Genomic DNA, 141,092 nt, shown 5'->3' with positions numbered 1-141,092 from the left:
ATGAGTTTTTAAAAAAAATATTTAAATCACAAATCCAAATAGAGCTTGTTGTGCTATGTGGTATGAAGCATGGGCACATTTGGGTTTTGGGTTTGGATTTGTGTGGGTGTGTGTGTTTGTGTGTGTGTGTGTTTTTTTTTTTTTGTTTGTTTGTTTTTCAGTTTTTATAGTAATGTTTGTTGAATAGTGATTTCATTTCCAGTGCATTTAAATGTGAACTTATCAAACACTAATTTTTTGCATAGGGTTTATTATCTGTTCCTTTGACTTGTTTCTCTGCCCTTTTTCAAGAGCCAGGCAGTTTTTATGTACCGGGACATTTTGAGATCTGATAATGATACTTTTCCTGCATCATTTTTTCTTGAGGTTCTTCTCCATTTATTTTAAAATTTTGTTGTAACTTCATGTAAAATAACATCTAAAGATGTTGTATTAAAACTGTAAGTCATTTTGGAAATTATTGATGTTTTTACTGAATTGGTTTGGTAGAGCCATGACCAGGAACATTCAGATTATCTGCTTTTATCAACAGTTACTCTCATCAGCTGATACTCTGCTTAGACTTATTCTTCAGTGGTTAACCAAATCCCACCCCTCTTGCTTTTTCACTCTTAGCAGTACAGGATTCCTGACTGCCTAAGAGCAAAACACCCCTATTCCCAACCCCCTACTTATCATTTTCTTATCCACATCCACCTCAACTCTACTCTGTCAAGATCCCATTATAGATATGCCTACCCTTTCCACTATATAGAAAGTCCATGGAATCCTAATTTTAAAAGGTCCTTTGTTGGCATCCCTCTTCCTCTCATGTGGCACTAATAGAAACCTAGCTGACACTGCCTCCTTGACCATCCTTTCCAGTGCTGGCTCTACTTTCTCTATATCCCCAGAGTGCTGATCACGTCATTCGTTCCCCAGCTCCTCTTCCAGACTTCCCTCTACTCCTTTGAGATTCAATCTACCCAACTTTTTCATCCACTCCAGATCCCAGTGTTCTCTAATAACATCCTCTGCCTTTCTCATTGAAGCTAAGCCCTAGTCACAGTATCCTTCACCTCAGTTCTTGCTCTCATTCCAAAGTCTTCAGTCTGCTTACCACTCCTCCCCTCCACCTCGGGCTCACTCAGGCACATGAGGCAATAGCTCTGATCCTGCCTCCACTTGACAAGTGTCATTCACTCTGTGATTAAGGGCCCCAAGCTCCTTTATCCCTTCATGACTGGAGCTCACTCTCTGGCCTGCTGCCTTACTCTTTCTAAAGTCAGTCAGTCAGTAAAGAGGAGTCGCGCCAGGCCCTGGCCTTAAGCCCTGAGTGACAAAAAAGGCACGGTCTGCTGGGGGCAGGCAAACGAGTGGTCTGGAGAGTAACTGGAAACACTGGGGAACTTAGGAGGGAGAGCATTCCAGGCTTGGGGAGAAGGCAGGAAGGAGGCCCAGAATCGGGAGGAAGGACAGCAAGAGGTGTGACTGGGCTGGTGAAGAAGGCCAGAAAGGAGAAGGAGGGCACTGGGGGCTGCAGGGTCAGACTTGGGCTTTAGGCAGATCACTTTGACACCAGAGTGGGGGGTGGACTGGAGTAGGCAGTTGTGGCAAAGGAGCCGGGCAGTCCAGGTGTGGAAGCAGGAGGGTCTGCTCAGGCTTCTGGCAGTATCAGAATAGGCCTGTTTTAAATGTGTTAGAAAGTGTCAACTTTATGACAATATTTGGCAACAGATTGGATCCCGGAGTGACAAAGATGACACGTAGATTTAGAGCCTCGGTGAGGATAGTGGTTCCCTCAGCATAGTAGGAGACCCAGGTCTAGGAGAAATGGACAAGCTCCATTTTGGATATGCTGAGTTTAAGATGTCTACTGGACATCTGGTTCAAGATGTTCAGTAGGTAACTGGGAAATTCTGGAATGAAGGTCAGCAGAGAGGTTAAGGAGTAGCCGAGTAGATTTGAGAATCATTAGCAGATAGATGATTGAAGCTGTGGGAGCTGATGAGATCACCAAGTGATTTAATATAGAGGGAAAGAGGAAGGGTGGACAGGAAACTGAAAAGGAAGACACATGGATAGGAGGAGAGCCAGGGGACAGCAGGGGTACACAAATCTAGAGAATCATCAGGAAAGTGATGGTGACTTCCAGTTTCCAGGACTGCAGAGAGGTCCTGAAGGATGAAAATGGAGAATAGGTCATCAGAGCTGGCAATTAAGGAGTCGTCAGGAACTTTGGAATTTCAGCTAAATGATGAAATTGGAAGCCAGACTCTAAAGGATTAAGAAGAGAGTGAGAGGAAAGGGAGTGGAGGCACCTCTTGTAAATCGCCTTCTCCAGTGTAGCCATAGAAAGGAAAAGATACAGGAGGATTACTAGCATAGGTAGGTGGCTCAGAGGAGGAGGAGGAGGAAAGCGTGTTTATAGACAGTAGGGAAGCTACCAGATGAGAGGGTGAGACTGAAGATAAGTGAGTGGGGTGATACAGACGCCAGTTTGTTGGAAGAAATGGGATGGGATCCCTTGCCTCACACTTGGAAAGTAGTTTTCCCGTTCCTTTAGGCAAACATTTATTAAACAAACATTTATTAAACACCTCTGGGGTACAAGGAAAAGTTGCTATCGTGTCTTTTCCTGTAGACAGGCCATTCTAAGAATGGTGCAAAAATAGCATTAATTAATAAATAAATAAATAAATAAATAAAAGACCTTTGCAATGGCATTTATTATGTTTATGACCAGTTTGTTTCCAGATCCTGATCAAAAGTCAATATTAGCTTTATTTTACTTACATATATACAAGAAGTTCCACTAAATAAAGTACTGCTACTTGTTCAAATTATAGTCAGGAGTGAAAAGTTAGGGACATGTTTGAGTAGCATGATATTCCTTTATGATTGTGGGAACCTGATCCTAGGTAAGTATTAGTTCTCTTTGCCTTCTTGATGCACTTGCTTTGAATACCAAGATGTGTTTTGACTATGTCAGCTTCAAATTACCATTCATTCCCTGTCCTCTCTTAGCTTTTGTGTAATAAGAGATGAGCTGGGTTATACAGAGCATTCAGCATGCACAGCCACCCAACAGCCTGAATTGACTGATGAAAACTGAAGAGGTTAATTGAGAAATCTGTTGCTTATTCCTTTCCCAGAATACCTATTCTCTGTCCTTAGTCATAGCAATTCAACTAGGAAAGTTATTTCCTCAGTAAGTCACCCAGTACAGTACAAAAATATCTGACAGGAAAATACAACTCTGTTCCCCTTTGGTTTAGTTTTAGTTTTTAGGTTTTTTAGCCTTTGATCTTATTACTTTTTCCTAGCCTTGCTACTAATAGATAGGCAAAGTCTACATTTTAGCAATATGTTGAATGAAGTTGTGGAAATTTATTCATTCATAATAGCTGAATTTGGATGTACAAAGTATAATATTATTAATAAACTTTTAGTATTTTAATAGTTGGTCCAGGAGTTGGTGGAAGAAAGTGTCCTGTAGAAACCATTGTATCTGGGGCAAGATGAATGAGATACATTCTCAATTGGGGGAGAGGGGAGGTGAGGAAGAAGGGGGGAGGAAACCAAACCTTAAGACATCGATATGAAAGTGAGAAGATGATTCACCTCTTATGGATCATCTGGCATCTTTCAATCTAAACCAAAAGAGTTTGTAATCAATAAAAATTCATTTACTGAGCACTGATACACAGACATTGTATTATGCACTAAGCATAGATAGAAAGGTTTAAACAGCTCTTGCTCTCCAGTAGGGAAACAAAGTGCAAACAATTATTATATATATTACAGTATAAATTGGAGGGCAAGGTACTAAAAGTGGGAGATACTGGGGAAGACTTTACAGAATGTGAGATTAAGCCCAGTCTTGAAGAAAGCCAGAGAAATGAAGTGATAAAGCAGAGAGTGAAAGCATATCAAGTGGGGAACGGCTGAGACAAAGGCACAGAGAAAGGAGATAGAGTGTCATGGAGAAGAAAAACAGGGTGGCTATGCTGTCACATCTGTGTCCTGTGGGAAGAAGCTTTACATGCCTCTGGGTGTTTGGTCCTGGAAGTCACCTGGAGATGCGTGGTCACAGCCAGCCTTCAGAACAGGCCGGGGCTCTGAGAGGAGAATGGAACAAGGAGAGATGAGGCGGGAAGCCGTCAGAAGGGCACAACATAGGCGAGAGAGAGGAGATGCTGAGTAAGACAGGATGGCACAGGCATTCCTGACGTGGAGTCCGTTCATTTGGTTTTTAAAAATACTTTGTCCCATCTCAGCATTCAGCTTTCTTTCTATCATGCATTTAAGCACATTGCTCCGAGAAGGCGTCCGTGGTTTTTACCAGAATGCCAGAGGGACCCAGGACACACAGACAAAATGAAGAACCTTGTTCTAAAGGGAGAAGAGGGAGGGGCCAGGATAACCACCCACACCTAATCAGCAGCCATGAAATTCGTAAAGAACCAGCAAAGATGACTGAGGAGTAGGGAGTGAGCGCACTGGATGGGAGGATTGACGGCAGCCCTGCTTCAGAGTGATCAGGAAGCGCTGGATCTGGGGAAAGGCCGTCAGGCCACTGACCACCTCACAGCGCCTTCCTGCAGTCTGGGCTCCTGCAAAGGCCAACGTGCTTGGGCTCAGGAGGGAGGCCGCCAGCTGCCCCCACCAAGGCTGACGTCGGGCTCCTGAGGAGGGACAAGGGCTCTAAAGGGGCAGGAGCAGGCTTTGTGGAGCCTCTTTCCTGATCAGCAAGAGGACAGAGAGACAGTGGCAGAAACTGACTGGCACTTTTTTAACCATCTCATTTCTGCTCATTTCCAGTGGTGACTTAAGTCTCTAGGATCTAGTAGCACAATTTTTTTTTTTTTTATGATCTCCAATAGAATTATGGAAAAGAGGTCACTTTATTATTTCCAAAATTACAAACATTTCGATTTTAGATAGTCCACCTATTAAGTTAGGCCATTACTATCTTGGATAGTAGAGGGACAGAGAACTGGGTCTAGAACTGAATAGACTGGGCTGCTTTGGGGAAACTGCAGTGTTTCAGTGTTCACAAACTGCTCCTTGCAGCAGAAGTCCATTTTTTTTTCCCTAACACCAGTATCCTCTCACTGTTGTTACATGACTCTGAATTATGAAATGTCATGACCTCAGAAGAAACAAAATTGTGGTGACCTAAGGGGCAGTGGTTGCTTTTGTGTTAAGAATATAAATTATAGCATGTCCTCAGTGATGACTTAGACATGAACAAGGAGGTATAAGAGAGGTATTTCTGGGAAAAGGCGAGCCATTGATATAGATTGAGGACTAATAGATGGAGAGCCTGAGTCCTGAACTGCTATCTCTGTAGTAGTAAAAGAAAACATTGGGCAGCTCCCTTATGGGGAGTTTACAAAAAGACTAGAAAAAGAAGGTGTGGGTAGATTTTCATTCACATGGGCAGAGGGATTGCCCACCTAAGAAGACCATAGAGCTAGTTAAAAGTTGTCTCAACTACCCTCACATTCAGTTAAACAGAAAAAACAAATTGAGAAAACCAGCATTTTATTTTCCAAGTTTTACTGCTTTGAACCACAGAAAATTCCCTTTTTTTTGAGAAGGGATAACGCGAATTTAGCTTATTATTGGCAAGTCCATCCCCAGATATTATATATAATTAATCCCTGAAAACAGTTTGTTTTCCCTTTAAATATAATAGCAATAGACCCATTTTCATGAAATTTAAATTGATTGTTTTTCTCTTCTATCAAGTAATGTTGATTTCCTAACAAGACTCCGTGAGATTTCCCATGAGATATATACCAGGGTGAGGATGGGAATGGGAGAGTGCAGAACCTTGATCTTATTCCTCTTTGCATCTTCCCTAGGACATATTGCAGTGCTTAGTCCCCAGGAGACACTTAATAAATGCTTATTAAGGGGCACTGTGGGGCAGCTAGGTGTCTACGTAGGTAAGAGTGCCGTCAGCAACACTCGGCTTCCTGAGTTCCAATGTGGCCTCAGATGTTTGTTAGCTGTGGGATCCTGGGTGAGTCACTTTACCCTGTTTGCCTCAGTTTCCTCCTTTTTAAATGTGCTGGAGAAAGAAAGTGGCAAACCACTCCAGTGACTCTGCCAAGAGAACTCCAAATGGAGTCACAGACAGTTACAACTGAAAAGACTGAACATCAGAGGGAACACTATGTATGAACTGCTATTGAATAAGTAAATGGTATTTTATGGGAGATGGCATGGTGCTTGGGAAGAGCTTTGGCTCTAGAGGCAGAGCCCCGAACTTCACTTTCCATGTGTGACTGAGGACAGATTGCTTCACTCTCTAGGCTTGATTAAAAAGATCACCAATGTAAAACCAGAAGAGATTAGAGGTTAAATTGTCCAGTACCCCCAAATGAGAAGGGCAGCTTGCTGACAGATAAAGTCGTTTTCAGATCTAAATCTGTGATCTTCTGACGTACTTAGCATGAGACTTCTTTCTGAGTCTTTAGCCTCTTATTAAAGAAAAACGTATTAGAACTAAATCTACCTAATTTTTCTGCTTCTTTACAGGAGTTGGCACCAGGAATTACTACAGGAAGATTGGCTATGTGTTAGAAGGACCTTACATGGTAAAGAAGTTGATCTAACATCCATCTTTATCTAGGATGCTTATGGCAAGAAGTATTAACTAAATTTACAGTTATAAGAAAGAAGATACGGGAGAAACAAGACTACTGAAATCAAAAGGAAGTTTTCTCTCATTCCCAAAAAACAAAACAAAACCAATTTGGCAATAAAGGTCCATTTTGTAAGCACCGATTCTCAGAAATTTTTGATAATCTGCTTAGACACTTGGCCCAGTGACACCGAACACCTTTGCCTTAACCTCTGGGCCCGTTTTTCTCTGTGGCAAGATTTATTAAATTGAGCTATTTTTGTTTAACAATAAAGCTTCAGTTTTCATCAGAGAATGAGAATTGTTTTTCTTCTAAATCTGCTGAGACATTTGATTCTCCCTGTGTATTTGCTAGCTTGGTTTTGGCCTTGTTAGACCAGTGGTCTCCGATTTTTTTTTTATCTCACATCCTTAGCACAAAATTCTTAAAGCTTTCCTGCTACTTTGTTGTTGTTTGGTCGTTTTCAGTCGAGTCTCACTTCATGACCTCAGTTGGGGTGTTCCTGGCAGAGACACCAGAGGGGTTTGCCAGTTCCTTGTCCAATTCATTTTACAAATGAGGAAACTGAGGCAAACAGTTAAATGCCTTGCCCAGGGCATGGTTAGCAAGTGACTGAGGCTGGATTTGAACTTGGGTCTTAGTGATTCCAAGTTCAGTACTACCTAACTGCCCCAACACTACTATTACATTATATTTATTTACTTATAAATTATATGCCTATGATATACACAAAAAATAAGTGTTAAAAGGATGAGATCCATGGTCCAGTCAAATTGGCCTCTCTTCCTCACACAAAGCCTCACAAATTTGGCATGTTCTATTCTCACCTCATGGAGGACGTTCTAGTCAAAATTCAAACATCTTCTGCACAACGCTTTTTCTGACCTCCCTACCTGCTAGTATCCTCCTCTCCTTAAGTATTTTATTTCCTCTGCTTATTGTGTATATATTTATATGTGTACATTTGGTTCCCCTTGTATTCCTTCCCTTTTCCGAGAATGTAAGCTCCTTGGGAGTAAGAATTATTTCTTTTGATTTTTTTAGGTCTTCATATTCTCAGTACCTAATACACTGTAGGTGCTTAATAAATGTTTGTTGATTGAAATAATTTGGCTAATGAATTTCCATCTTCTCTTGTGTCACTTATTCCTGCCATTTAATTAGAATATACTACATTTTTATTTAACAAATAACCTATTTGTTAAATTAAATTGCTACTGAAACTCTTTGCTTAGATTTTCTAAACAAGTTAGAAAATTGTTTAAAATTAATCTTTTTGGAAGTGTTTTTGAAGAGTTTTTATAAGTAAATCATTTTGAGCAACAACAGCTTAGTTTTAAAGTGTCATGCTAATTATAATGACATCATATCATCAGCTAATATCTGATGATATCACATACCTTGAGGGCAGCTTATCATTGACTATAGTGAAAATAAATCCTTATTTCAAATTATATGTTTATTTATATTTACATTTGAGGCCTGACTTCTTAGATCTGAATAGAACATCATTGTTTTAGGTCTGCTATCTTGTTTTTCCACTTATTTAATCTGAGATTTTAAGGAGTCTTTATTTCTAAGCTACTCATACATTTTGTGAGAATTTGAACTGAAGAAGCTTGAATATTAGTAAAGACTGCTCTCCTTGCTTTTTTTTTTTTAGTGAAATATAGTTAAGTCTTAAATATTTTCCTCAATGAACTTCAGCAATTGTCTTGTGTACCCCTTCTTAGAGACCTGTGGTCTAGACAAATGAGATTTTCCCTTTAAAAATAAAAACCAGCAATTGTGTTGGTACAGGGAACTTCCTTCCAGTGAGAATGTTTTATCAATGCAAATTGACACCTTGTTGTTCTTTAGTCGTTTTTAATTATGGCCAACTCTTGATCCTTTTTTGGAGAGTTTCTTGGTCATTATGTGACCAAGTAGTTGGCCATTTCCTTCTCCAGATCATTTTGCAAATGAGGAACCTGAAATAAACAGAATTAAGAAACTTACCCATCAGCTAGAAAGTGTCTGAAGCCAAATTTGAACTTGGTTCTTCCTGACTTCAGATCAGTAGTCTGTCACTGTCCACAGCTTGACACTGTCCTGCAGCTCTGGGCAGAAGGGACAGGAAATGCTGTCAGTAACCCCTGAAAGTTGGTGGAATCTGGGTGAAATCACGCTAATAGAGAAGGGAAAATGTGGGGATTTCCAAGAAAGGAAAGATCAGAAGCTGCAGGCTTAGTTAAGCCAGTAAGCTTGATTTTAATGCCTCGGGAAATTCTAGAATGGATCATTAAAGAGACGGTGAAAATCCAAAAGGAAAATTGCTGTTTATAGAGAGCAGGCCCAGCAAGGTTCACCACAAATGGGTCATGCCAGACTAACCTAATTTCCCTTTTTGATTGTCATGAAATTGGCAAATGAAGGGAATTCTGTAGATTCAGTTTGCTTGGATTTTCATTTTGCTAAAAATGGAGATAATGAACTACACAATAATACACCTATATGGATAGAGGAAGAGTCAAGATAGCAAAGTGATAAACATTAAATGTGCTATACCTTTAAAAATGTTTTTAAATAATAGCTTTTGATTTTTTCCAAATACAGCTTAGCTTTTCAACATTCACCTTTGCAAAACCTTGTGTTACAGATTTTTTCTCCCTCCTTTCTTCTCCCCTCTCATAGACAGCAAGCAATCCAATGTAGGTTAAATATGTACAATTCTTCTAAACATATTTCCATATTCATCATGCTGTGCAGAAAAAAATCAGATGAAAAGGGGGGAATTTTTTTTTTTAATCAAATGAACAAAAAAAGATAAAACTATTATGCTTTGATCCACATTCAATCTCCACAGTTCTTTCTTTGGGTGTGGATGGCACTTTCCATCACAAGTCTGTTGGAATTCCTTTGACTCACTTTGTTGAAAAGAGACACATCCATCAGAATTGATCATTGTATAATCTTGTTACCATGCACAATGACCTCCTGGTGCTGCTCATTTCACTCAGCATCAGTTCATGTTTCCAGGTTTCTCTGAAATCATCCTGTTGGTCATTTCTTACAGAACAATAACATTCCATAACATACATATACCACAATTTATTCAGCCATTCTCCAACTGATGGGCATCCACTCAGTTTCCAGTTTCTTGCCAAAAAGACTTTTCTGAAATCATCTGCCCTATCAGAGCGTGACTGAGAGAGAGAGAGAGAGGGAGAGGGAGAGGTCTACAGACACTGGAGACAAGGTCTGTCCAGGATTATGCAGGCAGTGACCCAGTGCAGTGCTCAGAGAGCTTCAGAGGACTGACTGAGGGAGGACTGCCAGAACTTTCTTTAAAATTATAAATGATATTTAACACTAAGAACGAGTATTTGTAATGGCATAAGACTTTCCAGTAAGATAAAGGTTAAAGCATTATCATTATTCTTATTGATATTGTACTAGAAATGACACATAGCATAAGACAAGCAAAAAGGAATAGAAGGAATAAATATATTCAAATAAGAAAATAAACTATCACTTCTATATCATATCTTTGGAATCAACTCTAGACAGTCAACTGAAAAATAAAACAATTAACAACTTCTCCATAGAAATAAAATCTAAATAGAAATGTTCGTTGTTCATAAATCCACAAGCTGAGACAATATAATAAAACTGACCATACTACCTAAATTAACTTAATTCAGTGTCATGTCAATCAAACTATCAAAGATTAACTTTAAAGAACTTGAAAAAATAGCAGCAAAGTTCATCTGAAGGAATAAAAGGTCAAGAATATCAAGGGAAATAACAAAGAAAAGTAGAAAGGAAAAAGGCCCAGCAGTATCAGAAATCTATACTACAAAGCTGTAATTATCAAAACAATTTGGTATTGAGTAAGGAGAAAGGTTGATCAGTGAAACACAATAGGTATACAAAAAATGGAAGCAAATTAGCACATTAATACAGTGTTTGATTAATCTAAAGATTCCAGTTATTGGGGCAAGAACTCACTATTCAACAAAAACTATTGGAAAAACTGGAAAATAGTACTGCATAGACCAACATCTCACACTGAATACCCAGATAAGCTTAAAATAAGCATATGATTCATATATAAAGGGTGATATAATAAGCAAATAGTGGAGAGTGGAAGAAATTATCTGTTAGATCTATGTATATGAAAAGAGCTCATGATGAAAAAAGGAACAGAGAGATTCACAGGAGGTAATTTTGATTGCATAAAAATTTAAAGATTTTGCTCAAAGCCAATGCAACTAAAATTAGAAGAGAAACAGGAAACTGGCCAAAAAAAAAAAAATCTTTGTAGCAAGTTTCTCTAATAAATCTCTTAAGATATGAATGTTTGTGTACATGTGCATATACATACACACATTCTCACACACACACACACCTATATATGAAATTGAGTCAAATTTATAACAACAATCATTTATTAATAAATGGTCAAAGGACATGAACAGGGAGTTTTCATAGAAAGAAATTCAAGCTATCAATAGCCATAAATAAAAATACAAATTGCTAATAATTAGAGAAATGCAAATTAAACCCGCTCTGAGGTACCACCTCACAACTATCAGATGAGCAAAATTAACAAAAAATAATTCCTCATTATGTATTTTGTTTTCAAAAAATAGTAATTAATGATTCAATGTCAACGTAGTGAGAGGTCTCCAATGGAGCTCTGAGGGAGCCGTGTTTAACTGTCCTGTTTTAAAATTTTATCAATTTTGAATAAAAGTATAGATGGCATATATGCTCATGGGATTTACAGACAATGTCAGTCCAGGGGAGCGAATGTACTGGAGGGCAGGCAGCATCCAGTCAGGGTAGAGCTCTCTGGCTAAGGCTAATAAGATGAAATTCAATTGAGACAAATTTCAATTCTTGCTCTTGAATACAAACCCCCTCCCAACAATCAGCCAAGTAGAAGGTTGGGAGAGATGCTCAGAGAGCAATTGTTCTGGGTCTTGAGTGGAATCCAAGCTCAATATGAGTCAGCGGTGGGGTCTGGCAGTCCCAAAGCTGACAGGGTCCTGGAGTGCATTAGCAGGAGCCCAGCTTCTGGGGGCGATGGACCCTGACTGCAGTGCTGGGAACCACACTCGATGAAGGATGTTGGTCGCACACTGAGAATCAGCTGGTGAATTTGGCTGGGGATGAGAAGACTGGGTGGGAGAGGCGGTCCAGATCCCCACATCCAAGTGTCATCTGTAGGGAATTGGGGCTGCTTTGCTGGTCCCAGAAGGCAGAACCATGGGAATGGGGTTGCAAATAGGTGCTTTTGGGCTTGATGTCAGGACAGATTTCTAAACAATTGGAGCTGTCCAAAAGTAAAATGGGCTGGGGGAGGTGGTGGGTTCCCCCTCTCTAACCAGGACCTGAATTTACCCAGTGTGTACTAGTGATTTAGTTATACGTGTGTGGGGGTTTCACATATGGGTTAAATTCTCAAATTGACTGTAGTTTCAAAGAGTCGCCTGGAGCACTGGGAAATTAAACGTCTTGTCCAGAGTTACAGGCTAAGAAAGAATAAAATCTCCTACTTAATTATGCTTGTTCCCTAAAAAATGAAATTTATTGAAAAAGCTTAACAGAAGCATTTGAGGAAGGGTGTAGGTCTGTGATTTCACAGCAGGGGAGGGTGGGGTTTGGAGAGGGGGGACACTCAACATGGCTTCTCCCTCCTCCAGACGGGCAGCCAGGGTCACTTATCACTTTAAGCAGTTGCCCGAGCAATGAGGGTTAAGTGGTCACGACTGACATGAATCAAACTGGAATAAGTCTACTTTACTCCATACTACACCACTCAAATATACCACCACATAAATATATTTCACACCATCACCACCGAGTGCCTTAGTTTTCCCTTTGTGTTTAAAGAAAACATCTTTCTCTCACTCACTAGGAACTCTCCTTAGTACTAGACCTGTCAGCTTTGTCTGGTTCTCAGTAACATCACCAGGTGTGGAAGTCTCATTGCGGCCTTTTACTAAAAATACACGGGCTTCCTCAGTGCCCTGGCAAGTGTCTCCGTATTCCCTAACTAATCGCTCGCTCTTCCGTCTCTTAGCGCAAGTCAGAAACATGCCCTTTCTACGCCAGCTGCTGCCAGAAGAGAAAGATCAGTCATGACACACAGAGCAATCGTGCTGGTCTCAGCGTGAAACCTTTAAAACTGTGGATGCTGTTGTTTCTAATCTGCAATGAATGGTCCCTTAGCAACCATCAGCATCAAATACCTCTGCTGCTGCTTCAGCTGTGGGCTTTGTGGGCTGTGAGTTACAAAATCCAAGCCAGTACCAGGACAGAACTCTTAAAATGCACTTTAATAGAACATAGGGGTTTTTTAAATTTTAATTTAATTTATTTCTTGGTACATTTTAAGTTCTGAACTGTCTCTCTTCTTTCCTCCCCACCCCACACTAGAGAAAGTCACTATTTGACACAGATATAAATATACATATAGATATATGTGTTTTCACTTACACATAATATAAATATGTGCAAAATCACACTATGCATATTTCTATTTATCAGTTCTTTCTCTGGAGGTACATAGAATCTTCCTTTATAGGTTGTTTGTAGATGATTTAATTATGTATAATAATCAAAACAGCTTACTTAAAACAAATATTATCAAGCATTTTATCCGTAGACATAAGATTAATAGGAAAAACTGAGGGAATAATTCTGATAAAGAATTGAAACAATTCAGTCCTCACCTATTTGTTAACGTATTCTTTTACCTTCTCTTTGTTGTGAGCTGCTTCTTCTGTCAGGAAAACATCTCTGGTGATTTTCTAGCTTTTTGTAGGTGTCTCTTCTATTTTGTTTATCTGGGATCAAGGAGGAAGAGAATAGGAGAGATTATTATTGTGTTAAGGAGCAACGTATTGGCTGAGCCTCTCCAGAAATGTAAAAGCATTTAAAATATTACATGCATATGTATATATATATATATATATATATATATATATATATGACAACAGAGTTGATTCATTTGAATAAAGCCCAATTCTGTCTCCTTTGAGTGATAAGTTACTTCATCCCATTTAGGGACTTTCCATATCAAGGACATTACAGCCTTTCACACACGTGGCATGTCAGGTTGGTCTCTGTTCATTCATATTAAATGTTTGGTATGCTAGGGACACATTTTAACATTTAGTTTTATAGAGGTTAATTTCAGAATAAATTTACAAAATGTCCTCAAGAGACCAATTTTATTTGCAGAATAAGTGATTATTACTAGCATTTAATCAGTAATTTAGTGCTGCTTTTCTAGAAAAATCTCTTAAGCTCAAGTCTTTGTGAGTAAAAATAGCATCAAAGGTTTGCTGAATGTCTGTCATTTGTTGCATTTATTGGTATATATGTATGTGTGTGTATGTATCTGCATATCTATGCATACATATGTGTGCTGTTGAGTCATATCAGTTGTGTCCCATTCCCCATGATCCCGTCTGCCAATTTTACAGGTGAGAAACTGAAGCAAATAGGGTTAAGGGACTTGCTCGGGGTCACCCAGCTAAATGTCTGAAGCTGAATTTGAACTCAGATCCTCCTGACTCCAGGTCAGTCCTCCAGGCTCTGTGTGCTGTGCCACCTAGTTGATAGACAGACACACATATTACATACACAAATGTAATATACCCACCCATTATGTACATGTGCATACGTGCATGTTTGAGGTGTGTATGTATGTGTATACATGATGTGAATACACACACACACACAGACTGTATAACGTATAATCTATGGCAAAAATCTGCCCCATAAATGCCAACGAATTGGCTATGAGTGCAACAGAAATTTTTTTTTAAGTTTAAAAATCCTTTCATCACCTGCAGTTGGTCTGAGGATGACAAGTGTTTTAGCTTCTCTGAGTCACATTTACAAGAGGTCTGCTTTGCAGCATCGCCACACAGAGCTAAGAAGAAGCTTTACTCCAGTGGCAAGGAACTGGAAACTGAGTGGATGTCCATCAATTGGAGAATGGCTGAATAAATTGTGGTATATGAATGTTATGGAACATTATTGTTCTGTAAGAAACGACCATCAGGAGGATTTCAGAAAGGCCTGGAGAGACTTAGAAGAACTGATGCTGAGTGAAATGAGCAGGACCAGGAGATGATTATATATGGCAACAGCAATGCTATATGATGATCAGTTATGATGGACGTAGCCCTCTTCAACAATGAGACCAGTTCCAATGATCTTGTGACAGAGAACTAGGATCACAACCTAACATTTTCACTTTTTGCTGTTGCTTGCTTTTTGTTTTCTTTCTCATTTTTTTTTCCTTTTTTATCTGATTTTTCTTGTGCAGCATGATATTTGTGGAAATATGTGTAGAAGAATTGCGCATGTTTAACATGCATTGGATTACTTGCTGTCTAAGGCAGAGGGTGGGAAGAAAGGAGGGAGAAAAAAATTGGAATTCCAGGTTTTGCAAGGTGAATGTTGAAAGCTATCTGTGGAAGTGTTTTAAACATTAAAAACTCTAATTAAAAAATAAAAGAAAATGTTATATTCCACACAATACCTCATTAATCCTTTAAGTGTGCTTTTTGAACAATCCCTTACATAACCACAGATCACAGATTTACAGAAGAACATCTAGTCCATAGTGTTATAGTGACTTCCCAGTGTCATACAGGAAAAAGCAATCAAAGCAAATCTAAATCCAGTGTTCCCTCCACAGCACACCCATGTAAGCATGTTGAGGGCAAATGCTCGTTTCATCTTTGTCTTTATGTTCTCAGTGCCTAGCACAGTGTCAGGCAGGTATTGAGGATTAATAAATGCTTATGGAATTAATTGAAATGCATATAAATGATTTTTTTTTTAAAAGCATGGTTTCAGGGGCAGCTAGGTGGTGCAGTGGATAGAGCACCAGCCCTGAATTCAGGAGGACCCGAGTTCAAATCTGGTCTCAGACACTTAACACTTCCTAGCTGTGTGACCCTGGGCGAGTCACTTAACCCCAGCCTCGGGGGGGAAAAAAAAAAGAAAAAGAAAAAGAAAAAGAAAAAGCATGGCTTCCCATGTACCTTCTCAGAGGAGGGGTTGGGATGGAGAAAGGGAAAGAATGTGGACCCCAAAATCTAAAAGAAAATGTTAAAAATTGTTTTACATGTAACTGGGTAAAAATAAAATATAAAATAAATAGAAATGGATTCTGAAAGAATATTTGCTCTGGACTTGGAGAACCAGGATTCAAGTCATACTTATGATATTATCTGGCTCACAGTTTCCCCATATGTAAAATAAGGGGGTTGAACGGTGACAGCTCCAGATGAATTCATGGTATTTTTTTTAATGTTAAAGAAATGTTGAGATTAAAGTAAAATTGCTATTTTACTATTTTAAGACTGTTGCCCATTAGAAAGAGTAGAGATCAGGTGGATGTGGAAATCAGCACCTCTCCCCTTATGAGGGAAGGGTTCCTGATTATGCTCCATTTCTGCATCCAGACCACTAACACTGCATTAGAGAAAATAAATATCTCTTCAGAGCCTCCTCCCACCTTTGTGTTTTTCACATCCCGTCAGCTGTTTTAAAGCACATCAAGAGAACCTCAAGAGGAAGCTCCATACCAAGGTGGCAAGTTGTGGGTCGTTTTCAGTCATGTCCAGCTTTTTGTGGCCCCGTTTGGAGTTTCCTGGGCAAAGATACCAGATTGGTCTGCCATTTCCTTCTCTAGCTCATTTTACAGATGAGGAAACTGAGGCAGACAGTTAAGTGACTTGCCCAGGTCAGAGAGCTAGGAAGTGTCTGAGGCTGGACTTGAACTCAAGAATATGAATCTTGCTGACTGCAGGCCCAGCTCTCCACCCTTTGAGGTTTTATATTCCCACAAAGTAAATTCCTTTTAAAAATACAAGTTCTTATCTGGAATCTGTGAAATTGTTTTTTATATTTTGGTATCTGATTTTTAAAAAATAATGCTATCTGTTTTATTTTGTGCATTTTAAGAACATGATTCTGAGGAGTCCCTCGCCTTTACAGATTGCCTGACAGAGGGGTCTGTGTCCCCCCAAAAGGCCAAACAACCCTTCTTTTAAAGGCAGGGATTAAATACACACACACACACACACACACACACAGTGCCCAGAAGCATGCTTCTCACACGAGTGACGCAATATTAGATTATTTGATTTGCTGCTCGATTCTCTGAATATTCCTCATTAACCGCCTGAAGTCACTTTCTTCCTTCCAGCTTGAATTTTGATTTGCTCCCATCAGTTTCTATCAGTCCTTCACACATAAGAAGGCACAGTCAACGTGTCTGGAATCTTGAGCCAGCTCTGTCAATAAAGCTGCAGATTGGAGGGAGCCAGCAAGTACAAAATGTCAAGGTGGTTTTTTCATTGAAAAACACTGGAGCGTGAAAACTCTCTTATTGAGGTCAAAGGCAACTCTACTTGATCTTCTCTCCCCCATTACTCCCCTTGTAAGTTGCTTTAAATCAAGGCAAATTTGTACATTTAGTTCACTCCCTTCTGGGGGCTACTTCCCTCCCTTCCAGTCTATTTTGTCGTAAAGGTTAGAAAGTGTTAGAGGCATAAAAATAATTAAAAAACAAAAAACCACTACACCAGAACCCAACGCTTACCTGCTCTCATCATCCAGCAGGCGGGAAGGGCTAGCCTTTCAGATACTCTAAAAACATTTTCTGAAACATTATCTGTTCGAGCTTTTGGGTTGTGTTTTTTCTGTCTTTTCTGATCTTTACAACCTCTCAAACTTCTCCAAAATAGAAATGGTCTAGGACCCCATACTATGAGCCAAGGTTCTATAAATAAATACTGGAAAACAAAGGAAAATGATCCAGCACTTGATGAGATGGAGCATCTTATGGAACGTGAGAGAACATGGAACCACAACATGCTGTTCCTGAATGGTTCAAAAGAGAAATAAGAATGATGAGACCAAAATTTATGACCTACATAGCAAAAATAGGAATAGGAAAATAAATCTGTGATATTAAGTCCTAACAAAGAAACACAAAAAGGAAATAACAGATTGGGAACACAAGCAATGCAAATAAATACATAGAAGTGAAAGATAAAGGAAGAAAAGTGAAAAACAATATATTTTTTTAAAATGTGCTCACTGTGAAAGCAAAACGTACTGATCTCGAAGACAGAATGTATAGAGAACTAAGGATCATGGGTCTTCCAAAAGGATAAGACAAAAAAAACCTTTTTTTTTCTTTCTTTTTAATTAATTTTATAATTATACATTTTTTTGGTACCGTATATATGCATGAGTAATTTTTTTATAACATTATCCCTTGTATTCATTTTTCCAGATTTCCCCCTCCCTCCCTCCACTCCCTCCCCTAGATGACAGGCTATCTCATACATTTTACATATGTTACAGTATAACCTAGATACAATATATGTGTGTAAATCCAATTTTCTTGTTGCACGTTAAGTATTGGATTCCGAAGGTATAAGTAACCTGGGTAGATAGACAGTAGTGCTAACAATTTACATTCACTTCCCAGTGTTCCTTCTCTGGGTGTAGCTGATTCTGTCCATCATTGATCAATTGGAATTGGATTAGCTCTTCTCTTTGTTGAAGATTTCCACTTCCATCAGAATACATCTTCATACAGTATTGTTGTTGAAGTGTACAGTGATCTTCTGGTTCTGCTCATTTCACTCAGCATCAGTTGATTTAAGTCTCTCCAAGCCTCTCTCTATTCCTCCTGCTGGTCATTTCTTACAGAGCAATAATATTCCATAACCTTCATATACCACAATTTACCCAACCATTCTCCAACTGATGAACATCCATTCATCTTCCAGTTTCTAGACACTATGAAAAGAGCTGCCACAAACATTTTGGCACATACAGGTCCCTTTCCACTCTTTAGTATTTCTTTGGGATATAATCCCAATAACAGCAATGCTGGGTCAAAGGGTATGCACAGTTTGATAACTTTTTGGGCATAATTCCAGATTGCTCTCCAGAATGGCTGGATTCTTTCACAACTCCACCAACAATGTATCAGTGTCCCAGTTTTCCCACAGCCCCTCCAACATTCATCATTATTTGTTCCTGTCATCTTAGCCAATCTGACAGGTGTGTAGTGGTATCTCAGAGTTGTCTTAATTTGCATTTCTCTGATCAGTAGTGATTTGGAACACTCTTTCATATGAGTAGATATAGTTCCAATTTCATTATCTGAGAATTGTCTGTTCATATCATTTAACCATTTATCAATTGGAGAATGGTTTGATTTCTTATAAATTAGGGTCAGCTCTCTATATATTTTGGAAATGAGACCTTTATCAGAACCTTTAACTGTAAAAATATTTTCCCAATTTATTACTTCCCTTCTAATCTTGTTTGCATTAGTTTTGTTTGTACAGAAACTTTTTAATTTGATGTAATCAAAATCTTCTATTTTGTGATCAATAATGACCTCTAATTCTTCTCTAGTCATAAATTCCTTCTACCTCCACAGGTCTGAGAGGTAGACTATCCTCTGTTCCTCTAATCTATTTATGATCTCATTCTTTATGCCTAAATCATGGACCCATTTTGATCTTATCTTGGTATGTGGTGTTAAGTGTGGATCCATATCTAATTTCTGCCATACTAATTTCCAGTTTTCCCAACAGTTTTTTTTCAAATAATGAATTTTTATCCCTAATGTTGGTATCTTTGGGTTTATCAAACACTAGATTGCTATAGTTATACCCTTAGGACAAAAAAACCTTAATGCTATAATGCAGAAAACAATAGAAAAGAAAGTAATAGAAAAGAATTTTTGAACATTGAAAATAAAACACCAATTGAAAGAATTCACAGATTGTGTTCAGGGAAAAAAAAAAAAAAAACAAGAACAAACTCCAAGACATAGCAATTAAATTTAACAAGTCAATTCATAAATAAGTTCTGCAAATAATCAAGAGAAAGACTTTGAAATACAAGAGAAAGGAAATTTGAATAACACAAAAGAATTAGCATCCATCAAAAAACATAGGAGAAAATAGAATATGTTTTTAGAGTAATGGAGGTTGGGATGCATCTCAGGGTGAGCTATCCTGTAAATTCGAACATGAAAAAAAGATGAACATTTAATAATAAAAAGCTACTGGAACATTTTAGAAAGAAAACCAGAAGAGATTATATGCTTCTTGAATACTCCCAAACAACAGAAATGTAAATAAGTGAATAAATGCAACAGTCAAGGGGAGTAACAGAGTGACATCAGAGAAGTCAACAAGAAACTTCTAAGTGTACACAAGGAAGAAGTCTGATGGAGATAACAATGAGGAGACTGGTACGGACAGAACTTGTTACACCTGTGTACAGGGGAATTAATGTTAATTAATTAATTAGTTGGGGGGGAAGAGTAGGGAAACGACATCACAGCATGGGAGGTACACTGGAGAGAAGAAGGGATTCTGATGGGCCAGGTTACAGCCGGGGCTAGAAGGGTGATCCTTGTGGTCTCAGAGTCTTCAGAGGGTGGAGGAGGAGGAGGCGGGAAAGCCTAAAAAGCGGGAAAGAAAGGAACCTGGCTCTGGTGGAAGAGGAGGTTCCACTATTGGATGCTCCATTGTACAGACAAGAGCTGAAGGGTCACACTCAGGGGGATTGGGGGGCTGGAGGGCCTGGGGGATCCAGTGCCTGAAAAGTCTATTTGTCTCACCTTGGGGACATGCAGAACTCCTGGGGCGGGAGGGAGCAGGGGGCCCAAAGGGGAACCACGCCGGGCTGCAGAATCTGGGCGTGGTGGAGGCCAAGCCCTGCCAGGAGGAATTGTCCTCATTGCCATTATTGATTGGAAAAGAGAAAGCCACAGGGTGGATGCTTCCTGGAGGGGAAAGTAGGGACCAGAGAAACTTTGGCTGCAGTGGAATACAGAGAAGGAGTAAGAGTAGATAATTATGGAGGTCATGAATCAAAGAATGGGTTTATAGAGTAAATAGAGAAGTGCTGAATGAAAAGGGTGAAAGAAATCTTTTCTGGAAAGGGAACCAAAATGACATTTTAAAAGCTAATGAACAAGACTAGTTGAAGGGGAGGAAATCTAATTGGCTGAGAGGAAAAAAGGAAAGAGAAGAATTATATAATTGGGATAAAGGCAGTTAAAAAAAAAACAAACAAAAAAAACAACTAATAGGAAAGATTCCAAAGAGAAAGTGGTTACAAATAAGAGGAAGGAATGAGAAGTGAGGGGTAGACAGTCATCTTAAAAACGATTACAGTAAAGTAATTGAAGCAACATGGTACTTAGTTTTCAGGAGAAGAAGGGAGGAATCATAACTTGAAAAATAGCCCCATATTAGGGATTTATGGATAAAAATATAAACCTAATTCATAATTTTAAATGTGAATGAATTAGAAATCCAATAAAAGGAATGTGACAGACTAAATTTCTTGTCTATAAGAATCACATTTTAAAAACAGTCATACAAAAATTAAAACTTTGTGAGGGGATAGGAAAAAAATTACTACATATCAAGTGAATCCAAAAAAGAGCTGCAATCATGCTAACAAAGCAAAAACAAACATTTAGAAATATAAAAGGATAATATTATAGTATACTGAAAGAAACCATAAACAGCAAACCATTATCAGCAATAAATGAATACACTCTAAGTGACAACATCCAAATTAATAAAGGAAACATCTGAACTTCAAAAAGACATAGGCAGCAACACAATCATGACACAAATTTCAATATCACTCTCCTAGTTTTGGATAAGTCTATCAGAAAGATAAACAAAAGAGAAAACATGTAATTGAATAAATTGCTAAAGAAATTACAGTTAAAAGACTTCTGGCATTTTCGAAAAAGGACAGCAAAAGAATATATATATTTCTCAGTACCACATGGAACTTTTAAACCATGTGCTACAGCCCAAAAATATTACAAACAAATGTAAAAAGGCAGAATGAATCAATATGTCTTTATAAATCCTAACCCAATAAAAATAATAACTGGCTCAGGAACCAGAAACAAAATATACAGACCAAAGTAGAAATTTAACAAAGAAATCCTAAAGTGGGTCAAAGAACAAATCATAGAAACAATTAACAACCATATAAAAGAAAAAAATAGTAATAAGGCAACATGCCAAAATTTCTGGGATGCTCTTACAGCAATCCTCAAAGGAAAACTCATATCCCTAAAAACATATTAACAAAATAGAAAAAACAAAATTAATGAACTGAATATGCATTTTGAAAAATGAGAAAGCTTAATAAAATTAAAATAAGCACAAAAGAGAATATATTAAATGCTAGAAGAATGATGGAGAAATTGAAAAAAAAAAAAGCCTATAGCAATGACATATAAAAAAACCTAAAAAAAACCCTGGTTCCTTGAAATAAAATTGAAAAACACTCAGCTAATCTGATTGAAAAGAAAAGAGCTAAAAAGCAAATCAATCATATAGTAAACAAGCAAGATAAAATCAGAAGCAAAGTCAGAAGAAATAAAAAGATCAGAACACATTATTCATAGTTATATACTAACAAAACGAGAACACACAAAAAAGGAGTACCTTCAAAAATGATAAAATGTCCATACTATCAAAAGACCAGATAGAAATCTTAAATAATCCAGTTTCATAAAAGGAAATAAATCCAGCTGCAAAGTAACTGTCAAAGATAAAACTTCTGGTCCTTTATGGATTCAGGAAAATTCTATCACATTTTTATAGCACAGTTATTCACAAATTATTCTCAAAAACTGATAAAACATCCTACCTGAATCCTTTTATGAGCCAAATATCATCCTATATCAGGGAAAGATTAAAACATAATAAGAAAATCATAGGCCAATATCATTCATGTACATTGAGTGAAAAAATTTAAACAAAATCCTATCAAATAGACTATAGAGATTTATCTAAGAAATCGTTCATTATGTCCAAGTAAGATTTATACCAAAGATGTTAGGATGGATCACTATTAGGGAAACAATTGACATAATTACTCGTATTAAAAACCAAACATCCCAAAGTGCATAATCCACCTCAGTTGATACAGAAAATGTCTTTGATGAAGTACAACACTCTTTTAGACTAAAAAGAATAAAAATAAACAATAAAATCACCAACACCAACAACAACAACAACAAAAACACATTCACACAGCTAAAAAATATAGGCATAGAGGGATTTATTTCAATATTCTAGAAAGCTTCTATCTGAAAATCAAAAACAAGCATCACACTAAAACCTTTTCCTATAAACAGAAGAATGAAGCAAGTGTTCATTCTACCTACTATAATTTGATATAATTCTAGAAATTCGAGCAATAGCAATAAGACCAAAAAAAGAAATTAAAGATTTAAATATAGACAAAGAGGAACTAAAACTATCCCTCTTTGCTGATGAAATGATGTGTTTACTCAGAAATTCCCAGGGAATCAGCAAAAATACTAAATGGGACAACTAATAACATCAGCAGCTTACAAAATAAATTCTCAACAATTAACATTTTTAAACAATAATAACAAAACACAAGAAACAATAATACAAAGTGAAATCCCATTCTGAATCTATAAAATACATAAAATATCTGGGGATCAATATATCAAAGCACATAAGAGACATGGACAGATTCCAATACAAAATATTCACTAAAGGACAATCTAAATAGTTGGAAGATGTAGTGGCTGCATTAGTATCCTGGATATTTTAGAATCAGCCAGAGTCAGGATAAGCAAAAGTCTTTATTCTGGGTCTTTTGGGGTTGCTGTCAGGGGATTAGATCTAGCAATCTCCACACTTCCTTTCTCTCTCTCCACCATCAAAGAATGAATCTGTTTGTTTTACTCCACCCTCTGATCTCTCTCACCCTTCTCTGTCCATACCCACAGATCGAGCCAGCACAGATTTGAGTAAGGTCATCCTCCAAGGATATGCTAATAGAGTATTGTCTAATTGGTAATTAGCCTCAAGTGCTTGGTTATCTTGGTTAAGTGCATCTGCTCAGTTCTAGCCCTTTACAGGAAGATTATTCAGTGCCCCCAAGTTATGCTAATATAATAAAAATGATAATACCGCCCATCAAATTACCAAGGGGATTATTTATAGAACATGATAAAATGACAAAATTCAGTTGGAAAAATAAGAGATCTAAAAATTCAAGAGAAATGATGAAAAGAAGTTGGGATGAAGGAGGAATAGGACTTCCAGACCTCAAACTATATTATAAAGTAGCAGTCATCAAAACCATCTGGTATTCATTAAAAAACCAAAACAGATCATAGGAACAAATTAGATAAAGGAGAATCAGAAACAATAGAATTCAATAATCCAGTGTTTGATAAAGTGGGAAATATAAATTACCTGGGGAAAAAACTCGATATTTAATCAAAACTTCTGGGAAAACTAAAAAAGCAGTCTGGTAGAAATTGGGCTTAAAACAGTGTCTTACACTAGTCCATAATACATCCTAAATGAATATATGATCTTAATATTAAACATCATACTATAAAAAATTACAAGAGAAACAGATCATATCCCTCTCATAGCCATGAGTAGAAGTTGTATCCTTAACCATACAAGAGAAAGAGACAATTACAAAAGATAACTAAAAACTTTTGTACAGATAAAATTAACATACCTAGGAAAAGGAGAAGTTGGTCAAATGGGGAAAGAATAACTATGAAAAAAAAAAACACTGTAGGAAAACTATAAAGATCAATTAGGTTTAGAATGAAGAGCTGTGTGAGGAAACCCCTTCAACACACCCTTTAATGGAGGTGAGAAGTCTACAGCTATGAGACACTGTGAAATGTTTTCAGATTTTTCAATATATTGATTTTTTTCCTCACTAAAAATATATATTTTTTGTTATATGGGATAGTTCTCTGGGAAGGAAAAATAGAAATATTTGAGATAACAAGGATATAAGAAACAGAGGATATCAGTAAAAACCTACTTAAAAAGAAAAAAATTAGGAGAAACAGGATTTTCAGTCATCATGGTATTGATGTGCTGGAATAAAGCACAGAATGATGTGGGGACCAAATGCTGGGGTTCAGACACATGAGGGATTCACAATGGCCATTCTCTTTGGCAAAAGGCAGTTTATTTAGGAGAGATTACCAACAAAAGGAGAAGCTACAATAGACGCCAGGAGTAGTAAATATGAAATAGTTAGACACAAAAGTGATTTTGACAACTGACAATGGAAAAGTCAAATTCCCCAGTGGAACTCACAATTAACAAGGAGAAAGGGAAGGCAGGGGGACTATGCTCTTAATTGGCATTGAGGAGTTAAGTAGCTAAAGAAGGAGAAAGACACCAGAGGCATGATGGGGGAATGAGGTGAGGAGAAAGGTACCAAGAAGAATGGTGAGGATGGGAGGAAAGACATCAGGCAGAAGCCATGGCGGGATGGGACCCCAAAAGGGACTGAGCGAAGATGGTGTGGGCCATTGACAAATCTGCAGGGGAAATTTAACTTCAGGGGTTTGACATAACTTGGATTTCTGACTAGACACAGCAAGGTGGAGATACCCATGACCCCCACAGATGGTGGGATGATAAGGTTGAACTCCATCTGTAACACCCCACCCCACCCCCGCTCTCCTCAGGGAGTAATTTTTGGGATCTCTCAGCCAACCCTACCAAGTTTTTCAGGACCTCATCAAAACAGCATTCTCCAATGAGAGCAGGACCTAAGCCCTTTACCACTTCACTGAGAAGTAATGGCTAGAGATATACAATCAGAACAGCCCTCCAACCTGTTGTTTTTTTGTTTGTTTGTTTGTTTTTAATTTTAAAATTTTTTCTTGGAAACGAGTATGACTGAAAGTAGGCATAGACCCACACTTAACACCGTATACCAAGGTAAGGTCAAAATGGGTTCATGATCTAGACATAAAGAGTGAGATTATGAAGACATTAGAAGAACATAGGATAGTTTACCTCTCATACCTGTGGAGGAGGAAGGAATTTGTGACCAAAGAAGAACTAGAGATCATTATTGATCACAAAATAGATAACTTTGATTATATTAAGTTAAAAAGTTTTTATACAAACAAAACTAATGCAGACAAGATTAGAAGGGAAACAATAAACTGGGAAAACATTTTTACAGTCAAAGGTTCTGATAAAGGCCCCATTTCTAAATATATAGAGAATTGACTCAAATTTATAATAGTTCAAGCCATTCTCTAATTGACAAATGGTTAAAGGATATGAACAGACAATTTTCAGATGAAGAAATTAATACTATATGTAATCACATGAAAGAGCATTCCAAATCATTGTTGATAAGAGAAATGCAAATTAAGACAATTCTAGATACTGCTACATACCTCTCAGATTGGCTGACAGGAAAAGATAATGCTGAATGTTGGAGGGGATGTGGGAAAAATAGGAAACGGATACATTGTTGGTGGAGTTGTGAAAGAATCCAGCCATTCTGGAGAGAAATTTGGAACTATGCCCAAAAAGTTATCAAACTGTGCATACCCTTTGATTTAGCAGCGCTACTGCTGGGCTTATATCCCAAAGAAATACTAAAGAGGGAAAGGGACCTGTATGTGCCAAAATGTTTGTGGCAGCTCTTTCTGTAGTGGCCAGAAACTGGAAAATGAACGGATGCCCATCAGATGGGGAATGGCTTAATTGTGGCATGTGAATGTTAAGGAATATTATTGTTCTGTAACAAATGACCAGCAGGATGATTTCAGAAAGACCTGGAGAGACTTACATGAACCGATGCTGAGTGAAATGAGCAGGACCAGGAGATCATTGCATATAGCAACAAGACCACTATACGACGATCAATTCCGATAGATGTGGCTCTCTTTAACAATGAGATGATCCAAACCAGTCCTACTTGTTCAGTAATGAAGAGAGCCATCCAGAAAGAGGACCATGGGAACTAAATGTGGACCACAATAAAACATTCTCACTCTCTCTGTTGTTATTTGCTTACACTGTATTTTCTTTCTCAGTTTGTCTTTTCCTTCTTTCTTGATCTGATTTTTCTTGTCCAGCAAAATAACTATATAAATATGTATACATAAACAAGTATACATATATTGGATCTAACATGTATTTCAACATATTTAACATGTATTACACTACCTGTCAGCTAGGGGAGGGGGTGGGGGGAAGGAGAGGAAAATATGTAACAAAAGATTATGCAGGGGTCAATGTTGGAAAAAATTACCTCTGCCTATGATTTCTAAATAAAAAGCTTTAATAAAATTTTTTCTATGTCTTTCTTTTACTTTTTTATTAAAACATTTTTATTTTCAAAAGGCATACATGGATAATTTTCAACATTCACTCTTACAAAATCTTGTGCTCCAATTTTTTCCTTCCCTCCTACCCTCTCCCCTAGATAGCATGCAATTTGATATATGTTAAACATGTGCAATTCTTCAATGTACATATTTCCACAATTATCTTGCTGCACAAGAAAAATCACATCAAAAGGAGAAAAATGAGAAAGAAAACAAAATGCCAGCAAACAACAACAAAAAAGTGAAAATACTATGTTGTGATCCACACTCAGTTCCTTTCTCTGGATGAAGATGGCTTTCTCCATCACAAAATCACCTCATTGTTGAGAAAAGATACATCCATCTGAAATGATCATCACATAATCTTGTTGCCATGTACAATGATCTTCTGGTTCTGCTCATTTCACTCAGTTGATGTAAGTCTCTCCAGGCCTCTCTGAAATCATCCTGCTGGTCATTTCTTACAGAACAATAATATTCTATAACATTCTTATACCACAACTTATTCAGCCATTCTCCATCTGATGGGTACCCACTCAGTTCCAATTTCTGGCCACTACAAAAAGAACAACTTAAACCAAACCACCACACAAAAAGCCATCATCTTGAAACCTGTTCCCCAGAAAGAGAAAAATTTCAGATTCTCTTTCCTCATGAAATCAAACCCCACAATTGTACGTCACAGAACTTATTAAGAAAGTTTGGCTACCCTGAGTCCAAAGTCAAATCAAATCAACTAAAATTTAATTCCTTCCTTGCTCCAGGTACTGTGCTGGGAATTCGAAGAAAGGTTAAAAAAGACAGTTCCTGATCAAGAAGTTTACAATCTAATGGGGAAGACAGTGTGCAAACAACTTTGAAAAAACAAGAGATAAACTGTATAAACTTGGAATTTTCTTAGAAAGGAAGCTCTAAGATGAAGGTCTGGATAAAGCTTCTTGCAGATGCTTGGCCTTGAGCTGAGACTTTAAGGAAGCTAGGAAGTAGGAGACAGAGATGAGAAGGGAATGCATTCCGGGCCACAGCATGCTTTGTAGCAAAGGGAATGAGTTCTTTCTTACCAATGGACTCTGAGGTGCCATAAGAAGTCCATTTTTGTGTAACCAAAACTATATCCAAATGGCCAGCGAGGCAGTACGGTGAATGGAGCACCAACCCTAGAGCCAGGAGGCCATTCTCCTAAATTAAAATCTGGCCTCAGACACTTACTAGCTGTGTGATCCTGGTCAAGTCTGTTAACCCCGTTTGCCTCAGTTCTTGGAGAAAGAAATGACAAAATATGCTCCTAAGTATCTCTCCTAAGGAAACCTTAGATGGGGTCATGAGGAGTCAGACATGACAAAGTATTAAACAACAACAACAAAAATCCTACATATAGAAAATCAGTGCGCTGAATAAAAAAATTTGTTTTACATACTTGCATATCTCCATGTTTCTTTTACTAATGACCACAAAATATGCTGCTTTCACTTGTTCCAACATTTTGAATCCTGACTGCTCTGTCCCTACGTCCATCCCTTTTAACCTTTATCAGCCTGTTTTGTTTCTAAAAATCTGGGCTAATAAAGAGAATCTGAGCAAACAAAGATCATAGACATGATTCCTGCTGTGAAAAATCACAGGGAAGGGTTGACAGAAGAGGAACACCTTTAGTACAGCAGGTTATGCTCACTTAAAGTAGTTGTCACTTTAAACTGTGGTCATGTCAAGTATAAAAATTACATTTTCTACTCTAATATTTTGACTTGTTTTCAGTTTTTTAATCAGGAAAACATTTTTATTACATTTTCGAAGGTTATCTGCAAATTTCCATGTGATATTAATACGTTTTAGGGTCATTTCCTTCACAAAAACACTTACCTTCCTGCAGATGATTAAGAAAAAAATTCAGAAATTTAGAAAATAAGCAGATTTGTATGACGTTTCAAAGAACCACAGGTTTGGTGTCAGATTTGGGAATAAACCCTGGAAAGGCCTCATCTCACCCTGAGACTTTGAGAAAGTCATTTGTCATCATTTTTGACATAGTAAATGAAGAGAACAATATGTGCACTATCTACCCCCATATAGTAAAGAAAATAAATAATATAATGTTTCTGATCTGCTCTTCTTCACCCCTGTTTAGACGCCAGCAGCAGATTTTTCTGCTCCTACTCCTAAATTCCCCAAAGAAAAATCTTTGAATCAGCAGGATTTTATCCACTGCTAGTTCGTGCCATAATGACAGTAGAACTCTTACTGCTGCTGCACCCGGCTAACTCCTTTCCTTGTTCCCCACAGCGATTATTCCACACGTGTCCCATTGTGGTCTCTCCCCACACTCCTAGTCAGTGACTTCCTATACTTTGATGGTAGAAGCCTTAGTTGGTTCCCGGAAGCCGAGGCCTTGTGCCTCCCCCTGCGTTCTTCCTCCCCCAGTTCTTCTCCTCCAGCCATCTTCCCCCCTTCCTCACTCCTCCCAAGAGCACCACAAGCAGCGGTCCCCAGGCTCATCGCCCTTGCTGCTGCTTTCCCTTGTCCCACACAGCCTGTCGGCGGTCTCCACCCTGCCCTGGTCCCAGCCCTGACCGAGACCCCCCGCCTCAAACTTCATCCCCACTGCCAGAGTGTGTTCCTAAAGCATCGCTCTGAACAAGGCGGCCCGCTGGCTCCATGTTAAACCAGGGGCTTCTCCTCTCTAGGACCTGTTATGGGCCAGAACTCTCGAGGATTCTTACAAGGTATTTAGTCAGTGGAATTGATAAGACAATGGTTGTCTAGTTTAGCATGGTGATTGACAGTTCTCTAGTTCAGTACAAGTACTTAGTACTTAATATAGTTCTACAAGATTCACACCTATGATAAGAGAGCATATAAGCTCAGACAACCTCAGCCAGGTTCATTCATTCCCTCTCACACCACCGTGGTGGCAGGCCTGTCCTCCTGCTTCTCTCACTGACACCAAGGCCCGTCTGAGCCAGAGAAAGACTCAGAGACAGGCTCAGCGAGACTCAGAAGGGCCACGCACAGACTCGGGGGGGCTTGGAGACAGACTCGGAGAAGACAGAAGATGAGGCTCAGCACTCAAGCCTTTCCTCATGGTCTTTCCAGCCGTGTTACACACAGCCCTCCGCCGTGCACTCTGTGATCCTGCCAAACTGTGTGATTTTTTGCCTTTATTTACATCTCCAGCACTTAGCACAATGCCTGACACTTTTGTTGCTCTTCAGTCAGTCTTATGACCTTATAGACTCATCTGTAGGTTTTTTCTTTTTTTTTTTTTTAAATTATACCTTTTCATTTTCAAAATATATACATGGATAAATTTTGACATTCACCCCCTACAAAACCCCATGTTCTAATTTTTCCCTCCCTTCCCCCCACTGCCTCCCTCAGTCAGCAAGTGATCTAACATATGTCAAACATGTGCAATTCCTCTATACATATTTCTACAATTATTGTACTGCACAAGAAAAATCAGATCCAAAAAGAAAAACAAATGAGAAAAAAAAAAAACAAAATTCAAACAAACAATAATAAAAAGGGTGAAAATGCTATGTTGTGGTCCACATTCTGCCCCCCCTATCTTCTCTCTGGGTGCAAATGGCATTGCTAGGTTTTTTTGGCAAGGATACTGAAGTGAGTTGCCACTTCCTTCTCCAGTATGTGCCCATTTTACAGATGACGAACTGAGGCAAATTGGGCTGAGTGACTTGTCCAGGGTCACACAGCTGGTGTCTTAGGGCAGATTTGAACATGGTACTTAGTTTCCCACAGGCTCAATTGTCTATCCCCTGTACCACCGAGCTTACCCAATGGTAAACTGCCTGGGGTGTAGTAAACTTAATGTCTGTTGTCTGTTCCACATAAATATCATTGTCTCCTGTATGTGTCCTACATCTGGAACACACTTCCTTCTTACCTCTCCCTCTTAAGATCTCTATTTCCTCCCAAGACCAGTTCAAATGCCACCTTGTACAGGGTGCCACTAGGACCTCTGGGCCAAAAATCACCTTCCATTGATAGATGTACCCGTGTCCATGCACCTCCTGTCTACTTGGTGGCAGAATTTTGAACTCCCAGCCTGTCTCACAGTTGGCATTAACAATGCTATTTGGGGGGTCTTCGCCAGTGCTCCTCTCTCTCTATATGCTTGCTCCCATCCTCTCCCGCCTCCACCCCAGTGGACATCCTCATCTTTACCATCTCTTTCTATTTATTTTTAGGCCATCGAGATGAGGAGACTTGCCCGGGCTCACTTAGTGTCTGCAGCTGGATGTGGACTCGGGCCCTTCTGACTGCCCGGCCAAGTGCCAGGAGCTTCTTCAGGCTCCCCTTGTTCTTTCATGCCCTTTTACCAACATGGTTGGGTTTCCCAAATCCTCCTCTGTCAGGGCCTTGCCTTGACCCCTCTCCCTCCTATCCTTCACTCTCTGCTTGTCTATCTCCTTCTTCCACCTTCATTGTCCCTTCCCTCGCAATCTGCCGATGCTTTCCATCATCCTGAGACGTGGTCAGTTCTCTTCAAAAAGGAAGGACAGCCTTAACGACAGTCAGCCTGCTCCATGGCCCTTCCTCTGGCTGGCCTGGTCCTCTCAGGACAGATTTAAAGGCAAGCTCCAAGGCCTGCCTGCACGGGCTTCCCTCTGGCTCCCAGCCCCAACCAATCACTTCCCCTTACATCCAGCCACCCTCCCACCACCAGACTCACTTTTCAGCTTTCTTATCGCCTTTTCTCATTAGGACCTAAGCTCCCCAAAGACAGAAACTGTCTTTCTACTTGTATTTGTATTCCCAAAACTTAGCTCAAGTGCCTGAGAGCTTAACAAGTGCTTACTGACCCGACTTGGCCAGCAAAAATCTTGCTGCTTCTTGCAACCCCCTTGCTGCTCTTATCAGACACTGTTTCCTGTAGATTGCAACCTGGCACCCCACAGTCCTGAATGCTCTCCTGGACCACTCTGAGGCCCTAGCCTTGGTTGAGTGCTCCCCAGTTCTTCCAGGATTAAATCAAGCCTGCCCTTGTACCCAAGTGAGCTGCACCAACCTACTCCCCAATGGCCCCAGTCACCATCACTATAACTTCCCAAACCAAAATACCCTTGTCTGACCATTACTCCCCATTGGGCTTTGCTTCCCCTGTTAGAATGTAAGCTCCTTGAAAAGTCTGCATATGGGGAAAGCAGCTAGTAAATGCTTTTCATTTATTCATTAGCAAACTAGTTTGACTGGTTCTATGACACTCTGAAAAACAAGAAAGACAATGTGAAGGCCATTGTGCCTTTCAGGAGAACAGGACAGGGAACGTAGGTTCTTCCTCTACATATAACTGGAGACCCAAGTGTTTCATGATGTAAAAACCTAGAGGAAAATGGTCCCTTTCGACTGAAAGCTAGCACTGAAACAAGTAGTCAGTTGTGTTTTAAGTCGGGTCAAATAAAATTGGTTGAAAGGGCTAAAAAAAAAATCATTCTTGGTGCACTAAAATTATCTGCAATTTCCCCATAAGGTCAAACCCTTTTCTTGCTTCCATCTATGTCTTTCTATCAATTGTGCTAGTTGCAGATGGGTCTCCAAAGCTATGTGCATCTCCTCAGAACGGGTAGAGAAGTAGCGTTAATGGTTTTGGCCACAGATAATAGAGTAAGAAGTCATGAAATGATCTGTCCTTTTTCTATAGATGGAAGTAGGAACAACTTTTATTCAGGAGGTCTGACATTCAAGACCTTTCCCAGTATGACCCTGAGTCTCATCCTCTCCTCAGCCTTCTCAGAAGGTTTCCACTTCTTCCCAATCAGCCTTTTTTTAGATTGCATTTTTGACTCATGGCCTCTTGAAAGGATGAATGCTGAAAACTATTTTTACATATATTTTGAAAATAGAGTTATTATTTTAAAAAATAAAGTAAAATTATGATATTCCATAATACTAATACTTATTTGGCATTTTTTCCTGTGAGATAGCTTTCAACATGCTGCCCCAGACCTCTTAACAGCCCCAAAGTGAACAAGCACAAATTAGCATCTTCCCCCTGAAGCATTTACATTGGTAAATTTGTATAGTCCATATGCACTCTCTACATTGAGGTGGATGTGATAGCAGTGTCTCCAAAAGTAAAAATAGTAATTTTTCAATGTTAGGAAATCTTTCAATGAGCTTCTAAAAACCAGTTTTATTTCAGTCCTTAACAATTATGATTCTCTCGGTAGCAAGGAAGAAGAAGAAAAAGACGTGGAAGTTTTTAAGCAGGTGACTGCCAAAGCCCCTTCTTGTTGTTTCTAGGTTCCCAGCAACACCACTCTGGTTCCGTAGAATTGCACACATTTTGCTCAGAACTCCTACAGGGCCTTTTGAAGTTTGACATGATAATCTATGGATGGCTTTGCCTGCCACTGAACTATGATCACCCCTGGAATGAAAAAGAGAAAAGCATTAGTAGGAATTCCACCCTGCAGCCTACAACAAGAATAGTACACAGACTAAATGTCGCAGCAGCCATTATACCTAATACTGAAACATTACTTCCCTACTAGGGAAAAGGGAGGGTAATTGGCTTTTACCCAGAGCCTGCCATGTGCCAGGCATTTAATAAGTGTCATCTCACTTGATCTTCACAACCATCCTGTAATGTAAGTAGTTATTTTCTTCACTTAACAATTGAGGAAGCTGAGGCAGACAGGGTTAAGTGACTTGCCCAGGGTCAACACCGCTAATAAAGATTTGAGGCTGGATTTGAACTCAAATCCTCCAGATTCCAGGCCCACAACTCCAGGAGTACTGCACAATTTAAGTGTTTCAAACTTATCAGATTATCCATGGTCTAGTGATGGTCAGCAATCTTACGACATCAGAGGCTGAATTTTAGCTATATCTAAAATGGGAAAAAAGTTCACTGGGTGAGAGATGACCTAGTTCAATAAGCCATCTTCCATTTGACACATGATGGTTACCTTCATGGTGACTAAAAACAGACTCTGAATCCCTCTTCCCTCAACAGAGTCAGGGTCCCTTCACTGGCTCTCTCCCATCTGAGCCCCTCAGATCTTGACCTGTCAATAATGGCCAAACTCATAGAAGCAGAAGGCTCCTCTTCTGCGTCACCTATTCTCCCCATGATGTCCTGAAATCTGGATTCTATTCCTAGAATGCAATTAAAACCACTGTCAAATGGAGCTTCCTATATGGCTGTGTCCCTGCTCCCCATTTCCATCCAATAAACTCTATTGGCTCCCTTCTGTCTCCAGAATCATATAGAAAATTCTATGCTTAGCATTCAAAGCTTCATAACTCATCTCCTACTTTTTCAGACTTCTTCTGCCTCCTCTTCCTCCCCACCCCATATACTCTGAGATCCAGTGACACTGACTTTCTTGCTTTTTCTTGACTCCAAATAAATGGAGTCTCTCACCTACTCCAAGCATTTTCACTGGCTATCCTCCATGGCTGAAATACTTTCCCTCTTTGTCTCTCTTCTGATTTCCCTGCAGTCCTTCAATTCCCACTCAAAATACTACCCACTATCTACTAAAATTTTTTTCAGTCCCTCTTCATGCTACAGCTGTCCCTCTGATGATTATTTCCATTTTTATTAAAGCTTTTTATCTTTCAAAACATATGCACAGATAATTTTTCAACATTTACCCTTGTAAAACCTTGTACTCCAATTTCCCCTCTTTCCCCCACTCCCTTCTAAATGGTAAATAGTCTAATATATGTTAAATATGGTAGATATATATATTAAATCCAATATATGTATACATATTTATACAATTATCTTGCTGCACAATAAAAAGTCAAATCAAACCAGAAAAAATGAGAAAAAAATAGAATGCAAACAACAATAAAAAGAGTGAGAATGCTATGTTGTGATCCATACTCAGTCCCCACAGTCTTCTCTCTGGGTGCAGATGGCTCTCTTCATCACAAGATTATTGGAACTGGTCTGAATCCTGATGATTATTTCTAAATTATCCTGTAAATACCTTATTTGTACATAGCCGTTTGTATAGTGTATCTCCTTCACCTTCTAGATTATGAGTTCCTTGGAAATAAGAACTAATTTTTTTGTCTTTCTTTGAATTCCCAGTGCTTAGCACAATGCCTGACATATAGTAAGTGCTTAGTAAATGCCTGTAAAAACAATTTGGCTTTTAAAACAGAACCATTTCTGATTCTTTTCTGAGTCATGAATGTCTTTGATGATTTTTATGCTACATCCAATTTGTAATTCATTATGGTTAGTATTCTGCAATCCTTCTAATGCCTCTGCATTTTTCCATTGGACTTTATTCTACCTGCTATTTTGATCCTTTTAAAATTATGGTAATTTAAGCCATTCTCCAACTGATAAATGGTCAAAGGATATAAACACACAATTTTCAGATGAAGAAATTAAAATCAATTCTAGTCATATGAAAAGGTGCTCCAAATCACTATTGTTCAGAGAAATGCAAATTAAGAAAACTCTGAGGAACTTCTATATATCTCTCAGGTTGGCTAAGATGAAAGATAATGATAATAAAAAGTAATGATAAATTTTGGAAGGAATATGGGAAAACTGGGACACTAATACATAAGTGGTGGAGTTTTGAACTGATTTAACCATTCTGGAGAGCAACTTGGAACTGTGCCCAAAGGGCTATAGAACTGTACATACCTTTGATCCAGCAGTGTTACTACTGGGAGGGAAAGGAACCCATATGTGCAAAAATATTTGTGTAGTGGCAAGAAACTGGAAACTGAGTAGATGTCCATCAGTTGGAGAATGGCTGAATAAATTATAGTATATGAATGTTATGGAATATTATTGTTCTGTAAGAAATGACCAGCAGGATGATTTCAGAGAGGCCTGGAGAGACTTACATGAGCTGATGCTGAGTGAAATGAGCAGGACCAAGAGATTATTATACACAGCAACAACAAGATTATGTGATGATCATTTCTGATGGACATGGCTCTTTTCAACAATGAGGCAATTCAGACCAGTTCCAATCGTCTTATGTTGGAGAGAGCCATCTACACAGAGAGAGGACTGTGGGGAATGAGTGTGGATCACAACCTTGTATTTTCACCTTTTTGTTGTTGTCTGCTTGCTTTTTGTTTTCTTTCTCATCCTTTTCCCCCTTTTTATCTGATTTTTCTTGTGCTGCATTTTAAGTGTAGAAATAAAGAATTACACTTGTTTAATATATGTTGAATTATATTGGATTTATATCCAATTTTTATATGTTTAATATATATTGGATATATTGCTGTCTAAAGAAGGAGGTGGGAAGAAGGAAAGGAGAAAAATTTGGAACACAAGGTTTTGCAAGGATGAATTTGAAAACTATCTGTATATATTTTAAAAATGAAAGTTATTATTTAAAAATATAAAATAAAATTATGATATTCCATAATTTAAAACAATATAGCATCAGTAAAAGAATTTTGTTTTTTATTTCTAAAAATGACCTTGTGATAGGGAGCAACTTGTTCCTGAAAGAACTAACCCAATTGCTCAAATGTGATCTTCTCCTGTACATTCATCATCCATTTGTTTTTTCCAGCATAGATTGCTGAACCTACTTCTTTTTCCAGTGTGAACCAAGTGAAGGAAGCCCTTAAGTGCTTTAAGAGTCACACAGCACAATGTCTTTAACAAACAGATATTCTGCAGAACTTAGATAGGTTATGAGGTTTTTCTTTTTTTTACTTCAACTTTTTATAGGGCATCATAACATTAGAGAACACTTTCATTTCATCGTATCAATCTTCTCAAAATACCATTTCAACTATATAAATTCCCTGCTCAAAAATCTTCACTGCATCTATATTTTCTACAAAATAAAATCCAAACTCCTTTATAGCCAAATATCCATAAAAGTCCAATTGTTATATTATTCTAGTATGGAGATGACCCTGAGTTCTCAAATACTATACCAGGAAAATGCAAGCTTAAAAGGATTTTCCAAATGTAGGTACAGACTGTCCAACATCCATAAAAGCAGAGAGACTCTTATTAAGAGATTGACCACAAGATGGTGAAATCTTCAGTCACAGCAAACCCATGAAAGAGCCCAAAATAAAATATGGCCATCATTCCTACAAAGTTATTTAACAAATCAGCTGTTAGGGTACAGACATAAACTAGAGCAAACCTGAAAATTAAAACAAATTTAAAATAAAGGATAAAAGATGTAAAAATACTGCATGCTATTTAAAACACACCCTGACTTATTTAAAACATGCTTAGTCTGAAAATTTTGAAATAGATGAAAGTTAAGATATAGAATCCAACTATCACTATTTTGTGGAGCATTTTAACCAATATAAAATAATCACCATAATGGAAAAGTCAATCTTCCCAGGCAAAAATAGAGGCCAAGAGCAACCTGATTTGGAATACATTAATTGTAATGTTCTGTTGTCTCCAGAGACTGCTGATCGCTCTCTGGGAGGAGATCTGCTGTCTCCACTCAATCTCTCGGCCAGATTCTTCTTCTTGTAGAGAGCTGCCAACTCTGACCTAGAATAGAGACTTCTCTCCCTTGCTCAATGTTGCTTCTTTTATCCTCCCAGAGAATGAGCGTGGAATAACTCAGGGGCTTCTGGGAAAAAATACTTCAACCAATGAACTTGCTCCTCTTAAACATTAAGCTCCTCCCCAGAAGTTCACAGGGGTAAAACTCCCCTAAAGGCCGGAACTAGAGAATTGTTAAGTACCGACTTAGCACCTAGTAAGAACCAAATATCTCATTATCTCATTAGCACTTAATAAGAACCTAACAATTAATCAATCAATGAACACTTATTAAGTACCTATTATATGTCAGCATGGGCAGCTAGAAGGCACAGTGGACAGAGTACTGGATCTGGAATCAATAGAACTCATCTTTGTTCAAATCTGGCTTCAGACACTTATCAACTGTGTGATTCTAGGCCAGTCACTTTCCCTTGTTTGCCTCAGTTTCCTCATCTATAAAAGGAGCTGGAGTGAGAAACAGTGAGCTCGCTACTCCAGTAGCCAAGAGAACCCCATAGGAGGTTCTGAAGAGTCAGTGCCAGTGCCAGCTCTGTGCCAGGTGAGGAGCGCACAGAGAAAGCTTACATTCTATAAAAGGCTAAAATATATATCTATGATAATTAAATACAAGGTAATGACGGGCAGGGGGAGGACAGACCTCCTAGAGGGCTCCAAGAGGCAGGGGTAAAGGGGGAGCCTTTTCCTGTAACAAGGCCCCAATACAAAAGCACTCGATAAGAGGTGGTATAGGTGGAATTAAAGGTGAAGTTAAAACTACAAAACTAAAAAAAAATGAGTGACTGAGAGATCCTGAGATTCCTTGGGAATACTCTCCACTCATCAAACTTTCTCAGCCCTCAGAGTGACTCTTTCTACCCATCCAAAAAGGCAAGGCCTGCAGATGACACCCTCCTCACATCTCTCCATGGGACGGGCTCCGTCTTGCTCGGGCTTTTATCACTTTGGGCTCTCACCACTATATGTAGGCTGGTTGTCCTGCCATCCTCCCTCCCCCACGCCTCCCTGCCTCCGTACATTCTCCATCTCTTCCAGCACCAAATGCAAAGTGACCTCTTGGGCCCTCAAAGCCCTTCAAAATCTGTTCCCCCACTTTCCAGTCTTCTGGTCCCCTGTAACATTCCCCCCACATTCACCCAACCTATTCTCCCTGACTGGCTGATGAGGTTCCTCAAATGTTCCCATTTACAGATGGCCTTGTGCTGACTGCATTGCCTCAGAATACTTATAAATGTTCTCAGATTGGTTCCATTCAAAAAGATCAGTGGTACATGTAAAATGTATGGTATTGCCTGTCGTCGGGGGGAGGGAATAGAGGGAGGGGGGGTAATTTGGAAAAATGAATACAAGGGATAATATTATAAAATATATATATATATATATATATATATATATATATATATATATATATATATATATATATAAAATAAAAAAAAAAAAAAGATTTGCTTTACAAAGCTTATCATATTTTATCCTCACAACAACCTTGAGAGGGAGTCAGTGACATAATTGTTTATTTTTTTTTAACAAAAGATTCCCTGAACAAAAATTATGTGTACAATAACATTTCAAGTTTAATATGTATTTTGATTTTTTCCAATCATTTTTCTATTTAAAAAATCTCAATCAAGCATGAATCAAGAAAAAAAAAAAAAAAAAAAAGATCAGTGGTAGATAGAAGTGACCAGTAATGACTTCCATGCAAAAAGCTAGGTCAGACAGGGTGCTGTGTCTGCTCACTTTGCTTAAAGATTTTTCTTAGTTACAAAGAATTCATCTGAGGGAGGGAATGTTGAGGGGGAAATGACAAGGGTGTAAAAAAAGAAAGCAACAATAAAATGTTCTTTTAAAAAGTGTTAAAACATAGCAAGGATAAGTAAGAGGAAAAAAGGAAGAGAGAAAGTTGGGTGGCAATTGGATACCTGAGAAGCTTTGCTGGTATCTACAAAATACCAAAAGATATAGATTCCCCTCTCTATCAGCTACATCTTCCCAACTATCTTTTTCCTTTTACTCTTTCTACAATACAAATCCTATCTATTTTTCAAAACCCAAATTATCCTATTCTTCCACAAAACCTTTCCTTAAAACCCCATCCCATAGTGATGTCTAAAATCTTTTGCCATTCATTTGTTACTTAACAATATAACATTTTTTCTTATATGTATCTTATCTCTACTACTACAACGTGACTCTTTAAATCAGGAACTGTGTCTTACTCTTTTCAGAGTACCTACTTTTTGCTGCTTTAAAAGAAGAAAAATAAGGTAAAGTAAGAAACAAATCAGTATAAGGAAAAAACACCAATATAAAGAACCAAGGGGAAAAAACAGAAGAATCCAAGAAAACCAGCAGAAATTAACCACAGAAGTGACTTTAATTGACTTCCTAACTACATTTGGTTTTTAGAAAATGAAATGCCTACCTGCTATTACTTTTTTCCATAATCAATTGGTATCCTCTGTAACGTGCTGTTGTCTCCAAAAGCTGCCAATCGCTCTCTGGGAGGAGATCTGCTGTGTCAACTCAAATCTCTCAGACAGATTCTCTTCTTCCTGTAGAGAACCGTTGTCTCCAGACAGTTGCCGTTAACTGTCGTCCAGAGAAGTGACTTCCCTTCCTGCAGAGAGCCGCGTCAAGCCTGGTCTAAAGCAGAGACTTTTTTCCACCAGAGCTGCCCTCTTTATCCTTCCAGAGAATGGGCGTGGGATAATGCAAGGGCTTCTAGGAAGAACCACTTCAACCAATGAACTTGTTCCTCCCAAGCACGCAAGCTCTTCCCCAGGAATTCACAAGTCAAACTCCCAGGAAAGGCCGGAACTAGAAAATTGTCAAGTACCGACTTAGCACTTAGTAAGAACCTAATATCTCATTATCTCATTAGCACTTAGTAAGAACCTAACATCTCCCCCTTTCTTTTGATTTAGAACATAGGGTGGTCATGACCTTGAAACATAAATCCATCAATATGGGAGGCATTACACATAATTACATAGATTACATAAACATATAGTAACATAGTAACATAATACATGCTAGAAGTATGTAACAAATAACATGATCAAATAATCATAAATTGAGAATTTATAAATGTCCATAAGTCCATTGTCCATTAGTCTCATCTTGTGTTAGGAAATCCAATGATTCCTGCTGGTTTTTAAAGTTCTTTAACAGTCTTCTTATTAGCCATGCTCTTTCAGTGTCAGATGTTTCTTAGATTTTCTCCTTTGTTTTGAGGTCTTTCTCTTTTTCTGTCTCTCTCCGATGGACAAGGCGAATACGACTCATTGGTACCCATCTGATTCCTTCTCCATCTGAAGAAATACAAGCAAACCCTCTCCCCCAGGCAGTTAATCTATCTGGTCCCTTCCATTCACCACTTTCTGGGTCTCTCCACATCACCTGGCGATTATCTAAGGACAGTGGAGCTGCTCGCACTGGACACTGCCCTTCTGGTGGGTAATAAAACCTGTCTGCCGGAGCCAGTGCATCTTTGTCAAAAATTAGAAAATTAATGGTATAGAGGACTAAATTTAGAAGTTCCCTAGGGCTACCTGTGGCTCCCCCTTTCTTTTGTTTTTGGAGAAGTGTCTTAATGTCTCTGTTTCTTCTCTCTACTATTGCCTGACCTTGCGGATTAAAAGGTATTCCAGTAATGTGTAATATCTTATACTGCGCATAGAAGTGTGCAAAATGTTTAGAACTATATGCAGGTCCATTATCTGTTTTTATTTCTTGTGGCACACCAATAATTGCAAATGCTTGGATAAGAAATTCAATGACCACTCGGGCTTGTCTCTTTTGCTGTTGGCACTGCAAAAGTGAATCCTGAAAAGGTATCTACTATCACGTGGATGAAAGACAGATGACCAAAAGATTTATAGTGAGTCACATCCATTTTCCAGATTTCATTGAGTCTCAAACCACAAGGATTCTTCCCTAGAGGGAGTGTAGGAGCGTGGAAAGGAAGACAAGCTGTACAGCTTTTTACTATGCTCCTAGCTTCCTCTCTTGTGATTCCAAATTGTAAACGTAAAGCTCGAGCAGCCTGATGATATTTAGAATGAGATTCTTGTGCTTCCTGAAATAAAGGACTACTGGCTAACATGGTTAGAAGGCTATCTGCCTTTGAATTTCCATCAAAAATAGGACCTGGAAGTCCACTATGTGAGTGGACATGCAAGATATAAATCTTGCTTGGATGTTTTCTCACTTGCTCTTGAAGTTCCTTAAAGAGCTGATAAATATTAGAGGCTGCAAATTTTATTTGGGCTGTGGCAATTCTTTGTATTACACCTACTGAATAGGCTGAATCAGTAATTATATTTACGTCTCCTGGATAATAAGTAAGAGCTAACATGATAGCAAATAATTCATTCTGTTGAGTGGACTGAAAAGGAGTCCTGACTACTCTCTTTATGGTTAAATCATGAGAGTATACAGCACAAATATTTTCTTTGGAGGCGTCTGTAAAGATTGTTGGTCCTTTAAGAGGAACCTTAGAAACCTTTTCTTCAAAAATCCATTGCCAATTATGTAGTAGCCAGGTTATCTTTAATGGAGATCCATGTGCAAAATTTGGAGTGGTGGCCAATAAAATTTGCCATTCTTCTCACAGCATACATTGTGTGTGAGTATAGAATGTGTATATTTTTTCGGGACTTATTCCAGATAATTGTACTACTCTCTTAATAGCCTTTAATAAAATTCTAGCCACAAGCACTGAGTAAGGAGTAAAGCTTTGCTCTGGTTGTGCTGAGAGGTTCACCCACTCAATCACACTGTCTCCTTGATGAAGGACTGCTGTGGGTGCCTCTTTTGTAGCAAAAACTGATATTTCCAAGGGTTTTTGAGTGACTCTTTCAACCACATTGGATAAAGACAGTTCAACTTCTCTCAAAGCCTCTTGTGCTTCTTTTGTAAGCTGGTGTGGTGAATTTAAAGTACTGTCTCCCCTTAAAATGTACATAGAGATTGCAGTTGATTGGTAGTTAAGCCTAACACTGGATGCATCCATTGGATATCTCCTATTAATTTTTGGAAATCATTTAAGGTGTTCAACTTCTCTGTTCTTAAAGAAAGCTTTTGTACTGTGAGTGTCTTAGGATATACTTCATATCCTAAATATTGAAAAGGAGCATGTCTTTGAATTTTTTCAACCACAAAAGGAGTAAAAACTCCTGTTTCACCTTCAAATATCCATCTCAAAGGCCTAGCACTAACTTCTGCTGCTATTGATCCTCCTACCCCAGACATGTAGGTGTCTGCCTTAATCTTTGGCCAGTAACTGGGCCAATTGGCACCTCTAATAACTGTACGATCTGCACCCGTGTCTACCAATCCTTCAAATGGTATTCCATTTATATAAATAGTATGCATAGGTCGGTCAGCTGTCACAGTTCCTGGATTTTGTTCATTGTCAGAATCTAAGAGACTATCACCAGGTTGCTTATTAGGGGTACGTAACAATAAGCCTGATGCTACTACTTCTCCTGGTTGATAAATCACACGTTGTCTACCTGTGTTAGTGACTGGGATATTAGCTACACGTTCTCCAGTTTCCCACATCAGTGTATGGATGGACACTGTTTTGTAGGCACTCTCAGAAGGTGAAATGGTCAAGCCTACTGTGCCTGGAGCCTGCATAGGCTCAACAGGAACAGATTTCACTTCTCCAGGGAGTATCTCAGTAGTCTCTACTGCACACAACTCTATTTTTCCTAATTTCAATCCCTTTCTTCCATCTGATTGCCTTTTGGCTGATTGATCATGTCTTAAAATTCTCTGGATGTAACCTCGGCTGCCATCATGCCCCACTTGGGGGGCTGAAGCTGGGCCCCGCCTCTCATTTCCCTGGGTCAATCTACATTCGGAGGCCCAGTGGAGACCCTTGTGACATTTTGGACATGGAGTTTTAGGTCTTCTCTCACCCTGTCTTCTCACTGTATCTCCATATCTACACTGAGCTCTTAGATGTCCAATTTTTCCACATCGAAAACATCGCCGAGTTTCTCTAGAAGTCCCTTGCCAGGAGGGACCCTGTCTTTCCATGTTCATCATTGTCCAGGTGTAAAAAGCATTTGTTCCCATTGTAGCACAGCGTCTTATGATCTCCTCTAAAGGAGCATCTTTGTCTAATCCCCATATAATTCTTTTGCAAATCTCATTAGCATTTTCCTTAGCCAGATGTCTGGTCATTATTTCTGTAGCTGCATTTTCTCCAATAGTTCTTTTGACAGCAGTTTGCAAACGTCCCACAAAATCTACAAAAGGTTCATTGGGACCTTGCTCTATTTTAGTGAAAGCCTCTCCACGATCTTTCTGTCCAGGGAGGACACCCCAAGCTTTTATTGCAGCCTTAGCAATTTGCTCACATATTGTTATGGTATAATTAATCTGGTATAATGGTATAATAATTCTCTCCATATCGACCTTCACCAGCTAAGTGCTCAAAAGTGAATTTCCAAATTGCATCTGACTTGGATTTTACATAATTCAAATTCCAAATTCTAAATTACAAATTCCGCAAGCCATAACAAATTTTCTCCAGGTTCTAGGCATGTCCTTGCTATGGATTTCCAATCATTCGGGGTTAGGACTTCATAAGACAAACCATCTAGTAACATTTTAACATAAGCCCCATAAGGTTGATCCTGCCAGTAGCATATGCTTGTCTCAAAGATTAAGCCATGCATGTCTAAGTACACACGGCCGGTACAGTGAAACTGCGAATGGTTCATTAAATCAGTTATGGTTCCTTTGGTCGCTCGCTCCCTCTCCTACTTGGATAACTGTGGTAATTCTAGAGCTAATACATGCTGACGAGCCCCATAAAGGGTATAACCTTTTTTCAAATCTTTAATTTTATTCAAATCTAAAGGTGCATATTTTCTCCTTTTATGACCTACAGAATCAATCTCTTCAATCACAGGATATGCATGTATAACATCACTTATATCCTGTCCTTCTCTCTTAGCTTTAACCAATGCTTTTTCTAATCTTGTCATAGGCTTAGGCTGCTTCACAGGCAATTCTGTTTGTGTTTCTGCCTCTTCCCCTCCACCTTCTTCCTCCACCTCTGGATTTGATGTGGGCCCGTCAATAATCTGCTCTCTAGGCGGGGTTGAAGCTTCTTCAAGAGAATTAGAGTCATCACACCCTAATTCCTCATTTAAATCCTCTTGTTCTTGGCCAAGATCTTGATCTTTCCTTTTTTCCTCACACTTCCTCCTCTGTTCATTTTTAAAACTTTTCCTTCTCCTACAACTTGCTCGATAGTTTAAGGCTAATTGAACTATATTGAAGATATAAAATACCTCTGCAGAAATTGAATGAGGCCCATTTTTTTGCATGAAATTCTTTCATTTCAAATCCCACTAGCTTCCATTTATCTACATCTATCTTTTCTTCCTCTAAGAACCAAGGGGACATGTGTCTTAATGCAGCCAAGAGTTTAGCAATCTGTACCCAGGTTACAAGTAAACTCTGCTCCTCAATTATCTTAATTATATTCTCTATAGTATCACTCCTGAATGGGGATGGAGCTGAGGCTGCCACTGGGGCTGGGGCTGAGTCGGCTGAGGTTGAGGGATTGTCTTTAGCTAACATCTGCCCCATTTCAGCTATAAGAGATTGCTGGTTTAGCCCTTAACAAGTTAAGTTCCTTATTTATCTATTAGAACGTTCACTTAATCTTTAACAAAGTTTCCTCGTTACTCACGGTTCTGGGTCAGAGAGACTGAGATCTGGATCGGAGGCTTTTCCACTGGAATCAGGATTTTGTCTGTCCCTGTTCCGGCGCCAAATTGCTAAGGTCCAGTCTAGTTCCTCTGAAGGGCTCAGAATAAGTTCTTAAATGCGAAGGTCTGGGCTAGCTCCTCTGAAAGGCTCAGAATAAGTCCTTGTCAGGATAAGCAAAAGTCCTTGCCCCACGTTGGGCGCCAATTTGTAATGTGCAGTTGTCTCCAGAAGCTGCCAATCGCTCTCTGGGAGGAGATCTGCTGTGTCAACTCAAATCTCTCAGACAGATTCTTCTTCCTGTAGAGAACCGTTGTCTCCAGACAGTTGCCGTTAACTGTCGTCCAGAGAAGTGACTTCCCTTCCTGCAGAGAGCCGCGTCAAGCCTGGTCTAAAGCAGAGACTTTTTTCCTCCAGAGCTGCCCTCTTTATCCTCCCAGAGAATGGGCATGGGATAATGCAAGGGCTTCTAGGAAGAACCACTTCAACCAATGAACTTGTTCCTCCCAAGCACGCAAGCTCTTCCCCAGGAATTCACAAGTCAAACTCCCAGGAAAGGCCGGAACTAGAAAATTGTCAAGTACCGACTTAGCACTTAGTAAAAACCCAATATCTCATTATCTCATTCACACTTAGTAAGAACCTAACAATCTTCAGCCCTAGCACAGTAACAGTAATAGTAGGTGCTTAATACTTGTTGATTCACTGATCAATATCACAAAATGAACATTACATTGCTATAGTAGCCAACTTTATAAAACTTTACTCTGAAGAGAGGTAGAAGAAGTGGTAATATCTGAGGAAATGAAGGCTCAAAAAAATTAAAACGCCTATGATCACAAAGTAAGTGGCTAAATCATAAATAGAACTCAAATCTTTTGACTAAAAGTCCAACATACTTCTAACCATTATATCTTGCCTCTGTTCTCAAGATCTCTTTCATTGCCACTCCTTCCACCACTCAAGAGGAAAAGGTCAATTGCTCAGTTTACTTTTGTTTCAATTATTTTTCACTTAGGTGTTGCCTTATCAGATCTTCTTCCTTAAAGAGAAGATTGGTTCAATGGTGAAACAGAAGGAAATTTTTTATAATTCTCTAAAATATTTTTTATAATTCTCTAAAATATTAAATCCCTTTATTTAACTTGTGTGGTGTCTGATCTTTTGAGTTCTTCTATCAAGAAACAATTTGTTGGGTATTTTAAAATAATTTTTATTTTTTGTTATGCTGAATTTGACAGACACCAATAAAAATGAACATTTCCATGTTAAAACAAAACAAAACAAAAAAACCAGGACAAGCTATCCAGGATCAATTTGGTGTCAGTTTATATGTTCCTGTTCCCATACTTAATGCTTCAGGCCACAGTGAAATCAACAGTAACCTTTTCTACAACTCATTGTTCATCTGAAACTGGGTGCTACAGATAAATGCCCTGCCTTGTCTGGCCACTAACCAGGTTGAAAAAGAACAAGAGGAAATCGAATCAGCAAGATAATAAATCTATGCTGTGCAGAGACTCAACCCACCTCTGGTGATAAGCAAAACAACAACAACAATAATAACAATAATGCCCTTGACATTTTACCTTTTTTCAGGAAACTGTTCTTTAACTGGATTTGAAATCTGGTTTAAAACCATTTTAAAGAAATAAAAGCTTCAGAAGATAATCAGTTTTTTTTTTCTTAAACACTGTGAAAGCTAAACAAAAGTTAAGGGATTAGTCTTGATTAACAGTCTAATAATTCAATACATCAAGGATCTGTGATTCTATCTCTGGATAACCCTTTCATCAATCCAGATAGCCATCCCTTCACAAATTAGTATACAGTATAAGAGAGTTTCTATAGCCAAAAACTTCAGTCTCTGGGAAATTAATCAACAGCCAGGCACTCTTCTAAGCAATAAGGAGTTCCCATTCTAATTAAAGAGACAACATGTAAAGAAACAGTATACACATTTGTTATTGTTGTTCAGTTGTTTTTCAGTCTTGTTTGACTCCTCTGACTCCACTTGGGGTTTTCTCAGCAAAGACTGGAGCAGTTTGCCATTTCTTTCTCCAATTCATTTGACAAATGAGGAAACTAAGGCAGACAGGGTGAAGTGACTTATCCAGCATCACACAGCTAGTAGGGTCTGAGGCTGGATCTGACTCAATAAGGTTTTTAACACCATTCCTATTACCAGGCTGGATCCTCTGTGCTATCTCGTTGTCCCATACCACATACATACAAAGGAGACAGACGTTTACTTAAAGAGGAAAGATCTATCAGTTGGGGGATCAAGAAATACTTTCTGCAGAAAATAGCATTTAATCCGGGCTCTTAAAGGAAGTCAGAGACTAAGTAGCCGAGGCAAGGAAGGAGAGCATCTCGGCATGGAAGATGGTCATCATGAGGTCACAGCAATATGAATCAGGCTGAGCAAAAGCAAACAAAGCCCACGTGTTTGGGTCACAGCATTTATGAAAAGGAATGATGGACAGAAGAAGACCAGATTGACAGGAACCTCCCCTGGGTAGTACAAGTCTTTCCTGGGATGAGCTGAGGTTTTTATACACTCCTAGTCACTTACTCCTGTGTGGGAAAAAATGAAGAACTTACAGATTCTTAAGTAAATCAAGCCTAAAGGCCTCAGTTTTGGCTTCTCTGGAGTCACATGATTTTAGATAAGGCCTGGACTATATCCCATTATCCAAAGTGGCCAAAGAAGCTGTATATCACCTTGTCTACTACATTCCACTGACCAACTAGGGGAACAGTAGACTTATGTGACCAATCACAACATATAGAGCACAGGATTTTGGAGGTTCTTTGTCTGAAATGTATAAAAGACAGCTTTTAAAAAGCATTTTCAAGGCTTTGGCCCTATCCTGCTGTGAAATTTTGCTCACAGACCAGGATGGGGTCTGCTTCTAGAGATTCTAATAAATAATTCTACTTTCTATGAATGATCTCTGAGTAGTCAATTTGGGTAGGTCTTTTTGTCCCAAACACTCTCATATATTCTTCAGTATATTCTAACATGTAGAACTTCTCAAATTTCTGTTTGTTTTTCTTGAATAACTCACTATTTACTATTTGTGTAATGAGAGTTTTGGGCTAAATTAGCAATTGTAAGCTAAGCATCTCCCTTTCTCCAAAAGAGTGATCCTTAAGAGGATTACTCCTTAAAAGTAAATCAGCTTTCCTTCTGAAACCCCATAGATCATCTCCTTAGGTTAGAATCGTTTTGGGGAGAATATGTATATAAATATATATGTGTGTGAAATCTACCATCCTTATCTGAAATTCTAACCCAATAACCCTCTTGTAACCCAGCCTCAGCAGACCTAGAGCCTTCTTGCCCCCTCTCTCCCTGGCAGCTGGTACAGGGACAATCCTTTTAATTTCCACAAAGGTGAGCCAGACATCAATTCATATCTATCCGTGTTACAATGGAGCTATGAACATATATTTAAACACACACACACACACACACACACACACACACACACACACACTCTCTTACTAAAATGCTAAACAGAGCAGCTAATAGTGAGTGTTGTGAACCTCTCTAGGATTCCCTGGACTAGTGCTCAGATAACAGACAGGCAGTATTGCAAATCCATGCTCACAGTCTCTGGCCTGGTATAAGCCACCAGATCTTGTGCTCTACTGGCAGAGCTTTCAAGGGTCTGGGGTCAGTTCCACAATAGCTGAGATATAGAAATCATTTCTTGGTCCTTCCTGTATCCCAGGAGAATGATTCAACAAATATTAAGTATCTTTGCTCAGTTGTTTTCAGTTGAGTCCTACTCTTCATGACCATATTTGGTGTTTTCTTAGCAAAGATACTGGAATGGTTTGTCAATTCATTCTCCAGCTTATTTTACAGATGAAGAAACTGAGGCAAGCAGGGTTAAGTGACTTGCCCAGAGTCATACAGCTACCAACTGGGTGACAGATGCCAAGGGAGACAATTCATGCTCTTGCTAATCTCCAAGGTTCCTTCCAGGTCTGACATATTTCTTTCAATGAATGAGGAACCATTTTAATGTCTTGTTCCTAGGTGCCATGAGGATGCAGATTTTTTTGTCTGGGTCTAGACCTACAATTCAATGTAAAAATCTACTAATGTGGAAACCACCTTCACCTGATACAGATCAGCAACAACTTTGTAATTTAGCCCTAGGAATTTAGGGAGGTAATGAGTGACCTGTCCAGGATCTTTTAACTAGAATAATCAGTAAGAATTAGCGGAGGAAAAAATAAGCCTGCAGCAAGCTTGGCAAAAATCCCAGCTAAGTAGATCATCCCAAAAGCATCTTCAGATAGAACTGAAAGGAGAAAATGGACAATAAATGGAACAAATCTACCAGCATATTTCATAATGATCTTTTATCTAAGCAGTGATAATAGAACTGTCATATTTGTCTAGAGGAAGCTAGGTTGCTCAGTGGATAAAACACTGGGCCTGGAATCAGAAAGACTTTAATTCCAGGCTCAGATATGTGCTAGCTATAGGACCCTGGGCAAATCACTTAACCCTATTTGCCTCAGTTTCCTCAATTTTAAAATAGGATAATTACATATTTGCAAAGCACTTACCTCAAAGCTTGCATATAAAAGGCACTTAATAAAAGCTTATTTTCTACTCCTTATTTGTCTCAAAACAGTAAAAGCCTGGCAGGCCATCCCAAGATTTATTTGGACTCTTACGGCCTTAGTACCTCAGACATAATGTGAGAAAGTATCAATGACATTTAAGATGTAAGTAAGAAGCCCAGCTGTCTGTACCTGACCAAAAACTTCAAAGAGGTATTAGAAGTTGAATGGGATTGGTTTTCAAGGTATTACAAAAGAAAATTATTCTGAATGAATGAAAAAAATCACAATGCTTTTCTGGGAGGAAAAAAAGCATCTGCGTAATTATTGACTCATGTTTTCTTCAAAATTATGAAAATCTTTATAAGAATGGTCTATGAAGATCTTCAATGAAGAAGCAGGCTAATAAAACAGGTCTTTGTAAATCATTTTCTATAGCAGATCAAACCTTTTTGTCGCAGCCGAATGAGAAAGAGAATTCTAAGATCTCGTATCTTTTATCAATTTTTAGAATATATATGAATTAATTTTTTGACATGGCCAATGTAGGAATTGGTTTTGCTTGACTCTGCATAGTTGAGATAAGGGTTTTGCTTTTTTTCCTCCATGGGATGGGTGACAATGTGAGAAGGAAAAAAGAGAAATGCTTAGGTGAAAAAAAAAAAAAAAAAAAGGATTTTTAAGGGAAAAAAAAACCATGGCTGAGGAAAACAAAATGCAACCTTGAAGAATCATAGTAAACAAGTTGTCACACACATGTTGAAATTATATAAGACATATCTGGAGAATGAAATGGCAAACCACTCCAATATCTTTGCCAAGAAAACCCCAAATGGGGTCACAAAGAGTCAGACGTGACTGAGATGACTGAACTACAACAATGGCAGGTACCACCATGAATATAACTGTTCAGTGGTCTGTTCAGAATTGACATTAAGGATTGTAGAAAAAAATAGAGATAACTAAGATGATTGTTAGTATCATGGAAAATGTAAAACAAAATCCAAACCAAAGGATTTTCTACTTATGATGAAACTCTAGAAATTCTCCTTTTCAAAGATGACTACATACTAATTGCATTGAGCCTCCCTCTTCTGGCCTAAAGCTAAAAAAATCTCTTCAAATCCACAACAATGCAAAAGATAGGACTAATCACATAAGCTTGAAAAACAAAGTAGATTTAAAAAATTACATATTTCCCAGACATGCAACCTAGACAAAAAGCCCATCAAAGTTAGATTATTGATATGTGTGTCCTTTCCAGGTGCTATAGATGGACAAAACTGTGCCCAGAATTGAGTAAGATTCAGATATCAGGCAAAATCACATTGAGGTTCAGTCCTTTCAATGGTCCCAAATTGCTTGATGACAAAAATGTTTATATTTTTAATACCAACACTCATTTACTTCCATCTATTGTAGCAGTCTTCCAAAAAAAAAAAAACAAAACTCTCCCCCTCCAATCTTACCCAAAACACTCTCTCATCACTATAATACTGTTAATGTATCATTCTGATTATGTCATTTCCCTATTCAAAAATGGTTCCCTAATGCTACAGGAAAAAATACAATCTGTTTGGTCTTATATTCAAGGTCTTCAACAATCTGATTTTTCCAGTCTCATTTATCACTATTTATACAAACTATCCATTCCTCCAGAATATCTTAGTCAATAAACATTTATCAAGCCAAAACCCAGACTTTCCAGGTCAAAGAAAATACTTAAAGTGGCTAGAACGAAATAATCCTTTTTACAAAGGAGCCATAACTAGCATCACACATGATGTAGCACCCTTCAGCTTAAAGAAGAGAGCAGTTTGTAATGCCATGTTTCAAAAGGCAAATTATATAGGATTATAGCTAATAATTACTTACCTAGAAAAAAATGAAAATAATCCCACATGGGGGAAAATGGATCTTTAATGAGATAGAGGACTTCCAAGTATTCCTAATGGAAAAACCAGAGCTGAGTATGAACTTTTAAATTCAAACAGAGTCATTAAGAGAAACAAAAACATAAACATGAATGAATAATGATATAAAGGATTAAAACAAGGATAAACTATTTGCATTCTAATACAGGGAGTTGACACAGGTGTCTCATGTGAATTAATCAGGTGTCAAAGAAGGAGTCAAATTAGATAGAAGTCTTGGAAATGGTTCTATTACATCTTGATCTTAAAAGAAAAATAGAAAAAGAAGGGAAGAAAAATACATTGGGTTAGGAAAAGAGGAAGGAAGTTTACGGAAAATTATCTTACATAATCATAATATGTATATAGGCATATAAACAAGGAAGAGGAGTTGAGGGAGAATGAATGACATTTGATTCTCACGCTTATCCAGACTGGCCAAAAGAGGAAAGAATATTGAAGAAATTTTATAGACTTGGATCCAGGAGAGTAAGGCTCAATAAACACAAAATGGATACAACACCAAAATTGACTTAACAGGGAAACAGAAGAGAAGGGAGAAAAGTGAAATGGGAGAATTAGGCAAAGAGTAGGTTAAGGGAAGGATTAGTCCTAAGCAAAATGAACTTTAAGAATATCTGAAAATATTTATAGCTCTTTTTTTGAGGTAAAGTATGGGAAGCTGAGGCAATGTCCATCAACTCAAGGATGGAAGTTTTGATATATAAATGGTAAGGAATACTATTATTTATGCTGTAAGAAACAGCAAAGGGGACAGTTTTTTGGGGGAAAAAAACTAAGAAGACCTATATGAATGGATTCAGATTGAAGCAAATAAAACTAGGAGAAAAATGTATTCAAAAACAACAATATGATAAAGGCAAGCAATTTAAAAAGAATTAGGAACTCTTATCAACATAATGAACTGATGACCTCTCACCTCCTAATAAAGAGGCAGAAAACTCACAGTACAACACTTAAAATTAGAAACAGCTTTCAAGATGATCTAACCCAATGCCTTCATTTTACAAATGAGGAAATTGAGAGTCAGAGAAGCCAAATGACTTTCCAGGGTCATTTAAACTTGGAGAGAGATAATGTGGCCAAATTGGAACTTAAATTCAGTCTCTTTGATTGAAAAAACACATGGCTTTATTGACTATCCTTTGCTAACTTCTAGCATGGGCTTCTTCACCTATAGCAGTTCCAAGGAATAAATAGTTTATCTCTCTGTTAACTGGTGAATCCCTTAACCACAACACCAGATCCCTAATAATAGGTAGGTTACTAGAGAGAAATATTAGGCAAGAAGAAAAAGATCTAAAATGCCCATTTATTTTACATTTACTTCATTTTATTGTACACTTCCAAGAAAGCATGGGTTAGAGAGCAAAATGACATCAACTGGATGCAAAAAAATGGGTGGACAAGATGAGACAAACAGGTTTTTCAATTTTCCCTTTGCCTATAATGAATCTACCCATGCATTGTAAATACTAAACAGGACAGAGTCTGCAGCTAGACTCCCTTGAGACTCAGTCACACTAACAGAAATAAAAGCCCATTTCATTATTAAAGCAAGGAGAGATGCTTTGAGCTTTGGGAACAATTGTTGATTACTGTGGGGAACTGTACTGCTTTTTAAGTTACTTCTTTTAAGGGCCTAGAATTAACTGATTCAGGATCACAAAGGTTTAGTGCTAACTGAAACACTTTTCCTTTTATTAAACAAAACCAAAAACAAAATGGAATTTGATTTTGACAGAATCTTCTTTAATATAACCAGTTTCATTTGGCCAAAATCATATGAGCCATACCATTATGAAAACAGACTAAAGAGAATGGATACATTAGTACAGTTTTCAGGTTATTTGAGCCTATGACCTATAGCATTTTCAACAAGTCCCACTTCTGATACAAATAACTAATATTTTTGGTGCTCTCATATTAATGAGAGCAGCTACAGTAGCAGTAGTAAGACTCATCTCACTGTATTCAAATCTGGTCTTAAACACTTACTAGCTGCATGATTCTGGTCAAGTCACTTACTCCTGTTTGCCTTTGTTCCTCCTCTGTAAAATGAGGAGAAGGAAATGGCAAACCACTCCAAATCTTTGCCAAGAAAACCCCAAAATGGGGTCATGAAGAATTGGACATAACTGAAAAGGACTGTACAACAACAATATTATTAAAGAGATCACAGAAATAATGAATAATGTTCAATGAAATAGAATAACCTTCTATAGAGCTGATAAAGATGGCCTCCATCCTCATCCAATTTTTGCCATTCAAATGTAATGCTTACACAATTAAATCAACACATTAAAAGAAAACTAATTTGTTTAATTTGATTGAAAAGTTTATGTATTATATTGGATTGCTAGCCATCTAGGGGAGGGGTGAGGGAGAAGGGAAAAGAAAATATGAAATACAAGGCATGGGTCAATGTTGAAAAATTATCCATGCATATATTTTGAAAATAAAAAGCTTTTTAAAAAGTTTATGTATTCCTTTCATAAACATATGGCTTCAAGAATAACCCTAAATTTTCAAATTTTTGTAGAATAGGCTAAATTTTTTTACTTGGGAACACTCAAAAAATGATCATGAAATCTGCCCAGGCAACTAGATACTCAACCTATTGTTTAAATATGCACCGGAACAAGAAATATTTGCCCAGTGTGAGAACAGGCAGAAATGAGGAAAGAAAGAAAATGGGAGATTATTAATAAGTTAATAAGTAAATGATTTTGTAAAAGAATCCAGAAATATAAGCATGACATAAGGTTCTAGTATAAAAACCTTTTTCAAAAAAAAATATGAGAACCACATGCAAAAATATAATAAATAATATAAATTTATATATAAATGAATAGAGATAGGTGGGGGTACCAAGAGTCTTATTCTCAAAAAACCAAGAACCACTAATCCAAGTAATAATATTAACAGTTTAGAAAAACGCAGAATTTGATTTAATAAACCAAATGAGTGGCCAAGGAATACCTATATTGACATGGGATCTGCTCCTGCACCTGAACTAGTGATTTGACTATAGGCAAAGTACTTAACCTCTTTGAATCTAAATGATAAAACTCCTTGTCTCTTCTATCTCACAGGTTGATGTGACTTCAAATGAATGAATGTCAAAGTCTTTTGTAAACTGTGAAGTGCTACATACAGAATTTTCTTCAAAAAGAAGCCCTTCAGAAGTCAGAACTCATAGTCAAACCTCTGTTAAGAGGCAGGATAGATTCACCTAACCAGAAATACATGTTTAGTCAAGTTAAATCAGACCAATGTGCCTCAGAAAATGGGAAAATGATCCTTAAGGACCTAGAGCTAATCACCCCTCAAGAGCAGCTGATTTTAATTAGTGTTTTAATTAGCACATCAATTCAGAAAAATATCCAGTGGGACTGAAATATAGCAATTCAGAAGTTACAATGAAATCAGCATGCAGAAAAAAAGAAAATATGCAAGAAACAGCAGTTGCCTGTTTCTTCACCAAATCAAACAGGAACCAGGAAAGCCCTTGAAAATACAGAATATCATTTCATTTACTTTATGAAGTAGAAAATTAATTTGTTTCACATATGAATTTCCATCTTGAAGAATTTTTATTCAGTGTTTTAGATACTACCTTTTAAAAAAATGTAACCATATAATAACCCAGTTCCAGTAAAAAAAACCATTCATATAACAGTTCATAGTTTTTAGATTATCTTTATATCTGTAATATTCCATTTTATGTTCATTTGACCTAAACAAAGTGGACAACATTCCCATTTTGCAAAGAAGGAAGGAAATTGAGATTCCCAAGAAAGCAACTATTTGCAAACATCATTCAACAAAAAAGTGTCAGAGCCAAAACTAGAACCCATGTGTCCTGGCTTAAAGTGTCCAGAGCCTTGTCTACTAAAAAAGAAAGAAAAAAAAGGAAGTTCCAGGTATTTCTAGTCTAGAAGGATGTGCAATGATTGAGAAATTCCTATGTGCTTAGGATGGCTACAAAGTGAGAATAAAAGGAAAGGGCAACAGCAGGCAGAGATCATGGTGTTCTGAAAGTACAACCAAAATTTTCCCATCAGAAAGGGTATTGCTTGTATTTACAAAAACAAACAAAACTCTGATTAAACACTATCAGTAAGACCTTCCTCAGAATCCTTTCTGCCTGTGGCATGAAGTTGGGTTTTTTAGGATTATGACAACACAGGAAGAGGTCACGCAGGTTCTTCTCTGATGAAAAGGCTCTGAGGATGTTCCCCACAAAGGACTGAGTATTGAGGACCAACTTGGCCAAGTTGGCAGCAGGTTGGAAACTAGGCAATATGGTTTTTTGGCCTTGCCAATCCATGAAACAAAAAAAATTACGTAAGTGGCTCAGGCCTTTGTGGCCTCCTTCTACTTACCGAGCAACATTAAGAGAGGCAGAAAAGTAAATATAAGAAACTAAGATTTTCAGACCATCTGACAACATAGATTAGTATCCTAAATGTGAGATTTTATTATCCGTGATCAATAAATTAAAATACTATTCAAAGGACTGAATCACATCTATGTTAATATTCATAGAATAAACCCAGAAGAAAGAACAAGTTGTAGTTGAATAGAAAGATGGTTCTCAGATTCTCTGTGAAGAAGTTTTAAAAAAAATTAAAGTTGACTTAATCACATACTCAAAGGCAACAAATACTATGAAACAAAAATCTTATGATGCTCATGATGAGCACAAACAAAAATACCCTCTTGAAGATCATTGCCACTTATGAAACAACATCCTGCAGAAGAGTTAGACCTGATCCTCTAAAGCAAATCAAAGCACTTTTTGCTCCCCACTGACTTTAATGCAAAGGTGGGCACAGAAGTGGATGATGAAAAAAAAGTTGGAAAACAAGGTCAGGTTTGAGAAATGAAAAAAGTTTATAGATTACTCAAAAGTCTTATATCTATATACTTTCGATTACTTTCTTCCAGAAGAAATTGGTAAACCCTTAGTTATGGCAAGCACTAAAAAGCACCTCAAAAAGTATGAAATTGACTGTATTTAATAGAGAGAAAACTACTAGTCACCATTGTGAAATGATAACCATTTAGTTATGTGCTGTCAACCCACTGATACTAGACTAGAGCATAGGTTAAAATAAACACCCAATCAGAAGACTAAGAAGACAATATAAACAATTGAAATAGCTTCAACCTGAACTATTCTAATAATAGGTGCTCAAATGAGGAAATGGGAATGAGCAATGATACTGCCCTCATCATCATTTCCTAAAAAGTTTCACCTACATACATACATACACACATAAAATAATCATTGCAATGAAGCAGGCAAAAGAGACTGAAAGCCAGTGTAGCCAGCAAACACTTAATCTCCTTGCCAAGAAGAGATATGGTGACCATGGGAAACAATGGTTTAGAAAATAAATTCATTTTTGAAAAAGTAGGAAAGAGGGTGACAGACTACTTGTAGCAAGGCCTCATAAAGTAGCAAAAATAAGTCTTCAGAAAGATTAGCATGTCATCCAAAAGAATCCTTTTACCTTTAAATGAAACTGGTGAGAGAGAACATCAAATAGAATAAAAAGGAACAAATTTGTAGCTATTTCTATGAATATCTATTTTCATTATCAGTGACAGAGGAACTGTATTTGGGCTGTAATTCCTCTTTCCCTAATGCATTATGGCACTTAGGATGAAGCAGAAGTCACACTTAGGAAAAATAGCTGGCCCAACTGCCCCTAAACACTAAGAAGATGTGTGCTAAAAGCAATATAATCTTGAAAGCATTGAGAAATCACCTGGTAGAAACTCTCAAAGAGAAGATGGCAAAAAAAAAAAATGGGGAGGGGTAGGTTAGAAATCTCAGATTATACTAATATCCCCCAAAAGTCACTAAAAGTTCATCAATAACCACAAACTCATATTTGCTTACTTTTTCATAGTTATTAAATAGTTCTTATTCTGAAATGATTGACTCAATGCAATAGTGAAGGTGTCCTTGATGAAAATATGAGAGGGAATTAATAGACTTTTAAAATGATTCTCTGTGGCAAATAACAACACTGGGGTCAATTGGATGAAAAGTCCAGGAAAGTTAGATTATTTTTGTGTTTGCTGACTATGAAAAGGATATGAATTGGTCAGAGGAAAAAAAAACAACAAAAAACAAAAACTTGAGAGGTTTTCCAACAGTAGTTTGTTGAGATTATACAAACTTATTAATAAGTGCAGTCATAAAGGTGATGTTCGTCAATGAATCTCTAATTAATATCAAGTGAAGTAGAGGTAAATGCCCACCAAAAGTGTTTACCGTGCTTACACAAAGTCCACATGAAAAATTAATTTCCTATGGATTGTAAGGCATTCCAGAGGCTGCTCTTTTTAGACAATACTGTATTGAATACATCAAGTATGGGAATATTACATAGGATCCATGATTACTCTGAGGTCAAGACAACAATTCATACAGAATTAAGTAAGTCAATACAAAACATCAATAGTTCTTACTGTGTTATACCGTTGACTGCCAGTTCATCAAACCAGTATATCCATATGTATATCTAGGGAAGGTACAACATGCTGATGGATAGTAAATTGGGCACAGAAATGAATGAAACCAGAACAGACTGCATGAAATTTAGGAAACTGCAAAATACTTTTTAGTAATTCCAAGTTGCTTCCTGAGCAAACATCTGTTCAACACCTATTTAGTATGTTTATATATCTGGAAACAACACTTATCTCCAAAGAATTAAATTGCAGATGATTCCATATTCAGGAACATCACTTATAATGGTTTAGTTTGATAGCAATGGGCAACAGAAAGAAGTAAAATTTACTCAGCTTTTATTTTACTTCTCAATTCTCTGTCTAGGAGAATTGTTGGTTTTGTTTGTTTGTTTTAGCTAGAAAAGATAAGACAAAAAATAGTTGACTGGGATTTGAAATTCAAAATAAATGAAATGGCCCCAATAGAACCTATTTATCAGACCTAGAAAAACTACATCTTAGGATATTGAAAAGTGTTTGTGGACATGATAGCTAAACCACTATCAATAATTTTTGAAAAATCAAGAAAAACAGGGAAATTACCATAGGACTATATACAAGCACATATTTCCCAAGTTTTCCAAAAAAGGAAAAAATGGTTAGGGCATTTTAATTCTTGGTAATGCTTTGTAATATGTTTTAAAAAGATGGTTTTTGAACATTTATGAAAGAAAGTTATGTTCATTAACAGGTAACTGGTACAGGATGAAGCATTTTGAGGCAATCACTGTGTTATTTGTTCTGTTTAACATCTGTTTATGATGTGGGAGTATTTCAATGGAAGGACTAAGCAAGTTGATGGTGACAGAGATGTGAAAGAATTTTCAAAGAGAACCAATAAGACATTTATAAATACTGAAAAGAAAAAAATTCAGGGCAAGAAACAAACAGCAATTTTGTTAAAACCTCATTAAAGTGAATTTGCATTTTTGAGTGTACAAAACAGCACTAATAATTTCATATGCTATCCTTTTTTTGTTTTTTTTGTATGTGTGAAATGTTTGATTATGTGTTGTGCTCATAATTAAATGGAAATTTTTCTTAAGAATATGGTATACTGATCTTTTGACAGCTGACTGTTGAGAAGTGGGATAGTGTAATAAATGTGGTAAGAAAGGCCAGGACCAAATCTACATACTGATTGTCTAATCCTGGATAAATTACTTAATCTCTTAGGACCACAGATAATCCTGTAAAATAACTATAAATTTCTGGACAATGCTAATCTGTAATGATCAGGGTTCCTCAAAAAAGGATCTTCCTGTATCAGTAAAATCATTGGTTCTATACAAAGTCCAAAATCCAAACTAGAATAGTAGATCAAGAGAATGTCCTATACATGACATATCTAGATCTCTAGAAGATGCTTGGAAAAATCTTTCAAGATAGCCTTTTCAAAGTGCACTAGATGAGTATGCAGTTAGTTAGGCAAATTCAAAACAGTTTGACTGGCCAAACCCAAATTAAGTGATTAGAGAAATGATGTCACCATCATTTGTGAGTAAGATCATCAGAATGATAAAAAGCCCAGAAACCTAGGATCACTGAAGGAGGCAGGGATGTTTAGCTTGGACCAGAGAGGAGAGCATGAGGAGTGCCATCCTGTGCCCATCACAATAGGCCACTGTGGGCATCTTCCACAAGACCTGCCACTTCCCCCTGCTCACAACTGAGAAGACTGCCCACACCCCCCCTCCCCCACTGGGAAGCTAATCCATCACCTTGAGGATCTCAACCTCTGACTAAGCTGCCCTGAAATGAATAGAATACACTCTATTTCTCCCCATTTGGAGACTCTGTGGGCTTCGGGATGTGATGGGAAGCCAGCTCTCTAACTGAACAGGTTGTCCATCATCCTGCTGCCCCACGTGCCCCTACTTGCTGTTCTTATGGTAGAAACAATAATCAAGTCAATATCCCATGGCCACCAGAAAGAGCATTTTCACCTATTTCTCTGTAGTTCCCCCAGCAATTACTGGACTTCTCCTCTTGGGTTTGCTCTTAGTTTTCTTCCCTCCTTCTAAGTCTCTGTTGCTGAATCAGTCTGCCTCCTGGCTTTGGATGCACCACCAGAGCTCTAGCCTCCATGACCAGCTCTCTTAATTTCACTCTCACATTTCTGTTGATGATTCTTACATTCTGGCTTCTCTGCAGAACTACAGTACTGCTCTACCAACTGCTTCTTAAACATTTCCAATTCAGTGTCTCCTTGAATCCAAAACCAAACACTGTACATTTCCCCCCCCCCACTTCCCACACCTTCCTGAGGCTGTCAGAGACACCTCCCTCCTCCAGGTCATCCTGTTTCTCAGCTCCCCATTCACACCAGCCACATATCCAGCCAGCTATCAGATCTCACCCTCCCTGCATCCAATCTCTCTCTATTTACATATCCCCCTTATTTCAGGCCTTCCTCACCTCTTGCCTGAACCACTATTTGCTGTTATTCAGTCCCTTCAGTCATGTCAAACTCCCCTACACCCTCCCCAAGGGTTTTCTAGTGGTTGCCATGTCCTTCTCCAGCTCATTTTTCAGATGAGGAATCTGAGGCAAACAGGGCTGAGTGACTTGCTCAGGGTCACACAGCTAATAAATGTCTGAGGCTGGATTTAAATTCAGGAAAATGACTGATTCCAAGCATAGCACTCTTCCTACTGTGGCCCTTTATTCCTCCCTGGACTATTCTAACAGCCTCTTATTGAGTCTGCTTCAGATCACCTCCTATTATAATCCATCCACATATGCCAAAGGAATTTTATCTACAATTCTTGTTTTTTGGTACTCTGAACTTGCCAAACATCAAAGTGAACATTTCCATATAAAATTATCAAAGACAAGGTTATAAATGAAAGTATGGATCTTTATTACCTAAAACTTATTTTTAAAAATGTATATAATAAATTCAACTTGATTTCAACTATTTCTTACTTATCCCTATGCCAAAATGATTTTTCTAAAGTATAGATCTGAACATTTGACTCCCTTGTTCAATAAACTCCAGTGGCTCTCCATCACCACTGGAAAAAAATATAAAATTCTATTTGCCATTCAAAAGTTTTCTCAACCCTGTTCCAATTTATCTTATCAGTCTTATTTACTTGCTCCTCTTCCAACACCCTACAGGTCAGTCAAATCATTTTTCTTACTGTTCATCACATATGACCCTCCATCACTGGGTCCCAAATCTGAAATATACTCCCTACTTACCTTCATTTCTTAAAATCTCCAATTTTCTTCAAGTTTTCTACATGAATATTTTCCTAAGTTACTTATATCTTCTCCCTTATGTGTAGTTTGTATTTTTTATATGTATCTCTGTACTGTATTTTCTTGTCTCTGTCCATGAAATATTAGCTTCTTGAGATCAGGGATTGTTTTACCTTTGTTTTTATATCCCTGTTTCCTAACACAAATAGTCTGGCACATAATAGGCACTTAACAAATGCATGTCGCTTGATCCTCTGATTAGAATGTAAGCAAGACTCAAGAAGATTCACTCCTTTTTTTTTTTTTTTTTTTTTAAATTTGTATCGCCAGTTCCTATCATGGTGCCTGGCACAAAGTGGGTATTTTATAAACATCTGTTAAAAGAATTGTTCTGCTTGGCAGAATTAACATAAGTAGGATCAACATGAGGAAGACACAAGAGGCAAATTTCAGCTCAATATAAGGACAAATTTTTCAATAGTCAGAATTGTCCAAATACAAATAAGCTCCCTCAATTAAGAATGGGGTCTTCTAATGGAAGATATTTATGAGAAATACTCTAAAGGATACTTTTTTAGGTGCAGATGAGGCTAGATATAATTTTGAATTCTAATTTTAAAAGCCTATGGTTCGGGCAAAGAGAATTCTCAGTTTAGAGAGAAAACCTTTGATCCCCATACCTATTCACTTTTTCTACAAACATGGTCTCAGAACTGAAGTTTACCCTTTATAAGGGCAACCTGGAAGGTACTGACAGAGAGGGAAACTTTGGGAGGGGGAGAAAGTTTTTCCGGGAGAGGAAGATCAGAAAATTTTGTTTAAGAACATTTGTCCTTTGGAAATATGAAAAAATGCTGTTTGAGACTCTGCTCCCATTTCAAGAATATCGTCGATTTCTTCTTGTCGAATGGTTTTCCTATTTTCATAGACTTAATATGATCTTCCAAACTCACTCACTTCACATCCTTTCTCATCAAGAGAAAGCTAACAAGGCACTGAAAGAATTCATCCAACATATATAACAGGTTGTAAAACTCCCGAGCCCTTGTCTTAGACTTTTAGGGAGACTGAGGTTGCAACTAGAAGCAGAGAGGATGAAGGGAGTCACGGTGGGGGAGTTTAGAAAGATGTGAATTTTTAGTACAGAAAAACCACAATTTTCATAACAATTCATTTCTGCAAACGGCATCATGAAGCTTATCATTTTAAGCAGACCACTTCCCTATGGCCATCCGAGGAACAATGTTAGGACTGGGAATGGTGTGTCTCTGTGATTCCTCACTGGGGTTCCTTGCCACAAGACCAAAGCCTCTTCAATAAGAGAAGCTCGCTCCACCCGTGGACTACCCCGGCTGCTAGGCAGTGCAGCAGAGAGAATGCCAGGCCTGAAGTCTAGAAGACCCAAGTTAAAATCCAACCTCAGATACTGACTAGCTGTGCGACTCTGGAGGAATCACTTAACCTTCGTCTGCCTCAGTTTCCCTGACTGTAAAATGGAAATAACGATAGTATCAATCTGTCAAGGATGCCTATGAGGATCAAAGGAGATTATAATTATAAAGCATCTAACACAGTGCCTCTCACATAGTAAGCATGATATAAAATGATGGCTGTTATTTTTACTTTTCATAATAGAAGTACTCTCAGCCACTGTGGCCTCTACCTCTGATTGGCTGGTTCTTCCCAGACCTCTATTGTAAGGAAAAGATGTCAGCCATATCTTCATTCTTCTCCAGGCTTCTCAGCTGCCTTATTTCCACAGGCTTTTCTCTGACATGCTCCATCATCAGGTACCCACATCTCTACCCTTACCATCCTTTTATGGTTCCTTTTTCTATATTGCCTTCTCACTTTGTAAGTTCCTTCCAAATGGCTGAGATGACAGGAAAAGAAAATAATAAATGTTGGATGGACTGTGGGGAGACAGTGTTATCAGTGCAGTGTTGGTGGAGTTGTGAACTGTTCCAACCATTCTGGAGAGCAGTTTGGAAGTATACCTAAAGGACTATCAAACTGTGCACACTCTTTAATATAGCAATACTGCTAGTAGGTCTATATCCCAAAGAAATCACTAAAAGGGGGAAATGGCCCATAGATACAAAAGTATTCATAGCAGCTTTTTTTTTTTGGTGGCAAAGAATTAGAAATAGAGGGGATGCCTATCAATTGGGGATTGGCTAAACAAGTTGTGGTATGATAATGTAATGAAATACTATTTTTATATAAGAAATAATGAGCAGATGAATTTCAGAAAGACTTGGAAGATTTATATGGAATGATGCTGAGTGAAGTGAGCAGAACCAGGAGAACATTATACGAAATAAGAGCAACATTTTGTGATGATCAACTATGATAGACTTAGCTTTTCTCAGCAATACAGTGCTCCAAGACAGTTCAAAGGACTTAGGTCAGAAAATACTATCCATATCCAGAGCAAGAACTATGGAGACTGAATGCAGATCAAAAGAATCCTTTTTCACTTTTTTCTAAAATTTGTTTTTTCTCTTTTGTGATTTTTCCCTTTTGTTTTGATTCTTCTTTCAAAGCATGACCAATATGGAAATACATGTAACATGATTGTACATGTAGAACCAATATCAGATTGCTTGCTCTCTTGGAGAGGAGAGAGAAAAGTCAGAGAAAGAGAAAAATTTGAACTCAAAATCTTACAAAAATTAATGTTAAAAACTATCTTACATACAACTGGAGAAAAATAAGATATTATTAAGTGAATAAAAAAGACTATAAGTTTCTTGAAGGCAGGGATTTTCTTTCTGCTTGTATTTATATTCTTATAATTTAAGACAATACTTAGCATACAGGAGCACTTAAATGGTTAAATCACTGAGCACTTATTATCAATAAATGTTAGTTATACTTTCCAGTGACTTAAAATAGTTGTTCTCTTTTATAAAATAGTCACAAATTTACAGCACAAATAGATTATAGATGGGACTGGCTCTGGTATCCTATAAAGATATAAATCCTTTATACCTTCCAGGAGCTATGATTTTGCTGACATGGGTCTTATCTTCTATACAGAACAATTCTCTATGACTTAATAAAGGGCTTTAAAGATTTTTATGGCCAAAAAAACCACATCATCTTGGTGAAGAGCCTTTGCTAATTAGCCATACAGGTTTTTGGATTATAAAAATACCACCTACACTGGACAGATTTGTTGTTGTTGTTCAGCCATTTCACTCATATCCAACTCTTTGTGACCACCATTTGGAGTTTTCTTGGTGAAGAAACTGTGGTGATTAGCTATTCCCTTTTCCAGCTAATTTTGTAAATGAGGAAACTGAAGCAAATGAGTTTTAGTGACTTGTCCTGGGGCCCATTGCTACTAAGTATCTGAGACTGGATTTGAACTCAGTTATTCCTGACTCCAGAACTTGCATTCTATTCACTGTGCTATCTAGCTACTCCTGGGAAACTTTATTCAATAAAATAAACAACAAGAAAATACATTTGTTAACTGTATAAAGCACAATACTAGGCTCAAGATAAAACAAGAAGGATCCCTGTATCTAAATTAGTAATGATACAAATAAAGCAGTCCTCCTAATTGTACCTACTCATACTCAGGTTCAATGGTTTCCAGTCTTTTTGGAGGGAAGAGGTGCTTTTAATTTCTCTAAAGATTTCAAGATGAAGTTGAAAGGTGAAAAGATAGAAAATAATAAAGCCCTCAGGGAAAGCAGGACTACCAATAGCACCTCCAGAAATAATGGGAATCTTGGCAGACCTCTAAGAGTGGGTTGAGACATTTGTCAGCAGAAATTGGTTTGGAGGGAATTGGCAAGAGCCAAGATGATGGAGTAAACATTAAATTGCTACAATTCTCTCATATTTACCACCAAACAAATATAAAATATCACTCTAAAACAAATCCTAGAATAGTAGAACTAGAAAAAAAAGGGGTTGAAACAATCTTTGAACCCAAAAAACTTGAAAGATCTTTAGGAAAGGTCAATTTTACTCAGGTAAAAGGGAAGGGCAGTCCAAGACAGGAAACAGGAGCAAGCCCCACCTAAGCCAAAGGGCAGCTCCAACCCCAGACCCTTCTATGTGTCAGGATTATCAGGGGAATAGTCAACATCCAGCAGCCAGCCCTCCTGTGCTTCAGCATAGTCTAGGGATGCAGCTGCCAGAACCAGTCCTGCCAGCAGCAGCTAGACCACCAAGTGCTTCAGGTCAGTCCTAGGAGATGCAGAAACACCCACAAGACTCCAGCACGTTCCAGACACTACCACTCAGCCCCACTTAGCACTGGGGAAGCTGCCAGGCCCGAGGGCTTCCAGCAGTTCAGTCACCACCTACCCCATGCCTTCAGCACACCACCAGACCCAAGGTCCCCCCCATGGGCTTCAGGGCAACATCAGTGCAATAATAGGTAAACAGCAAGGGCCTGCAGTCCCTGGGGGGAAAAAGCCCCCAAAACAGAGCTCAAATTAAAAAAAAAAAAAAAAAAGGCCAAAAAATGAGCAAAAAACAACAAAAAAAAATAATCTGACCATAGAAAATTATTATGGTGATAGAAAAGATCAATTAAAAAACTCAGAGAAGAAAGACAATATCAAAATACCTATGGGAAAAACTACAAAGAAAAAATGGGAAGCCCAGAAAGAACTCATGAAAGAGCTCAAAAAGGAGCTTAAAAATTATTTAAGTGAGGTGGAAAAAAATTTGGGAAAAGAAATAAGTGATTCAAGAGAATTATAAAACAAGAGTTAGCAGCTTAAGAAAAGATAACAACTGCTTAAAAAGTATAATTGGTCAAACAGAAAAGAAGATATAAAATTCCAGTGAAGAAAACAACTCCTCAAAAAGTACAATTAGCCAAATTAGAAAAGAAAGCACAAAAGCTAACTGAGGAAAGCACTCCTTAAATGTTAGAATTAGGCTACTGGAAACTATTGACTCAATGAGACATCAAGAAACAAATAAATTCAGAAGAATGAAAAATAGAAGAAAATGTAAAATACCCCATTGGAAAATAATGATCAACTATGAATAACTCCATTATTTTCAGCAACACCTCCAAGATATGCATAAATGACTAAGAAAAATGCTATCTACTTCCAGATAAAGAACTGATGGATTTTGAATACAGATAGAAGCATACTTTTTAACTTTATTCTTTTTTTGTGTTTATTTTCCTTTTGTTTCTTCTTTCATAACTATTAATATGGCAATTCATAGAACATGTATAATATATATCAATTTGCTTACCATTTTAGGAAGAGGGAAAGAGGGAAAAGGAGGGAGAAAAATTTGAAATTCAAAATCTTGTTATGAGTGCTAAAAATTGTCGACACATAATTAGGAAAAAAATACTATTTAAGGAAAAGAAAGAGGAGCAAAAAGAAAAATGAGTAGAAAAGAATAAAGCTTGCCCCATGAAAGATATGCCCTAAAAAAGAAACTGACTTGGATATCAATCCAATTCAATGAGCATTCACTGAAAGTCTATTATGTGGCAGGGTACAGAGACAGAAAGATAAAATAAAAACCAGTCCCTGCATCTCCTCTCAGCTCTCACAGATCCAATTATAATTTCTATGTCCATGACACTAAAATTTATATAACCATCCTTGATCTCCTTACTCAACTCCATTTTCACAAGACCAGCTATATGCTAAACATTATCTACTGTTCTATAAACATCTCAAACTCAGCATGTCCAAAATAGAATTCTATATGTTTTCCCCAAAATGTACCCTTTCCTTCAAATTTTTCTCTATCTGATGAGGGTGTAACCATCCTTCTTATCACTCAGGTTCTTATCACTCTGACTCAGATTCACTATCTTGATTCTTCCTTCTCTCACTGAATCCAATCAATTTCTAGGTCTTGTTAATTCTATTACTTCATTTCCTGAATCCAATTGTTCTCCCCTTAGCATCTCTCTCTCTCTCCACTAGACTATTGGAATAGCCTATTTGGCCTCTTCCATTTTTTTTTTTCTCTAATCTATCTTTCACACAGCTCACAAACTGGATATTTCTAAAACAAATGTTCTATCACACTACTTCTCTACTCAATAACCTTCCATAGTTCTCTACTGCCTTTAAAATTAAATACAAAATCTTCATTCTAGCATTTAAAACCTTCCACCATCTTGCTCCCACCCATCTTTTCAATCTTAATACTCTTCACATAATTAAGAGTCAAATTGGGCTACTAACTGTTGCCTATACATGACTTTCCAACTCCTACTTTACATGCCATTGCCCAGATTGTTTCCTCCAGTCTGGATGTACCCCTTCCTCACTTGCACTTCGTAGAATCTCTTTCTACAAGGCTCAGCTGCTTTGTATATATATATATATATATATATATATATATATATATATATATATATATATATATATATATATATACTTTTTTACATATACACACATATATATAGGAGGCTTTTCCTAATCTCTCCACTTGTTTGTACTTTTCTCCCTACAAATTACTTCACTTTAATTCACTGGTGTATATATTGTAACCTTCAGAATATAAGTTCCTTAAGGGTAGACAGTATTTTATTTTTGTCTCTATATTCCCCAAAATTGCCACTGTCTTATGTATAACAGGTAATTAATATATATTTGTTGAATTAAATTCAGGTAAATTCACATTCCACTGGTGACTATAATATGTACATAGCTAAGTAAAGAGAAGTTAATTTAAGAGGGGAAGAGCCCGGATAACTAAAGAGATTAAGAAAATTTCCCCCGAGAAAAAGTACCTGTGTTAAGCCATAAAGGAAGATAAAGTTTTTAATAGGCAGATATGGGAAAGGAGTTTATTAGAATCATGTGGTACAATGTGAGCAAAGGCTATGCTCTTGTGGGAAAATAAGAGAAGAAACACTGTTATGGGCCAAAACTCTGAACTTGAAACAAAGGATTCTTAAAAGGTGCTAAGTCAGTGGAATTGAGAGACAATGGTTATTTAGCACGGTGCTTAACAGTTCTCTAGTTCAGTACATGTACTTAGTACTTAATATAGATCCACAAGATTCACACCTATGATAATGGAGTATAAAACAGCCAGCAAAGGCTGAGACATTCATTCCATCATCCACCTTTATGGTGGCTGGAGGCTGAAGCACAAACCTTTGGATTTGGAGAAATTCAGAGGGCAGAGAAGACAGGTGGGAGCTCAAGCTCTTGGAACCAAGTATAGAGATAGGCCTCTAAGAAAGCTAACCGGGCCCCAGGAAAAGAGACAAGACTTTGAAGTTCAGACAATAAAGGATTTGGACTTGAATACCTGGCTGTACTTGAGATTACTGAACTGAAACAAAGGCTGCTCCCAGAGACCCCAAGAAAACCAAAATAAGAGAACATTACAAAACACCAATTTGGGGGCAGTAGTAAATAGGTGGGTTTGACAGGAATATAGAGTGTATCCCTTGTGGGAGAATAAAAGAATATATACAAGGTTGGGGGAAAAGTAAATACGTAGATTTGACAGGAATAGAGAGTATGAAGTGTATAAATGAAGTCCAGAAACTAGGTATAGATGATAAAGATCTTTAAATACAAACTTAGAAATTTGAATATTATCTCAGAAGTAAGAAAGCCTCACTGAAGTTTCTTGGGTAACAGTGAAATATGGTTAGACTTATACTTAAAAGAAAATTATTTTGGTGCAGACTAAAAAGGGGAAACAAAGAATGGGAAAACCAATTAAGAGGCTATTATAGGGAATGTGAAAATGATGTCTGGGAGTTTTGACTGAGATGGTGGCTATGTTGGTAGAAAACAGAAGATGAATGCAAGAGAAGCAGAAGTAAAATTTACAAGACTTGGCAAGTGATTGGAAATGATGGGTGAAGTTCGGTTTAAATGACCTCAAAGTTGCAAACCTGAATAACAGAAAAACAATTAAGTCTGGATGAATAATAGTTTTGGGTATTTAGAGGTTTGTTAAGGGAAGGGAGAGTAGCATGAGTTCTATTTTTGAATATATTGAGTTTGAAATGGCCACAGGAGATATCTTCCAATAGAATCCAATCTACTAAAGGAAGAACTAGATTCCAAAAGCTGTAATCATTGAATTTGGAACTGGAAGGAAACTTGAAAATTACATAATCCATCTCACTTATATTACAAATGAGGAAACTGGGGTCCATGGAGGTTAAACTAATTTATCCAAGATTGCACAGTAAGTACTAAAGCCATGATTCAAACCCAGGTTCTTTAACTACAAATTCAGTATGCTTTGTGCTATATTTCCTTCACTCTTTTCCCTAAATAACTAAACACTTACAAGTACTTGAAATATACCAACCTGAATATACTTTACTTTGAAGATCTGGAACAGTGGGTCTTTTCCCCATAGGAAGTCTGCTTAATACGACTTTCAAGTTGGAAGGCATCTAGTCTTTCCTTGGGATTAAAAGCCAACATGTCATGGAGAAGTCTACAAAGATCATTTGGGATGGATCTCTTTTTTTTCAAGGGAATATGCAGCTCCATGCTCGGGTTTTCTAGCATTGCCTCCCCAATTGGGATTATGTCCTTCCCTTGGCATATGTAAGTTCCTGAGAATAAGGTGAGGGGCAAGAAAGAAAAAGAAAATGAGTTTTTTCTAAATAATTCAAAGATTCTATATTCAATAGAAAAGTATAAATGGTTATGCGTAAAACTCAATATCAAAGTTTACAACAGAGTCTAAAACCAGATGATAAGGAACTGAATGGCATTGGAGATTAAAAGAAAATCAAATAAAGACAAGACTAAGTAGGACATAGTCCGAATCTGACCAAATGATCAGAGTAGTCAGGAGTTGTTTCCTTCATTCTCAGAGAGGATCATGAGATCAGGGAGGTGCTGCCATGATCCGCAAGAGAATTGGATTTATATGAGGGAAGGCTGTGCAAAGTTATCACTTTCTCTTCCAGAGCCATCTGGGCCCAATGGCCAGTCGTAGATCAAGATGACTGGACTTAGCCCCAGATGCAGGCCTTGGCCTTTTTTTTTTTTTTTTTTTTTTTTTTTTAAGCTAACATCTGAATTTAACAGATCTTAATTTGACTATTCAGTGATTACTCCAAAAACAAATCTCCAAAAGTATATTAAAGATTATTACATTCTTAAGGAAAAAGTACCTTTAATATTCAAGTTAATTAAGGATTTAACTAAAGCACAGGATAAAAACTCAAAACCCAGATTAAGATATTGAAGATAAGATGGGTTTCTCTCATCAAAAGTCATAAACATAAACAAAAATAGAAATAGCAACTTATTAAAAAACACCTCAATACCAACAACATTAGGCAAGTCTCTTACCAAGAAGATATCCTGCTTTTTAATAATTGCAAAATTGGTTAAGAATGAATTTTTATATCCACAAAGTCATCTTTGACTCAGTAAACAGTATTTGTATAATGGAGTCAATCACAACTCAGAAACTATCAAACGCCTTTTTTTTTTTTTAAGAATAAAAATAAAAGTAATACATTCTTCAATTCATTAAGCAGCTTTTCTTCAGATAATGAAAGATATAAAGATATCTTTGTCCATATAATGTTTTAAAGTATCTACTAGAAGGCCATAAATGTGAGATATAAGTAAATGGATAAAGAGGAAGAGTTAGAAGAGTTAGATTCAAGTCATACTTTTGAAATACCCTGGCTACATGAGTCAAGGCAGGTCAAACTCCTGGTAACTTAGGCAATTTTCTAAGATTTGAAAAAGCACAGTAGTTAGCAGTCTTCATTGGTAGAAGGAGCTTGTTCAGATGGGAGATTGCTATACTGATTAAATCACAGGCCCAAATCAAAATTTACCAGCTTGATGAAAGCAACTAGAGTACTACCTACCTCCTTTTGCAGGGCTAAAATTGCCTTTCCAGTCTAACTATTTTACTAGACTCTAAACACACTGAAACTCACCTACCTCCTAGTATACAGTAGCCACTTAATGACCATTTGATAAATCACATGCTTCTTAAAACATACATAAGTGCTAGTTGTAACACAAGCTTCTTTGTTAAAACTGATCTGGACCTCCTTCTGAGGCCAAAATTGAAGAAAGTGCTCCCCACACCCATTCTCCCAAATTTGTTGATTTCAAAGGCAAAAGTTAGCAGTTCTGACAAACCTGGAGGGGACACAGAACAAAAGCATTTATTTGCCCATTTGTCATTTGTTATTAATTTGGTTCTACTCTGTTAAATGCTAATGGATTGATGGAATTTTATATGTTTGATTATTTTTTGAATGTTATTATGTTCATAATAATACTTTTAAAAGTAAATAGTTCAAATTCCATTACTCTGATTCTTGAACCAAAGCTAAACTTAAATTAAAACACTTAGATTTTATCTTCAGCACCTTCCTCTTGGGCTTTTTCCCTGAAATGTTCTCATTTTCTTCTTTTAAAATGTAATTAGTGAACATTTTATATATTTTCCTAATAGTGTTAAGTTCAAGCAGACTTTTTATTTGACTGATTATAAGTATCAGCTATTATCACCCCATTAAAGTCTCACTCTGCTAGCTCATAAAAGCATGGAAATAACCCTACGTTCTGTATTCCTCAAATAGTGTCTCTTTGAAAAGGAAAAAAATACACTCAGAAAAATAATACAAATAGTAAGCCAAGTTTTATGCTTGAGTTTCATGAAAGACAGATTGGGAGGAAGTTAAGTTTTTAAATTCAAACTACACTTAAGATTGTTGTTGTTGTACAAGTGTGTCCTACTCTTCATAATCCCATTTGGAGTTTTCTTGGCAAAAATACTAGAGTGATTTGCCATTTTTTCTCCAGCTCTTTTTAGAGAGGAGGAAACTGAGGCAAACAGCGTTAAGTAATTTGCCCAGGGTCTGCTAATAAGTGTCTGAGGCTAGATTTGAACTCAAGAAGATGAGCCCAGGCCCAGAACTCTTATCTGCTGTGGAACCTAGCTGCCCCATAAAAATACAAAGCACCTACAACTGTCCATTTTGAGTGTCAAGTGAATGGCAAAGTAAGTGATACATGCTACTGTGTACTTCAAAGAAGAAGCCATCATCATAAACTGAAGCAGTACAGAAAGGTTTCCTCAAGAGGAATTTTGGTGAATTGCAAGATCAAGAGGAGTCAACAGTGACATATAGCAATCCAAAAAAGTTAATGCAATTGCAGGCTTTGTTAAAAGAACAGTATCAGATTGACATCTAAAAGGCCACTCACCAAGCAACTCCTTCTCAGAATCTGCCTCCCTAAAAGTAATCCTCTCAATCATGGCCCAAAAAATTATCCCAAGGGCAAAGATGTCTACTTTAGCTGTGTAGCTGCCTTCCCATACTTCAGGAGCCATATAGAAATCCGAACCACAGGCAGAAGAAAACCGGTGCTGATTTATATTCATTCTTCCCTGGCATACTTTACTCAGGCCAAAATCTGTTACCTATAAAAAGAAGAGTGAGCATAGCTAATTAGATCAAATATGAAAATGTCCAGTTCCACTGAACTTCTTGATTACCAAGTGAATAGTGAAGACCAGAATGATTTAGGCTTGGATTTCTAGAAAGGGATTATGTAACTGCTCATGACATTTTACTAGCTAGACCTCCAAAAAGGAAGCACTTTTCTCAATCAAGCCCCCTTTCCCATAATTGGCCTAGATCCTTAAGGCAATAAGGAGTGTGGACAAAAGTAGAACCTCCTTCTATGATTTGCTTGGGAATTCTGCTGTCAACACTCCCATCTCTCCTCTCCTTTTAATTAAAACTGCCTTTTCTCTTTATTATGTATCTCCAGGACAAAGTAAATGCTATTATTCAATAATTAAATACGAAAATGTTTCCAGTGCAAGAATTTGTGGTTAGTTTCCTCCCCCCCCCCCCCCCCGTTATGTCCCTCTGTGGGTTTTCTTAGCAAAGATACTGGAGTGGGTGCTTCTCCAACTCATTTTATAGATGAGGAAACTGAGGTAATCAGAATTAAATGACTTCCCTAAGATCACCCAGCTTGTAAGTGTCTGAGGCCAGATTTGAATTCCAGGGAGAGGTATCTTCCTGACTTTGGGCCTGCTCCACCTATCAGACAAGATTTAGAAATTTATCAGTAGCTTAAATGTATCACCTAAGATCTTCTTAAGAGCATCTTTTAAACTTGCTTTTAAACAGAAACAGTACTAAGGACTGCTTAGCTCCTAATGAGCAGATTAGAAACAGACTTTTAAGGGGCATCGAGGCAGTGCAGTAGATAGAACACTGTAGGAGTCAGGAGGACCTAAGTTCAAATCTAGTCTCAGACATTTAACATTTACTAGCTGTGTGATCCTGAGCAAGTCATTTAACCCCAATTGCTTCACAAAAATAAAATTTAAAAAAAATTTTAATCCCCATCAATCCCAGCCAAACCACCAAAATATCCCACTTGATTGATGTGGTGCTAAAATCCCAAAATTCTTCTAAACTAAGAATACACTTTTTTTTTTTCTAAAGAATACACTTTTTTTTTTCTAGTTTGAAAGATTGTATCACTGGAATGTAGAGAATGTAGAAAAGGTAAAATATATATAATTAGATTGGAAAGATTTAAAAGTCCAAATGAATTAGGAGGTCACAGAAAACTAGGGGAACTTATAGAAAGGGGGGCAGAGGAGATATGATCAGACCTGTTTCTTAAAAAGGTCACTCTGGCTCTGACTGGAAGATGAAATGCAGTGGGGAGAGACAGCACAGGGAGACCAGTTAAGAGGGCACGTAAGAGAGGAGACCTGAATGAGAGCAGGAGCTGCAAGACACAATGGGATGAAGGGGGAACGTGAGCAGAAAAAATCAGTATGAAAGAACAGTCCTTCACAGCCATGGCTCAGGGGAGAAGAAGAGTGAACAAGCTGTACTTCTGGGGACGTTTATCTAATTCTAGGTGCCCAAAAGGCAGTTGTTGATGCAAAACTGGAGGTCAGGAACAGATCTACAGATCATCTCTATGGAGATTCTAATTGAAAAGATGGGACCAACTGAGTAAGACAGCATATAGCAGAGGTTCTTAAAGCGTGATCCAGGGACCCATGTGGATTCATGGGATCAAAATCATTTTCACATTAATACTAAAACATTATAATTTCTAGTATAGTAAATATCAATTTATATAATTCACATGAACAAGAGCTCTTGAAGAAGGGAGGTCTTCAATAATTTTTAAGAATATAAAAAAGTTTAAGACTGTAAAGTATAAAAGAATATACAAATATCAAATATCACAAATATACAAATATCACTTTCCCATGAAATGATTTGGAATTCCACTCTTCTGAAATAATTCTGATTGCTTTTTACATAGTATGTACTCAATCAGTGTTTGTTGATTTGATTTAATCAGAATTTTAAATTAATTGACATTCCCTTCTATCTAACCTTCCTCACAACCCCAATCCCAACCCAGGCTTCCCCAAATTGCCAAACAAAACTTTTACTATGTTATTATTCACAGTTTCTACAACTTTCTCTTGTAGGAATTAGAATCAAGCTCCACTTCAAATCTCTTGTTTTATGGGGCTCTCAAAAACTTAATTTCTAGAGCTCTACCCAGATTTCTTCCTACTGAGAATGATCATGATGATAACAACTTCCACTGAGAACTAATTATGAAGATAGCAATACAAGGACCACATAGGCACAATCTCATTAATCCAATCACTTGAGATTAAAAACCTGATGAAAATTAGTGAGGGTTACAACCTTGCAAAAGATAGGTCCATAAGAAGAACAAGAAAGTATCAAATCACTCTGTTCCCAACCTCTGATATTCAAACCCAAAACCTATGGGGTATTCTACCAATCTCTTAGGCCATTGAAAAAGTTATAGGATAAACTAAACCAGTCTGGTTTTTGTTCTTCAATCATTTCAATGCCCAAATCTTTATGACCCCATTTGTGGTTGCTGGGGGTTTTTTTTGGCAAAAACAATGAAGTAGGGTACTATTTCCTTCCTTAGCTCATTTTCCATTTAAGGAAACTGAGGTAAACAGTGATAAATGACTTCTCCATGGTCACACAGCTAATGCCTGAGGACAAATTTGAACTCAGAACAACAAATCTTCTCAACTCCAGGTCTAGCATTCTTATCACTGTTCATATAAGCAAAACATAATCTATATCAATATATGTGTATGGTGTACCATATGTGTTTGTGTATCCTCATTTGTGTGTATGTATGAATGTGGATAAGTCAGGGGAAAAAACTACCAGAACCAGGGAAATAACAAGGTAAAATAGAACATTAATAGGAACTCCAGCCAGTTATAGTACCATGTTATTTCTTCACTTCCTGGATTTTGTTGTTCAGTTGTGTCCGACTCTCTAGGACCTCAGGGTCCGTGCTAGTGCTGTCCACAGAATTTTCTTGGCAAAGATACTGGAGCAGTTTGGCATTTCCTGTTTTACCACACTTCACAAAACAAATATTTTGTACTTGCTCCCTCTGCTTCAGCATTGTCCTTTCCTCTGAACTTTATGAAATCTGACTACTGCAGCCACTAATACTGCTCTCTTCTTAGATATCGAGTAGGAAGAACTTTTTCAGCCATCACGCTGTCCAGTGGTATCATATTCAAAAATAAATAAACAAATGGATGAATGAATAAGTAAATGAATAAATTGTGTGTGTGTGTATGTGTGTGTGTACGTAGAAAAATATCAAGATCTCTGTGGGCTGCATATTAACTTGATTTTAAAATCTGATTTTATCTATGTTTTTAATGTATTTTTTCTGTTAAATATTTCCCACTTACATTTTAATTTGGTTTGAACAATCTTTTGGAGGATAACAAAATGTATGTGGCCCACAGCTGTGTTTGATACCTTTGAATGAGTTCAGTCTTAAGAGGATTTCAACTCTGCTTCTCTGCCTCCAAGTCAATGCTCTTTCCATTGCACCACACCACCTCCTATCACCAGGCACTTCCCTTTGGGAGAAATCTCAAGTCCTTTTCTCAGCTTCCATACTCCTTGTCTCAGACTTTTGTCCCTAATAACCAACTCCTCTCCTTGAAATTCCCACCAGCTCTGACTTCTTTGATATTACACTATACTGGTTCTCTTCCTTCTCTGACCACTCTTGTATCTCCTTCTCAAAGGTGATAACGTTTGTAAGCACTTGGCAATAGTGTCACTGAGTAAATGCTATATAAGTGCTTGTTCCTCTCTCTTTCCCTTCCTTACATCTTCTCTAACTGTGGTACTCTTCAGAGCCCAGATCTCTTTTAATACTGTTTTAGAAAGCTCATTTATTCTCATAACTTCAGCTGTCACCTCTATACCAGGGACTGCAAATGTGTATCTCCAAGTGCAATCTCTCACTTGAGCTCCAGTCCCATATGTCAAACTATTTGCTGGACCTTTCCACATAGGTTCTGAGGATTTAGAAAAGGTTGTAAGTGCCATTTATTATGATGAGGGAAAGAAGGGAAAGAAGCATGTATTAAGCCCCTAGTTTGTGCTGAACAAATATTTTCACAACACTGTGAAGCTGGTGCTATTACCGTCTCCATTTTACACTTGAGGAAACCAAGGCAGAAAGAGGCTAAATGACTACTTGGGGCCACACAGCATGTGTCTTGAGGTCATATCTGAACTCGGCTCTTTCTTCTTGATGCCAGGTCTGTATACACTGCTGCCAATGAGCAGCCTACTAAATAACACATCTGGGATTTAAACTTGAGGACACTCTCTTAAATCAAATATTTGTTCTACGGCCACATTTCTTTCATGAATATTTCACTGTCACTTCAAATTCTCATATCAAAACTGAATTTGATCATCCTCCATTCCATATGCATTTCCCTATTTCTGACAACGACACCACCATTCAAAGAGCAAGACAGTATAGTGGAGAGAGCACTTGTGCAGGACTCACAAGACCTCGTTTTAATTCCCATTTCTGAGCAAATCACACAGGCTCCCTGGGTCTCGGTTTTGTCATCTACAAAATAAAAAGACTCTACTGAATGACCTGAGTTCCTTCCAGATCCAGAAAGTTTTAACCGAGTTACCAAACTGGAAATATCATCAATATTGTTTAACTGGGCTTTAGGAAAGCATATAATCAAGCATTTCATAATACTTTGTGTAAAAAATAGAAATAAGTGGGACAAGGGATCCTACAGATAGCAGGATTAAATATTGGTTCAATGGCCATATCCAAAAACTACCCATTAATTCTACAGTATCAATTTGGCTGAAGGTTTCCAATGGAATACACTAGAAATCTATACCTGGCCTATACCTATTTTACAGTTTTATTGATGACTTGGACAAAAACATAGATGGCAACCTTATCAAATTGGCTGATGATACAAAGTTGGGAGAAATAGTTAACATCCTGGATGGCAGAGTCCAGATCCAAAAAGATCCTAGGCTAGAACATTGAACCAAGTCTAATAAGATAAAATTCAGTTGGCATAAATATAGAACTGTACCTTTGAGTTCAAATACATCAATTTCTGAAGTATAAAATAAAGAAGACATGATTAGATAGCAATTTATCTGGAAGATTTATGGCCTGCAACTAATTGTGAGTCAACAGTGTGATATGGCAGCCCAAAAAGGAAATTTAATTTGATCTTGGACTTCATTAAAAGAAGCCTAGCTTCTAGAAATGAGAACGTGACACTTATAGCTGGAGTGGTATGTTCAGTGCTGGGCACCATAGTTAGGGAAGGTCACTGGTAAACAGAGTCATGAAAGCCACTGTGTTCTTGTCCGGTGAAGATTCTTTGAAGAAAACAGACCACAGAAGAAAAGACTCAAGATTGACATGATGGCTAATAAAGGCCAGAAAGAAATAACAGATGCAAAGATTTAAATTTAGACTTAACATAAAAAGAAACATCCTAACAATCAGAGCTGCTAGTAAGTGGAATGGACTTCCTCCAAAAGCAATTGGTTTTTCCCTCATGAGAGGTCTTCAAATAAAGGTCATGACCACATGTGGAATCCTTTTAAGCTATAATAGCCCATTGTTCTGCATTCTCCTTATTTCAAACTTTGGAATCATTTTTTATGCTTCCCTCTCTTTCACATCTCAAATAATAATTGCTAACATTTATAGAGCATTTCAGCATTTGCAAATGCTTTAGAAATATCACTCTGATAGTCATATCATAGATACCTGTCATCTTTGGAAATTGATAGAGGATATTATTGAATGCAAAAATGGATAATTTTGATTAAATTAAATTAAAAAGGTTTTATACAAACAAAACCAATGCAGCCAAGAATAGAAGGAAAGTATAAAATTGGGAAGAAATTTTTACAGTGTTTCTGATAAAGTCCTCATTTCTAAAATATATAGAGAACCAAGTCAAGTTCATAAGAATATAAGACATTTCCCAATTGATAAATGGTCAAAGAATATAAACAGGCATGAAAAAAATGCTCAAATCACAACTTTTTAGAGAAATGCAAATTAAAAACAACTCTGAGGTCCCATCTCACATTTATCAGATTGGCTAAAATGACAGAAAAAGACAATGACAAATGGTGAAAAGAATGTGGAAATACTGGGACACTAAAGCATTGTTGGTGGAGTTGTGAAGTGATTCAACCATTATGAAAAGCAATGTGGAACTATGCCCAAAGGGTTATAAAACTGTGCATATTCTTAATTCCAGCAATTCCACTATTAGGTTTGTAAAAAAGAACAGGAAAAAGGACCTACATGTGCAAAAAGATTTGTAGCAATTCTTTTTGTGAAGGCAAGGAAAGAAAAATTGAGGGGAGACCCATCAGTTATAGTATATGAATATAACAGAATACTATTTAGTTCTATAAAATAATGAGCAGGTAGATTTCAGAAAAATCTGGAAAGACTTACATGAACTTATGAATGAGCAGAACCAGAACATTGTATACAGTAACAGGAAGACTGTGTGATGATAAACTATGATAGACTTAGCTCTTTTCAACAATACAGTGATCCAAGACAATTGCAACTGACTTTTGATGGAAAATGTCAACCAGAGGAAAAACTAGAAATACTGAATGCAGATTAAAGCATACTATTTTCATATTTTTTTGTGTTTTTTCCCTCGTGGTTTTCCTTATTGTTCTTATTTTTCTTTCACATATGGAAATATGTTTAAAATGATTGTATATGTATAACCTGTCTTGGAGATGGGGGAGAATTGGAAGGGAGGGGGAAAATTTGGAACTCAAAGTCTTATAAAAATGAATGTTGAAAACTATCTTTATATGTAATTGGAAAAAATAAAATACCATTAAGTGAAAAAAAGAAATATTTTTGATAGCTATGGGAAGGATGGATCAGAGGAAAGAGACTTGAAGTAGCGACACAAATTGATAAGCTATTGCAGTGACCAGGTAAAAGATGATGAGGATTTAAACTAAGGTGGCAATCATGCGAATGGAGAGAAAAAGACATATTTGTGTGTGTAGATATAGAATACAACAAGGCTTGGCAACTGATGGAGTGAACCAGAATGAAGAATTAAGGATAGTATCTTTTTAATGTAGATAAATGGAAGAACAGTACTTCCTTTACAGATGATTAGTTCTGGTTTTGGACATGTTAAGTTTGAAATTCCTGTGGCATATTTAGTGTAAAATGTCCAAAAGGTAGTTAAGTTAGTAGTTTAGTAGTAGAGTTCAAAAGAGAAGGGGAGGCTGGACACATAGAATGGAGAATGGACATTAAGAGTCATCTTGAAGAAATAATCCTTGAAAGAATGAGAGTTGCTGAGAGAAGAGGAGGGGGTGAAGGAAAGAAAAAGGGAGAGATGGAGAAAAGGATGCGATGAGAGAGGAAAAAGAAAGGGGGTTGAGATGAGAGAGAGAGAGGGAGAGAGGAAGAGATTACAGAGATAAAGAGAAGGGAGGAAGGGGAAAGAGAGAGGAGAGAGGAGAGAGGAGAGAGGGGAGAGAGAGAGAGAGAGAGAGAGAGAGAGAGAGAGAGAGAGAGAGAGAGAGAGAGAGAGAGAGAGAGAGAGAGAGAGGGAGGGAGAGAGGGAGAATGAATGAGAATATTTGAATGGTATGGAGCATGGAGTCTTGGGATATACACATAGTTAAAGTGTATTTGGATGGTATTCCAGTAAAGGAGACTTTGGATAAGGCCAACTATTAGGATTACTAGGTGAGAACTCAGGTTGTCTGGACAATTACAAGGTGAGAACTCAGGTTGACTTGACAGTTCTCTGGCTCAGACCTTTGGTTTGGGCCTTTAAAGGGAGTTACACCTTAGGAATTCTAGGAGGAGCAAGCTCATTGGTTGAAGTGGTTCTTCCCAGAAGCCCTTGCATTCTCCCACACCCATTCTCTGGGAGGATAAAAAGAGGCAACATTGAGCCTGGAGAGCAGTCTGGACTGGGGAAGGACAAGAGGTGGAGGAGATTCAGAGCCAGGATTCAGGAAGAAGAAGAGGCTGGCTGGAGGCTCCAGAAGCCTCCCAAGAAACCTGCTCATAGAGGAAAAGATTATACAGAAAAGAAACCTCCTCCCAGAGGAAAGATTACAACTGAGAGACGATCAGAACTTTACAGCCAACAAATGGAAGAAAAACTAAAACAGAACAGAATCACAAAAACCCCGAGAGGAAAGAGAATCCACGAGAAATGTATAGTTGAATATGTCAAATGCTACTAGAAGGTCAAGAAGAATGAGAAAAGACCTGGTCTGGTAAAAGATTACTGACAACTTTATAGAGAATAGTTTTGATTGAAGGTCAGTAGCCAGATTTCAAGGAAAAAATAAAGAAGGGCGGGGAGGGAGAAATATAAGCAAAAAGCTTCCTAGGAGTTTGGCTGTGAAAAGGAAGACGGGCATGAAACAATAACTTGGAGGGATGGTAGAATCAAGTGAGGGTTTTTTAAGAATGGGTTAGACATGAGCATATCTATAAACAGCAAGGAATCAATCAAATAAATAGGGAGAAACTGAAGATTAGAGTAAGAGAGAAGAGCATCTGATCAATCAGTTTTAGGAGATGGGAGTGAATGGGATCAAGGGTCTGAGAAGAAGGATTAGCCTCAGTAAGAAGAATCACCTTTTCAGCAGAAACTAGTTTCTAAGTAAAAGAAGAGAGAACAGTGAATGAAGTCAAAGGCTTTTGAGATGTAGAATAGGTAAAGGGAGAGGAGTCACTCTTACTTATATTTCTGTTATCTCTTTCTCCTCAAAACCTTCCCTAACCACCCTATACTTCAATGATGTCCTTTCTCTGAACTTCCATAATACTTAGATTATTTGTATAGCTCTTTTTAGTACCTGCTATCTTACTTGTGTTCTTATTTGTGTCCTGGGTTTAATGGCCTTCTCTCTCCAATTGGGTAGTAAGCTTCTTATGGATAAGTATTAGATAGAGTAATTCTTCTGTACCTCCCTCAATACTCAATACAGAGTGAACGACATGGTATATAGATTAACATTTGTTAAATTGGGATAAACATTTCATAATATTACCCATTTGGGCAAGAGAAGATGAAGGACTCTTCATTTTTTACCTTTAACACAGGCTTTCCAGAGCTATTTGAGATCAGAATGTTATCTGGCTTCAGGTCTCTGTGCACAATCTGATTTCTATGCAGAAAAGACACTGCCTGGCTCATCTGCTGCATGAAACTCTTGTTCAGCTGGGCATCTGGACTCCGGGCCAGCAAGAACTCATTCATGTTGCCGCTATCACAAAACTCCATCACAAACCACAGGTAACAGGCTGACCTGGGATCCACACACCTACGCCCTTTGAGACAGGTCTCTATGAGCAGCAACTGATCATTTGACTTATTGGAGCAGTGGCTCATTGGCTGGAAAACCTGGCCACTTTGCAAGATACACTCTTTCAGCCAGATCACATTTTCATGTTGGCTCTGAATGCTCCGAAGAGCCCAAAACTCTTGCAGAGCCAACTCCACATTTTCAGGTCCGTTACAATGCATTCTTTTCACCGCTACCTTTTCCCCGGTCTGATTGACAACTGCTTCATAGACCACTCCATAGCTGCCACGGCCCACTTCCTGCAGGATGTTGTACTTGGCATCAGTAGTCATGGCTCACTTCTGGGCCTCCGAGGAGAAACAACCAAAACTTCTGAACCTAATTTTTAAATAACCCTGAAGTAAAGAAGAAAAAACACAAAGTTGTATAATGAGTTGGTGATGTAAAATACCTCCAGTAAACAAGTGAACCCCAAATCACACTCTGCAGCTTTGCTTACTTTCTGAGAAGCCCACAGCCTTGATCCGCATGGGCAGCAGTCCTCCCCACCTTTCCGGAGCACCTTCCTAGAATCTAGGCTGCTCAGATTTCCCAAAAGACTACTGTTCTACATGTAGATGAAAATTTTTCTTCCCTTGGTTCAGAGACATAATAAGATTAAAAATAAACATTACTAAGAAATTGAGGGCACTGAATTGAATTAAAATATGATCAAGTTTACATTGACCATAGATGCTTCTCCTCTTAAACCTTATTCGAGGGATCTCAACTAACACCCTTCTTATCCTAGCAGGATGCTCACCTTCCACTCTTCTTTAAAGGTATATTTACATAAGAAATGTTTACTCCTTTGGAGAATAGGACAAAGGGAAATGAAGAGACAAATAAAACAAGAGGAAAGTAATTTCAGGTATAAAAACAAACACAAAAAATACCTTTGACAAAAAGAAGTTAATCCATTTCATAAGAATATTCCCTTCTCAGCCATAACACACTAATACTTGTCCCTTCATTCCTGAAGGTGTGACACATCAAAGGAGATATTTTGTGATTTTTGAAACACTTATGGAGGTGCAAAAATTAAGGAATGTCTAAATGTAGTTAATAACAAAACAGTTCCAAATATTAAAATAGAAAATCAGACTAATAACTACTGTAAAATCTAAGGGTTAAACATAATTTTAAAATAATTCCCTAATTATTGAGTTTATAATAGACATAAGTCAAGAAAATAAAAGTTTTCCTATCTCACATTTATTAATTTAATTTCAAGGGATCATGTTTGCACTAAGACACATTAATGATTAATAACAGCACTATGATAAGTGGAGCATCTTAAGTCAAAGCTAAGTTATTCAGGATCCATAGACCTAGAATAAGTATATTCTATTTTTTACAACATGCCTTCCTCTTTCCAATTATATTCATGTTACTGCTTCTTTCTACTTCTTATGCCTGTCTCAGTTCTCAATCTCTGACCCCATATTCCAAAGATTTCAGTGTCCCTACTTATCTCCCTATTATTTGCATCCATTTCTTAGATCAATGGTGTCAAAGTAAAATCTGCATTCCTGCAGATCACATGCTGCTTTAGAAGACCACAAATTAATTTTGTATGTGTTTTATTGTATTTTATTTCATTGAACATTTCTCAATTACATTTTAATTTTATTCTTGTATGCTCCAAAGATTTAAAGGCTGCAAGTTTGACATCTCCAGATGCATAATAAACTTCATGGGTATCCATAGGTCTAACCATGTTACACTCTTACTCAATAAACCCCAGTGGTTCCCTATTACTTTCAGGACCAAATATAAAATCCCTACTTAATTTTTAAAATGTTTCACAACCTGCCCCTTCCTTCTTTTCCAGTCTTCTTACATTTACCTCTCCTGCATATTCAATGATCTAGTAACAATGTTTTATTTGTTCTTTCTCACACATGACATTCCATCTCCCATCCCCATCCCTTTTTGTTAGTTGTCCTTCATACCCGGAATGCTCTTCCTCCTCACCTGTCTCATGGACAGCTTTACTATTCAACTCGGACCTTCCTGCCTGCTAGAGGATAGTCCTGAAAATAAGAACTATCCAAAAATGTAATCAAGAGAGAGCCTGTTAAGCATCACTGTAAGCCTTCAAGCAGATCAGATTACAACTTTTCAGTTGTGTTCAGTGAGTCTCTATGACTTGGACCAAATAAACTCTGATGCCAGGCACTGCTCTTACCTTCCATTAGACCTTGTACATTCATGAGTGTTTGTGTGTTAGAATGTGAGAGCCTTGAAGGCAACAGTCATGTATTTACTTTCTTGGTATTCCTCAGCATTTAACAAAATTAACAACTATGGATAAGAGGATAGCATCAGCCAAGGAAAAAGGTGAGGGGAGAGGAGTTGAAGCACTCATATTCCCAATGCACTAGAAAATATACACTTTATCTTGAAAAAGACCTGAAATTTGCTTATGGAAGAGTTGTAGCTTATGAGTTATGAAATGAAGGAGTATTATCTCAAATCAGATGAAAAGTTGTAATCCTAGAAATGGGTGGGTATTTCTCGTTATCATCTTATTGTCTGCAAATGACAAAATCACTGATGAGTTCTAAATGCCTGTTATGCTCAAATTGTTCCCTAATATGTCAGTTGAATTGGAACAAATTCAGGTTTTAAAAGTGAGTAATGCTGCAGGACTGTCTATACTGGAATTACCCTTTCAAATACTATGTTCACTGAGATCTATGCCATGCCAATCTCCCTGGCATTTTAATAAGAATAGAGACATAGAAAAAAGAACAACCAAATTCTAATAACCATTGACTTCCGACATATAAGTCACTTTCCCGCTCTGGGTCTGCTCCTTTATCTATCTGTAAGATAATGGAATTGGTCTTTTTGAAAATTCTGATTCTAAAACTATGAAATATGGACAAAACACTTGGAATTGGGCAACTCATAAAAGCTTAAAATACAACAACTCTCACGTGTTATTTGACATTCTTGTCCCCTTTTCTCTATAGTACCTTATATAAAAGTGCTATATAAGCCTTATCTTGTATATAGCCTGTTTTGCTGTAGTGAATTATTTTAGTCAAATCCAACTTTTCATCACCTCATTTGGGGTTTTCTGGGAAAAGCTACTAGAGTTGTTTGACATTTCCTTCTCTTATTCACTTTACAGATCAGGAAACTGAGGCTTGCCCAGACTCACCGAACTAATAAGTGTCTAAGTCTGGATTTGAACTTGGGTTTTCCTGATCCCAGGCCTAATGCTCTCTATCCACTGTGCCGTCTATTTGCTGAATGAAGTATTTAATGATTAGTATAATTTTCCAAGTGCTATTTAAAAGATACTAGAAACATCCTTGATGACAAAATGACATAACACAAATATGAATATCTTAAGTCCAGAAAAGAGGCTTCTGGTCATCCAATGCTTCCCCAGTAAATTCCCCAAAGGAAAAGGCCAGAAACAATGTGACTCCTGATTAAAAAGCATTCAGGCTGCCAACTTTCCAGATATTGGTACCTATTTATAGGGTATATCTTAAGCACATCAAGTTGTAATACTTGATTACTCTAATTAATTAAAGTAACAATACCAGCTAGCAGATAAGAAGTCCATCTCAGTGGCCCTCATTCAAACATTTAAGCATCCATTAATGCCAATACAATGTGGAATACTATGAGGAATAATACAATAATATAAGAAATATTCTACTTCAGGCCTCTTTTATTCCTCCTGCTTTACTATCTCATCAGTTCCTATAGTTTCAAATTTAATCTCTATGCATATAATTCCCAAATCTTCAGTCCCAACCTCTTTCCCAAGTTCCAATCCTCCATTTAAACTGACTACTAAACATCTCCATCTAGAGGCAGCTAAATGGCATAGTAAACCAAGCACTGAATTTGGAGTCAGGAAAATCTGAGTTTGAATCCTGCCTCAGACACTTACTAGCTCTGGGACCTTGGACAAATTATTAACTTCTCTCAGCCTCAGTTTCTTCACCTGTAAAAATAAGGTAATTAACAATGTGTACCTGCCAGTATTGCTGTGAGGATCAAATGACATTATATATAAAGTGTTTTGCAAAACTGAAAGACCTACATAAATGCTATTATTACTACTAGATTTCTCACTAGTCTCTCAGTCCATGTTCCACTCCTAGGAATTTATGGCCAAAGAACAACTAGAGAATATTATGAAATACAAAATGGATGATTTTGATTATATTAAGTTAAAAAGGTGTTACACAAACAAAACCAGTACAGCCCAGATTAGAAGGGAAGTAGAAAGTTAGGAAACAATTTTTATAGACAGTGTTTCTCATAAAGCCCTCATTTCTAAAATATATAGAGAACTGACTTGGATTTGTAAGAATACAAGTCATTTCTCAATTAACAAATGGTCAAAGAATATGAACAATTTTCAGATGAAGAAATTGAAATTATTTCTAGTAAGATGAAAAGGTGTTCTAAATCACTATCGATCAGAGAAATGCAAATTAAGAAAACTCTGAGGTACTACTTCATACTTTGTAGATTGGCTAAGATGACAAGAAAAGATAATAAATGTTGGAGGGGATATGGAAAAACTGGGACACTGATGCATTGTTGGTGGAGTTGTGAACTGATTCAACTATTCTGGAGAATATGAAACTATGCCCAAAGGGTTATCAAACTGTGCATACCTTTTGATTCAGCAGTGTCTCTGTGGGGTCCGTATCCCAAAGAGATCTTTAAAAAGGGGAAAGGACCTACATGTGCAAAAATGTGTGCAACCACTTTTTTGTAGTGGCAAGAAATTGGAAACTGAGTGGATCAGTTGGGGAATGGTTGAATAAGTTATAGTATATGAATGTTATGGGTTATTATTGTTCTATAAGAAATGATGAGTAGGCTTATTTCAGAAAAGCCTGGAACAATTGAACTGATGCCGGGTGAAGCCAAGAGAACCAGGAGAACGTTGTACAAAGTACCAGCAAAATTATATGATGATCAACTGTAAAGGACTTAAATCTTAGCAATGCAGTGATTCAAGACAATTTCATTAGACTGAAGTAGAAAATGCCATTTGTATGCAGAGGGAGAACTATGGAGATTAATGTGGATTGAAACATAGTATTTTTACCTTTTTATTTGTTGTTTGCTTTCTTCTCATTAGTTTTTTTTTTCTTTTTGGTCTGCTTTTTCTTGCACAACATGATAAACACATTTAAAAGGATTGCATATACTTAACCTATATCAGATTGCTCGTTGTCTTGGGGAGGGAGAAAAATTTGTAACACAAAATCTTGCAAAAATGAATGATTAAAAACTATCTTTACATGTATTCAGAAAAACAAAATAATATTGAGGTTAAAAAAAAAAAGAAAAGAAAATGTCCCATTCCTGACTTTCTTGTATTTGTTAATGACACCATCATTTCACCCCAACTCAAAATTTTAGTCACTTTTGACTCTTGTGCCTTACCCAGCTTCCTCCAAATATCGAATCCATGTTAAGTCATATTGATTCTATCATATCTAAGACCATCTTCTTTGCATTCTTACTCCTCCCTACTTAGTTTAAGCTCTCATTCTCTTTCCTAGAATATTACAGCCACATTCCTCTGCATTCTGCTCTCTGCAGTCCATTTAGATGCCAAGGTAATTAAAAAAAAATAACATTTTACTTTTCCCCAATTGCATGTAAAAACAAATTTTAACATCCATTTTTAAAAATTTTGGGTCCCAAATTTTCTTCCTCTCTTCCTTCCCCTTCCCTGAGATGGAAAGCAATTGAGATTGTACATGTGTAATCTTTCAGAATATATCAAGTTAATCTTCTTAAAGCAGACTTCCAACCTATATCAGTTCTCTTTTTCAAAAACTTTCTGTGGTTTCTTCAAGGCCTACTGAATAAAGCTCACATTTCTCAATCTGCCATTCATGATGTTCCACTTTATGACTCTGGCCTTATCTCTCACCATTCCCTTAATTCATATTTTACACTAGCCAGGCAGAAGCACTCAAGTGTTTCTGAGCATAACCTCTTCCTTCCTGTACTTTTTACTTCTGCTGTTTCCTCTGTCTGGACTGCTTTCCTATTTTCTCTCTCATTTCTAACCATCAGATTCCTACCCATCTAATACCATCTAGTTCAAATATCACCTTCAGGAAGCCTTCCTTCATACTCACAGATATCCCACTCTCCTCCAAACTCCCAAGTCATTTTGGTGGTATTTCTCCAATGACATATCACATTGTACCTTACACTACAATTATTTATATACTTTCCCCAACTATTACATTCTCAAAAGCAAAGACTAGGTCTCACTCAGCCCTTATAGCACCCTTCCCATCGCTAAAGTGTCTTGATCACTCAATTAATGTTGAGATCAAAGAGTCCATAAATCTTAGGAAGACAAGGCATATTATGGGCATGATATGGTATACTGGAAAGAAAACTGGATTTGCGGTCAGAAAACTTCAGTTAGCTATTTGCCTCTGTGCTATGGGCAGGACACTTTATCTCTCTCTGGCTCTCAATTTCCTCACCTGCAAAATGAGAGGACTGACAAATCATTTCATCTCCCTGAGCCTCTGGCTCCTAATCTGTAAAATGATTCATTGTTGTTATGCCATTCCAGTTGTGTCTGAATCTCTGTGACCCCATTTAGGGTTTTCTTGGCAAGACTAAAAGGGTTTGACATTTCCTTCTCCAACTCATTATTCATATGAGGAAACTGAGGCAAACAGGAGTAAGTGAGTTGCCCAGTCACACAGCTTTGGATGAGTCTTCCTGGTTCCAGACCCAGTGCTGTATGTACTACATCCCCTAGCTGCTTCTGTAAAGTGATAGGATTGGACTAAATAATATTTTAAAGTTGTTTCCAACCCTGAATAGTTTTTTTTTAATTAGTTTTTATTTACCAGATATTTGCATGGGTAATTTTACAACATTGACAATTGCCAAACCATTTGTTCCAATTTTTCCCCTCCTTCCCCCACCCCAACCCCACCTAGATGGCAGGTCGACCAATACATGTTAAATATGTTAGAGTATAAATTAAATACAATATATGTATACATGACCAAACAGTTGTTTTGCTGAACAAAAAGAATCGGACTTTGAAATAGTGTACAATTAGCCTGTGAAGGAAATCCAAAATGCAGGCGGACAAAATTAGAGGGATTGGAAATTCTATGTAATGGTTCATAGTCATCTCCCAGAATTCTTTTGCTGAGTGTAGCTGGTTCAGTTCATTACTGTTCTATTGGAACTTATTTGGTTCTTCTCATTGTTGGAGAGGGCCACATCCATCAGAATTGATCATCATACAGTATTGTAGTTGAAGTATATAATGATCTCTTGGTCCTGCTCATTTCACTCAGCATCAGTTCATGTATGTCTCTCCAGGCCTTTCTGAAATCATCCTGTTGGTCATTTCTTACAGAACAATAATATTCCATAATATTCATATGCCACAATTTATTCAGCCATTCTCCAACTGATGGGCATCCACATAGTTTCCAGTTTCTGGCCACTACAAAGAGGGCTGCCACAAACATCCTGAGTAGTTCTCTTAAGTTCTCCTCCAAACTTAGAAAACATTCCATGAGGTGAGAAGTGCAAATATTATGATCCTTATTTTATTAGATGGGAAAAGTAAGACTCAGAGAGATTAAATGATTGATCAGGACATTAGCAAGTAGCAAGTACCCGAGCCAGGACTTTAACTCAGCTCTCTAAACACTAAGTTGGTATCTCTCTAATGACATATCACATTTTCCCTTCCCAACTCCTGGTATGACTTCCTCTTGTTCTCCAATAAGATCTGTTTAGCACTTATGGAGAAAACCTCCAAAAGTTCTCTTGATTTCATACTGGGAATCCTACTCAATGTCCAGTCACAAGGCTGCTGAGGGAGATTTGACCGATCAAGAGTTACTGGAATTGGAGAAATGAGGAACTAAAGTGTCTATGAACAAAGGAAAGGGGTCCAAGAAAAGGGACAAAACTTAGGGTGGGCCTTGAAGGAGGGCTAGGTAATTTCTAGATGTAGGAGGGGCATGAAGGGTGGGACAGGACCACAGCAAGTACTCATTCCAGGCTGGGAAAAGAGTATTACCAAAACTCAGATGTCACATTTAGGGAGAGAAAACAGCTGGCTGAAACAGCCAAGCAGGGAAGGCAGCCGCCGGAGGGGCCTTTGGACAAGAGGGGGAGTCTGCACTTTATCTGATAGACAACAGGCACTCATTGGAAAGCCTTGACGGAATGATTTGCTTTTAATAGATTATTCTGGCAGCAGTGAACAAAATAAATAAGAAGCAAGCCCGGACACAGGGAAATCAGTCCGGGCTGCTACAACAATGTAGGCATGAGCTGATAAGGGTTTGAATCAGAATAGTTTCAGTAGAGTTATTAAGATATAGAACCTGATTTCAGGGACTTAAGGAGAAAATAGGTAGGATTTTGGCAGAGGAAGAGAAATAAGATGGAGAAATAAGAAAAGTAAACACCAACAAAGATATAAATATTTTTCCCGTCTAGTTAAGGGAGATCTTTGCATGTCTAAAGGCAAAAGGGAAGCTGAAGAAGGAGAAAAGGAAATTATTGGAAAAGAGAAATGCATAAGAGGAGCGCCCAGAAGTTCTTATTGGATTATAATCTCTGTATATTGTGGCATCCTTCCCCCTTCCCTTCCCCAATAAATAAGCCACATATGTCCACATTTGACAACCCATTAAGAATTTGTTTCTGTATCTTAGAGAATTCTCTACCAATAGATTATGGACTAATTTTTTCTTATTTTTCTCATTAAATATTAAATATAGCAACTTGATTATCCACCTAGACTGGTACTGGCTAAGAAATAAGAGTGGTGGGTCAGTGGAATAAGTTAGCTACACATGACATAATAATTAATAACTAGAGTGATCTATTGTTTGATAAACCCAAAGACTCAAGCTTCTGGGATAAAAACTCACTATGACAAAAATTGCTGGAAACACTGGAAAATAACATGTCAGAAACTCAGCATAGACCTATCTCTCTCACACCATACCAAAATAAGGTCAAAATGGGTACATGATTTAGGTGTAAAGGGCGATACTAGGAGCAAATTAGGAGAGCAGGAAATAGTTTGGGGCCAAAAAAGAACTAGAGAACATTCTGAAATGCAAAATGAATAATTTTGATTACATTAAATTAAAAAGAGTTTGCACAAACAAAACCAATGCAATCAATATTAGAAGGGAAGCAAAAAAAGCTGGGGAAAATTTTTTACAATGTTTCTGATAAAATCTTCACTTCTAAAATATAGAGAATTGACCCAAATTTTTATAAGGCTACAAGTCATTTTCCAATTGATAAATGGTTAAAATATATAAACAATTTTCAGAGGAAAAAAATAAAGTCATCTAGAGGGTTATGGAAAAAAATGCTCTAAATTACTATTAATTAAAGAAATGCAAATTAAAACAACTAAGCCATACCACTTTACACCTACCAGACTGGTTAAGATGATAAGAAAAGATAATGATAAATGTTGGAAGGAGAAATGGGAAAACTGAGATACTAATGGTATTATTGGTGGAGTTGTGAACTGATCCTACCATTCTGGACAGCAATTTGGAACTATGCTTCAAGAGCTATAAAACTGTGCATACTCTTTAATCCAGCAGTGTCACTATTAGTTTGTATCTCAAAAGAATCACAAAAGAGGGAAAAGGACTCATGTGTACAAAAATATTTGTAACAGCTCTTTTTGTGATGGAAAAGAATTGAAAAATTAGTAGATGCTCCTGAGCTGGGGTATGGCTAAGTTGTGGTATATAAATGTAATGGAATATTATTGTTCTTTAAGAAATGATGAACAGGCATTTCAGAAAAGCTGGAAAAACTGAACTGATGCTGAATGAAGAGAGCAGAACCAGGAGAACTTTATACAAAGTATCAGCAAAATTATATGATGATCAGCTGTGAAGGACTTGTTTCTTCTCAGTGATCCAAGGCAATATCAATAAACTTTGGATGGAAAACACCACAAGTAACTGGGGAAATTTTTTTTTAAAGTCTGCCCAAAGGAAGATCTATTGGATCTGATCAAGATCCTAAAATTTTCCTGAGAGTAAGTCTAAAAACGTTCTCAGTATAAGCATTGTTGTGTTTCTCCCATATAAGAAGAACAACATTAATTGTGGTACTTATTAGATATAGAATATGAAAAAATTCATTCACATTATGATACTAACTCTTGTATATTCTATAAAGATGAAATAGTTTAGAAAATTTTCTTCTGAATGATATCTAAAGAATTCCCTATTAAATCTATTTGTTGAGCTAAGTTTGTTAAGACTGAGTCCAGGATTCAAATTCAGTAATAGTTTAATGAATAATACCAAAACGATATGATAGCATTAAGCAAATAGTACAATCAAATATTTAGTAAACACAACAGTATGCAAGATAGAACCAACAAAAAAATCCTAAGAATTTTAAGAGATCTGAAGACATCAGTATTTCCATTATAGATAAACTAGAACAAAAAAGGTGAAATTTTCAGATCTAAATGTAATCAATCCTTACTAGCTACCCAGTCCTGTTCAAGAAAATTTAATTTTTAATTTATTATAAAGTTATTTCTCAGCTTGGAGGGACTTAAATAAACTGATTTAGAGGGAAGTAAGTAGAACCAGAAGAACATTGTCACTCAGTAGCTACAATACTGTATGATGATCAGCTGTGGGAAAACTTACCTCTTCTCTTGATTCATATAATGAATCAAATGATTCAAAATGAAATAGCTATCCACCTTTAGAGAAAGATCCCCATCCCCCCTCCTATTTGTTCATATGTGTTTGTATGTGTATTGCCTTGGTAGTGGAAGGAATTCTGTTCTAAAGATTTTGGCAGGTGAATAGAGAACAACTGGGATGGTATCTTTCTTTCTCATTTGGACAGATTCAGTGGTAACATTTATTTATGAATGTTATCCTCTTTGTAGAATGCAAGCTATTTGAAGGCAAGGAAAGCCTTTTTTATTTGTAACCTCAGCACCCAGTGCCTTGCACATCCAAGGAACTTAAGAAATGCTTGTTGACTAATTGACACAGCCAAAAAAAAAAAAAAAAAAAAAAAAAAAGTGCTATAGACAAGTGGGCAAGACTGAACTAAAGAATTTTGTTCATTGTTTTGGGCAGTTGAAATTCAGGGGTTTATGCTGACAAGTTGTCATCCTATTTTTTTTTTAGGTTTTTAGATGTTCCTACCAAAATAGGAAAAATTCTAAAGATAGAATATTTAACTGATGATTTGCAAGCATTTAAAAGAGTATACAGTAATAGTATGAGTTCATTAAGAAGTCATACCAAATAAGTCTCATTTCTTTTTGATAGGGTTATTAAGATGGTAGATAAGGGAATGGCATAGACATCAACTCCCACAATACTCTTGTGATTAAAATGACAAAAGGTAGGCTAGACACCAGTTTGGTTAGGTAAATCCACAGCTAGGAAAACAACTCTGCTCAATCAATGGTGATTAATGTTTCTACATCAGCCTGAGTGCCTGAGGATTTTCTCATTAGCCTTGACTGGCTCAACATTTTTACCAATGACTGGAATCAATAAGTAAATGGCATCCCTATCCAAAGCAGAGATAACAGTAAGTTGAGCCAATTAATCCTACAAGTATCAATAATCAAAATTATCATGACAGACTGGAAAACGAGGTTGCAAGAACTGAGTTCCCAAAATAAATTGTAATATGAAATTGAACTTCTCCTGCTTGTAGGCTCTAAGATCCCTCCAATTTTACATTTCTATGATGAAATAAAAGACAATACATATGCTGGCAACGGAACATATGAAAAATTCAGTCAGTGCAGATCACAAGCTAAATATAAACCAACAATGTATCAGTTGTTTTAAAAAAAAAAAAACTAACAATCTTAATCTGCATAATGTCTCTGCATAATGTCTAGACATGTATGCAAAGAGGTTAAGTAGGCTAAGAAGGTCTAAAAAATCCATGCCCTATCTAAAACAATGACATCCCAGAGCAATTGTGACATGAACTACAAAACAGGTTTTATTTTGTTTTCAAATTACATGAGTTATGTTGCAGGCTGTGAGTATATAAGAGAAAATGGGGTCTGGTTTTGAATCAGTCTTAAAGTTACTCCCTTTGAAATTAAGTGGAATTAAAGATTTAGTTGCTGTGGAGACAGGATTAGTAAAGAGCACAGGGGATGTTCTTGTTCCTGGGTCTCTAGTAATGAGGCTTCCAATTCTTCTCGTCAATTCTATTGTACTCCAGAGACTCTGGCACCAAAGAACAGGCCAAGATAACCTATTGTGAAAAGAGAGCTGAGGAAACCTCTGCATTGTTGTGCACATCAACAAAAAGACTTTAGGATCGACAACTTTAGGCACAGTTGAAAGCAAACTCCTTGTATAGTGAGTTTCTGCAGTTAAGAAGCAAATAGATTAGCAAGCCTGTAGGTGTTGAAAAACAAGAGCGAACCTTTTTAAAAATTACTCCACTAAACAGATAGAGAAAATGATACAAAAAGTTGTTACTCAATATTTTGCAAAAAAAAGTTATTAAATTGTCAGGCTTAAACCTAGATGGTAACAGAGGCTGCCCTTAGATGTGCATATTCCCCTCAGGGACTGGAAACTAAATAAGAATAATGCAATGTTTCCTTATAGAAAGCAATAACAAGCCAATTCAATTCAACAAACATTTTTTAAGCACATGTTATGTACTAGGACCTGGGGATAAAAAGATTAATATAATACAAACCTTGCTCCCAAGGAACCTATAATCCAATTATGAGGTACCAAAGGGTACAAAAACAAGTATCATACAAGACAATATATGTGGTAAATATGAAGGAGAGGTCTAGGCAAAAATCCTATTAGAAATCTGAGGATGAAGAAATCATTTTCCAAAGATGCTGGTGAGGGAATGGAGAGATCAAAGAAATAGAATGCAAATTGAGTTTTGAAGGGAGGAACTTCAAACAAAAATAAGGAATCCACTACAGGCAGGAGCCAAGTCATAGAGATAAGAGACTGATAATAATAGAATTTGCCTAGGAAATAGAATAAATGAAGATGATATGACTTTAAAGATGGAGCAGCAAGGTGGCACAGTAGAGTAGGCCTAGAGTCAGGAAGACCTGATTTCAAAATTAGTCTCAGACACTTAGCTGTGTGACTCTGGCCAAATTGCTTAACCCTGTTTGTCTCATTATTCTCAGCTATAAAAGGAGCTGGAGAAGGAAATGGCAAATCACTTTCACTATCTTTGACAAAAAACAAAAACAAAAAACCCAAATGAAGTCACAAAAGAGTCAGATACAACTGAAACAACTGGGGAAAAAAGGAAATAGAATAAATGAAGGTGTGGCCTTAAAGATTGATTAAAGACATTTTTGTGAATGGCCCTGAATGCCAGGATCAGGAGTTTGTATTTTATTCCATAAATAACTAGAAATCACAAGAGATTTTTTTAAGTAGAAGAGTGATGTGATCAGTGAAAGATTAGGTAGGAAGACCAATTAAGATTCTATTACAATAATACAAGTTTTTTGCAAGGGTTAATGTTGAAGAATTATCCATGCTTGTGTTTTGAAAAATAAAAAGCTTTAATTAAAAAAAAATCTAGCCAAAATGGTGAGGAAAAAAAAGATTCTATTACAGTATTTTAGGAAGAGAAAAAATGAGGGCTTGTACTATGGTGGTTTTAGTGGAAATGAAAAGAAAGGGTTATATTCAAGACAACAGGTCATGGTAATTGTATATGAAGGGTAAGGAAAAAGTCAAAAACAACCCTAGATTTAGACTTGTTTGGTTTGAGTATAACATGATTGATATAATACAGAGAAGAGTAGGAAAGGTAATCAAGCAGAAGCCTTCAAAGCCAGTCACTGGGCCAGCCAGGCTGAGGCATCCACTCTGATCATCCTACAACAAAGTCCCAGCTCCTATGATTGTAGCATGGCAGTAGTGACCAATCTGGACTGATGAGGAGTAAACTGAGGGTCTAAACCGAGATGGGTCAATTCCTTTCAGGAGGTCTAATAATCTCTTTCTTCTTCCCAAAGTCCCAACTAACGGGTCTGTTAGCGAATGAATTTCGCTACTCAAGGCTGTGTAGAAACAAAGTCTTTATTGATTAGAATAGAAACACCGGAGAGCCGGTGGGCAAAATGGCTGCATGGTACAAGGCCATTTTTGCAAAAAGCAAATCCCCGAGTTCTCTCTTTTATACCAGAGCACAATCATTCAGCCTGAGAGTGATGTAATAAGATAAGGATTCTCTTGTTATCTTTTGAGTAGAGACAGAAGTCTCTTCCCCTGCTGTGACATTTGGTCTATTTGAGCAGATTAGAATGGGGGCTGTAAAACCCTGGCCAGCTCAGATAGCCCAAACTAGTTTGACCACATCAAAGTCCAAGTCCCAAATGCAGTTGGAGATCAAACAAGGAATATCAAGGGGCTACAGCCCCCATCATGGACCTCTTAGGATTCTTCTCTTGTCCCTTTAACCTCCCACTCTTCCTAGTGATGTTACCTCTTTAGAGGAAGCAGAAATTTTGCTTTATGATGGCAGAAAATATTCATTTTCATCTAATCGCTCTCCTAGTCAAGGGTCTCTCAAGGCTCCCTAACTGTTGATTTGCTCAGATCTTAACTCCTCCATCTGGTTTTCAAGGTTCTCCACCAACCTTTCTAGTAGCACATGATTCAGGCCCACTCCCTGTACTACCTACAAGCATATTTGCTCACATCACGCTCCACATCCTGCTCCTCCATGTGTTTCTACACTATCCAAATACATTGTCTCTTTCAGTGTCCAGCTTCAGGCCTTCTCCTGGACAGTGTCATGGAAGTCCTGACTGCCTTAGCCTCCTTTGGCGGGTGTTACATTGTTCTCCTCTGCCCACCAGACCACATAAAGTCTAAAGTACCCCCTTTGCTTGGGGCAGAGTTCCCCCTAACTCAACCCTCCATCTGGGTTAGCCCACCTCTCCAACGGCACATGCCCCCTTCAAGAATGAAGGACAGACAACAATCTCTGGGAGCCTCACCAAGGACCCAAGTGGGACAGGTCAGGGGGCCACGCAGCCCTTCCTTTCTCCCATCCAGGACAAGGCTACTGACCACACAGCAGCTTCTTGGACCCACAGGTAAGAGCTGAAAGTGGACACCAAAGACGGAGAGGCAGCCCGAAAAAGGGCTCAGCAAGCCCTCACAGCAGAGTCCTATACACCACCATACAACAAATATTTCAAGTTTATACAAAAAGGCATCCCATGGCAAATGTTCCTTATCAAATGAAGCCCCAGAGACTGTAGTGGAGTTATCCATTGACTAAAGAACTATAAAACCAAGAACACCTTTAGGGCCTTTCTCCTTAAAATATGCTTGGTGCCATGAATATGAGCCATGCTTTGGGTCTAAGATCATTAAAGAGAAATCTAGTTTCCAAGCAGGCCTTAAAACAGAAAAAAGAGAGATACAGATCTTCCCCTCTTTCCATGGCTCTATTTACAGCCTTCTAGCTTTCTTTGTACTTACAACTTAATTGATCTGTGTCCTCCAGATATTTCTAGATCCATTGGCAAGAGGCAGAGGAAAACTGGTCCAGTAAAGTTAGCATAGAGAGACAGCTCCAAGAGAGATAGGACTTAGCTAAGCTGCTGTGGAGGTGAGGTCTTGGCCCTTATTTACCATATCAGTTTTTGGATTTATCGCATAAATTTATAGTCTTCCAGGGATGATTCAGTTCAATAATAATGACTTACCCAAGTTCACATAGTTAATAAATGCTGGAGGCAGAATTTGAATGCAGGTCTGACTCCTAATTAGTATTCACCATGCTGTAACATCCTGATTTGCAATTCAACATTTAAATGCCCACTAAAAACAATTCTAAGCACTGAGGATACAAAGGCCAAAAAAAAAAGTACCAGTCCAAAAGTTGCACAAGTGACTACATAGCATAGAGTGAGCACTGGGCCCAAGTTCAAATCCCACCTTAGATTATTTCCCATGTGACCCAGACTTAATCTGTTTGCCTCAATTTCCTCATTAGTAAAATGGGGATAATAATAGCACCTACCTCCCAGAGTTATTGTGAGGATCAAGAGGTATTTGTAAAAGACTTTGCAAATCTGAAAAAGCCACATAAGTGCTGGCTATTAGCTATTACTACTAATGATGACTTATTACAACCTCTCACATCCTGGGAGAACTTAAACTACACAATTTGCTTGAAAGTTTAGTTTGTTACTGCTGGCTCTTATCTTCTTTTAGTGGTAAACCTTATACCAAGTTCAAGATTTTCCAGTATCCCCACTATTACAGCAGCAGCAGCTGCATGCTTCTTGAGATTCATGTAAGTCTCTCCAGGCCTCTCCGAAATCATCCTTCTGGTTCTTTCTTATAGAACAATAATGTTCTCTAACATTCACATACCATAATTTATTCAACCATTCTCTGACTGATGGGCATCCACTCAGTTTCCAGTTTCTGACCACAACAAAGAGGGCTGCCATAAACATTCTTGCACATACAGGTCCCTTCCCTTTCTTTAAGATCTCTTTGGTATACAGGTCCAATAGAAACATTGCTGGATCAACAGGTATTCACAGTTTGATAGTTCTTTGAGCATAGTTCCAAACTGCTCTCCAGAATGGCTAAGTTCACAACTCTACCAAAAATGTATCAGTGTACCCATTCTCCCACATGTCCTACAACAACATTCGTCCTTGTCTTTTCCAGTCTTAGCCAGTCTGAGAGATGTGTAGAGGTATCTCAGAGTTGTCTTAATTTGCATTTCTCTGATCAATAGTGATTTAGAGCATCTTCTCATATGACTAGAGATAGCTTTAATTTTTCATCGGAAAATTGTTCCTATCCTTTTTGCCCTTTGTTTCTCAGAGGACTGATGACATTATGAGATAATGGCTAGAGCCTGAATTTTCACATGCTTGGGGTAGACACCTCCCCACCCTACTGGTAATTCCAAACCTGGTTCAGCCCATCAACTCCAGCCAATCTTGTCGAGTGTGGCCTGGGCACGGTACAGCTTCGGGGGTAGGTACCTAGAATGCCAGCTCTTTGTGAGAAGGATCTATGTTAGGGATTTTTAACCCCCCAAAAGGCCAATTACAGTTCATTACACAATGATGATACTCAATACATGTTTCCAGAATGAATTAATTTATCCCAGTCCTTTGGTAGAAAAGGTTTATACAACTAACAAATACTTCATGTGTACTTACCATATTACAAGGATCAATGAAATATCATTAAAACTGTTTTCCTCAAACTAATTTAGCAAGGAACATTTCTAAGCCTGAAACATTGATAAAACCATAAATGCTGGTCTGGGCGTCCAGGATATTAAAAGGAATGAAATAACTTTGAGATAAAAGATTAGAAATTTCTGTAGAAAATGGAAGACATTATAACTCCTTTCATGATGAAAAATTGCCAAAGATTAGTATTTTTGAGATATGTAATTACATATTTAACACTTTAAAGGGGGAAATATCTTTAGCATAGATAAAAATTCTTCCCTGAAACCCCAATTCCCATCACATGGTCTACCAAGAACCTACAGAACAATTTGGAAAATGCTGCACTATTCAGAGTTCACCCAGAAAATAAGTGTTTTGGGTTTGAGGGGGTTGTTTTTTTGTTTTAATTATAGAAAATTATATTGAAGATCTGTGTTCTCAGGTGATATTACTGATTTACATTTTACATGTTATTTTTTTTTATTTCTTTACACAATTTACATGTTATTTCATTTGATTTTTATAGGAATATTGTGAGGTGCTATTATAAACCCCTTATTAACCACTAATCAAGGAAAAATAATTAGAAAGGGGATCCCCTCAATCTCTACCCCCCAAAAAATGTTGGTCATTGTTTTCAAAATAATAATTTCTTATTCATTTTTACTCTAATATGCTACCTCAGAAGTTCCCAAACATAAAGTCAAGGAAAATGTGGAGGGAGAAGGGGGAATAGTCCATGGTTTCTACAAGCTTTCTACAGCCAAAGAAATTACAGAAGCTTTAAAATCCAAAACAGCTTTCTAAAATGAGAGGGGAAATGATCTGTCCAAAATCACAAAGCTAATTTAAGAATCAAAGGCAGAACTAAATTTGGCTTCTTACACTTAACCCTATAATCTCTCATAACTGAAGCCTTTACCAAAATTGAAAACTTCTTTCAGGGGTGCCATTATTCCCTTAGCATCAGCATCACTACTCCCCCATTACTCCTTACAGCAGGGAAAGTAGCCTTGGGTCTAGATTCAGGAGACCTAGGTAGGAATTCAGCCCTTAACAGCTAATAAATATCTTATAGAAAAATAGTCCCTCCCACTAGTTTTCTGTATCCCAATCTATTTTGTTATTAAGCATCCTTTTCCTCTCTCATTGAAACTTCTAACTCCTCCTATTGTCGTGCCTTTTAAAATTCCCATTTCTCTCCTATAAACGTTGCTCCAATCATCCTAACAACTGATTCCTATTTCTTCTCTCAATCCAGAAGCTACAACAACAAAACCTACCCTACCTCCCAAAGCTCAGGTTCTCCATCCCACCTCACTCCCCTAGAGTCTAGCAAGAGCTATGCTTCTTGATGCTTACACTTTTACTTCCATATTTTGTGAATTGCATTTTTTATTTCCATTACTGACATAATACTAAACTTGGAGCCAAGAAGATGTGGATTCTGGTCCTAAGCCTCAGGTCTTTCATCTAAAGAATGAGGGATTTGGCCTAGATGACCCCAAAGTCCTTTCTACTTCTAAGCCAAGTGTCTATGATCCTGTTCCCCTACAGTTCAGTGTTGGAGGCCCAAGGGATCAGATAGTAAGGATAACTGGCTCTTCTCCAGACCTAGAAAGGATGCCTGAAGAATTAGTGGGCCTATTTCTTGGTTGTTAGATCTTGGTTTCCTTCCATACTCTATAATTTAATGGTAACAATACGTGCTTAAATGGTTTCTTTAACTAAAGATGATACTCAACAATGCCGAGGAAAAGGAAAAATAGTTAAGAAAAAATTGAACAGGGGCAGCTAGGTGGTGCGTGGATAGAGCACCAACCATGAAGTCAGGAGGAACTCAGTTCAAATCTGGCCTCAGACACCCAACACCTATTAGTCCCTACACAAGTCGCTTAACCCCAACTTCTTCAGAAAAATAAACAAATAAAAGATAAAATTGGACAAAAGCTGTGAAATTATTCACTAGTATAGCCATTCCTCAAATTCTTGATTTTAGCAGACTTACTAAATGCAACCTACTGTTGAGTCATTTTTCAGTCATGTCTGACTCTCCATGACCCATGTGGAGTTTTCTTGGCAGAGATATTGGAGTGGCTTGCCTTTCCTTTTTCCAGCTTATTTTATAGATGAAGGGGTTAAATAGGGTTAAGTGAGTTGCCAGGGGTCACAAAGCCAGTAAATGTCCAAGACCAGATTGGAACTCATGAAAATGAGCCTTCCTAACTCAAAAGCCCAAGCAATCTATCCACTTCACCACTTAGCTGCCTTTCAAATATGACCTAAGAAAAATAAACATCTGCAGAAATTCTCAAACACTTGATAATAAATCAGAGATGTTTTAAAATGAGTGGAGAGAGTACTCACAAAAAGGAAATCACAGATTCTTAAAAGTATGTGCTATATATGGGCTTCTTAAACTTTTTCCACTTGCAACCCTTTTTTGCCCAGGACATTTTAATGCAACCTTGGGTGTACATAAAATAGGCATATAAATCAAACATTTAGGGATAATAAATCATAAAGAAATTTACTTTAAAACAATTCTTTGGTATAAATATAATTTTACCATTTATTAAAGACAAAAGCCAATTTGCTTACTAATGAGATGGATATGCTTATTTATTTTTATATAAAAAAATTAAATCTTGTCAGAATATTTGATACTGGAGGATGTAGAATATCTTCAATGTTTTTCTTAAGTAATCAATGTTTTGATTGTATCAATGTGAGAATGCCGCTTTGAATAAATACATAGAACAAAATGGTAGAAGCATGTATAGGGCCATTTCAGAAACGGTTGGAAATTCTGTCCTAATCCCAAGACAAAATCCATTTAACAATTTTTTAAGGAAACTCACCTTTTAAACTTGTGTTGCTTGATAACTCTGCAAATTATTCTTGAACTTTTAATGGCAAATGACTGTTTTTTAAAGTTTCAATTGAATATGGTTTATGAACCCAACTTAGGTTTTTAGAATTAAAATTTGAAAAGAAGTATTTCTGAAACTGTCACGCCAGATGTTTCTTCAGGTGATCAATTATAACTCTTACAATTAAATTTTTAGGAAGGTTATTTTCAATTACAAAATCACTTATAGCTATAAACATCTCTAAAGAACTATTTTTTACCCTATCCATTTGTTAACATTTTAGTAAAACTTTCAATTTTATCTTTTAACATAAATGTTACAATTTTTTCCCTTGAAACATGTTAAAATTGAGGTTTTTAAAAATATTCAATAAATAACATAGTAATATAGTTCATTACCATCAGATTTCATTTTTGCTTCAAATCCAACAATCTCGCCCATCATTGCTCCAGCACCCTCTGTACAAATTCCAACACAATTTTTCCACTATAAATTTTCATTTGTGAAAAATTCATTAACTTTAAGATATATCTTCCCCTCTTATGTGACCTTCCAAAGGTTAGAAAAACAATAATTCCTCCTTTGTGTTTTCTTCATAAACATATCTTATAAAGTAACAATCATGCTATGTTAGAATTATCAGGTGTTTCAACTAAATGAATTACAACTTTGGGCAGTCCTTAAGCCTGATAATAAGCTGCAGGAATTGATCAATACTAATTTCCAAAATTCTTTTAGAAACAGTATCATTTGATAAAGGATTTTTTATAAATTTTATCCCCATACTTTTTCCCATGAACTATTTCTGACATTTTAATAGTGGCAGATAACATGAGATTTTTCTCCTATCATGTAGAGTTTTTTTTTAGTTTTTGTAATTAAATAAGTTTCATAAGATGCAAGGAAATATTTTTCATCAACAGTAACAAATTTCTTAGAATACTGTTCTTTACTTGAAGATTTTTTAAAGTTCAAAATATTATTTTGGTTAATTGCAGTATGCTACATGCTTGGTATTATAATGTCATTTTGGTTTGGCTAGTTTCTCTCATCTCTGAAATCAAAACTTACAAATTAAGCAAAGAGATTTTCCCACATCATCATCATCAAAAGTGATTTGACATATTTTCTCTAGCTTATCAATTGAGGTGTACTACAACTTGGTAGTGAAGACTCTACCATGTTGCCATGAATATTTTTACCTATTCTGTCTAAATTTAACCAATTAACCATAAATGAAAAATATTTTTGTTCTAAAAATGTAAACAAATATTGCTAATAATTTCTGAAATACTAGCTTTAGTTTATGAAATTACATTTTGAGCTTACTTTAAAAATTGATGTTCACACTTACATATACATTCAGCAGTAATGATGGAGAAATATTAAAATAATATTTTTGCATTACTTGCTGCAATTAAACACTTATGTTTCTGTAAAATGAGGAGATAAAAGCAATTTTTTAAAAAGCAAACATTCCAATACAATACAATCCAAAGATATACTAATTTGATATTTACATGCTGAAGAATGATAAATAGGAAAATGTTAAAATGTCTTTATTGTATGTAATTAAATTATGTTTTTGTAAGAGCAAAAAAATGTGTATACACTTGTAGGAACACTGCAATTTATACAAAACAATAGTCTCAAATATGAATTGAAATGTTTCTGGTAGTATTTGTTGATGCTGCAGGGTATAATAACTTGAGCAGTGAAAAGCATACTTTTGTGTTAAAAAAACCAAGGCTGCAGTGAAGTTGTGTGATGTAACATGGACTGCATTGCCAGAAACACCTCAGAGTCATTAAATGTTTGATTTTTAATTATTTTTTGGCCACTGAAACTTCTTAGTGTTGCTAAATTTTTCATGATCCCCACATTCAATTACTTGATCCCATATGGGATCATAACCCACAGTTAAAGAAGCTTTTCTATATAACTATTTCTTATTGACCTATTAAAATATGGAGAATAAATTGATAAATGGTCAAAGGATATGAACAGACAATTATCAGATGATGAAATTGAAATTATATCCACTTATATGAAAGAGTGTTCCAAATCACTACTGATCAGGGAAATGCAAATTAAGACAACTCCGAGATATCACTACACACCTGTCAGATTGGCTAAGATGACAGGAACAAATAATGATGAATGTTGGAGGGGATGTGGGAAAAGTGGGACACTAGTACATTGTTGGTGGAGTTGTGAAAGAATCCAGCCATTCTGGAGAGCAATCTGGAATTATGCCCAAAAAGTTATCAAACTATGCATACCCTTTGATCCAGCATTGCTGCTATTGGGCTTATATCCCAAAGAAATACTGAGGAGGGGAAAGGGACCTGTATGTGCCAAAATGTTTGTGGCAGCCCTTTTACTAATGGCTAGAAACTGGAGGTTGAATGGATGCCCATCAATTGGAGGATGGTTGGGTAAATTGTGGTATATGAAGGTTATGGAATATTATTGCTCTGTAAGAAATGACCAGCAGGAGGAATACAGAGAGGCTTGGAGAGACTTACATCAAGTGATGCTGAGTGAAATAAGCAGGACCAGACGATCACTGTACACTTCAACAACAATACTGTATGAGGATGTATTCTGATGGAGGTGGATATCTTCAACATAAAGAAGATCCAACTCACTTCCAGTTGATCAATGATGGACAGAAATAACTACACTCAGAGAAGGAACACTGGGAAGCGAATGTAAATTGTTAGCACTACTGTCTATCTACCCAGGTTACTTATACCTTCGGAAGCTAATAATTAATGTGCAACAAGAAAATGGTATTTACACACATATATTGTATCTAGGTTATATTGTAACACATGTAAAATGTATGGGATTACCTGTCATAGGGGGGAGGGAGTAGAGGGAGGGAGGGGAAAATTTGGAAAAATGAATACAAGGGATAATGTTATAAAAATTACTCATGCATATGTACTGTCAAAAATTTATAATTATAAAATTAAAAAAATAAAATAAAATGTAATGTTCTCTAAAAAAAATGGAGAATAATGAAAACCCACAAATCATCTGCAAAATTTATCCATTTATTATTTTCAACTACCTCCGGCACCAGTGAGGCAATATGAATCTAATGCCAAAAGATTATAGAGATCCATAAAGAGTTTTGAGAAGGAGATTAAACATTAAGGTAGCAGGTGGGATGCAATTAAGTTCTATGAAAATGCCAAAAGCAGCACCACTTCTTTATTAATAGCAATTCCAGGTTTCTCTTTTCCATCAATGGAAAGGCTAAGTTTTTTTCAATTGCAGCAAGTGGTAGCAAATCATTCCCTAGGGATGTTTTGTTCTTTAAAACCCTATGAATACTTGGTAGTCCCATTGACAACATTATTCTCTAAGGAAAATTCTCATTTGTTCTCAATAGCCTAAGGTGAGTGTCCCTAACTTAAAGCTGATGTACTGCATCTAACCGTTCCAATTAGTGAAAGAAGCAATAATTATAAAAAAACAAAAAACAAAAAACAAACAAAAAAAAGACCAGTAAGTTTATCTTGGGTTTTAAAACCTTATCACACCAAACGTTCATCATCAGAGTGGAACAGCAGTTCTCAAACTTTTTGATCTCAAGATTCTTTTATCCTCCTAAAAATTATTGAACCCCCCAAAAGCTTTTGTTTATGAGGGTTATTTATGTTTATCAATATTTACCTTATTCAAAGTTAAACATCTTAGAATTACAGTGTTGACCTCACAGACTCCGGAACCCCCATTGGCCCTCTAACCACATTTTGAGACTGTTGGCATAAGAGCTGGAAAAGACGTTAGGGACCACTTCTCGTCAGTCCAGTCGCCCACATTTCCACAGCACAGCACTGACAAAGACCACTGCACCCTAAGAAGCACACCGCTTTTTGAGTGGCCACAGCTGGCTTTAAGCCCTAATTCTGACTCAGCCGTGTGGCACTACGTGGATCACAATCTCTAAGCAGAGGCCCAGGAAATCACTTTAAAATTCTTAAAGGAAGGCTACATAGCTAGCTGGATGGATGTTTGGATGGACGGACCGATGGATGGTCAGAAGGACAGATGGACGGTCGGACGGGTGGATGGAGCACATATCTGAGACTACATGAGGAACAAATGTGTCATTTCATTGGAAGGGAATTTCTAGTCTGGGATTTCTTTCACCCAACTTCAAGTTATCTATAACAGTGAATAAGGACCCGAAAATTAATGAGGCGAACGGAGGCCAAGCGGCTGGCCCAGGAAGTGCCCAGAGGGGAGGTTTAAGGTCCGGTCTTCCTGTCTGCACGTTGTGTAATTAGATATGACGTATAAAATGGAGGATAAGAAGAGCCCTCAGTTTTTTAGCTAACTACGCGACGTTCTGTACTAGAGAGAGCGCTGGGTTCGTGGACAAATAACTGCAGTGGATTCCCGGTTCTGCCATTATCTGAGAGCTCGGACACATCACACAGCGCGCCTCGGTTTGCTCGGTCCAAAGGGGGCAGTTGGATTGGATAGTCTCTAGGGCCCCTCCTACGTGTAAATTGCCTCAGTCTGTGAAGCCGCAGGGAGTTTTTCCCACAGCTCCCTTCCCTTCCCAACGCCGTTGCCCTCCGAAGGCCCGCCGGGCTCCCGGGACGCTGCCCTTTCCCTAAAACCAGCCCGAGGTTCCCCTCCTCTTTCCGGTCCTTTCGCCCTTCCTGTCCTTGGCCAGCCCTCGCCCGTCCCGAGTCGGGGCTCTGCCCGCCGAGCTCGCCCCTTCCCCCCTACCTGGCCGCCCCAGCCCCACGCCGCTCGCCGTTTCGGTGGGTGCCGCGCTCGGCTCTCCGCCTCTGGCACCACGTGGTCTGAAAGCCCCGGTAGCCTTTGCTTCGTTCCGCCCGCCAAATCTGCCCCTTTCCATTGGTTCCCGTTAACCAATCCACCCCCGGCCCCTGGCTCCCGTCCATTAACCCACGCGGGCCTTCTCAGCTGCTGTGCGCTTCCTACGGGAACCCGGAGTCGGAGTTTTCCAAGGAGCCTGGGTGCCGCTGGGCCTGGGGGCGCAGCGTGGGCGGTCCCTCTACTGCGGCGCCGTAAATGTTATCAGAAAATCGCATAATTAGAAAAAACTTCCGAGTCCCCTGCCCCCCACAGCCCTCGTTTCTCCAGAGAGACTCCCCACCTTAACGCACCAGACGTCTGCAAGGGCCTTGAAGCCATTAGAGGGGAGCCCGTTATTTCACAAGGCAAAGGTCCGGCTTTTGGCGGCTTCAGTATTAAGTTGTTTATTACCTCAAGCTGCCTCTTTGTAACGAGTCTGATTCCTCTCCTTGTAAACAACCCTCTAAGAACTGGAGGCCGCGCTTCCAACCGCAGATTGCAGGCTTTTTTTTTTTCCTCCGCGGTCCTCCTCAGTTTGTCGTACTTCTCTCTGTGTTGTTCCTCACTTCCGCAAGAACCAAGGCTCCATGAGGACGGAGACTTTTATTACTGTTATTATTGAAATCTTTATTTGAAAACGCCGCGTGTTGGAGTCCTCGGGCCCTTTCTGGTGTGTGTGATGAGTCACTCACAGGATCATAGCTTTGGACATGGAAAGAACCATGGAAAACGTCTAGTCCAATCCCTTCATTCTACAAAGGAGGAGCTGAGGGCCCTGCAAGTTAAATGCTTGTCCAGTGTCACAAAAACAGCAGAGAACAAATCTGGGGTTACTCAGCGAGAGTCTGCTGGAGAAGACATTGAAAATTGTAGGGCGAAGAACTGGAAACTCAGGGGAAGATGGTCACTGGAGGAATGGCTCAGCCAATGGCGGTAAGTGGCTGCAGTGGAACATCACTGCTCTGTGAGAGAGAGCCGAGGTCACGGGAAGCCCCGAAGGGCGGCGTCTTCCAGGACAGGCCACCGACACGGACGTGGGACCAGCTGAGCCTGGGGCTGGACCTCATCTCCCGGTCGCGTCATCAGCTGTGTTTCTCTCTCTGAGGGCAGGCCACCAAGTAGAAACCCGGGAAACGGACCGCGCCCGCCATCAGTCCGTGAAGAGCTAAACGTGTGCCAGCGGCCCGAGGAAACCGCCCGCCGCTCAGAGAGGTGGGGACTGAGACGAGGACAAAGAGCCCATCGGGACCTGGCCCTTACACGGTTCGGGAAAGGCAGATTCCACGTGAGGGCGTCATTCCCGGAAAGTGGCCGGGAGCTCTCAGGGGGTATAAGAGATATCATGGATTGTTTTTGGCTATTTGTCAAATAACAATTTTAATAGCAATGCTAAATAACAAAAGTATTTGTTAAATTTTGGGGTTTAAGTATTTTTTTGGTAGGATGGGAAATAAATAGTTGTCCTGTACCCCTTATCTACTTTTATAGAAGTAATTCTGCTGATTCATTTTAGAGAAAAACATACTTAAACTTTGACTTAGACACAAGCCTCACTTAAGCTTTGGTTAAAAATAGTTAATAATAAATAATAGTTATTATACTATAAACTATAAAAAGTTTATAATAAATGTATAATAGGTAATAGTTATTATTATACTATAAACTATACTATACACTACTATACTATAAACTATAAAAATAGTTAATACTAAATGTATAATAGATAATAGTTATTATTATACTATAAACTATAAAAATAGTTACTAATAAATAATAGTTATACTATAAACTATACTATAAACTACTATACTATAAACTATAAAAATAGTTAATACTAAATAATAGTTATACTATAAACTATAAAAAGTTTATAATAAATGTATAATAGATAATAGTTATTATTATACTATAAACTATAAATAGTTAATAATAAATTTATAATAAATAATAGTTATACTATAAACTATAAAAATAGTTAATAATAAATAATAGTTATACTATGAACTATAAAAAGTTTATAATAAATGTATAATAAATAATAGTTATACTATAAACTATAAAAATAGTTAATAATAAATTTATAATAAATAATACTTATATTATAAACTATATACTTAATTTTATAGGTGAAGAAACTGAGGCGCTGAAAGGTTAAGAAATACAAGTTAGGAAAGGGCAGAGACTGGCTTTGAACCTGTGTCCTGATACAGAGAACTAGCTTCTTAGTGTTCCAAGAGCTAATTTCTCTAGTGTTGTACACACTGAACTAATATTGACCTGAATGAAACTAATCAGGACGATCCACTGAGGCACAGAGGACACCGTGATCTGTGTCAGTAAAAGATGCATCCACATTGATAAAATAATCATCTTTTGATGAATGGTGGTATAGTGAAAAGAACATTATACTAAGAACAAAATGATCTGGGATCTAGTCCCAGCCCCACCACTCACTGGGTGATCTTCAGAATTTGTTTAAATTCTCTGGATCTGTGTCCTTATTTATAAAATGTAGTAGTGATATCAATCTCCAAGGTCCTCTCCAATTCAGTGGCAACTAGGTAGAATAGTGAACAAAGCAATGGACCTGGAGCCAAGATCTGAGTTCAAATGTGACCTCATGATCGGATTCAGTCATACTTTTTAAATTATAAATATTCTTGAAATGCTTGTTTTAGTTCATAAATTTAAAAAATAAACTTATTGGTAATATGACTTTGAATAAATCATTTTAACAACAATTTGCCTTAGTTTCTTCAACTGAAAATGGATACAATAATAGCATCAACTTCCTAAGGATGTTTTGAGAATAAAATGAGATAATTTTTACAGACTTTAAAGTTCTAGCTATTAATTTCAAGTTAACTTAGAATGCTGACCATAATTTTTTATTAATCACCAAAAATCAGCCAACAAACATTTGTTAAGTCTACTATCTACACAACATCCACTGTGTTCAGGAAGGACTAGCATCTCTGGTGTGAGGGTTTGCTGAGCCTCTTTTAGGGCTGCTCATCCACCTTTAGTGTCCACCTTTACCTAGATCTCCCTTGTGGCTCCAAGAAGCTATAGTTTACAGGGTCATACTCCAGTAAACCCCTTTGACAGATGGACTGAATAGGCTGGAGATAACTGAGGGACATCAAGTCTGTGGGTGAAGCGGGGTAGAAGGGGGATGTCTACCCTGAACATGTGAAGACACCCTGCAGCAAAATGTACAGATGAGTGCAATTTGCTCCAGAAGCCATGCAAGTGGCTGAGGCAGGTATTAGTCGGATGAAGATCATCCATTGCAACCCAGGTCATCTCAAGTTGTCCTGACTTTTGTCTTGCTACTGAACTTCAGTGACTGGAAGAGAGAATGCAGCTGATGACTTTTCTCAACTTTGCTTAAATCCAATTCATCTAGAAGTCAAGCTATCATCTATAATGTCATTGGTCTTGTTCAAAAACAAATGATGAACAAGTGGCTAGTACATGTCAAACACTGTAGTAAGTACTAGAAATACAAAGTACTTGCATTTTCTTAAAAGATAATAAGGATGTAACTTGAAAGTAATCTTTGACTTTTTTGCCATATGTAGAAAATTTCCATGAAAACATAAAGTTGGCTACAGTGGGTCAAATGCCTGACTCTTCTTGATCCTATTTTCCCCCTTTTAATTTTTTAAACCTTTTTATTTTACCAAATAAATGCAAAAGATAGTTTTCAATATTCACATTTACAAAATCTTGTGTTCCAACTTTTTCTCCCTTCTTTCTTTCACCTCTTCCCATAGACAGGCAAGCAATCCAATATAGATTAAACATATGCAGTTTTACTAAACATTTTTCTATATTTGTTTGATCTCATTTTTATAAGATTTTCTTGGCAAAGATACTGGAGTAATTTGTCTTTTCCTTCTCCAGGATGCTCATTTTACAGTTTGAGGAATCTGAAGCAAACAGAAGTTAATTGATTTGCTCAGAGTTACCCAGCTAGTAAGTGTCTGAGGTAGAAATTGAACTCAGGGTCTCCTGACTCTAAGTCCTGTACTCTATCCATTGTATCACCTAGTTGCCCACATAAATTCTCATTACCCTCAGGTAACTTGTAAGACTATGAGTTGCAGAACAGTTGTTGATATGCATTGATAGAAAGAGTTTCCTCACTGGGAGCTCCTTATGCCCATGAAATCATAGCTATAGTATAAAACTTTTTAATAATAGTAAATATAATATGCAATATAATACTCTGAAGTATAATATTAAAATATTTATATTACTGTGGCTAACACAAGTCATTCCTAACAAGAAGTAGCAAACTGGGAGAAAGAGTCCTGGACTTGGAGTCAGAAATATCTTGGGTTCAAATCCAATATGGTATTTGTTGTGTGACTATGGCAAATCACCATATCTTTCAAAGCCCCTTGCAATGTTCCAATACTAAAAGTGTTAAATTGCTGTCTGTGAATGTAGCCTGAACTAGATTAAAATATAATTGGGAAATATTTAACAAAATAAAAAGATAGTTGAACATAAATGATGTTACTATGTGGTTTTCAAAGTCAATATGTGTCCTGAAAAATATTTTTGTGTGGTTTAGGAACCTTATAGTTGTATGATTCAATTTCTATTTAATTTTGACACCATAGCTCTAGATTTTGTGAAGGGAAATGTTAAAAACTATCTCTTGCATGTATTTGGTAAATTAAAAAGCTTTAAAAGTAAAAAAAGGGAGGAAAGAGGGGGGAATTGGATCAATTAAGGAAAGCAATATATATTTGCCTCGCACTTTACAAGAGATAAAGCACTTTCACATGCATTTTCCTATTTTATCCTCACAACAATCCCATGAAATAGACAGAATAAATATTATAACTAATACTTTACAGATACGGAAGCAGCTTAACTGAGCTTAACTGGTTTAAGAGACTTAAAGTTACATGTGCATTGCAACTATAGTGACCAGGAAAAACTTGATTAATAAGGTGCAAAGAGGACTTTCTTTTACCTTTAAAGATATCTCTTTATGAAAGGCATAAAAATGCTCATTGGTACCACATTTGAGATTTTGTCCTGGCTTTGGCTCCTTGACTTAACATGAACAAGAACGTTTAATCTGGGTACTATTGGCCCATTGATACCACTTGAGAACAATTTATTGAGTTGATGGCATAGGAAGATGGTTGAGTGAGCCATGGCTGGGATAGATACTTGAATCATTATCTCTGGAGGAAAGTTTTTTAAATAAGGAGAACAAAACATGGATCTGGAAGAGGACAGAGAGAGCCTGAACTGAGGTGGTCAGAGGAAGACCCATCTTAGCTGCAGGAGAACCTACATGAATTCATTAAGGAATTACTTGGCCCTGAGAAAAAAGAACCACTTGCATATTCCCAGAGATGGCAGCAACCATGAGTATCATTTGATTAAGAAGAATTTGAGGACCCCACCTTCTTGGAGAGAAAAGCTCTGAGATGAAAGAAAAAGTTCCCAAATCAAATAACCAGAGACCAAAAGTGAAGGAGTAAATGTGAACTTTACCCTCCACTATAGTTCATTTTGAATTATGAGCACTATGCAATCTGAGAGAGGTGTTTTGACTCTCACCTTAAGTGCTTTCCCCTTTTAGAGGATTGGAAGCCTTTATAGTTCTCGGGATATAGGGAGTTAGTGGAAGTTCATCTGAGAAGGAAAGATTGTCTTGATGAATATCCTTTGTCTTTTTTGTTGAGTATAATAAAATCTGTCTTCTATACAAAGAATTGTTCATTTTAGTTCTTACATGAGAGTAGAGGACCTTTTATCCCTTCTGGAGAACTCTAAATTTGGGCTATGTTCTGATGTCCTCAGGTAAACCCTGGATGGGGACACAAGTCAAAAAGAGTAGTTTATGAAAAGCTTGAAGTCTTTGTAAAACCCAGAGTTAGTATTCTAGGCCATGAGTTTCGCTAGGAAATGAAAGAATTAGACCTAGAGGTCAGGGATCTTATTCTGTAGTCCTCTATTCTGAGAATAGCAACAAAAAAGTCTGACCTCCAAAAATGAGCAGTGATTTCCCAAACTTCTAGTTTTTCTTATTAATCACAACTCTCTCATCATTTCATTTATCTTGATTTTCTAAATCCCCTTTTAAACAATGTATTAACGATCCCCCTCCAATTGCTAGTCCTCTCCAGCACTTTAATAATATTAATGTTTTATGTATAAAACAGATTTATTCAGTACATACACATGTATATACATACACATATATTTATATGTTGTTTAGTCAGAATATTAAATATTAAATCTTTTGACAGCAGAGTCTAAACCAGCACTTAGCATAGTGTCTGGTTCATAATAGATAAGCACATAAAAATGCTTGTTGATTGATTGAAGCTTTGAAATTCGTCATATATTTACACTATATCAGTATTCTGGGGTTTGAGTAATAAATCCATGTCCATCTTACCCACATCACTCATGATTTTATAGAGCTCCATGTTCTCTCTATTTTTCCTTTCATCCTTCCAAACTAAAAAGTCTTTGTTCTTTTTAATCTGTCCTCCTACAGCATTCCTTTCCAAAGATACACTAGTGTGCCTTCCAAAATTAACACCTCTTGGGTATAGACCATTCCACCCACCAAAAATGCATACCAATGTGATTCCTTTAATGTTTAAGTCCTGCCAAGTCAGTGAGAATGCTAAATGGAGATAAGCTACATGACATGTTTAATATGTGTATGATTTTAACCAACTGTGCGAAGATTATAAGCACTGATTATCTATTTGTGTAAGAAAATTGAATGCATATAAGCATGCATGCTGATGAAGTCAGAATGTTTCTTGAAGTGAATGCCAATATTCTTGACTGTGATTTTTATTATGTATTGGAGCCTGATTCTTCCCCCATAAGAATAGACTTACAAAATTATAGTGTGATTCATTTTCATCATGTGATGCTCAAAATTCTTCAATGGCTCCCCATTGTCCCCATTAACTCAAATGAAACTGCTCTTTCCAAAGTTACCAATGGTCTCTTAATTGCCAAATGTAATGTACTTTCCTGCCCTCATCTTTGTTGAATTTCTATTATAATTGATACTATTGGTCACCTTCACATCTCTGGATTTTCATGATATAACTTTTTCCTGACTGCTCTTTCTCAGTCTCTCTCTAGCTGCCTAATCATCCATATCAAATCCCCTAAATTTGGTTTTTCCCTAAGGCTCTATACTGGGTAACTTCTTTTCTCTCTCTACACTCTCTTGGTGACCTCATCTGCTTTTAATTATCTCTATGTAGATGACTCACAGATCCATATATTCAGCATATCAATCTCTCCCGAGAGCTTTCTTTGGTTTTCTGTCGCCAGCTGTTCATTGGATATTTCAAAGTGGATGTCCCGGGAACATCTCAAACTCATCATACACAAAACAGAATTCATTCTCTTTCCTACATGTGTTAGGAGCAATATTTTCTAAGAACCTGCCATATGTACTGGGCCAGCTTTTTCTAAGGTCCTACCCCACATACTAGAGTAGGTAGCACAGGTGGTGAAGCAAAAACTTGAAAATAAGACTGGAGTAAAAGGTAAAAGAGAAGAAATAGTAAAAATGTAAGGTCCTCAAGGGCACAAAATGTTGTAATTTTTATCTCTGTGCCCTAAAGTGCTTGGCTCATAGAAAGTACTTAATAAATTCTAGTAGAATTGAATTAAATTGATGATTCTAGGGTGACAAGCCTATGTGATTAAGAGGATGATAGTCCATTAACCAAAATAGAGAAGTTTGAAGGAAAGGAAAAGTAGAGAAAGATAATGAGTTTCATTTTGGAAATGCTGAATATTTGACTTCAATGGGCACCCAGTTGATGTTTAAAAAGCAATAACTGGTTCATTAAAGTTCAGGAGTTCAGGTAGATGATTAAGGTTGGAATTATAGACTTAGAAATCATCTGTATCTGCATAGTCCTGAACTTCAAATCCACAGGAGCTGATGAGATGCCCAAGAGGAAGGGTGTAGAGAGAAAAAAGAGCAGAGAAGGTTAAAAAGAGAGCCTCACTGAGCAGCTCTGTTGAGGAGATAGGAAATATGCCATAACTATGGTAAGCTCGCTGTAAGAGGGATTCTTAAAGCAACTTATGAAAAGGGATATGGTCTCTGGTTTCATTTATGTTTGTTTTGTTTTCTTTTAGAGAATTTTGACTTATTTTCCGTATTATTAAGGGTATTTGACTTATTAAATTCCTAGAGTATTTGACTCTTCCTCCCCTCCCCCCCTACAACTCCAAGTCTTCTCTCTTCATCCAAGGGTTGATTATTCATCTATCCATTCATTCATCCACTCAACAAACCTATATTAACTAACTACCTGTTCTGCCTAATGCATTGGATTAGGAAATCTGTGATCATCATTAGTTGATTTGTAAACAGTCTCTGAGCAAAGAAGTGATCAATTCAGTAATTATTTCTGAACCAATGAGGATCTTGATCTTGAATAGATCTATATGGCTTATGGAATATATATTAAGGCCAAAGATTGCTAATGATCACAGCCAATTAGTTCATTTAAATGTGTTTACCTTTCACAAGTATATAAGCACTCCCCAAATTCTCAATTTCAAAAAAAGAAAATAAAAGGTTCAGTCAACACTTCCATTTACAAAGGTCAGCAAAGCAAACCAGTTTTTTTTCAAAACTCTGGAACAAAACTATCAATTCAAACACAGCTAGTTAATTTGCTTGTTATTCTTTTGGGCCTTGTGTTTAGCCTTATGTGTAAATTTATATTGATGTTTGACTGTCTGGTCTTCAGATTGTAGGTGTGCTCCATATCCTAGGGATATCACCTAGTCACTCTTAGTCTGAATTATCATCAGATCATTATGATAGTGCCAACCTGGGAAGTCTGCTCATAGCAAGTGAATATATCCTTGACATAGTCAATCTATGTATATAAGGGTAAATAAACCAATAAACAATAATTTCATGAAAGGTGCTAATAAACACCATAAGAAGTGCAAAAATAGAAAGACCATTTCTTTCTTAGAGAGAGGAGAGATTAAAGGAAGACTTTATAGAAAAGGCGTTATTTGGCCTGCTTCTTCAAGGATGAGTATGAAGCCATTAACAATAGTATAGATATTTATTATAGATGTTCTTATCCCTGATCAGGCAACTCAATGGCACAGTGGATAGAATGTAATGGCCAAGATCAACTTTGGTCTCAGATTCTTAACTCAGGTACTTAACTAGCTATGATAATTACTATATGACATAGCCCCATTTGCCTCAGTTTCCTTATCTATAAAATGAGTTGGAGAGGGAAATGGCACCACTCCAGTATCTTTGCCAAGAAAACCCCAAATGGGGTCACAAATAATCAGACGTGACTGAAACAACTGAACAACAACAAAGTCAACCCTGAGTCAATTGTCTATGTACAGTGAGACCATTGATTCATCAGAGACAGTATAAGAATTAGTTTTTTTTTAAATAGAAGAATAATAATGAAAAATATATGGCATACAATTAAAATGACTCAACTGAACTATTTTAACAAGTATTTAAAACTCAAAATGAGAAATGGACAATAGAAAGGATATCAATATCAGTTACAATAAATTTTTTCTAGAAATTTAACCAGTGTATACTAATTACCACAATAATGAAAAAGAAAAGAACCCAGAAAATATTTTAGACAGCAAACTATATGACTGACTTGCTGGTGAAAGACAGACAGACAGAAAAATATAGAGAAAGACAAAGAAACAAAGAGACTGAGAGATGGTTGCCAAAGCCAAAGAAAACATTGGGTTAAACTATAAACTCATAAAATCTTACAGGATTTGAACAGTTATAAGCAGTATTATAAGGCAGAGAGAAGCAGTGGAGGGTAAAAGTAATTTGGAGAAAGCTTGGCACGATTTTTATAAACTCAGCAAAGTCATCTCAAGGGCATTCAAGGATGAAAATGAAAAAGGGACCAGAAATAGAAAAAAAAATGAAAAAAGATTTGCAAAAATCAATATAACAAACATTTCTCCATCAAGAATAGTGGAACCAGCATACTTTTACCTTAATATCCCAGTTCCAGTTGTTCCTGTAGAGGAGGTAGAAACACTAAAGAAACCCGAAATGCAAAAACCAGCATGTTTGAACTGGGTATCTAGAAAGGATATCCACAGATAGCCCAGGTGTGAGGGAATTGAGAGGCTGATTATATAAGATATTTGAAGTTATATAAGATACCTAAGGCATCTAAAAATCTCTGATATTATTCATAATGAAAAAGACCATCAATAACTATTATTACACTAACATTAATAATAACTAAATATCCTACCTCCTATTAATACAAAATCTTTTTTTGAAAGTCATCTATTCACCAATTGAGAACATCTTCAATGATGTATTGGAAAGGAACTAGCAGCCCCTTGCAAGCTAACAACAGTGGAACACAGCTTTTTTGTAATTTCATAATTAACTGAAAGATTCAGGAAAGATAAGATCTCATTGTGTTTATTGATTGCTGATTATGAAAAATCATTTGATTCAGAAGAATAAGAATCACCTGACAGACGCTTTTACTACAAATTGTCTACAATCATGTATCAGAACTATTCAAAGCTCTTTGGAAGATGTGACAACAGAAATAACCCTGTTTGCAACCCTCTAATAACAACCATCCAATAAGGCATAAAACAGGGGAAAGTATATACGCCAAAAGCTTTTATCACTGTAATAGAGGAAATTCGGAACATATCCAGGTTAAAAAAGGGATCCCCTATGAAAAGGAAGGTCCTTCACATACTTTTGTTCAATAGCATTGTAGGCATTAAGATCCAAATTATTGCCGAGGCTCTGAAAGAAACCTATAATCATTCAAAAGAGTGTGGCCTATTCATCCACACAGGAAAGACCAAATGGATGAAGAATGTATATTGTCAAGATTTCAGCATGCATTTAGACAAGCACCTCATAGAATCTATCCAGTAGTATATATAACTGGCACAGAGACAATGACTCAGACCCAGAGGACAGGAAAAGCAGAGTGGACTTGATTAGGGAAATTGCAAAGCTCCTTTACTGACCCTAATATTCTTATAAAATCAAAACCCCATCTTTTTTATTCTATCAGTATTGTTATACAGAAGCAAAACATAGACTATTTGCACAATTAAAAATAATTGAGAGCAATGGAAAAATATATAGTGGATGTAAGCAGGCAGCAACATGTAGCCAAAAAGTATGGGAATAGAAGCCAAATGAAGTCATTAAGAAGTTATTATATGATAGAAAAAGAAAATGACCTGATCCCATAGTGAAAAGAAAGGGTGAGAGGCAAGCAGAAAGGGTGCTCCACTGATATGTTCTTGAATCTCAAAAGAAAGTAAGAAAAATCTCCAGCAATTGGAGAGCAAGTTTATAGGAGTACATGGACAAAGTAGTACAGAATGGGTTACAATTGATCTCATCAGAGGGAGTTGTAGAATGAATACAATCACAGGACCATTTCAAAACTTGAGTAATACTTACACCCCATACTTCATGGGGTTGTTGTGAGGAAAATACCTAGAAGCTATGTGAATGTGAGTTATCATGTACAAATTGATAATATCACTCCTCTATCCTTCATTTCCCACAAGCTGTTCATGCTTCCTCCAGGATACAATAATTACCAGAAATCTCATCATCAAGATTACTTCAACTTTGTTACTCAAAACCTCCCAAGTTCCCTCTTCCTTCGGTTTGAAAGGCAGAGCAAAAACCTTTTCTCAAAGCCTCCCTTAACAGAAGGCTCAGAATTTCCAACCAACTTTCATATTTCCCACACAATATTGGTTTTAGCTACACATCCCAATATTAGATTGTAAATTCCTCAAGGGCAGGGATTGTCTTTCTTTTTCTTATTTGTATCCCCAGAGCTTAACACAGTGTCTAATATGTAGTAGCTGCTTAATAAATGTTCTTTGACTATTGTTCAAAACTCTCCAATAACCCCCAATGATAACTAATTTTTAAAATGCTCCTACAGCATTCTTTCCCCTGCTCAAAGAATGTGTCTCTAATCCCAAATCACTGTTCACCTTTGGTCCTAAGCTACTTTCCCAAATATATTGGGTTTGGCCAATTGGTAAAATTATAATCGATAACCCATGAATCAGGTCAATAAGGAAATACTCAAATATCTTCTTGACCCTTTTGCTCCTCCTCTATCCTTCATCAGAGAGATCTATAAGAGAATAACAATTATATTTGCCTTTCTTTAGCATTAAATAATCCATCTACTTTTGGAATAATACAACCCCATCACATGTAAATGTGTCCCCCAAAAGATCACAAAGATACTACAATTTCACAATCTACCTTCCATGAACCTCTATTAAACCTATTTAAGACAGGGACATGGAATTGTTTTGTTTAATCTGAAGCTATCTACTTTCACCTGCAAGGAGTGGCCCCAAATTCTGAACTTGCACATCAATCTATATAGTAGATTTAGAGATGAAAGTGCCTTTAGAAGTCATCTAATTGATTTCCCTTATTTTATAGATGAGAAAACCAAAGACTCACTGGGAAGGTAAAGTTGACTTGCCCAAGGTTACACAGGTAGCAAGTGCCAAAGCCCACATCTGTACCCTGGCCCTCAACTCCAAATCCAGCATTCCTTATATTACCCCATGATTTGTGTCAATGTTCTTGCATGCGTATGACAATCCATATGCCCAAAGAACCATCAAATGCAAATAAGAGTATTCTCACATCAACCCTGGTCCATGACTCAGAACCCTATGGTGCCTTTTGTCTCCAAGCAGCAAGGAACTCAGGCAGAAAATTCAGTATTAATGGTTCAATAAAACATTAAGTCATGAATGTAGCCCCAGTGGTGGCTGAGTGGCAGGCTAGAATACAGATGTGCCAACTCAGGAGGGAGTATCATTCTCATTTACTCTTATCTCCTATTAGGATACTCCAGCTTGAACTCCTGGGGCTAGGTCTGGGCTTCTTTTCAGCATTTATGAGTAAATTTGCAAAAGAAAGAGAGAGGAAAATTTTATAAAGTTCTGGCCATTCTTTCAGAAAAGTTTTCTGTTCACTCCTGTTATAAACAACCCAAAAGGATTAATGTCCTCTCTTGTCCTTGGAGGAGATGATGAGGATAATAATAATCTGATATTTTATAAAACTTGCTTTTATGAGCTTTAGAAGGAGCCGAGGTCACAGTCCAGTCTCTTGAAACCAGGTTATATGAATGCTTGGTGAAAGCGATTTGATGATAGCATTGCTCAATAGATGCAGTGCTGAGCCTGGAATCAGGAAGACCTGAATTCAAATCCAGTCTCAAACACTTACCAAGCTGTTGAACTCTGAACAGATCATTTAATTCTGTTTACCTCAGTTTCCTCATCCGTAAAATGAACTAGAGATGTAAATGGCAAACTACTCCTAGTATCTTTGCCAGGAAAATCCCACATAGTCTCAAAGAGTCAGATCTAATTGAAAATGACTCAATAAAAAAAAAATTTGATGAAAATGGTTATGGGAATGGTGGCTCCTATTTGCCACCTATTCAATTCCATTGAGGAAACATTTGTTAAGCACATAAAAGAAGGGAACATGGTGTTAAGCACTTTACAGATCTCATTGGCTCCTCAGTATTATAATCTCCATTTTACAGTTAAAGAAATAGAGGCAGACAGTAGTTAAGTGACTTGTTCAGGATCACATAACTAGTAAGAGTATGAGACAATCAGTCCTGGGTTCAAGTTTTGTCTTTGGCATATAGTAGTTAAAATAATTGTTCAATTAAGGTTGTCAAAGCATCCATAACAATCATCCTTATAGAGCAACCTCAGGAATTGCTTAGGAAATAAAAGCTTGCGTGAGACCTGCACTTAAGATCATATATTTAGATCTGGAAGGGACCTTAAATATCATTGGGTTCAATCGCCTCATTTTATAAATAAGGGAATCCAGACAAAGAGAATGAGCGACTTTCCCAAAACATACAGGAAAGTAACGCTGTTGAGATTTGAACCCAAGTCCTCTGATATTATAGTATAATTTCCATTACATCATACAGTTGGAGGACACCTTGCCTATAGCTAGGCAATCAGGAATAAGAGGGGAGTGAATCAGCCTATTATCCACTATAAAGGGACACAGGTTAAAAGGATTGCAGGTCACCCATTCTCACTATCCCCTCCCCATCACAATGCCTACCTATACATCACCCATAGCTTATCTCTTGGCTGAGGTTGATTTATGGTTAAAAAAAAGGAGAAGATCACCCTTATTTATCTTGGAATGCCTTAGGGCTTGGTAATAGATCTTTGTGACTGAAGTTAGATGCTGTGTATAAGGTCAATTGGTTGCTTTGCTGTTTGAAACAGTAGGCATCCTAAGTTATGATTAATGAACACTCATAGACAGCAACCATATGAATGCAAACATTACTGTATTTTGTAGACAATAAAAGCTTTTCTACTTCCTCACGCTGTTTAGCTGTGAGCTATTCTCCAAAGCCTTGTCCCTCTGTGCCATTTTTTTCTATGGTCTTTCCCTTAGTGAATTGATTCCTCTTCAAAATTTCAGCTACTGATTCTGAGGGCTGACTTCTAGATCTCTAGTTCAGTCCTCTCTTTTTAGCTCTAGGACAGTAGAACAGAAAGAATTTTGGATCAGGAATCAGAGAACTTGAGTTCAAATCCTACCCCTATGTTTACACATTTATATGACTGACCAAATTGAGATAGAACATGTTTACAATTAAGTAGGACACATACAAAATAGTGATGGGGGTGGGAAGAGTTCACTGACAGCCAAGAACATTTTCAAGAAAGTAGAACTTGAAATAAGCTTTAAAGGAAACCAAAGCTTCTAACAGATAGAATGAGGCAAGGGAACTTTCTAGGAATGGGGAAACAATCTTTGCAAAGTGAAAAAAAGAGGAAGATAGAATGTCATGTACAAGAAACAAAAAGTAGACCATTTAACTGGAACAGAGAGTGTATGAAGTGAGGCAGTATGTAAATAGACTGGAACTATAGATTGGAATCAGATTGTGAATTTTATTGTTCTAAAGTCAATGGAGAACCAATAAAATTTCTTGAGCAAGGGACTAGCAAGGCCATACCTATGCTTTGGGAATATCAGTTTGGAAACTATGTGAAAAATGGTTTAGAGAAGGTCAGTACTAAAGTCGAGGAGCCCTATTCTAATAGTCTAAATGAGAATTGATGAGGACTGTAATAGAGTGATTGTAATATAGAGAGAAGGCAGAGGATATTGAGTAGGTAGAATTGGCAACAACTTGAATGAGAAAGAGGAGGGGAAATGAAGAATCAAGGATAAATCCTGGCTAACTGGAAGAATGGTAGCATACTCCACAAAAATGACAGGAGGGTTGATGTTGGGAAAGATAATGAGTTTTGGTTTGAACATGTTGAGTTACAAGTATCCAGCAGGCATTTGGAGAGACAAAACTGGAGCTCAGAGAAAGATAAGAACTGGACGTGTAAATATCATGCTGTTCTTATAAACAAGATGAAAAATTATGAGATTCATAAAATGTAAGCTCCTTGAGAACAGAGACTTTCAATGCCCTGCACATAGTAGGCACTTAATGTTGATTAAATTGTACTTGAATGCTAGTACAATTAGGAGGATCTATGATTGACTGAATGACTTAATTCATTGATATTCACTTATAAGGAGGATCTAATGCCAAATATAGCATAGCAGTTCTTGTTTAAACAATTTTTAAACATTTTTTAAAAAACACTTTAGTTGACTAAAAGTTGAATATTCAAGTCTTCACAGATAAAGACAAGGTTTGGGATGGGGAGGAAGCCTGAAAGCCAGGTTCTAAACTTCTTGAGAAAGAAAGAGAGTGACCTTGTAGCCATGAGATGACATTAATCAACTCTTCTACCTCTAGGATCTTGAATTCTGTGATCACAATTTTTTGTGCTTCAGCTAACCTTCTACTTCATTCCTCATGAAACTATTATTTGTCTTTGACATGATTTTAGTCCTTTTATCTTCTCCCTATTATCCCTGTCCACTATTCCTGTTCTTTCTTCCCTTCAGTTTGACCCTATAATTAGCCAATTCTATAAAGCACTTCCTGTCAACCTTGACTATATTGTCTCCTTGTACTATTCACATCTTGCCAACCATCATGTCTGGGTTTCCCATACCATCTGCCGCTTCTTCCTAGTTATGAGCTGATGAAAACTGTTGGAGGAAGTCCCATACTATGCCAGCTAGGTCCAATAAAAATTCATGTTTTCTAATCTTAATTCATTCCTCTGCTGCATGGAAATCATTTTGTTTCACTAATTGACTATCATGGTCCTCAAAGTAGTTAGTGCAAAATTTCTCCTCTTTCTTCAAGCTTTCAGTGCCATCCTTTTACTCCTTCCCTGAACAACTGCTTTACTAAGAATATCAAGGGTATTTATTATTAGCTCCTTCATCTTCTTTCCACTCTTTTAAATATTCTTTCACACTCTTAGTGCCATTCTCTGAAGAAAAGCCTCTCTTTTTTGCCAATGCTAACCTTCTATTTGTGTCTATAAGTCCATCAATTCCCTCTTGTTTCCCTAGTGAACTTGCCTCCATCTCATCTTTAATTTCTCTAATTATGGATTTCTTTCTTTCTACCTATAAAAATGCTCAGGTTTCCCCTTAAAGAACCTTTTCTTGCCTCTGCCATCCTCTGAAATTATCATCCTATATCTCTGCTTACTTCCACTATCAAAATTCTGGAAAGAATTGCTGACATATCCTGCCACCGTTTTCTCTGTTTCCAATCACTTCTCAATCCTTTGATAAATGATTTTCAATTCTGGAGTCTTGCTTCAGAATGAAATGCTTGCAACAAGGTTATCAGTGACCCTTTAGTTGCTAAATCCAGTGATTGCTTTTCCATTCTCATGCTTCTTGATCTCCCTGAAGTTGAGCTTACTCACTTAGAATTTCTAGAGACTTTTCTCTTCCTTGTATTTCATTATACTACTCTCCACTGATTTTCCTCTTATTCTTATGACTATTCCTTCCCAGACTCCTTTGCTGAATCATTAGCTGTATCCTATGATCACATACACATTGGTGTTCTAGGGATCTATTGTGAACCCTCTTTTCTTTTCTTTATACACTCTTTATACACTTATCAGACCCTATGTGTTTGATTATCATCTCTATAAAGATAACTATCAGACAGAAGTATTAAGCCCTCACATCCCTTATGGACCTGTCTGTATCACAAACTTATAATGGATGGCTCTACTTCAATATCCCAGAGGTATCTTAAATCTAACATATCCAAAATTGAATTCTTTACCTTTCCCTCTAAACCAAGAGGCCAAAACTGGCCCACAGATTGCTTTTATATATTCCAGGGATTTAAGAATTTTTTTATGTTTTAAAGCACAATAAAACTTTATTTTAAAATGTAAAAATCATTCTTAGCTCATGGACCATACTTAAATATATCAGGTTCATGGGCCTAGTTTGCTAGTTTGGAGCCCTGCTCCAAAACTGACCTTCCATTAATTTCCCTATTTCTATTAACGACACCATCTTTCTTCTGGTCACTTAACTTTACAGTTTAGAATCATGTCCAACTCATTGCTTTCCCTCATTCCCCATATTCAATCAGTAGACATCTTTTAGATGAGATTTGCTAATCTAACATTGAGGAACTCTCACTGGCTCACCACAAGGGCTGGAATACTGACCTTTCCCTCTCCTGGAAGTGAGTTAGATTCCATTCAATGCTGAGCAGCCTGACTTCTAATAAAAAGAAGTTCCCTTTTCTCAATCTCTCTAAATCAAGTCCCCATATGAGAAAAGAATTCGGTAACAAGAAGGTATTCTTAAAATTTGCAGAGGCTAATCAGAGCATAATACAGTTTGACTCATAATTAGTCATTTTTCATTTCACCTAGACTGGACATTCTCCAAATAACTCCATTACCTACTTGCTGATAAAACTTGACCCAATCATTTTTCTGATGCTGCCCTTTTTCAATGCAGTCATTTCCTCTACTGCCAGCTAGGTTTTTACGGGGACTCAAGTCCTTCAGAATTTTCCAATTCACAAGGTCATTTCCAAGGCTGAACAGGTTCATTTTTGGGTACACATTTGCCTAATATCAGGAAAGAACAAACACCAAAAAGGCAAAAGTAGCCAGATCCTGGTGCAAGCCTACCTAATTGATTAGACACTCCATGTGGAGAGCCCTGTCAGTCGTCATGATGCTAGACTAGGAAAGGACTCATCCTTTCTCATTCCTTCCTTTCAGTCACACTAGGATGCCTAGAAAGTGTTCCAGAGCTAAGAGAGCAGCCAAAAGGAAAAAGGTAGCATTGAGTCATCAACTCTTTTAGTTCAACACATTAGAACATGGTTTGTCATCTCAAAGTACCATTCCCTAAGTTTTAAGCCATATTTGGCCAGAAATAGTCTCCCTAAGCTTCCATCTGATATCTTAGAATTTTGAAAATGCGATGTCAAAAATGAACATTTTTGTTCCCTGCCTTCAGGGAGTTTATATTTTATGGGAGAAAACAACATGTGTTTAGCAAAATAAATATATGATACATACAAAGTAATTTCCTTGGAGAGGATATCAGCAAGTATGATGACTAAGCATGCTCCAGGGGTGAAAGAGGATTTCTCTACACTTCCCCTAGGTTAGAGAATCCAGTTTTCTTTGCTTAGATCAGTATAAAGATGTAAGATCTGTGAGAGAGCTGGGCAATAGACTTGTCTGAATAGGACCAGGCCTCTTGTTAGGAGGATTTCATTTCCTTGAACTGGGAAAAGATGGAGATGTAGCAGGTGACTGTGAAGTTGACATATATTTGTTTTCCTGTAAATTTATTGTATGAATATGTCCACATAGTATATCTATTATGTATAAGCCTGTTAATTAAATCAATTAAAAGTGAGGCTTATTCTCATTCTTGAAAATCCAAACTTGACAAGAGAATGCTTATACAAAGCATCTTGCTGCCATCAGCAGAGACAAAATTCTGGACTATATGGAATGTTCTGACCCATCGTGACATTGTTCATGTTACATATTTACCTCTTTGAAGTTTCATGGAATATCCCCAAATATTTGTTTGTTCACTGTCCAGAACCCAACATCCAAATGCGATCACACTACCATACTGTAAAAGAGAAAATGACATTTCTATTATGTTGTCTCTACTAACTGCCTCATCCAGAAAGTGAGCAAGTTAGACCAAATGATCTCTAGGGTCCCTTATAACTCTAAAGTTCCTATATTATGAATCAATGAATTTACCTCTCATGATTTTTTTTTGTTTTCCATAACATCATGTTGGATTTTTTTACTTCAGGGAATAATCAACATTCCCTCTTATTTCCCTTTCCTACATCATGACAGAGACCTTAGTGTTCATCATTTCAAGAGAATAACTTTTAAAAAAGTATAGCTTTAACTATTTTCTCCTAAATCCTTAGAGTTACCCATCTTGAAACATATATCACTTTTGTGCTTACTCACTTTTTTTGTACTGATGGTAATCTACCATTCTACCATTGAACCCTCCCTCTGAGTTATTGTGGATACCCACTGCTTCAAGATCCAACAAGATAAATTCACCACTTTGTAGGCAAAAGTTCAACTTTTACTGCCTGGAACCAGACTATATCCTTACTCCCAAGAGACCATCTCTCAGTGTATTTGCCTTCCCCTGCAAGAATTCCTCAATTAAAATATTTCAAGAGTAGCATTTATAAACTAGGACTTCTTAAACACATACTACCTTCTGAATTTGACTCAAAGCTTATCCCTCAAAGTATAGTTAGGTTAACTTCATTCAGAGCCTTCGCCTTTAAGCTACTCTCATCTGGACCTCCCCATTGCTGAAGAGTGATGACCCAGTCAAGGGCATTGTAGGATGGTTCAGGCTCTGACTTGACTTTTGGGGGGTGGCTAACAGTCTATATTGGGGCTGAAACAAACTTTTAAACATTGTGTCATAGAAATTGAAAGAATCCCATAATTTTAGAATTGCAAATGATTGTAAAGAACTGAAAAGGTTTTCAAGATGATATATTTAGAATAAAAAATACCACAGATAAGGAAACAGACCCAGCATTCAAACTCAGGTCTTTCCCCTCCAAATCCAGTGTTTTCTTCCCTCTGCCATGCTGTGTCCAACATTGTAAAGCATAGGTTTCAACTATGTCATTATTCTATTCAAAAAATAATATAACAGGGGTTCCATCTTACCTTTAGGATGAAATAGAAATTCCTCTTTTTGGCATTTAAAAAAAGCCCTGATTTTTGTCTACCTTTTTAACCTTTAGTATATTATTTTCCTAAAGTGGAATATCTCCCCACAAAAGCCTTTACTCATCCCCACTCCTTACTTCTAGCACATTCCCTCTGTGGATTATTTCTAATTTTTTCCTGTATATATTTCATTTGTACATGTTTGTTTGCTTGAATTCCTGTCCACTCTCCAATACTTACTAGCTGTATGACCCTGGGCAAATCACTTAACCCCGTTTGCCCCACTTTCCTCATCTGTAAAATGAACTGGAGAAGGAAATGACAAATCACTCCAGTATCTTTGCCAAGAAAATCCCCAAAAGAATCACACAGAATAGAACACGTCTGAAAAAACAACTGAACACTATGTTCTTTCTAGACTGTGCTAAAAACTTTACAAATTCCTTTTTACTCTCATGAGGTAAACACTATTATTACCTCTATTTTATAGTTGAGGAAACCAAGGCAAACAGAGATGAGGCCATTTCAAAGGCCACATAGCTTATGTGTCTGAGGCAATATGTAAACTGAAATCTTCCTGACTGCAGTTCAAGCCCTCTATCCAAAGCACTGACCAGCTACACAGTGTCTAACACATAGTAGGTGCTTAATAATGTTTATTGAATGAAAACAAATCAAATCTTGATGTCTTGCCATGCTTTTCTACCAGCCAGAGTCTGGTGGAATGGCACATCTTAGCTTTATCCACATGGAGTCCGAATTCAGTGATTAAAGATGAGCTCACCTACCCCTCCTCAGCAGCTGACTTCCTCTCTTTGTGTAAACAGATTGAGCAGCACTTGACTCATTGATTTGCCCTTTATAGAAGTTCCTGGACTCTGCCCGACTCCCTACCTAGAAGCTGACCCACCACTTAGCCTAGACCAAGCCCTGACTTTTGCAGATTCCTGGCTTTCCCCTCTTGGATATTTACTCTTTCTCCATATCCCACTGACCATGGTCCTGACTCTGCCTAATCACTCCATTCCCCATTACTTATGCATAAAAATTCAGTGTCCTAAAACACTGCAGGATAAAGTGAGTGCTTAGTGAGACCAGACTTTAACCTTGAGGACCTAGAGGAGAGACACTATTTTTATTGTGATTCCTCAATTATCCCTCCCTATAATTTTTTCCTACTGAGTCCAAAGCTAAATAAATCAGTTTATAGCCTTTAAAAAACCAGCCCTATCAGACTTCACCTCTGTTAAACATTTTGCTGGCTTCTTGCCCTTCATCCACAACCCACTGCTGACTGCGCTCTGACATGACAGTCGTTATCTAAATACCAGGACCCAGTGTTCCACATCCATTCAGTTCCAATCTCCACCTGCTCCATATCTCTGAGATCCAAGCCAGTCACAGACCAGAACCTCTCCAACCTGAACCAATAGGCCATTTATCTAGAGTCCAAACCATCTGGGCAATCACAGACACTCTGGAGCTTTGTAAGTCACTTCCCAAATATCACAATTTCCAACCTCTCTAGTTACCCTGATACTTCTGCTCTCAGTCAAGTCAGTTCATTCTGAACTTTTTTCTATCCTGATCTCTTCTGTCTAAGGGGATCCCCCTTTGTCAATGTGGCAGTGTGGCCCAATGGCTATCTTTTTCAATGAGGCTTCTTCTACAAGCCCCAGGACAATTAGCAAGGTCTAGCCCCTCTCACTAGGGAGAAGGATGGCAAATGTAGAGTATTGAGCATTTTTGTCTCTGACCACATGAGGGCCACATTCTCTGAGTCTCAAGCCTTTTAGAAGAAAGGAATGGAATCAATTCACTCTGACCAGAGTTAGGACCCGGGATCTTTGGTTGAAAAAGGGTATGATACAAAGAAGGCTGGGATCTTGAGAAAAAACAAAAAAGCAGATACTATTTATCTGGCTTAGAGACATAGTGATGTTGGCCCTGCCTAAAAGAGCCACAGATGTGCCCAGCAGCTCAGAAACATGTTGGCCCCGGCTCTCTGATTGTAAGACAGCAGCAATCCTGCCCTGAGGATGAGGGAGACAAAATGGGAAGCAGATGGAGGCGGCAGCAGAATGATGGAGCCCTGAAGGAGTGAGAGGCTGGCATATCCAAGAGTGGCAACCAAGTAATGGAGCACCACGAGGAAAAGAGATCAGTTCAGCAGGGAGCTTGGGATGAATAGAGAGGACTGGCTGTTATGGCATAATAAAGCCAGCTTTGCCCCTCACTAGTGTAGTAAGTCATGTGGACTGTCATGCAACTCTGAAGGGTTTCTCCTTCCTCACAAGGAAGGGTCTTTCCCAAGGGGAGCATCGCAAGTCAGGAATGACTGGTGAAATCCCTAAAGGAAGCAGAGGTCCATTGGAATTGAGGGAGAAGTACCAATTGCCTCTCTAACAAACCATAAGTTCTTTTTCCTTCTGACACTAAGACTGTACAGCAGACACAGTTTTTTTTAATTGAAGCTTTTTATTTTCAAATCATATGCAAGGATAATTTTTCAACATTAACCTTTGCAAATTTTATATTACAATTTCTCCCCTTTTTCCCACTTCAGCACCTAGATGACAAGTGATTCAATATATGTTAAACATAGTGAAAATATATGTAAATCTAATATAGGCATATATATTTATACAATTATCTTGCTGCACAAGAAAAATCTGATCAAAAAGGAAGAAAAATGAGAAAGAAAATAAAATTCGAGCAAACAACAACAAAATATATGAAAATACTATGTTGTCATCCACACTCAGTTCCTACACCTCTCTCTGGATGTAGATGGCTCTCTTCATCACAAGATCATTGAAACTGTCCTGAATCATCTCATTTTTGAAGACAGCCAGGTCTAACAGAACTGATCATTGTACAGTCTTCTTGTTGCTGTGTATAATGATCTTCTGGTTCTGCTCATTTCACTTAGCTTCAGTTCCTGTAAATCTCTCCAGGCTTCTCTGAAACCATCCTGAGCAGACACAGTATTACAAAAATTCCACTTAGCTATTATAGCTACTTAGTATATTTAAGTCCATGGGGAGGAGGGAGAAAGAGAGGATAGCAAATGCCCACTCTGTATGGGTTTGGGGAGGAGTCCTTTCTATATTTATGTGGTGTTAAATAAGATTTACTTTATATTTTACATATACATATCTGGACAGCTTGCCTGGAGCAGCTGAAGGTGCTCACTTTGTGAGAGAACTACTGAAACACATAAGAGCCCTTTATCTTAGGAAGAATCCTCCTATTTAGTCTACCTCCAAGCTTTCTGACACCAAGATTGCACATCACACAGTATTCTAAAAATCCATCTCAGCTCTTCACAATCACACTCAGTGCATCATCAGGCAACCTGGAAACTCTACTCACTCTCCCCATCTCCAACACAGCAGGGATCCATATTTCAATCCCTCAAGGATATATAGTTTTATTAGTGTGGTTACTCTCTCCAAAGACTGAGATCACAACCCCTCTAGACTCTGTAAATAATCCTCAAGAGTGGCAAAGGGCAAAATAATTCATCATCCCTCAGAGCGAGGAGACTGAACTAAGGTGTTAGAAAGGAAAGTTGAAAGGCTCTCTGTCCCCTACCTCCCTAAAAAACAAAAAGAAAAGCAGCCCATCATAATTTGTTGTTGTTGAGTGGATTCCTTTGTATCTGAGACTGAGACAAATAGGGTCACACAGGGAGTAAATGTCTGAGGCTGGATTTAAAGTTAGGTTCTCCTGACTCCAGGGTTAGTGCTCTAACCACTATGGCATTTAGCTGTCCCTTATATGCTGCCAATAATGACAATTAACAATAATAACTAGCATTTATGTAACACAAAATCTTAAAGTTTACAGAGTAATTTACAAATGTTAACTCTTTTCATGCTCCCAACAACCATGTGTATGACTGGCTTCCTAATTGATATTGTGAATAAAGTGCTGGACTTGGAGTTGGGAAGCCTTAAGTTCAAATCATGCGTTACTAGTTGCATGATCTTGTGCAAGTCACCTAATCTTTGTGAACCCCAATTTCTTCATCTGCAAAATGGGGATAATAATAGCACCAACTTCACAGGGTTGTTGTTATGAGGATCAAATGATTTTGTAAAGTGCTTTGCAAATCTTATAAATGCAAGCTATTATTATTATTCCTCTGTTAGGTTCTTACTAAGTGCTACGTTACATTCCTCCACTAGAAAATAAAAGCCACCCAAAACTTTAAAATAAATAATACAGAGAAGAGAGTGTGAGGAAAATATTTGAGGATGACTAGATCAACTAAAGCAGTAGTCCTCAAACTTTTTAAATAGGGGCCAGTTCACTGTCTCTCAGACTGTTAGAGGGCTGGACTATAGTAAAAACAAAAGCTCACACTCTGTCTCTGCCCCTCAGCCCATTTGCCATAACCCAGCAGGCAGCATAAACATCTTCAGCGGGCCACATCTGACCCGTGGACAGTAGTTTGAGAACCCATAAAAAGTATCAGAAGTCAGAGAAATGGGGAAAAAAAATTTCCATCACCAAGAATCTAACCCAGGGATAAGGGAGCAATCTTTCCTAGGTCCATATTAAAATCTTTTATAACTTATTGGACAGTTCCCTTTGGCAACATGGCTTGTGTGACATTATATGGTATCTAGGAGAATGAGTATCACAGTCCCATGCCACTAGAAACCCCAGAGTAGCATTTTAGTGAAACATGTATTATCCCCCTTTTTATGCCCATTTAGAGAAAGATAATGTGGCTACTCTGAATTACCCAGTCTGATTGATCAACCCCATATCTACCATTTTGTACTATGCTGTGTGGAGCTTGTAGACATGTTTTTGTATTCTATCAGCTTCCCAGCAACCCATTTCCATGGCTGAGTTCCTCCTTTAAATCATAGAACCATTTATTTAGAGCTGGAAGAGCCCTTTGAAGTCATCAAATTTGATCACTTCATTTGACAGATAAGAAAATTGAGGCACGGGGCAGCTAGATGGCACAGTGAGTAGAGTATTGGCTCCGGAGTTATGAGGACCTGAGTTCAAATCCTGATGCTGCGATCCTGGGCAAATCACCTAACCGCAGGTGCCTCTCAAAAAAGGGAAATTAAGGCATGGAAAATCAATTGACTTGTCCAGAATCACAAAGCTGACAAGCATCTGAGGTGAGATTAGGGTCCAAGTCTTCCTAACAGAGGACACCAGCATGGAACCACTGGAACTGAGAGATCATTGATGAATCAGGACAGAATGCTCTGGGAAATCTTCCCCAGGACTTGCAGGTAAAAGCATCTGAATGCTTTAGAAAGATGGTATCAAGAACAGCCAGGAGGCGGCACTATAGTACTAGAGACAGAAAAGACTTCTTGAGTTCAAATCTGACCTCAGACACTAGCTGTGTGACCTTGAGCAAGTCACTTAACTTTGCCTCAGTTTCCTCATCTGTAAAATGAACGAAAGAAGGAAATGGCACAAACCACTCTATTTTCTTTGCCAAGAAAACCCCAAAAAGAGGTAAAGAAGAGTCAGACATGCCTGAACAACAACAACATGGGCAGATTGGGGGATATGGAAGAAGGAAGGATAAATAAATGCTGAAATTTTTTTTTCTCTTTCTCCAGGAGTAAGGAAATCTGAGGAAATGTTCACACAGCTGGAAAGTGCCAGAAGCATAATTTGAGCTCAGGTCTCCTGATAAAGGACTATATTATTGCCCATCTCTCTCGTGTGCTAATTACTCAAGCAGCATATAGACGATTTGTTGCTGTGATGAAGAATAACTGTTGATAATGAATAAATTGTGAGTTGTAACTGCCTGCTATCCAGTCCTCAGTCCTCTAAAGAGGGGTCCTTAGCACTACAAAGTGGAAGGAGCCTGATACCAGCGCAATTCTAATGCTAAAGATTCTAAAGATCAACAGAGTAGTAATGGGCCAAGTTGTCTCAAGGTTAGTTAATACATCATAGAACTTATAGATCTAGGGGATAGCCAGAAGAATATGTTTCAAGAGCTTCAAAATCAAAATTTGGTGTGGGGAGTTTTCGCACTTTGACAAGGTCAAGGAAATACCATAGATAGAGAAACTAAAGACAGAAGAAACCATTGATTTGGCCCACACAGAGAATTAGCCTGAGAAACAATGTCCTTTTATGACATTGGCAAGCTAATCATATCACCCCCCTACCTCAGTCAAGGCAACAGAGCTGCGGGTTTACACTCCTATGAGGATTTTTCATTCAAATTCTTGAAAGGAAGCCTGGAAGGCTACAGTTAAGATAGAATATTCAGAGTAAATTCTACTTAATCCTGAAGAAAAACAGGTTAAAATTAAGGAGATGGTTAAAAGTTAATGAATTAGGTATTTAATTGAGCCCAGATGTTTATATTTCCCTAAATTTTGCTCTAAATGGTATATCCCATTTAAATATATTAGCTATGTGAAATATATTATTTGATGTTTGTTTAACTGGTTCAATTTTTAAAATTATATTTTTAATAAAAAAAAATGAAAATTCATGCTCTTCTTTGACCCAGGTTTCTATAGCTGTGCTAAGTCTTATTGTGCAGATCAAGACTAAAACCAAAACACTTCTGTTTGCTCGATGGCCGATTACCACAAAAATGTAGGCACAAGAAAATCAATAGTCTTTGGGACAATATTGCTCTGGGAAAATTAGACTTCTGAAATGATATTTATAAGACCCATCATCTGAAGGGGTTCCTCTCATGCTTCCATTCCAGCCTTTAATCTCACTGTACTTTTGGTAGGGAATCAGTCCCTACCATTATTCTCCAAGACTCCCAGGTTCTTGCCATCTGCAATGCAACTTCCTCTGCCTAAGTTGTATTTGGCCTTTCCATCGGCCTTGTACTAAACATAAGCAAGAACCCTCCTTTAAGCAATTGTTTGCTCAATTATATTTATGACATATATTATGACATAGCACATAGTAAACACTTAAATATTTTTCCGTTTACCAATACTCTTTTAGCTTATATCATCTAAGTTCTTCCTCAGAAGCATCTGATGGACCAATGGATCCAACATTAGGCCTGGAGCCAGGAAGACCCAAGTCCAAATCCAGGATCAGACACTTAGTAGCTGTGTGACTGTGGGCAAGTCATCTAACTATTGTTTATCTCAGTTTCCTCAACTGTAATAACTATATCAAGGGATAACAATAATACCTATCTTTCATAGTTATGGTGAGGATCAAATGTGATAATATTTGCAAAAAGTACTTAATATAGCATCTATACTAAGTGTTATTTGAAGATCCGATGAGAGAATGCTTGTAAAAAGCACTTAGCATAGGTGTTGTATAATTGCTTATTTTTTTTCCTCCACCCCCAAGGTAATTTCTTAGGCTATTACAATAAAAAAGCTTGTTATTCTCTCCAGAAGAATAATAAATCTGGTCTCAGTCACCCAGAGATCTTATTTCTTCTTCAAGTGTCCCCCATATTGCACAGGACCCAAATGTAAATCATGTCTCTAAAATGAAGTTTTCCCATAGTACACCAAGGCAAACAAAGATTACCTAAAAAGAATAACACTGGCACTACATGTACAGCAAAATTGGTTTACCCAGTGGAAATGAAGGAATCCCTGGTTGATTTTGTTAAGCTACCATTCAGTAATGAAAAGTGAAAGATTTATTCTAGCTGGGAATCTGAAGCCATTGATCTGCTATGTGACCTCTGGTCATAGGATCATAGCTTTAGGGTCAGAAGGGGCCTTCCAGACTATCTAATCTAATCATCTCATTTTACAGATGAGGAAACTAAAGTAGAAAAATATAGGCTAGAAACCCATGTCCTCTCATTCCAAATCCCTTACTCCTTTTTTTTTTTTAAACTTTTATTTAACTTTTGGTTAAGGGACATTTAATTTCTGTCCTTTCTACCTTCCTCCCCAATTGTGGGGGAGAGGGGGAGTGGGAAAGGAAAAGAAAATCCTTTTAACAAATATACATGGCCAAACAAAACAATTTCTTGCATTGGTCATGCCAAAACTATATGGTTCATTCTCCATCCTGAACTATTGCCTCTCCTTCAGGGGGTAAGATAATATGTTTCATCATTGGTCTTTGAGAATTGTGATTGGTCATTGCATTTACATTTTTAATTTTTTCAAAGTCATCTGTCTTTATACTGTTATTACTGTATAAAGTGATTCCCTGGTTCTGTCACTTCACTGCATCAATTTATACAAATCTTTCTAGGTTTCTCTAAACCTGTTTCTTTCATCATTTCTCAAAGTATAATGATGTTCCATTACTTTTATATGCACCATAATTTATTTAGCCATTCCCCAACTGATCGGCACTACCTTTGTTACTCTTTTCAATGTACTTCCTTGTACTACAGACAAAAGACAAGGAGTCTTTTCAGCTATAGATCTTGATCAAAACCAAAATCCACCGGTTTTCCTTTGTTTCTTTCTCATGGCCCTAAGAGGCAGAAAACAAACATGTACTATTTGATTAAGTGATAAACTCCTTGACTGAAAAAGTTACAAATCCTAGAATATTTGTTTGTGAGAATAATTGTGAGTATAATTTGAAAGAATGTTTAACCACATATGATTTAGCTAATGTAGCATGGAAGCAACATGGGTCCAGGAGATCTGGCTTCCAGCCTAGTTCTGTGACTAACTAGCTGTGATACTGTGGGCACCACTAACTTGTTCCTCAGTTTTTCCCCTAAAGATATCCCCACTCTTTCTTCTGCCCCACGAGTGAAAGAGAGAGAACTCCTTGGGACCATCCAATAGCTTTGAGGCCTACCAGTTATCATTAGGTAATGATGTAGAGTACCAAGTCAACTGAGCCAGTCCCCTATTTCCAACCTACATGGCTGGTCTGGGTCTCTGAGGTTCTGATGGAGGTTCTGAGATAAAGCAGCCCTGGAGATCTCAAACTTTTCGTTCCTCCCAAAAGCACAGTGGCTGGTAGAACCACCCGGTTTGAGTGGTCTAGAGACAGGGCCGTAGAAGGCTCTTTGCTTCTGTGTGTCCACCTCGGTGCCTGGAAATGGCAATAACAAGGAGAAAAAGGAATTCAAAATGAGATCCGCCTTTGTCCTGACGGGCTTCTATTGCTCTTTATTTCCCAGTCAAAGAGGCCGTTCTTGCAAGCCTCAAGGAGACTCACAGGCTGGGGGTCTGCATTGTCACCAGGGGGATTTTATGTCCAGCCAGTGACTGACTTGGCAGGGCTTAACTTTAGTTATTATAGCACCTCTGGAAGGGAGAGATAAAGCAGAGAAGCAGCTGTTGCAACCCAGACTAAGCAGGGCTCTGGTAAAACAAGCTTGAAAATGGACTGTTGAAGAGGTGGGGATGTCACAGGTTTGATTGCAGAAGGGGGTAGTGGGGGGTGGGGGTGGATGCTGCTTGTCTGAGGGGGTCAGCACGTGGGAGCGTGTCTGTGTCTCGGTGTGTGCGCGGGAGTGATTGAGGTGGGCTGGAAAGGGGAGGGCTGAGGGTGTATGTGTGTGTGTGAGTGCATGTGTTCAGATATATATATCCCAGAGTGACAGAGACACGGCAGAACGGAGCCACATCACAGAGAGAGCCCAGCTCCTGACAGCACTCAGGTAGGGGACTGCGCGCCAACCTTAGCACACAGGCAAACTGCTGGGACCCAGCCTCGGGAAGGAGAGCCTTGCGCGGGCATCTGTCTGGGCTCTGGAGGCTCTGGGCTCTCGGAGCTTTGGGACTTGGCTTTTTCCTTGTGAGAATATGTTTTTCTCTCCACCCCCTCCCCTATTCCCAGTTGTCTAATTGTAAATGTCTGCATTCGGGTCTGAGTTTTTCATCCCAAGAGAAAGCTGTGTTCTGCATAGGGAGGGTCCAGCTTTTTCCCGGGAAATGAGGTGGCTGATGGGCTGAGGAAAAGTTTCCTTTCCCCTTTCGGATCCCCCTGAAATCCTGACTTGCTTCGAGATGCCACAGGACAGAGGGAAGATCGGGGATAAGGGGGTGTGTTCGGGCTCAGCTTCGGTGTTTCCTTATAGATGTGTCTCTTCTGTGGTTGCTTCTTTCACCCCCTGTACGGATGCTAATTTTTATTGAGCTTTAACGTGATAACGTTTGGGTTTGAGTTTTGAAATCTGGATGGACCACTTCTGTTCACTTACAGGAAAGACTCTGTTCCTGGCCAGAGCTGTTAACTACGGGAAAGGGGTCGTCAGACACACAAGGCAAAGGGGAATGGGCAGAGGGGGGATGCTCCATCCAAAAAAACGAGCGTCCAGCTGTTAGCATGCCTCACAAGGAATCTTTGAAGGGACGAGCTTGCCTTGCTATACCCTGAGTCATTTTGCAGTCTTTTTTTTTTTTCTTTCCCCTTCTCTTTTCTCCAATTTTTCTCTCTTTGATATAATACCACTTTCAGGAAAGCATGACATCTGAATGCTCTTTCCTTTTTCTTGTTCCTCTTTCCATTTCTTCTTACTCTCAAATATCTCTTCACTCTCCCCCCTTCCTTATCTTCCTCCAGTCTCTCTTGTCTCACACATGGGATTGTGCTACCGAGCTTGCATCATATATCTATTCCCTGTTGGGAATTTTTTTGTGGAGGGGGATGTCAGGATGATTTGGGGAAATGCACTATTTAAAACAGTTCACCTTGAGCTTGAATATCCTGATGCTGGGCTTAAACATCTGTGTTTACTTTATTCCGGGGGACCATAATTGGTCCAATTATAACCAATAAAATTGTCTTGAAGACTAACAAAAGATGTGCTTTTGCTCAGCATTTATTGGCAAGAATGCCCAAACCAGAGAAAGCTGCCAGTCCACACACACACACACACACACACACACACACACACACACACACACACACACACCCTATAGATTTTTGTATGTCCATTTATACATATATAGATGTATGTATTTATGTATGTATGTATATTCTGTTTCCCATCAAAACCTCAATCCTATTCTTTCCAGCTGTCTATAGGTTCACATCTCATTCCCTTGCAAAAGTGTCACAGGGAAATACCATTTACCAAAGAGCCGGGGGCATGAAGCATTTGAGTCTCCTTTCCTTTATGTCTAGGTTTATTTAATGGAAGTGAGCAGCAGTCACTTAGTCCTCTGAGCTAGACAGAGCCCCTGTTGCAGAGGGCTCCCCAAGTGAGTCAAAAAAGCAGGGGGCTTTTCCATCTGCTGCCCGTGGGGGGCACTGTGGGTCAATGCCACAGTCATTTCCAGCAACTTTTTGTTCAGAGCTGAATAGGTTGCCATGCCTTGAATTACCAACTAAGCTGAGGGCACTCAGGGATTTCAAAAATGCAGGCAAATTTGCATTGTCACTGAAGGGAGTAATTGCAAGATTAATCTCAAACCCCGGGTCTCTGAGCCTTGTGACAGAAGTTACTTGGAAGCTATTGTACATTCAGTCAAGTATCCTGCTATTCACTCGACTCATAGTGAGGAGACAAGAAAATGTGAGACACCGGCCCTTGTGCTCCAGGAATCTACAATCTGGTTGGGAAAACAGAACTACCACAAGAGAAAGTTTTTAAATTATACACGAAATTGTCTGGGAAATTTTGTGGGAGCAGCATGGCAAACTCCTGCTATGGGAACTCTCTCCACTAGCTCAGTCCTTCTGTTACTCAGTTAACACCCAGCTATGAGTATCAGCATTGAATACAGGCTTTCCTGACTGAGCCATTTAAGTCAAATGGCTTCTAAACCCATACTTAATTAAGGGTTAGTAATATAATATAGACAACTAACTTGATCTAAGGCAGGGGTTAGGCAACTATTGAACAAAGGGGGCCATTTGTTGTGGTATACATAGAAATATATGTATATAGTTATTTAATGTACATATGTGAAGAAACATATATATATATACACAATATATACTATGTATATATATATATACAGTATCTTTAAAAACTACGATAAATTCACAGCTTATTATATTTGTATTACTAATTTATTATTAAATTCACAGAAAGAGAATTTTATATGCATTATTTCAACATAATTTTAGGTGCAGTTGATTACATTTATATATGTATATACATATATATTATACATTTTTTATTTTGATTGAGAGGGGTAGGGATTTTTCCACAAGCCTCATCTGCACCTTTTGAATATTTTTATTATTTTATGTAAGCCAATTCATATAAGGATATTATAACACAATTAATTACCTCCAAGAGGCCCTTTTTATAATTTCTGAGGGTAGAATGCCTAAGAGTTAGAGATAGGGAACTCCCTAAAGGAGTATTTCTAATATCCCATTAACTCATTAGTGCCATAAATTTATACATTAGCTAATTAGCACCTGGAAGGCAGCAGATTCTGACCCTGAGGGGAAGAATCTGAGCCAGAAGGGGTAGACATTCAGCCACAAGTCTTGGGCTAGGGATTCCCAATGGGGGTACCAGCTAAGAGAAGTGGCCTAAACGGGGTGCTTGGGGAGATTATGTGCTCTCAGGCTAGGGAATTGGGAAAGAGGTTCTTGAGAGCTTTAGACCTGGGTCCTGTTAGTCTCTAAACCCAGTGATTCATTGTTTGTCCTTGGTAAAGCTTGTCCCCTAATAAGATTAGCCCATGCGAACAAATTCATTTGTCTATTTTGGTCAGAGGGCTGCTTGCGTCTCACCTCTCAATGTTCAGAGCTGGCAGAGATCAGGGTGACCACTGCGGGAGGCTTCCTGGAAGAGGTGGGGCAGTCATTGAGCATTGTAGGATGGATATGGAAGCTCTCATTTTCTTTTCTTGTTCTTAATCTAGGGTCATAAATTTGGGTATCTTAAAATAAATATTTTGCTTATCCTTTTCCAAGGTAATTGTTTTTCTTTGTAATCCTATTTTATTTTAAATATTTAAAAATTTTATTCTGATAAATGGCCCATAGCTTCTCTAGGCTGTCAAAGGATCTTTGATAGAAAAAAAAAAAGGGAGGAGGGGGTTAAAACCCCATATTTTACATTTATCAATGAAACAAGAAGCATTTATTGCTTATTTTGTGTAGGCTCAACCATTGCCTGGTAACAAGTATTTATTAAGCAAAACCCTTTCTACTGTGTTTAGTGTGGGGAAGGAGGGGAAGGAGAAAGGGGGAAGCAGAAAAAGAAAAGAGTTCTTGCCTTTAAGAGATTTTACATCCAGATGAGAGAATTATCCTGTGTATTAAATCTACATTTAAGATATGTAGAGTAGATGAAAAATAGCCTTAGAGAAGGCATTAGCAGCTGAGGGGAATTAGCGGCTTCCGCAAGAAACTTTTCCTGACTCCCTCCAGCTGCTTGTGCCCTCCCTCTCATACTATCTTGGATTCATGTTGTATGCGTTCTACATATTCTTATCAATCTCTACATGCTGTCTCCCCTAGAAAGTATATTCCATGAAGAAAGGAAGGAGTTTCACTCTTTATATACCCAGAGCTTAAAGCTTAAACCTGGCATATAGTAGGAGTTTAATAAGTGATTATTATAGAGACAGCCAGATGGCAGGAAATTAAGGAAAACTTAATCTCAGCCATTACTGGAGCAAGGTATTTAAATGCTATCTCCCTCAGTTTCCTCAATTATAAAATGGGGATAACAATAGTACCTACTTCTAAGGGTTTTTATAAGGATCAGAAGAGATCATATTTATAAAGCACTTAGTACGGTGTCTGACAAGCAGGTATTTAATAAATGCTTCCTCCCCTTTGATTATTGGATCATAATATAAGTAATGATTAACATGTAATTGGCATTTCCAGGCCATTAGAAGATGCAATAGAT

General features: G+C 37.6%; 2 protein-coding genes across 5 annotated transcripts in view; one reads left to right on the top strand and one right to left on the bottom strand.

The window, feature by feature from the left end:
• The window catches only part of ELP3 (elongator acetyltransferase complex subunit 3), a 93,042-nt gene extending 86,113 nt beyond the window's left edge, over positions 1 to 6,929 (top strand). Inside the window, exon 16 of the mRNA XM_074287592.1 lies at positions 6,532 to 6,929. Within this exon, the coding sequence (XP_074143693.1) occupies positions 6,532 to 6,608 (77 nt within the window). The 3' untranslated portion in view covers positions 6,609 to 6,929. The remainder of the gene's footprint in view (positions 1 to 6,531) is intronic.
• A 26,088-nt stretch (positions 6,930 to 33,017) lies between these two features.
• LOC141555035 (serine/threonine-protein kinase PDIK1L-like) lies at positions 33,018 to 134,190 on the bottom strand. 4 transcript variants are annotated; one of them, XM_074287589.1, is made up of 6 exons: positions 134,109 to 134,190; positions 126,161 to 126,245; positions 81,847 to 82,455; positions 72,567 to 72,783; positions 69,679 to 69,931; positions 33,018 to 33,274 (listed from the first exon to the last, which is right to left on the bottom strand). In XM_074287589.1, the coding sequence occupies exons 3-5, from the start codon at positions 82,390 to 82,392 to the stop codon at positions 69,690 to 69,692; spliced, it is 1,005 nt and encodes a 334-aa protein (XP_074143690.1). In that variant the 5' UTR covers positions 82,393 to 82,455; positions 126,161 to 126,245; positions 134,109 to 134,190; the 3' UTR covers positions 33,018 to 33,274; positions 69,679 to 69,689. The 4 variants fall into 4 exon arrangements, with proteins under 4 accessions (XP_074143690.1, XP_074143688.1, XP_074143689.1 ...); XM_074287587.1 differs by lacking the exons at positions 126,161 to 126,245; positions 134,109 to 134,190 and adding exons at positions 82,560 to 82,694; positions 106,997 to 107,105; XM_074287588.1 differs by lacking the exons at positions 126,161 to 126,245; positions 134,109 to 134,190 and adding an exon at positions 107,501 to 108,115.
• Positions 134,191 to 141,092: the final 6,902 nt, after the last annotated feature.

Source organism: Sminthopsis crassicaudata, chromosome 2, assembly GCF_048593235.1.
Source record: "Sminthopsis crassicaudata isolate SCR6 chromosome 2, ASM4859323v1, whole genome shotgun sequence".
NCBI lineage: Eukaryota > Metazoa > Chordata > Mammalia > Dasyuromorphia > Dasyuridae > Sminthopsis > Sminthopsis crassicaudata.
Note: the sequence above shows the minus strand (reverse complement) of the source record. Positions and strands in the feature narration are given on the sequence as shown.

Bases quoted from the DNA above. Each gene is read 5' to 3' on its own strand.
- LOC141555035 (XM_074287589.1), bottom strand. From the start codon at position 82,392: ATGACTACTGATGCCAAGTACAACATCCTGCAGGAAGTGGGCCGTGGC. The intron at 72,784-81,846 runs GTAAAAAATGAA...TTCTTTTTATAG, and splicing joins CTGGAAAGCCTGTGTTAAAG to GTAACAGATTTTGGCCTGAG. The intron at 69,932-72,566 runs GTGAGTGGCCTT...CCTTATTCTCAG, and splicing joins TTCTGAGAAGGAGTTGCTTG to GAACTTACATATGCCAAGGG.